A 144,179-nucleotide genomic window follows, 5' to 3' on the forward strand; every position below is an offset into this window, starting at 1 on the left:
ACTGCACAGTGGCATTTCCCCTAGTATTTAATTTACTGCATAATTAATCCTCGCTGCTCCCCAGTTGCTTGGTTCTGTTCTATATCCCTCCATTCATTTATGTTCACAACATTAGGGCGCAGTACCATGTATCTGTTGCTGCACTTGGAGTGCACCTGCACTGGCAGTTCTACCAACTACTTGTGTCCACATGATTCCCTCCCATGGGTGGACTTGCAAGTGAACTGGGCTACGTATACCCAAGGTTTTTCTGCAATCCCAGGGGCTGAAAAGAATACAGCTGCAAATCAGTTGCTGGGGCAGTTGTAACTTCTGCAGGGATGGGGTCTTCCTGCCTCATTCTTCTCAGAACCAACTGTTGTTGTTTTTTGTTGTTGTTTTTTTCTACCCACAACATAAATGCATTCCTTCCTTGACTTTTCTCACACTGTGACTCCCAATAGCTGTAGGGGTGTGTGCACAAATGACTGCTGCTAATTTTCAAACTCCCAATTTTCAAAGTTCTATTTCTCTTCCCTCTTTGTTTCATCTGTGCCTCCAAGTCTGACTGAGATGAGTTTCCTTTTTTTTTAGTAACAGGAACTTTTGCGTAAGAATTTTTTTGATGACTTGCCATTTACATAGATTTGTACATTCACTAGGTATTTTCTTTCTAGGACATCTGTTATTGGGGAAACAGCAGAAGGGCTGTAGCTTAGTGGTACAGCACATGCATTGCACGCAGCCAAGTTAAATTCTTGGTATTTTCAGGTAGCGCTGGGAAAGTCCTAGTCCTGAATTTGCCGTTGTACTACACTAGGAACAGGGCTCCCGCTAGCAAGATGGCTGCTGCACTACCATGGTTGAGTTTTGCCCATTGTCTCTTTGAGATTTCTTTGCATCAACTGCCAAAGAAATGCAAGAAACCATAAAAAACCTCAATTAGCAGAGTTGTGTCATAATTTCAGAAATAAGAGTAAGTGCTCCTATCTGCTGTATGTGTCCTCCTTCTCCATCTCAGTCCCACCAATTGGACAGGCAGACAGGAGCTCCTTTTCTTTTGCCAGACTCGTATAATACATGATTGCTTCTTCGGTCAGGTTTGTGAACTGATGGATGTTTCAAGATTTCAAACTGCCTGCCTCACTGCAGCTGTTTATTCACTTGTAACGCAATGACTGGCATGCAAGTTTCAAACTGGAATGTTGAGGAGAATGCGGATAATATATTTAGTCCTCATCAGCAGACAGCACAAGGCACCAGTGGGTCTCGCTCCCAGAGGAGTGGCTGGCTACTTGAACTGCAATGCTTAGCTTGGCTTAATATAATTTGTTATTTAAGGCAGGTTTGTAAAAGAGCTGCCATGCAACTTTTACGCTATGCTGCACTGCACTCCAAAGCGATTTGAATGTAATGGACAAAATGAACAAACCTAGAAATGAAAATCTATCTAAACCACTAGGGAAAGGCGGGGGAAGCACTCAGTGCATTTATATACCATTTTTATTTTGGTGCTTATTAATATCTGTAGCCCATTTCATAGATATACTAAATAGTGAATGCAGCTGGAATGGAGGCCAGTATTTCTAGAAGTGAATGAGCTTTCCTGACACAGGCTATAGAAGGGAAACATTCCCCAGAGGATCACGCAAGACTTCTACATATCTGTAGGAAATTGCAGCTGTCAGGCTTTATTTTATTGCCTTGGCAAAGTGCTGTGTCAGTTCTTACAGACAATTTCTAACATGTAGATGGAAAATGACTACTTTCTCTTTACTGGATATTGGCAGATAGATGAAAAGGTGGATAGATAGATGGATATAGAAATGAACTGATATAATCTGTGGGTTGTGATCAATAGTTGTGCAAACAATGTTTTCCTGCTCCTCCTCTCCACTTAAAGCCCCCTGTCCCCCCCCAAAAAAAGTCTCTTCAGGTGCCCATCTGGACAGCGTTGGTTTTATCACACAGAAGTGTAGTAAGATATGAGAAACACCCCAAATTTGGTGGAAATATTGTCTGCCAGTGGAGCTCCACTGTATGCAAGGTTATTTTGTCCAGTTTTGGGTTGTTTCCCAATTCTTGTGCAGTTCCAGAGTGCTCAGCAGGGACCCCTAATTTTTTTGCAGGGTTGTGGGGTTTTTTTTGGGGGGGGGGTAATACAGCAAGCTCCAGAGTGTTGCAGAAGCTGCCTTCCATTTGCACAAACAATGCTATACATCTATCACACACACACACTTATGAAGATAAAATTACATCCTTATACTCGCTGCTTTTTGTGGCTGGCACCTCTCCCCCCCCCCCCTCTCTTTTGCTGCTGATGACATTCATTCTGTTCAGGCACACATGGCACGTTTATCAATACAAGGGTTCCAGCACTTCATGTTTTACCCCCCCCCCAAAAAAACACACCACTGCTCATATTCCATATTTGGTTTCCTACACTACTCTAACATTTTTGGGGGGGGGCGAAATAAATCTAAATAAAGGGCTCAATTCAAGAAACCCAGTGCACTAGCAGAAGCCAGCACAAGGACCCCATTAGCACAATGGGACTTGCCACTGTGCCTCCCACACATCTGCTCTGCAAGGTGGAGAGAACCCCCAGAACAGCACGATTGGTTAAGTAGAGGGAAGAGAGTTCCATCTGGAAAGCAAAAGCTTGCCTTTGGCGGGAAAATTGTAATAATGCAGTGTTAAATTCCACCCAAGGTTTTTTGGAGTGTGTGTTCTTCACTTGCGACCAAACTATACTTAATGTTCTGTGTTCATACTTTTTTTATTAAAAAAATATCAATATAAATAAGATATTACTATTTCTCTGAAAGAAAACTTAATAAAATATTTAAAATAAATAAATAAATAAGATATTACTCTTGAGAGCAGTTGGATCTCATTATAGTGAGTTGCATATGAAATGACTGCAAAACGAGCATGTCATACCCGTTGTCCTATTTAATTTTTGTCACATAGGTGGAATGGCAGTTTGATATTTTGACCCCTCCAAGTGCTCACTGAATAGTCCCACACTAATCCCTATCTCTCAACTTAACTCTTAATTTGTCTTATTTGTTATGAGGATAAAACTGATTTACTTATTTATGTCCTGTTCTGTGGAAGTTTGTGTCATAGGCCAGAAGTCAGCTTCACCTGCTGAACAGCAGCCTGAACGGGGAGAAGGTGGAGCGACCCCACGTGCAACTGATCAGTCTTCAAGGACACAGAGGAAAAGGCATTGATGACAACCAGCTGGCTTCAGCCTTCTTAAGCAGAGCTTCCAGCAGCAATCAGATGCTGGTAACAACGTTTGTGGTTCCTGGTCCTGTCTTTCTGCTTCCTGCTTGTCTCGACCCTCTGATCATTGGATTCTCTGGCCCCTGGATCATCTTCCCCCCACAAATGCCTCCTGGTGAGTCAGCTGAACAGCATAACAAATGAATTAAAGCAAAACCAATTAGTTAAAAAAAATAAAATGCAATTAAAATACATGTTCAAACTCAGTTCAAGGTTACAATGATGTCACTCTCAAAATTCAACACAAATCTTTTTCTTTGTTGTTCTTTCCATGGTCAACCCTGCCATATGAGGCTGCCATATGAGCATGTCATGAGCAGAATATTAGCCTCCTGCTCATGCTCCCAGCAACTGGTATTCAGAGGCATACCACATCTGATACTGGAAAAAATGTATAGTCTCTCTGTGTTGGTGGAACAGCATTCCTATTGAGATTCTACAGGCGACTGCTATCTGTACTTCAAAAAAAGAAGAAGACATTTTGGTGTCAACATGTTTTCCCACATGGATTAAAAGGTCTCTGCCTTAGGTGTTCATTTTGTATTGTTTTGAAAACTATCTTTAGTTGTTTTTTGTGCTATGTTTGTAAATTGCATTGAGGCACATGTAGAAGGCGATTCATAAATTAAATCAGTATAATTTCTAATAGCCATTGATATCATTATCTTCCATAGAATTGTTCAACATACTTTTAAAAGTATCCAAGTTGACAGCTATCATTACATCTTGTGGTGGCAAAATCCATAATTTAACTGTATGCCGTGGGAATAGGTACTTCCTTTTGTATGTTTTGAACTTCTTGCCATTTAGTTTCACTTGTTTCATTTAGTTCACACTGAAAAAGAAGAGTTTGGATTTGATATCCCGCTTTATCACTATCCGAAGGAGTCTCAAAGCGGCTAACATTCTCCTTTCCCTTTCTCCCCCACAACAAACACTCTGTGAGGTGAGAGGGGCTGAGAGACTTCAGAGAAGTGTGACTAGCCCAAGGTCACCCAGCAGCTGTATGTGGAGGAGCGGGGAAGTGAACCTGGTTCACCAGATTACAAGTCCACCACTCTTAACCACTACACCACACTGTAGAATAGGGCTGGTTTTGCAATACTTTTTTTGGCATTTGGGAGGAACGGGTGGCATTTGGGAAGTTTTTAAAAGCTTTTTTAAACAACAACAACAACAACAAGCATTTCTGCATTTCTTATACCAACAATTGTCCTTGGTTGTCCCTAATAATAATAATAATAATAATAATAATAAGCCATACGCATGTAAGAAATATAGGAGTAGCAGGCATTGACTTTTACAATGCTTGCTTGATAATTACATATTACTATTTCTCCCCAATTATCTGTAAATTTGCATGCTATAGGTAGCACAGTTTAGCTTCTGGAAACTTGGAATTACAAGCGAGCTCCTCAGTGATAACCAGGGTTTCAATTGTAGCCTAATATAGGTATGAAGGGGAAATGCAGCTAGTACAAATGTTTGTCAACAAAAACCTTTGAAGAATTATTTGTAAGGCTGCCTGAAGGTAGTAATTTAACTTGGAATAGTCACAATCTATTGACCCCCACAATTCAATGACAAGTCATGCCACTGTTCTGTGAAGAAAGAACATGTGGGACACATTGCAGGGCCTTCTCTGTGGTGACTCTAGTAGAGCTTTGGAATCCACTTCTCCAATCCATGGAAGCTCTCTGTAATGTAGTTCTGCTGCAAAGTGATACTGAGGCACCTAAAATCTGGTGTGGAGAAACTATTTTGTTGTTGTTGTTATTGTATCTTATTGTTTGTTTCTGGTAATGTTTAGCAATCTAGAACCCATTCTGCATCACTCTGTATGTTTTTGTGGCAGAAAGGCACATAATACATATTCATATAAATAAAAGAATGTGCTTTTAACCTAGGGACAAAGAGAAAACAGGCATTCATATAGTTATTCCATTAAACCACAAAGGGAAAAGCTGAGTAGACTTTACTAATTGTTGAATAACTTGCCAATTATATTTTTTACTGAAGTTGGATGGCCTTTTCCTTCATTAGTATGAATTACCTTGAAGGCAACATTTTTCAATCAATGCTGATTTGCATGTAATTTGTCAGGAGGGAAGGAAAGCAAAATAACTTTATTTAAAGATTTCCCTTTGTTTTAAGTGTCATTAGCAGTTCTGACTAATCAGATTTTTACAATCTCATCAGGCGCTTTTAGAATATATCTATGAACTCATCTGGAAGGATGCATTTATTCCTGAGTGTCCTGTATTGCATTACAGCACAGTAACGAGTCAGACTGCTACAGATGTTTATGTGAAATGCAATTAACACTCTGCCAATTTACTTTTTATAGGGACACAATCAATTTTTATTCATTTTAAAACCAGAATGCTTTCTTTTATTGTGTGTGGCCTCTGCTCTGATTATACAGCTAAACAAATTATTTCTCCGTTTGTTGTAAATGGCAATGTTTAGTCAGTAGGGTGCCATATTATAAATGGATCACATAAATCAAGTGCTGAATATAACTTTTCTGACAGGGGCCCATGAAATTATTCTGATTTTTGTTTTCACTTTTTCTATTCATAAAGTACATACTGTTCTAGTAAATGCAGCTTCCTTTGATAAGTGGATTAATTTTTGTGATCTTAATGTGGATTGATTAGTATTTAAAGGGTTGGGGAGAAAATGATAGCTTTTCTATGTGCTTGTTTATATATGAAGCCCTCAAGGAATCCAGCAGCAGCTATTTCTATGAACTACATTTTATAAGTTCGTACTGGCCTTGGCCAATTAGCAATTCTCTTTTTCAATTGCTTCTTAAACCATATTTAAAGCCAACAGATTCACAGTGCAATCCTACTCAAAAGAAGACCCACTGAGCTTAAGAGAGGTTGCTCCCTGGCGAGTGGGTACAGGAACGTAGCCTAAAGATATTCGCTGAAGTCAGATATGTATCTCTAGCCGGCCAAACAACTACACCTGCAAACAGATGTGGGGAAAGCAGACAGAGATTTTCTCCATCTCCCATAATATTAGAACTTGGAGCCATCCAGTGAAGCTGAAAGGCGTGATTATTGCTAATTGACAGAAATTGGAAAGATTTCTTCACAAAGGGCATAGTTAAGTTTTGGAGTTCTCTACAAGTAGATACAGTGATGGCCACCAATTTGGATGGCAGGAAGGAATACCTGGGGTTTTGCTGGCTGTGCCACAAGGGCTGCTGGAGCAGGAACGACCAAGCATTGTCGTTTGTGTCAAGATGTGGGGTTGTGTGCTTGGGTGAGGGGCTCTCTGAGTGTGGGGCAGCAGCTCAGCCCTGATTGGTTGTCCTTGATGACATTTCCAAGGTTGTTGTGGGCGCCTCTCATGGTCTCAGTCCATGTTTGTATTTTCTACTTGTGTGTTTTTCCCTTCCGTTCCTGGGCTGCACTCACATTGGAATTGGCAGTCATTCCACCAGCATAGCAGCAGTGCATGTTGGGTTCCTGTGTAATGTGAGTATGGTATTGCTCTGTAATACTAATAACTCTGGAGCAAGCTTAGAGTTTTGTTCGCCCTCCTGCAGGCAGCCGTGAAGGCCTCTGGTTTCACCTCTTAAATTTATTAGTATTCAGCTTCACTGAAACCTACATGAATAATTGAAGAAAATAAACACCCCTAGGAAGTACAAAAAGATGTACAGAGGAAATGGCTCTAAAATTTGTTAGGAAATCTGATGAGAATTTTCTTTATAGTTTCTGCTAGGGAAATGCATCATGGTGTCTGAGATGTTTTAAATTCATGTGCTCATGTTGCTAAAATGTTAGAAGGGCAGAGACTCTTGTGAAAAAGAGCCATACCTGCAACTCACAGGAAACTTTCATGACCAGTTGAATGCATCTAAAATGGAAAGCATATGGTCTTTGTTAAGTTTAATGGCTAGTCTTTCCCTCAGATTAAGGTAATTTTTATTAGGATACAGAATAAGAACAATATAGGTGGTTGTGCAAGAGGAACTTGTGCACAAGAAAGCTTCTATTTTGGATTGTTTTTAAATGGGATCTTTCCAGTTTGCAGCCATGTAAACAAATAACTTCATCACACCATGTCTTCATCCTCGGTTTTGGCATGTAAGAAAGCTGTGTTTGTATTTGATGTGGATGGATTATTTAATTTCTATACTGCTTAATATAGTTAAAATATCTCTAAGCAGTGTACAGAAAACTGAAGCAACAACAGACAACTTAAACATATTACAAAAATACATATAGAAATGTTACAGTAATACAAATTTACTAATATACTGTATATGAATAAATACCAGTTCATTTTCCTTCTGACACACCCTGTGTTTGCTCAGAACCAGAAATGTCAGGTATTGATTGCCCATGATCCATGTAGTGTAGTGGTTAGAGTGGGGAAACATGTCTTGGGACACCAGGGTTCAAATCTCTCTTCAGTCATGAAACACACTGGGTGACCTTGGCGCAGTCACTGCTTCTCAGCCTAACCTACTCACAGGGCTGTTGGGATTAAATGAGGGGAAGAAGAACCATGTCTTCTACCTTGAGCTCATTGGAGAAAAAGGTTGACTGATTGCACTTCTATTCCATTGGATCTGAAAACGCCATTAAATGAAACACTGCAGCTTTACTTATTTTTGTAGCATTCGCATTTTCAAGTAAAATACAATTGGCACTAATTTTGCTACTAATAATTTATATTTTGTCATCTTTGCACATGGTACTCCTATGCAGACTGGTTAGGCTCCTATCCCCAAGGAGCATACGATCCAAAAGCAGACCCAAAAGAAACAACAGAGGAAGGAGAAAGTGGGGAAAGAACAATAGTATGGGGTCATTTTAATTATGTGTACTTATATTACAGTAAAGTTTGGTGTCAACACTGGATGGGCTGGAAGAAAATAGGGGATTTGGTCACACAGAAGCATGATGGAAGTCTGTTCTAGGCATTAGGAGCAGCAAGAGAGAGAGAGCAGTGGAGTGATTTCGGAGAGCAGGAGGCCTGAGGATGATGGAGCTGGATGGGAGAAAGTCAGATATGGGTATGTTGATAAGAGCAAAGAGATAGGGTGAGGCAACGAGAGGTTTGGGGGATATCCGATATTTGCGCATGATCCAGAAATGGAAAAGAAGCCAGTCTTGGGATTTCAGGACAGTTGATACATGGAGTGGCAAGAGAGATGGATAGCTATTATTATTATTATTATTATTATTATTATTATTATTATGGCAGTCTCCAACTAAATTGTTACACTAAAGCAACAAATTTTGTGTGCAGTGTAACTTCCATACCCTCCTCTCTCCGCACATGCCCCATAAATCTGCTCTGGAGGCTCCCCTCAACCTTTCTGAGCAAATTTAGGAGGGACATGGAGAAGCCTGTGGTGAAAAGATAGAGTATAGAAGTTACATTGTGCAGCAAAAAGTAGTTGCTCTAACATAACTGTTTAGTGGGTTACTGCCCTTTATTTATTTAATCCATGTATAGACCACTTTATATTAAAAACAAACAAACCACCATTAAGCAATTTACAAGGTAAAAAGCTAAAATGCAAATTACACACACACACACACACACACAAACACACACACACAGTGGTACCTCAGGTTAAGTACTTAATTCGTTCTGGAGGTCCGTTCTTAACCTGAAACTGTTCTTAACCTGAAGCACCACTTTAGCTAATGGGGCCTCCTGCTGCTGTCATGCCGCCAGAGCACGATTTCTGTTCTCATCCTGAAGCAAAGTTCTTAACCAGAGGTACTATTTCTGGGTTAGCGGAGTCTGTAACCTGAAGCGTATATAACCTGAAGCGTATGTAACCCGAGGTACCACTGTGTGTGTGTGCATAATATATATATATATTATATCTATAATCATATATATATATATATATATATATATATATATATATATATATGCAGGTTTTGGTGTCCTCAGGTGTCTTCCCGTGTAAAAGTTGGGGTGTCTAGGCGACGTTTCGACGAGGTCTCACTCGTCATCTTCAGGCTGGTGCTTTCGGCTTCTTGTTACTGGAACAGAGCAGGATCTCAGTGTTTGAGTTCCTATAAATACTGTTGAGGAGGTGTGGTGTATAGCCTCCAATGTTCTGGGCCGAGAGGAAGTTCCCAGGCTAGTGTGCTCTCGGCCCAGAACATTGGAGGCTATACACCACACCTCCTCAACAGTATTTATAGGAACTCAAACACTGAGATCCTGCTCTGTTCCAGTAACAAGAAGCCGAAAGCACCAGCCTGAAGATGACGAGTGAGACCTCGTCGAAACGTCGCCTAGACACCCCAACTTTTACACGGGAAGACACCCGAGGACACCAAAACCTGCATTCCTGTACCCGTGAAAATCTACGAAAGCATATATATATATATATATATATATATATATATATATATATATATGATAAATAAAGCAGATATATGATCAGATAAAATAATGAGAATACAACCAAAATGTTAAAATCTATAAAAATTGCAGCTTAAAAAATAGAATAAAAACCATACATTCAGGATTAAAATCATTTATATTTTCCTCAGCATGATATATGCTAAGGTTTAAAATTAAATTATTTAAGTAACTTATCTTAATATTTTCATCTCAATAGTGATTTTAAAAGCTGGCTCTTGTCAGGCAAATGAAACAAAAACAACACCAATTGCCCCCCATTCACTGACTTTATATGTGGTTCCTAAAAACTGTTGCAGTAAAAACAACAACAACAAACTCAAAAGAGTCAGATACCAAAATAATAAAATAAAGCGGGCGGGGGTTGGGGGAGAGAATCTATAATTTTGAAATAAAAAGAAACCAATCAAAGTTAGATGTAGGAGTTGCCATGTGTATTTGATGTGGTAAAAGGGGTAATTTTTATATAGATATGTGCAAACCACCATTCAGCCATCTGGCAGCATAAATATCAAGGTGATCAAATGCCTAATTGGCTGCCAAACCTGAATGTTTAAAGGACCTGGCAGGAATTAATGCAAAGGAAAGTGAATACAAACATGAGGAGAGGTAATTTTGCCAGGAAAGGTTCTTTGTTCTGTGCTTACCTCCCACACCACAATTCCTTTTATCTCATACATCTTTTATTCTCCTTCTTTTAGCTCTTCATGTGTGCAACTGTGGGTTATGAAACAAAAGTTACCAGTTGTAATTATGATCCATTTTATTGGCCATACCTTGTTCCAGATATGCTTGTCCACAATGCCGTTTGTTCTATCACACGGTAGTTTAGGAGAGGGATTCCCCACAATCAAGAAACCTCTGGAGATGAAAGTAGTGGAGTGAAATGAAAGGTGCTCATTTAAAAACAAATGCCAAATTATGTGACTACATCCTTTTCCTTTAGCACTGATTTAGGCCAGAATCCTAAACCACCACTTACCTGGGAACAAGCACCATTTATTTCTATGGGACCTACTTCTGATTAGATGTGGTTAGGATTGTACTGTTAGTCCTGGAATTTAGATTAAAATCCTATGCCTGTTTACATGGGAATAGGCCCCACTGATCTCATGTGATTTACTTCTGATTATACATACAGTGGTACCTCGGGTTAAGTACTTAATTCGTTCCGGAGGTCCGTTCTTAACCTGAAACTGTTCTTAACCTGAAGCACCACTTTAGCTAATGGGGCCTCCCGCTGCCGCCGCGCCGCCAGAGCACAATTTCTGTTCTTATCCTGAAGCAAAGTTCTTAACCTGAGGTACTATTTCTGGGTTAGCGGAGTCTGTAACCTGAAGCTTATGTAACCCGAGGTACAACTGTACATACAATGGCTTGCAAAACTGAAAGTTATCATAGGGAATACTTTTTCAGAGGTAGTTTGATATTACATCAGGTCCAGCAACGTTCCTAAAGAGCCGGGGGCATTAAAGTTGAATGGAGAATGTAAAAGCCAAAGATTATATTGGCCATTTCAAACAATTTTATATAGAAGTTTTGGGATCGTGTTACATCTGCTTTAAATAGTTAGATCCCTAATTATAATGCATGGATCTCTACCAGCGCCTGGCCCACACATGTTGCATGCTTGCTTAGTTACCATTACTAAGATTAGGGATTTCATTACATCTTTATCAGCTCTCAAATCACCTGCAGAGGATATGGTGCACCTAGAAATATTTAAACACTTTTCTGATTGGCAGACCCCAATGTTGAGTGAACCAGAAGTCCCCAATATGGCACCCATGGACCCCACAGTGCCCCAGTCAGGCTTCCTGAGCTCCCTTAAGAAATAGAGGTTTGGGGGTTGTTTGTTTCTGCTGAGTGGCTTCTTTTATGGTCTGCATTTAATTTGTCTATGGGAGTGTGTAAGTGTTTTGCCTCTTTTTGGAAGGGTTCTGAGCATTGCCACCTTTTCAGTAAAATCTCTCTCTCTCTCTCTCTCTCTCTCATACATGTGTACACACACACACACACACACACACACACACGCACGCACGCACATCTTAGATTTCCACATTTCTTCCTGAGCATATGAGGTAGAGTAATAGAAAAGAAGGGGTCTAGGGTTATCATCTATAGTGGTGAGACAGAAAGAGGGAACAGGAGAGGAAGCTGGAAAAGCTAGCAGGAGAGGTCATTGTACAAGTAGAGTCAGAAGAACTATGTAAGAGAAAACAGGAGAGATCACAGTTTATATAAAACGAAATGAGTGGAGTCCCGTAATGAGAGGGGGCAATGAAACCCTTCGAGTAAATTCTTCACCAGGGGATGCTCTGAGTACAGGGGATCACGTGGGGTTCTGAGGACCCCTGAGACCAGGAGCCAGAATGAAGTATGGTATACCTTCTTGAAGAGTCTTGTGAATGAAATAAAGCTTCATCCCAAATTTTATCATGCAGAAGGAGGCTTTCTAAATGATCCTGCTTTAAAATACTTCAGAGCAAGGGAGTGGTCCAGATTTTACATGGGGCAAAAGGAGGAGACTGGGATTATTCCCAGATTAGGAAATTGGAATTTTTATAGAGAGTTCTGCATGTGTATATTTTGTTATCTATGAAGCCACCCCATCTATGCATTAAAGTGGACAGAATATCCCTGAGTATGAATGAGATCTTTGTCCATTTTGAAGCTGCCATTGGATCAGAGAAAATGTGTCCTTTGGCAAATTAGATGCATGAAAATGGACAAATATGAAGCCAGTCAGAGATTTGGATCACATTGCTAAAACAGTTTCATAGTAAACTGGCATAATTTGTCTAAATAGAGTGCAAAAAGAATGACATACCAGCCTGGTTCAATAGGCTAAGCCAAACCTTGACCTAGAGAGCGTGAGGTCTTCCAGACAGGTGCACAGGCCCCTTGCTCTTCACTGGTCCTTTTTGCTGCTGTACCACACTAAGGTAAGCCAAGCTTTGTCTTGGCATGTCATCTGAACTAGGGCTCCTAGTGAGCTCACTCCTCATTGACCATGAGCTGGAACCAAGGTTTATACTACAAGTCCCAAACCAGCTGTAAGATCCTCTCCAGGAGCCTGCATCGTGCTCACATGGTCACAATGGCCAGGCCAATGTGTGATAGCTCCTTCTGTATTATAAAGGAGAATGTATAGAGATGCATAAATTCTAAACATCTTCCAGGAAAGCTAAGGAGCAGCAGTTATAGTTCATTGTCGGGTATTAAAGAGATACATTTCCAAAAACTCTATTTATAACGGCTGTTTTCGTGCAAAAGCCATTAACTTATTTTTATTTGTTCCTTTAGCCTGTGGTCTCTTCTCTTGAACCTTTATTTGAAACACACCCTAACTGTAGCATAATATTTTTGTTATATATTCTTCAGATATAAACCACTGTTTTCATTAGAAACTATATGGTTGCATCTGCTGCCATGCTACTTAGAAATTAATTTATCCCAGATAACTTCCTTTTCCTTTTATTAACGTCTTGTATCTTGATCACTGTTGTTCGTAGAAGAACATTTAGCCCCAACTTCAGACGCACAATTTGCCATTCATATTAATTCATAACTGATCACCTGTAAATAAGATAACTACTTAGTCTGCATGGCTTGAGCATCCTAGGGTAGCTAAGTGCTCCTGGAGACGAAGCCCCAAACTCTGCCCGCCGAAAAAGCTTGTTAATGGGTCCCACATGACAGAGCTATCAATTTTTTAGTATCGTATATACATGCTGTATCCATTATAACTTTCAGTTAGACCTAACTGTCCAGTAGCTTGCAAGGTTTTGCTTTTATTTTCACTCTGACATGGAGACAAAATTTAATAATGTGATAATGTAGCAAAAGTATGCCTCTGAAAAAAGGAAGGATGAACATGTGACAGTAAGAATACGGCTATCTTACAAGAGAGCTGAAAAGTCTCTCTCTCCCCCCCCCCCCTTTGAACATTACTCAGTTTGTTTAAATGTGCTTTGTAAGCAATGATAACTTGTCATTTTATCATTGATCTGTCCTTTCTTCTATCTCGGAGGGATTCATTAAATAATGCATGCACCCCTGTGAATTACCCTTCTTCACTCTAGCATCCCTAGACCATTAGCCAAATATAGCAACACCAGCATCTTTCAACCCCTAGAAACCCTTTGGCTTTCATTTAATTAAATTATCCCATTATGAAAACTCTTATAATGAGATTAAATTTAATTATTTATTAGACACTTATTTGCACTAGGGAGCCTATCAATTATGCATGGTTGTGCTAAACATTTTTCAATCCATCACCTTTTCTTTTCATAGAAGGTGCAATTTATTAAGTGCATTTGAAGTACCATGACAATAGATATACAGCAAAAGGATGCAGGTCATTGCAGTACAATTTAGAGCAAATTACATAGGAGAAAGGGGGGGGGAGGAATTAATTTGCTCCCATATTTACAATGTTTTCTGACGCATGTATGAATGATATCATAGAGCAGCAGGGCTCTTTTTTTAAAAAAAGGGTTGTATAATAAACTTTAGCCTTTCATATACTGCAACGTCAGTGGGCCAACAAGCAAATTAAAACTCCATTTGGGCCACACTTTTGTACATTGCAGCCATGTTGATTACAATCGAAGCTCCTTTGTAACAGGCTGCAGTCTAAGTTTAGATGTCTATGGTAGGGGGAAGGGAAATCTAGACATTGCAAAAGAAACTGCAATGAAGAAGCATTTATTCAGTGTGTTGGAAAAGCTTTATGATTTGAGAATATGTCTTACATGACTATGGAATCAGCTGCATATGACGTCACACTCAATGAATGTGCAGGACAAAGCAGATATAGTTAGTTCTCACACTGTCCAGCTAGAACTGTAGCACTAAGAGCAACAGCTACATAATGTGAAGAGAGAAGTATGTAAATCTTCCAAAAGGGGAAGGAAGCAGAAATGCATCTTCCTTGTGGACACGGAAAAGAAGTCATTGGTCCCCGTGCAATCCAGACCTTCCCTTTTATCGGACCTTGTCAATACGCAATGAATTATTTAGCTGCCGTTCTGTGTTGCTGAAGGTAGGATTTCAAGAGAGCTTGTAATGCTTAAAATACATTGTCATCATTAGGTGACCTGCTTTTTCACTTCTGCCAGTGGTTTCTGCACAGGAGAACAGTAGCGCGTGGCAAGGGAAAGTTACAGTATAAATGAAAGTTGCAATATGCATGTTGCTACAAAACATAAGTAAAAAAAGCTTGTTCCTTAAATACTTGGGTGAGAGGGTTAGTTGCATCAAGTCCACACTATGTTTAACCCGCTCTAAATCAACATATGCAAACAAAATTAATGAACAAAATACATGCTGCAAATAAACTCAGTCAAAGGCATAGCAAACAGAAGTCTTAGAGAAAAGAATTTGAATATGCTAAACAATGCACAGTTTTTCCAACTCTGAAAATGTCTTGGTTTGTGAGTAAGGATATCTTGCTTTCTTCAGAGAAAGACTTATGTATGCAGAGTTCATGTTGTTGTGTTTGGTGTCTGAATGTGCCTTTGCACCTGCATTCCAGTGCTCATCCTGAGTCCCACTGAAGTGGCTGGATGCCTCTTTTATATAAAGGTAAAATGTGCAGCCCCATCCAGTGTTGCTACTAGAGCTAATTTGTCCATGTCCAGTCCTCTAAGCTGTAGCACCCAGAGAAAGATAGGGCAAGCAATTGGAGAGAGGCTCCTGTGCCCATTTTCTCTGAAGGTGGCACTGTGCGATACCCAGAGTGGGTGAAGTAGGAGCTGTTGCTACCTTCTCTTGCTTCCTCACATCTCTCATCAGCTACCAGAAACGGCAAGACTTGCAGCAGGAATTACAGGGGAACTTCCAGGAGAATTTCTGTCTGTCAGTGCCCTCGCCCACTGTGCCTCCCCCCACCCCGGATCCTTTACAACTGTGTTTTTCAGGCAGTGTACACACCACAGACATTTAAGGAACATCCTCCTGAGAACTGTACTTTACTCTTCACAGAGCTATAATTCCCAGCACCCTCAACAAACTACAGTTCCCAGTATTCTTGGAGGGAGGGGATGCATGCAGCCTCAAACTATCAGCTGGGACCCGCCAATGGGCCACTTTCAGGTGAGTCTCAAGTGCCGCAGCCTGCACAGTGTCTCCTCCTTTGGCTGCCTTACCCACTAGCTGTGCCATAGTCGTTTGGTTGGGACAATGCCAGCACCAGCAACTCTTTGCATGCTGAGTAAAAGTGTCTGAGAAACATAGGAGTTGGGCAGGGTAGGGGAAGGAAGGCTGCCCCTTTCTGAAGTAAAAAGAGGCAATGTTGGGGGGAAATCAAATCCAAAGATTAGCATTTATTTTTTATTTATTAATAACAGAAATAGAAAGGGAAGATTATGAGAGGAAGAGAATATAGGAACTGCTTGTCACAAGGAAATGCTGTGGAAAATAATGTAGCATTTTCAAAACAAATAGATTACTGTTGGTGCCTGGAAACTGTGCCTCCATCTGCCACCATTTTGTGACTGGTGGGCCTATGTAATTTTCAGCTAAGTGAGCCATGTGGGTAGAAAGTTCGAGAGCCCCTTTTTACTATCCCCATTGTAAGGCAAGGGAGTGGAGAAAGGATGGCTATTTACTGTTTTCTGTCTGATTGCCTCTTCTCACTAGCAACAGCTGCTGATCGGCTGCTTTTCCTCCAAGTGAAAAGTGGTAATGTTAAGCATCCTTTAAAAAAAGAAAGAAGTGTGCTTAATGTGCAGCTTGACCCTGACATTGGCCAAAGGGTATCTTCCTGTAGCCTTTCAAATGTGCATATTAAGAAGCAATATGCACAGATGTATGCACACATCTATAATGGGCACGGACTCATATGGCAGGATAGAGTGGTGTGGAGCCAAAGGTTCAAACTTACTCTTGAGAATTTTGACCGAATTTTCATTCCAAGGTCAAAAAAAGCAAGACAGTGTCAGAATTAGCTAAAACAGCATCAATCATTTAGAAACCTATTCAGAGAGCTACTTACCAGTAAGGTGATATGTCTCTGCAAAACGCAATTCTTTGCCTTACATTTTGCATTTATTCATCTGGATGCTGTGTGTATCTAATCCCTTTGCTTTTTAAAATTAAACTGTTTACTTTAAAAAGAAAACAGCTTTTCTGTGCATAATTTCCAGTGAGGGAACTTTATTACCCTCCTTTGGCTTTTCTCCACTCACTGCTTCCTGGTCACAGAAAAAGGTAGCTATCAGGTGCTATGATCCCAAATAGGTGTTCTAAAAATGATTGGGAAATTTGAGGGTGCCTCGGTTTTATATACCATGTAAAATATCAATTTATCAATAACATGCACTAGTATATTTAAGCATAGATAGGTGTTGAGGGTTATATCCATGTGGATATTATTACATTTGTTCCAAATATACTTATTACTAGGAGATCATATTGGTTGGGATTCAACACACAAAAATAAATAACATGGATCTAATTCCTCTCCCCCACCCCACCCCATGCTAATATGAAGGGTCTAGCTGCACATACCCAGTTACAATGCCCTTGTTGAAGCCATTTTACAAAGTGCAAGATTGCATCAGCCATATCTTCTCTGGGATTTGACTCAATGCCAGCACACTGTATGTGTTCTTCAGCATCAGGAAGACCGGCCTGAAAGAACAAGATTCATAGCCTGCTTCTCTGTCCCCTCTCTCTCTTTGAAAATAACACTGATCCTATGAAGTTTGGGCATTTGAGATGTGCAAACGTTTCAGGACTAGTGGAAAACTGAACCGAATAGGACCCATTTCTAGTCATTCTTAAATGAATGACAAGTAGAACAAATAGCTAAATATGGCAAATGTTAGATCCCAGACACAAGGAGCCCTGGGATGTGTTGTTCTCCAGATTTTTGATGTTAAGGACTCTGATGCTCAGGACATGTCCCAGAGTCCCTGAAAAATGTTGATTTGGCAGCATTTGGAGCACCAGAGGGAAGGGAATGAGCAAAAGTCTTGCAAAGAACAATGAAGGTGCATCTGGAGGCTATCTGGAGATGCTGAAGTATGATGCTCCAAGTCAGGATGGAATCCCCTTTATAAAGTTTTGCTAAGTCACAGTTAAGGTGGGAGGTCTGAGCTGTCCGCAGGACTTCTCCAGTATTGAGTCATAACCCCCAGTGGCAGCAGCATCCCTTTTAGCCTGGGAGCTCTCCTAGGTCCTAGAGAGTTCCGTCTATGCTACTATCTTATGCACACCATACATTTAAAATGCATTTTTAGGGAAGTTTTTAATATTTAATGCGCTATTGTTTTTAACACTTGATTGGGAGCCGCCCAGAGTGACTGGGGAAACTCAGCCAGATGGGCGGGGTATAAATAATAAATTATAATAATATTATTATAATATTTAAAGCACACATACACCCAAGAATCCTGGCAACTGTAGTTCATCCGTCACAGAGCTACAACTCCCAGCATCCTTAACAAATTGGTTTCCAAGATTTGGGGTGGAGGATGTATGGAAGCCTTAATCTAACTTCCAGTCTGTTTCTTAGCCTTATGAGGAACGGCTAAGGGAGCTGGGCATGTTTAGCCTGGAGAAGAGGAGGTTAAGGGGTGATATGATAGCTATGTTCAAATATATAAAAGGATGTCAGATAAAGGAGGGAGAAAGGTTGTTTTCTGCTGCTCCAGAGAAGCGGACACGGAGCAATGGATCCAAACTACAAGAAAGAAGATTCCACCTAAACATTAGGAAGAACTTCCTGACAGTAAGAGCTGTTCGACAGTGGAATTTGCTGCCAAGGAGTGTGGTGGAGTCTCCTTCTTTGGAGGTCTTTAAGCAGAGGCTTGACAACCATATGTCAGGAGTGCTCTGATGGTGTTTCCTGCTTGACAGGGGGTTGGACTCGATGACCCTTGTGGTCTATTCCAACTCTATGATTCTATGATTCTTGATGCCTGGTGCTGAATTACACCAGTGTCTCACAGGCTCTCTGCCTGGTCAGCTAAAAAAATAGATAGACAAGCTAAGAAGACAGGGAGGAAATATTGTCTTGTTGCTGTGAAAAAGAAACATTTCAAATCAGTTAGGGTTGCTGTGTCTGCTGAAAATGGGATCTCCCATCCCTAGCTGTAGGGGAATTAGCAGAAATAGGCTCCTTCCTGTGTTCATCCAGCTGGAGTCTGTGCTGGATTGCATTCCCTGCTGTGGATGGAAGGGCAATTCAGGATCCAACCCTTAGCTTGTCTGCTTGACTCAAAATGGATGATAATGGCCAAGCCATTATGGCGAGCAGCTACACATGAACACTTCACCGATTAATTTCTACAGGCATCTGCATAGCATTCTGTGCATGCATGATGGGTCTATTGTCACACCAACCACACCTTCACTCTGTTTTGAGCAGATGAGTTAAAAAAAGCACCACGTTAACAGGATGCAAGTTTATTCCTTACATTATTTATGCAAAACAAGTGGCAAGATGCCCGAGGCTTTATAACAATACCTCATTAGTTACAATCAATGTAAGCACCTCTGTATTGCTCGCAATTATGAATCCTGTTACTTTATGATCTGCTCAAAATATCTCTAAATAATACAGTAGAAGCATAAGTATCTGTTGTTTATGCTTGGTTTCTTTCAGTAGCATATTATAATAATTACTCAATTGCCCAATATAAGTGAAAATATAATCTTAATTTTGCTTGTTTTACGGACTGAAGATGTAATTCAGGATAATTTAAGCATTTGTGCTTCTGACTGAGTACCAGTGTACAGTTTGTATATAGGGTATACCTCTTGCAACTTTTTTCTCAGAGTAGCACTGGACACTTTCTAAGTTTAGAGTATATGCTAGTTGAAAAGGAAAATGTTTGTGTTAGCTACAATTATTAAAAGATAGTTTTTGTTGGATAATTAACCAGTTCCCACTTTTAATCACTTTTAACTGTTTTTCCGAGAGAATCTCTGTTAAAGTGAAATGCTGATATCAAACCAGCTTAGTTTTGTTTGTCTTCAGTGTGACTAAATTAGAACTCAGCTCCAAAAATGAAACAATTGATGATTCAGCTGATCTAAAACCATTGGATTTCATCTACTGATTGCCACTTGCTCTGCATCAGAGCCCATCGGTCCATTGGGAGAAATAATTTTCAGAAAATGCTGACTGTTAATGCATAGAGGCGTGTAGCAGATGACTCAATGATCCCAAACATTCAGGATTATTTACTTAATTTCTTTATTTTCAAGATGTCTAGACCACCATTCTGACCGAAATTATGCAAGGCAGTTTACAATAACGTGAAATCAATAACAATAAAAATCAAGACATATGACCACAATATAAAGCATCACTCTCAAATGACCAAAACGATAACGCAGCACCTGCCAATAAACCCATACCTGTCACAGTCAAAATATGAAAAGGGTGGTGGAATAAAAATGTTCATTGCGTGCCAAAAGCTATAAGTGAGCTGGTCTAGCAAGCCTCCTGGGAGGGACAGTTTCAAAGCGGCAGTAGCATCATGGAAGAAATCTTGCTTTTCGCTTGATCCTAAAATGGTCTTGCCCAGAAGATTATCAGCACCTCAAGTGCTCACATGGCAGAAGACATTCAAGGTTTGCTTGCTCAGGTCATTTAATGGCAAAGTGAAAAACCAGTGCAGCCGAACAGGAATGTAAGTATGTTGGAAGCTGCCAAATAGTGTTGGAACAGTGGTCCATCTTGCTCAGTATTGTTTACCCTGACTGACACACAATCTCCAGGGTTTCAGACAGCAGTCTTACCCATCCCTTCCTGCAGATGCCGGTGGTTATTCAGCATGTGACCTTCTGCATGCTCTGTTACTGAGGACCAAAGTAGGTAAAGGTAAAGGGACCCCTGACCATTAAGTCCAGTCATGACCGACTCTGGGGTTGTGGTGCTCATCTCTCTTTATTGGCCGAGGGAGCAGGCATACAGCTTCCGGGTCATGTGGCCAGCATGACTAAGCCGCTTCTGGCAAACCAGAACAGTGCGTGGAAACGCCGTTTACCTTCCCGCCGGAGTGGTACCTATTTATCTACTTGCACTTCGACATGCTTTCGAACTGCTAGGTTGGCAGGAGCAGGGACCAAACAACAGGAACTCACCCCGTCGCGGGGATTCAAACCGCCGACCTTCTGATCGGCAAGTCCTAGGCTCTGTGGTTTAACCCACAGCGCCACCTGCATCCCGAGGACCAAACTAGGTTGGTGTTAAATATGTCTTTGCACAGGGGGTTGGACTAGATGACCCAACTCTACAGTTCTATGATTTAATGTGCACATTTTTATTTAAAAAATGCAAATATAAATTGCTGTGATAATTATCAGCATTATAGCAGGTACCGCAGTCCTGACCAAAAGTGCTTCTTCACTGCTGCTGCTATTTGCACTGGGAGAAAGTCCTGCACTGGCACTAATATTTAAGTAAGTGGGATGTAACTGCTGCTGTTGAATTATGGGAAGGGGGATGAAGGAAGGCAGGCCCCGATTTTATTTTGTGATACCTGTCCTAGCAGCTGCTTTTAACAGGGACAAAGTGGGAGGTGATGTGGCTAAAGCTGGGGATATCAGATGGTCAGACTCGTGGATTTCATTAAGAGCCCAGTGACATTTCCCCAATAATTCAAAAACTCTTATTGTTTTGTTTTTTTACTCACACACATGTATAAAATCAAATACAAAAGTTAACCATGTTGAATTGATAGCGTGCATATTTTTTTAAAGTATCTTCAAAGATACTGTATGTGAAAATAGCAAAGAGGTGAGGTTTTCATTCTGCAGCCCTCCTAGTAGCCTATGCTTCCTGAAAGCCTCACAACATCCACTGCTGGGCTTTCTTGCAAGCATGGAAAGCCAAGGAGCCTGTCTACCTGTGTTAGTGCTGTTAGTGGCCCTCTGTTAGTGCTGTTGTTGTGTGTGGAGTCTTTTCACCGTTAAGGAAATCATTGCAGAACGTGTTTTTGTCTTTCTTTAAAGGTAAAAGGGAAGTGTTGGCAGGCTGCTAGCTGCAAGAGCCTGGGAAGCACTTCGCTCCAGTATTGACTATGGTTTATTTTGCAATAAAAGCAAGGAGGCTGCTGGATGACTGCCTGGTGGAAATTGGTCACCTCGACTGAGATGATGTTGCAATTCACATACACAGGACCTCAGGCAATGAAGCCCTGTCAAGCCAGTATTACAATAGGGCATTGCTCCAGAGAGGAGGCCGGTCTAAATTTAATTTAATCATGCTAACTAAAGAGTGCATAACACTATTGGCCTCCACAAAAGAAAAGTCTGCAGGGTGGGGACCCCATCCTGCCAATAAGTGCATAGTTACACCGTGCTGCAAGAAAGGCTGCCCAGGAATTACACCTCCCTATAGCAAATCAATTTTGGAATTTGCTTCAGAGATTTTGTTTAGGGCAGTTATATAAACACCAGGCTTCACAGCCAAATTCTTCAGTTTGCTGCTTGAAACCACTCGTACTGAAATCACTTTATTTCAGCATGGAACTAGGGGACTGATTCCATTCTCTTCCACAGCTTTTCCTCAACTACCTCTAGTTTTCTGCCTGCCTAGATCCCTACTTGCTGAAGTGGAGATCCTTGTTGGTGGTCAAGAGTCCTTTTAAGGGCTCCCTTTTAGTTCCTGCATCTCTGGATCCTGGTTTGCTGAAGCAGAAATCTTTCTTCCTTGTTATCAGGCATCACTGTACTTCCTTTTCGCATCTACTAAAAACCATTTTGTTTTGCCAAGTCTATCCAGATATGTAGAACGTTGACCTCCTACACCTTCCTCATAAAGACTCTCTTTGGCTTATTCTTCTCCCTTCTCCCTGTTGCTGTCCTATGCCTTCAGCTTGACTGAATATGGTGTATGCTTCCATTCAAAGAGCAACAGGGGTCTGTTCAACCTGGCACATCCCCACTCCGAGACAAAACTGTGGTGGGTTCTTATCTGAGAGATGGTGTTTGCAGATGACACAGCCTTGACAGCGCACTCCAAGGAAGCTCTACAAAGACTCGTGCCCAAGCCTGCATGGAATTCGAGCTCACCATCAGCCTGACAAAGAGCAATGTCCTAGGTCAAGACATCACCAGCACTCCACACATCAGCATTGGTGACTGCTCTCTGAGCAGCCCATTCTTTAAAAAAACAACAACCCCATTGCCTTACACAGACCACTTGTTACTCAGCCATCTTTCTCCTATGCCTTGTGTACACCCTATGTATTTGTTTGCTTCTTGTGAGTGCATGTTAATGTAGTCCTAGTTAGATTTACCTAATCCTCTCCATCCAAAGAAGTGTGTGTGTACACACACATATAGTTGCCTCATTAAACGTGTGGGCGGAATTCAATGCAGTGTTAAGTGGGGTAGGCGTGAGTAGAACAATTATTACTGCAGAGTACACAAGAACAGGGACGTGGGTGGTGCTGTGGGTTAAACTACAGAGCCTAGGGCTTGCCAATCAGAAGGTCGGCGGTTCGAATCCCTGCGGCGGGGTGAGCTCCCATTGCTCTGTCCCTGCTCCTGCCAACCTAGCAGTTCAAAAGCATGTCAAAGTGCAAGTAGATAAATAGGTACCGCTCCGGCAGGAAGGTAAATGGCGTTTCCGTGCATTGCTCAGGTTCGCCAGAAGCAGCTTAGTCATGCTGGCCACATGACCCGGAAGCTGTACGCTGCCTCCCTCGGCCAATAAAGCGAGATGAGCGCCGCAACCCCAGAGTTGGCCACGACTGGACCTAATGGTCAGGGGTCCCTTTACCTTTACATAAGAACACTGGATAGCAAATCAGATCATTGGTCCCTCTAATTCAGTATTGCCTAAACCAGGCACCCCCAAACTTGGCCCTCCTGCTGTTTTGTAACTACAACTCCCATCATCCCTAGCTAACAGGACCAGTGGTCAGGGCTGATGGGAACTGTAGTCCAAAAACAGCTGGAGGGCCAAGTTTGGGAGTGCCTGGCCTAAACTGACTTGCTGTGGGTCTCCAGGATTTCAGGTGGAGACATGCCCAATCCTACCTGGAGATGACAGGGATTGAACCTGCAACATTTTGCATAAAAGAACATGTGCTCTACCACTGACACACAGCTCCTGTCCTTTGTAGTCCACGTTGAGATATGCTGGCTAGTCTAAGATCAGCCACTGCGTTGCATAATCAAATGGAGATTATGCAGGTCTTCCTGGATTTAGCACACTACACGAAACTGTGGTTCTTCAGACATTTTCACTAGTACTAGCATGCATTTTGGCATAGGGCCCCACGCTACTGTAAACTAGAAAAATATGGGCTTTAAACAAAGTGAGTAAATACTGTATTAGAAACTGGGCTACATTACCCCCTTAATATTGCTGAATGAGTACTGTGCTGTATAAAGCAAAGTTATCGAAAGTTTCATGTTTTAATCTGTAATTTTAAGTTCTGTTTAGTTTCCCCCTGCCTAGGAGTTTCTGTTTGGGAATGAATTCATATCTCACCAGCCAAGAAAAGAAAGTGAACAGCCTTCCGATTAGGCCTCAGCTAATTGGAGCTCTATAGATCAGCCAGCAGGGGATGACATGATAGCTGCACTACTATTATCCTTCTCCTTGCTTCTCAGTGATTTGTTTTCCTGAGGTAACTTGAATCCTAGACAGTCTCTATCAGCACGGTTAACAGCTTTTATTTTACAAATGCTGGAGGAAATGTCATTTCCAGTTGTAGTTTGTTGTTTTATTTAGTCTTGTTCATCTAAACTAATACCCTGCAAGAGAATAAAACTCCATTCTTCAAGGCAGAATCCCTGATTTTTATAATACTTCCTGAAACTGGTTTTATAGAAACATAAAAACAATTCACATTGATTATAAGAAAGGACATGCCATTTAGAATTCTTAAATGGACCCATTTGCAAACAAAATGAAGACACTCATATTTGGCAAAATAATAATAATAATTTCCATATAATTTATTTATTATTCTGTCATATAAAATTATTGTGTTGGCAAAATGGATGGGGATATGACTGAAGCAATCCCCCCCCCCCTGAAATTTATGTCACCTTGGTTTCAACTGCAAAATAAATTTCCAGGTAAATTTTGTTCTGTTTGTTGTGCCTGAAAAAAGCAGTTTCTCATAATAGGGTTAAATCTTTATTTAATTCTATATAAACTGAAATGGCTGGGGTTAATAGAAGGCTATATTAATAGAACTGTCTCTCGAGTGCTTATTTATTATTTTGTCTAATTTTTAGTACCATGAAAGTATGGTACTAAATAAGATCTTAACCTTTGTTTACATTTGAGCTGGAAAAGGTACCTCTTTTAAGTATTTGCTAAAACAAACCAAAGCTGTTGCTTTTATTACCAAATAACACACAGTCCAGTTTCCTCACCTCCCAGAGCACTAAAGTAAAATTCAGTGGCATTAGGCTACTTGAGCTCTTGCAACCGTAAGTTAAGGAAAGGTGTCCCCCCGTCTCTCTATTTTTTTAATATAAATGTTTGTGTGTGTGTAATATGTATGTACATGTATAAATGTACTGTGTACAGGCTGTATACTTACTGACATTGCTTAATATAAGCCTCAAGAATGCAAATACTCCTCAGTGTGTTTCCAATAGCAATGTGATTGTAGTGTTCTGTGGATTAAGTTACCAGCCCTTTGAATTCTGACCTTCAGTCTAAAACAGCTTTAGAGGTTACTCTTTTTCCGATTTGTGAGACTGAAGAAAAAGAGCTAATGCTGCTGGAACGAAGGAGGAGGGGTAAAACTTTGAAGCTGCTGGATTCCTCCACCCCTACCATTGTTCTCCAATTATAACTCGTTAGTTTTTTTTCATTATTATTAAAAAATTTAAAGGACAAATTTCAGCCACTGTGTAATCATTACACTTTAACTCTGAGATCAAATCCTGCTTGCATTGACTTTGGTTGGAATTTTGACGTTGTATTCAATGGCAAACTAATGGATCTGTGGTAAATACAATTAAAATAATATTACGTATATGATATGAAGTATTCAAGTGAGTCACTATGGTTAATTGGAATTAACCAGTTAATAGGTGGGGGGAAGTATACAGCAAGTGATCCATCTAACTATACTTTTAATTCAGACATTCTCCTTTGTCATTTACAGTTGCCACTTCTACAAGATGTTGTTGTTCATCCACCCCAAAACAAACAATAACCAGGCATGAACTATCCAAACTGAAATGATTGGTTGCAATAGCAGCAAATTAAGCATGTGCTTTTCTCCACCATGTGCTGCAATACAGACTACACTGAAAAATCAATGACATTGCTGCATTGGATCTGGGTTGTGTGGTTGTGCATCTCCCTCCCCCCCCCCAAGCCCCACAATTTGATTCAGAGCCTGATTCAGCTATTTATACCAGCCCTGACTCGGGGCAATCAGGATCCAGCCTGACCTGACCCACAGATCCAAACCACAGTGTAGGAAAAAAACAAATAATCTGAAATGCCATTGACTTGGAATGGGAAACCAAAACAGCCATAACTTTCTTTGTTTTTAACATTGGTGCATGGACTTGGGATATACGGTTGCCCCTCAAGAAGGGATTAATCCTGTCAAATTTCAAAATGGGTAGTTCCAGGTGTGTGTGTGTGTGTGTGTACTCAAAAATAAAAATAAAAAATACACTCATGCATGTATTATTGCATTGCATGTGTGCTGCTTGTGCACTGACTGTGTACAACATAGGGAGGCAAACTAAGGCCCGGGGACTGGATCAGGCCCAATCGCCTTCTAAATTCAGCCCGCAGACGGCCCAGGAATCAGTGTGTTTTTACATGAGTAGAATGTGTCCTTTTATTTAAAATGCATCTCTGGGTTATTTGTGGGGCATAGGAATTCGTTCATTTTTTTCCTTCCAGAATATAGTCCGGCCCCCCACAAGGTCTGAGGGACAGTGGACTGGCCCCCTGCTGAAAAGGTTTGCTGACCCCTGGTGTACAATGTACTTACAAGACTTACACACACAAAAGTACTAATAAACGGGAGGGCGGAAACAAGAGAATGGGTCTTTTCTGCAGTGGCTCCCCATTTGTGGAATGCTTTCCCCAGGGAGGTTTGGCTGGCGCCTTCATTATACACCTTTTAGGCGCCAGGAGAAAATGTCCCTCTTTAACCAGGCCTTTGGCTGATTGACACCTAAGAGACAGAACTTATTAAAAGAGAGGTGAGCTTGCTGCATTTTGACACCACCATCCCTCTGTCCAAGCACTGTGATTGGAGAGTATTTGGTGAGATTCTAGCCCTGGATTGGAAGCTAGAGCTGTCCAGCTTTCCTTCCTCTCCCCACCCAGCATTCTTCTTATATGGCGTGCTTAATAATTACAGCAGTGGAGACTGTCTAGCTTTAGAGATACTAATATTTAGTTTCAGACTGGCACGAATTGTTACAAATTTATTCGGGCACATGCAACCCACTCTGTAGTGTTTTGTAGCTGTGTCAATCTGATCCAAATTTGGCACAAATCTGTACAAATTGGCTGGTTCAGTTTGTATTTGGACAAATTGGTTGCACAGCCTTAAATTGCCTCCAGGGAAGAGTACTGTAAGCAACACTCTTGGAAATAATAATTAATGAAATGTATGTCATGGACGGCAATGTACTTTTCTGAAATAGCTGCCTAACCCTTTCCTTGGTGAAAAAAGAAAATACTTTAGGCCACCAAGTACGATTCAGTCCAAGTTAGGCACTTAAAAATACAATTGACTTTGATGACAGTTAAGCATTTGCTTAAGACTCTCCGAAATTAATGACCGAATTCTAGAAAACCCTGTATTACAGTATAATTTTGTGCATGTTTACTCAGAAGTAAGCCTCATTAAGTTAAATGGGACTTACTTCCAGGTAAGTGTATATAGGATTGCAGCCTTAAAAGTACTTAGCCTTGGCTGCACTACACACATTGCTAATTTTTATTTAATTTTACAAAGAAAATAATCTGTTTTATTGTTGATTTCAAAGTAATTTTTAAAAGACTAGCTAACATTTCATAACCACATGCATGCAAAACTTCTGTTTTTATAGTTTTTGTGAAGGCCAAGGAGCCAATAAAGTATTGGAATAGATCTGATTATTCTAGGAAGTATAATTCAATCTGTTGTTTTTCACACAATTAAATGTATTTGGAAGCATATACCCATAATAATTATGATCTAGTCACAAAGCGTGCTTATTATCTGTGTTGAGTGCTTTATTAAAATGAATAACCAAATTACCGTCAACTCATGTAGCAAATGATTATTATATTATGTTTCCCCCCTCTCATATTGAGAATGCATTAAAATGTTAATATAAATCATTATCAACAGTGTTTTGTATGGAGCCTATAATGTTCCTGATCTGTTTTCATCTTGGTCTTACAGTCATTTAAGTAGTATACAATGCTTGGTTCAGGAGCTTTAGACCCTAGTGGAACTATGCAAAAGAATAAAGTTACTTAACTGAATCTGTGTGCTCTGAACTGGATTTTATTGTTCATTATTAAGTGATTTCTACGGTGACACAAACATTGTGTTTGAGAGAACTAGTGCTTTTAACGCTAATAAAAGATGTTTTACTTGATGGAATTACAATGGCGTGACACAGACAATACCTACAGACTCCAAGAGCATTGTTTTGATATCAGGTCACATTATAGTGAACATACAATGACATAGCCATGCCTTCTCAACCTCAAAACTCTACTGCAGACAGTGGCTTGCACATTTTATCACTAAATCCCAGTGAGCCTTTTCCAATAACTAGAGTTCCTTGTCCCCCTTTTTCTCAAGTGTAAGTAAAGAGCTGTCAGTTGCCAGAGATCTTGCTGTTATTACAAGCATAGAGCCAGGTAGATGGATCTAAAAAGAGGGAAACAATAGATCTACTACATGGAGTGTTGGTGTGTTTTAAGATTCCCAGAGAAAGACCCAAGGAAAGCCACAAACTGCTGCCTAAACTACATGAAAGGCCATCTTTCCCCACATGAACTTTCCTATTATAATTTTCCTTGGAGGCTCTTCTTCAGGTCTCACTATCATTAGAGGAAATATGGGTGGTGAAACTTGTATTTTGTGATGCCCAGGTTATAGAATTGTTTCCCAAGAAGATTCTTCTGATGCAAAGCCTCATTTTTAGAGGTTTTAATGGATGCAACCCACTCTGAAAGTCTTTTGACTAAAAAGTAGGTTGTCAAGAATTCTTAATTAATTAATTAATATAAAGCTAGGACTGGGCATCTGTGGCTCTTTAGGTGTTGCTGGATTAAAGCTGCCACCATCCTTGACCATTTGCTATGCTGGCTGAAGCTGATAGGAGTTACAGTCCACAGGTTCACTAACCATGATATAAAGAATTTCTTCCTTGACTTCTAACACCAAAAACCAATGTTTTTTGGTGAAGCACACAGTCTCCTGTATTACATTGATTAGGATAGGGTGAGAAGTTGCAAATGAAGATGAGAACCACTTTCTTGACCAATCAAGGTGCATCCAAAATCTGATGCAGAGCTATTGCTTTTGCTTCCTTTTGTTAACTGCATTGGCATATGTGCAATTATGGTTCCATACACATGATCTGCCTTGGTGGATCAAGATAAGTAATTTAGGAACAGAGAGTAAAGATTCAAACATCAAAACTATGGGTTCATAGAATCTTAGTTGTAGCCAACATTATTCATATTCAGAATGAGATTACTCATGTCTATTAATGTCAGTGGGTCTACTCTGAGTATGAGACACACACATATTCTGACATGTATTTCTTACTAGGAGAGTCAAGATCCATTATGCACAGTGGAGTTTCAAAAGCAGTTTTTTGATACAGCTTTGAGGGCTTCTGTTCAAAGATAAAAAAAATTAGAATATCACACTGGGAATGAACAATCTTTTGAAGGTATCTAAATCAGCTCCTTAAGATGAGGGGGGGGGGAGTAATTTGTAACATTTGCCTACTGCAAGATTTGCATTCCAGTACATAGTTACCAGATTCTGTGAAACAAGGACTATTTATGGAGTAAATTGCTCTTTAAGGATTTCAGAGATGGCAGGATATAATTTGAAGATGCCTTAAGCAAATGTATTGCCTTTGTTTCACCTTTTGCAAGTGATGCAAAATGCTGCTAAATATCAAACTCTTCGGCTTTCGAAATTCATTTGCTGAGATTTGCAGGAGAGGACCAACTTCTGTGTCTGTTGGGAAGGACATACAACAGGGCCTTCTTGGTTGTGGGGCCTGCTCTATGCTTTCCTTTCCTAGAGGAGCCTGCTAGAGTTCTTCCTTGTATATTTTTAAGAGTCAGGTGAAAATTTCTAGTTCAAACCAGCAGTTGGCATGTGATTTGAATTAAAAAAAACTTTTTCTCTGCTATATTTATTGATTAATGTTATTATACTGTCTTATGAGTTATTGTGAACTGCTTGGAAATTTCTGAATTGGAGGGTGGTTTTAAAAAAATTGACACCATTTGACTTTTTTATTGCTTTATTGTATTTTGTATTTTTTTAACAAAACAAAACAAAACCCCAGCTATGTCTCCTCAGGAGGAGTCTTCTCCAGTAACATGTCTGAAAAATTATTAGACAAATAAATAATATGTAGCATGTCAGTGGGATTTTAGAATGCTTTTTTCAGACTTCTCAAGCTTAAAAAGGCATATAAAGAAATAATTTCCATTGATTTTAGTAGAAGAGCATGTCCTTGCTTGGGATCACAGGCTATAAAGTTTCAGGATCATTGTCCAACACCTTGATCTTAAATGCATGTGTTGGATTAAGTCCTACTGATATTAATATAATTTAGTGCCAGATAAGTTGCCTGCAAGAACTGTGAATTGGAGAAGGTTGATTGGACCTTGGTGACATTAAGAGCAGAAACAATGTATGAAAAGTTAACACATTTCCCTATGCAGAACCCAGGAATCTGCTCATATAAAGTCAAGAAGGGCGCTTCAGATAATATAAATAAGGCTCATAGTGAAATCAAACAGAGCTTATTTTACCCTTGCTGAAAAATTGGCCTGCAATAGCAAATCTGTGGTTTGTAAATTACATTTAAAAAGGAATGCTTATGCTGAAACAGGTATTTTTTTCAGATTCTACTGGCATTTTGTCAAATAATTATATACAAATAGTCAGATCAGGAGTTTAACACAGACCTACAAAGCTATGATCCTTTATATCTCCACTCACTGTATGAAGTATGAATGAATGCTTTACTAAAGGATTATTAAAATGTTCACCAATGAATCTCTTGCAAATCCAAGGTAGATTAGTCTTTCCAGACTTGAATATATCTATCTTGTACATAAAATTAGCTACTTGTCTGTCAACCACTGTAAATACATATTTGAGTATAAATGATTTTGACATTGGATACATTCAGACTGAATTCATCGTGTAACCTTCAAATGATTTCAGTAGAAATTTTTAACCATGGAAAGCAATTGCTTTAGTATCTATTGTAAAACTTATGAAAGAGCAATTTGATACATGACTACTCGGGAGTAAGCCCCACTGAGTTCAGTAAAACTTACTCCCATGTAAGTGTATGTAGGCTTGCAGCCTTAATGTAGTTAATAAAACTGTATTTTTTTGGGGGGGAGACTGGGTTAGTATTGTATTTGTATAGTAGAAATATATCAGGCTTGGTACATTACCTCACTTTTTTATTCTTTGCATATTTGCAAAATTATTTCCAGCAGTTGTGTGTTTCTGGGGAAGAAAGCAAGGTTTAATAGTTATCTACATACAATGTGTACCAACTTTTCTAATGTTCTCATTTTAACAGTGTGCTGGAGAAACAAATTTATGCTGATAAACATAAATAACATATTCTTTTAACAGATTACTTAGAATGAAAATGAGGCCCAAAGCAATGGCTATTCCTTGTGTCATAGTAAATATAAGGATTTCATTTTAGTAAAATCTTGCCTAATAAAATTAAAATATTGCAAATAAATTTATTTCTAGTGCAGTTTAATGAACCATTATAAAGAACACTTTGAGTATGACATTTAAGCGATATAAAGAAGGCAAGCATCTCTGTTTATACTGGCTCCATGAACAGATCCAATAGAAATATGTGGATTTTGACCTTAACCTTCCATATATGGTAGGTGTCTATCCCATGATATTTTTTTTTTTTTTTGCCAGTGCTAAGCAAATAGAGACCCTTGGTGTATCAGCTTAAGACTGTTAGGCACAACTTTTTTGCTTGGTGGAAAGTTTTATTGATAGATTTTCTTCAGAATGTGCATCAGCTGGACATTGCAGCCAGAAGGTATTTTCTATTTATGAGAGTTGTTTTCAATCACAAAGTTTGTCAATGGAAGGTAAGGCTATACTCAATATATGATAACAGACTCTGAGACAAAATTATGAATGTGAGTCGGAAACCAGTTTTAGTTAGGGCATTTGAACTTGTATAAGTAAGCTATGTGTACAATTCAGTGTTTATCTCCTTGTGAGAAAATTATTTGTATTGTGGAGGAGGCTGTGCTTATTTATAAATGTATATCTTATGGTGAGATTGGTTTAAATAGCTCAGAATAACTCTGCTTCTCTGGTGATGTGTAGTTCGATTTTTCGAAGAACGGTAATTGTATTAAAATATCATTCTTTTAAAAAGACATCAGTTACCAAAAATATTCCCACTAGATTCTTTCCTAGCCTGAGTTTTTATGTACACAAAGGACAGATAAAAACACAATTAATGTAAAAAGACACTGTGCACCACCAAGTATGAATAAGGATGAGGTGCAATTGCTCTAAAAATGAAATCCAAGTCGAAGTGTGTTTAAATGATTCATTTTGCCCACCATCATTTGTATCTGCACATTATGAACTGTTGAAAGGTTTGTGGTTATCGTGTCAGATTGCTTGATGTTGGCACAGGGCAGGGTTTAGTGTAGGTTAAATATTTCTGAACTGACTTTTTATGTGGATATTTTTGCCCCTTTCCTTACGCAGCAGAGGACGAATCTGCTACGCGCGCCCAAGTCGAGTTCAGACGTGAATGTTGCGTGATATTATTATTATTATTATTATTGTAAAGAGTGGACTGGATCGTCCCCTTCCTTATGAAGCTTCTCCCGGCCGGATCCCGCGTTTTGTCGTCCGCTTCGGGCTTCTCGTAAGAAACCTCACTTAAAAGAAACTGCCCAGTTCAGAGGGGCTTAAATCCGCCCCCCCCCAATATCCCCCAAGGCTCTCGGCTGAGGAAAGCTAATTATGCTCTCTCTCGCTCGGAAGGTGCAGATCTGGCTTTTCCCGTGCCTCGTCTCCGAAGCTATAAATGGTTTGTGGTGGTGATGGTGTTTCAGAAGCAGAAGCAGCAGCAGCAGCAGCAGCAGCAGCAGCAGCGAGAGAGAGAGAGAGAGAGAGAGAGAGAGAGAGAGAGAGAGAGAGAGAGAGAGAGAGAGAGAGAGAGAGAGAGAGAGAGAGAGAGAATCCCGCGCGCTTCTTGACAGGGCGCGCTCGGGCCGCATTCTTCCCCCACAGCTGTTTATTCACATACCGCGGGATCCTTCATTTGCATACCCAAACTGCTCGCCAGCAAAGGTTTGCCTCTGAGGCAAGCCAGCCCAGGGCTCTCTCGGTTCGATTGTGTTAGCATTTATTTATTTTTTAAGGACAAGAGAATAGCTGCGGTTTGCATTACAAATAAACAAAAGGGGGAGAAGGGGAGAGAGAGAGAGAAGCCTCGAGGCAGACCTACAAGACTGGGCAAAAAAATAAAATATAAAACCACCTATATGGAGAGGGGGAAGAGATGAAGATTGGGCTGCTGCTCTTTTGTCTGCTCAGCCTCCCCACAGATAATATCACCGGCCGCCTTCGCTGAGGAGCCGAGCGGGAGAGAGAGAGAGAGAGAGAGCGCGCCGCGGCTTCTTCCCGAAGCAGCGTTTGAGCGGGAATTTCGGAGCGGCGGCGGCGGCGTCCTCCTCAGAGCTGGGTGCTGCCGCTGCCGGAGACGGGCCCCTCGGTGCCACTTCCGACTTTAAGCCTTCCTGGGAAAGCCCTCGGTGGCTGTTTTCAATTTCTTCGCCGAAGACACAGCGCCCTCCCTCAGCTCCGCTCCCCACAGCCACCCCACCTCTCTCTCTCTCTCTCTCTCTCTCTCTCCCCCCCCCACACACACTCGCTTGGCAGGCACAGCCCGCGGCGGCGGCAGCAGCAACAGCAACAGAAGTCAGTCAGTCCAGTCAGTCTCTTGCTCGCTCCTCAGCCACCCTCGGCTCTCAACTCGGATTTTTTCCCTCCAGACTGAGCTGCGCTTCTGGTCGAGGGGGAACTTAAAAAATAAAATAAAAAGTAAAAACTTTTTTTTTTTTTAAGCCCAAACCAGGGCAGGTTAGAGAGAGAGAGAGAGAGCTTTTCACCCAGGAATTTTAAAAAAACCCAACCAAAACAAAACTATGTGAGCAACGGTTGGTTGGGCTTTAAGTTAAGCGCCAGCGTGAAGGCAGCCCATAATACTTGGTGGATGCAGCAAAGCCGTTCACTGTAAGTACGAACCCGGCTGTTTCAAAAACTGCATGGATTTGACAACAGCTGCCCCATCTTGCAAAACAGGGAGAGAGGACACTTTTTTTGTTTTTGCTTTCAGACGAAAAGCACCTTCGTCCGTGGCCTGTTTGCAAAACAAGTTTGTACTTTTCCAAGAATCTCAGTAATCTTCCACGCCTGGATCTCCTGCACTTTTCTTTCTTTCTTTCTTTCTTTCTTTCTTTCTTTCTTTCTTTCTTTCTTTCTTTCTTTCCCCCCTCTCTCTCCCCCCCCCAACTCCCACCTCCAATTAATATCTAATATACGTCACTTTTTGCAGATAATTGTGTTTCCCGGTTCGCTTCGTAGCCTCCCCACAAATCAGATGCTACATGGCTCTCAGCTCTTTATTTGTGTTCAACTTGCGTTTTGTGCCTTGTATTTGGGTTTTCTAAAGTGTTCGAGGGTCACTGAAAATAAAGAACACAATGCTGAGTGATCATATATATATTCCATGATTTTTTATAGACCTGGCTAAAAGGCGCAAGAATTCAGAAGAACAGAGAAAGGGGGACATATGGCAGAGACTGACAGCTCTTGCCGAAGCAGGAAATCCTGCTTAATATGTTTAAATGCTGGCAAAGCTCTGCTGAACCTTAAAGGAGGGCTTTATCAAAATGGCAAAATAAACAGCTCCCTGACAATATTATATATGACGTTAGGTACTGCTGGAAACTCAACACTTCGAATTAGGAAACGACCTCTTTAAAGCCCAAGCATACTTTACATCATGTTTATGAATCTCCTTACTCACGAAATTTATAAGAATGTTTTTCTTGAAGCTGTTTTATGAACGTCAAAATATTCTTTAAAAAAACCCCAAAACAACAACCAGACATCAAATTATATAAAATTACCCTCGAGCCCAAATTTTAGGTGCACTTTAATGGGGAGGGTGAGTGCAGAAGTCACTTTTAAAGCCGATAATAAATGCAAGTTTATCTTTTAATGAAAGGAAAGTCCAGATGGTCAGCTTTAGGATAATTTTTTTTAGATCATCAGAATGGGGTGTGTGTGTGTGACTGTTTTGTTTTGTTTTTTTGTCTCTCTTCCCCCTTCCCTTCATGCATACTTTCTGGAATCTGCATTTTAAGGTTTCTTGGAGGTTTCTTTCTACTAGCCTCAAGAGAATTATGGATTTCATAAATGCATGACGCTGCGTGTGTATGAAATACATATTAATGGGATTTTGGAATTACCTGAGGTTCAGCTTTGTTGCTTAATGACCTATCTTTAGCTTTAGGAAGCTGAAAACCCAGCACAGTGACAGATTTTTTTTAAAAAAAGCAAGCCATTGTTTCAATTGTGGTGGTCGCAGCAGGGGTTAACACAGATCCAAATGAGTGGGGTTTTGTTGAATGTTTAATAGTAACTAAAAAGTTGTTACACAAAGTGCAACATACAATGCAATGCTGGGCATGTTTACTTGGAAGTAAGTACCATTGTGTACAAAATAAGAGACTTTAAGATTGCAACTTCAAAGTTACATTTATGTTGTTTCAGAAGCATTGTCACAGTGACATATGTCTTCTGTTTTTAAATTTCAGTGATATGTCAAAATTTCAGATGTATTTAGGGAGATTATCATTATAATCTGTTTGGGGGATTGATGCACTAATTTAATCTAGTTTTAATAATATGGTTACATTTTTAAAGCAGATGGTTTTTAAAAGTGCATTTAAATACTTTAGCATTTGGAGGTAGCCCTTATTGAAGATTGGCAGGGTTTTGTAAAATACTAAAGTTAAGAATTGTTGTTTTCTTCATTTTTTTATTTCCATTTCTGTCAATGTTTTATGTTGAAGATGTTAACCTTGCGGGGGGAAATGCAGTTTCAGATATAAAAAAATATGATTAGAAAGTTCCCATTGTCTTTACGATTTCTGGTTTAGATCACAACTGTGGTTGAAAGTAAGTTACTAACTCACATGTGAGCTGTATTTGTTTGAATAAGCATAGCATTTTTTACTTTGATTTTTTTCTTTCAGCTGGAAGAAATGTTCTAAATTATAGTCATTTTATAAGAATTGCTTCTAGCAAGTGAAAAAAAGTCTGGAAAACCAATAATTTAGACAAGTACCTACATTTTATTTGTTCTATGGTGCTGAGATTTAGAATCCCTTCCCATTTACAGTTTACTTTTCACAGAACATTATTAACTTTTTGGCTTCATACATGATTTTCTGTCAGATGCTTTTGATTTGTAATTTACCAAAGTATAATAAACAGTGCAAAAGTCATGAATTTTCTCCTGCATCTTGAGCTCTGTGGTAGGGAAAATGTGATAAAATGTGTACCTTAAGTCTTGTTTGATGATCTCTCAAAGCAAGTTTGCCTTCTGGAAATAATTTCTGGGGTTGAAGAGCATGGTATTAACAGATTTAATGTGGCTATTCAGTGGATTGGTGGAGTACTATGTGAGGTTTAACAAAATGAGAGCGACAAATTGAACATCAACAAAACCTACATCTGTGAAGAATTATAAATTTAATTAGAAAAAACCCAAAATTAAAAGATCTCATTAACTAATCAGAATGAGACGTTACTGCTTTAAGATACTTAAGTGTCATTTTGGTGTTATTTAAGATGCTAGTAGCTTTGCCATCACAATCCTTTCTTTTTCATTTTAGAAATACTAAGAGGCAATGTTAGTCAAACATTTTTTAGCCTTTTAAAGCCACTTCCTAAGTAGTAATCATGTGATTTTTTGTAAGGAGCAGAAAGTTTTATTTAAAATATTGTTGGCCTGATTTCCCTGTGCATGGCATTTGCTCATTGTAGCAATTCTCCCTCCCATTTTTAAAGTATTCTTTCTTGAGTAGATTTTAATTATTGCTGTAATCTTCCTACTTGTGTAATAATTAATGAGCCATAGAAGACCATATACTTTGTTGGTAAGGCTGTATTAGATGACAGTAGATGCAGACATATTAAAGTAGCAGTAACGGTGAAACGCTATTCATACATATGTTGCTTTCCAAAAACTGGGCATCCTAAGTGCAGTTACTCACTGCAGTGTAATTTCGCATCCTGCATAAAAAACTGAAAGCATGTAAAGTGTAGCATTTTGTAAATTGTAACTAATTTCACCAACATCTGTGTCTAATTGTTGTCTGCATTTGCATTCTTGAGAGTAGATTTATTTTTCCTGTACCACTATGTGGATTCACTTGACCAATCTAAGTAAGGATTAGTAGTTTTAAAGTTATTTTGATTAAAGAATCATTTTTAAATACCATAACACACAACACATGGTTTAAATAATCCTTAATAGGAAAAGGACTGTAACTGAAGTATGACGAATGAAAATGAAGGTCTTGGATATGAACTCTCACAGCTTATAGAATCTTAAAAAGATATGCTAATATCTGCAGCATATAATATATACACACACACACACACACACACACACACACACACTAGTAGTTATTTAAAGACAGAGGTAATAGAATATTTTCAGAACAATTTTTGTTGTCTGTAATTGACAAATTATATTCTACAACATCAGCAAAATAATATACAAAACATTAATACATATTACTAGAAGTTCAATTAAAATTATTGTATTTAAATGGCCCTCCATATTGTTAATAAGAGATAACTGTATGCATCGTTCCCTCCTATAATTTATTAAAGGTGTACAGAAGTACAAGGAGAGAACATATCCTGAAGCCATTCCACCGCAGTGTCTAGGGTTAAGAGTAAAAAGTTTCCATCTTACACTTGGGTCCTTTGTATTTTCCTTTTTAAAAAATGTCTTAGCTGTTGCAAATACACATTTCATACTCCAGTTTGATTTGGTTTGCTATGGTCTATTAAAAAGCACACTATGCAGCATTTTAAATACCTTTGATGGGGGGAGAGTTACAGTTTTCCTATCTGTGTTAGTACATGCTTTTTGCTATTGTGTGTAACATTATATGTTGTCTGGCTGCTTATACGAGTGGTGTACTCCTGCTAAAGTAGTAATTCTGTCTGTGATTAAAAATAACAAAAACTAGAGGCACACAAGTGAGATTTTCCTGGATGACTTTTATGGCACTTAAAATGCCTCATCTTGCTTGTCTTTGTTCTGTGATCATGTAAGAGATGTCAGTTCAGGTTGGGTGGAATTCTGAATTCAGACATTTAGACAATGTATATCCTTGCTGGGGAAGTTTTGTTTGTGCTTTCAAGCCAGCAGCCAGTCTTCACCTGGGCTTTATCACCTGCTGGCAGTTGTTAGTGGCTTTTTTGGCGTGTGTGTGTGTGTGTGTGTATGTGTGTGGAAACTGGTATCAAAGGCTATTCATTTAAACACAACCTTACACATTTTTAATAACATGCAACACCACTGCACTAAACCAGTGAGGGTCTAGATTTCAAACATTATTGAATCTCTCGCCCACCCTAGTCCAAAGAGTGTACATTCACAGAGAATGCAAAAGAGCAATTCATGACCACGGAGTTCATTTTAGAAATATATTTTTGCGTACTGCTCGTATTCATTCATTCTGAAGTGTATGCTCTTCTTTTTTAGTTTAACTTGATTGTAGGGAGAGGTGCAGATAAGAGGAAGGGGAATTTCTGGCCTAGATAAACATAAACATTCGGGAACTTTCAGTCAAATTATAGGAGCATAGCATTTCATTTGACTTTAAATCCTTCAGCGTCGGTTTGCAGTCTTCAAAGTTGGCTGGAAACTGGACTTGCAAACTTAACTGACGGAGTGGAAGGAAGAGGGAGGGATGAAAACTAACATGATAAGGATAAGAGACTGTCAAGAGTTAAAGGAGTGGGAGGGTGATGTGTTTCAGCCAGTGATAACAAAAACTGAAAGATCTTCAGAGGATGCTGGGGGAAAGCATTAGGGAGCTTCTTCCCTTTGCTAGATATATTTTCTCTGTTAATAGCTACCTTACCCAGGCACCTCTTCCTAAACTACCTTAGCAAGACTGCTTTGCATGTTGATTGGGGGAGGGGAAATCCAGTGTGCAGCTGTCATAGGCCAGTGATGAATCACTATCCCGTCATTTGGCTGCCTTCCCCATGACATGGGCAAGGGAGGGGGGGGATAGACCTGCTGGAGGAAACAACAGTTGAGGCTTCAATTTAAAGACAATATGTCTTTCACTGCAGCAGTAACCCCCTCCTTCTCTTTTGGTTAAAAGACAGCATTACCATCCCCAGGAAGATTTCTTTGTTTAGTTAGATTAAGACCTGACATGAACGTAGAATAACAGAGGCTTCTATTTGTGTCCCTGGTTTGCAGGTGCAAAAATCCCAAACCAGTTCAGATGTTGCTGTTTCATCCATTTGCAGGTAAGGATAAGATCAAAGTGGCCTTTCTGTAGGGGGAAAAACTACTTAGAATGAAGTTATTTTACTCCATGTGAAAGACATATGAATGATATTTGATTGTTGTTAATTTTAAACTGGAGAATATTGTTTCACTGCTTTGAGAAGTAATTTAAATATGCACTTTTAAATAAAGGTTCTGCTCAGCACTAAAATGTTTTATAATTCATGTATACACTTCTGTGTATTTTAAAATTGTTTGGATTTGGTCATGAAAGTAACACCAGCAGTCTAGCATTTAAAAGGACTCCAACTGGTAATTTTTAAATGGAGCATTATTAGTGAGAAAATTTGTAGTGTGAAAGCAATATAAATGTGGAAAGTAAAATACATATTTATGTTAGAAAATGTGCAATGGAATTCTGTGCACGCTTCCTTGGTAGTAAATTCCACTGAGTTGAGTGGAGTTTACTCTTAAGGAGGTGCACAGCTTTGCAACCAAAGTTAAACTGATTTGGTGGACTTCAAGTATACTGTGCAAACTTTTCCTGATAATATTTAATCCAAAAATATTATGAAAGCAAAATTTGTTAGCATATTGTAAACTTTGGGCTTAATGCAAACTGATACTTCATTACATAGAAATGAATCAAGTGTTCCAAAACTTTCCTCATGCCGAAGGGCCCTTATTCTAGAGTACATGGTTTGAACATTGCCCCTTAACTATAGTATGCAGATCTTCTATTCAGTATAAATCTAATGGAAGTTGAGTATTATAAAAGCTATTATGATCAGGAATCGTAAGCACAGTTAAGATACAAGAGAGGCAATATATTCTATAAAATATTGACAATTTGCACTGATTCTGTTCTTGTTTCACTTTAAGTGACAGTTCAAGTACTGCAAAGTGCTAAGGCATACTAATGCCTGTATGGATTCACTGTATATTGGCCTTATCCCTTTTCAATTGGGCACGCTTTATGTAATCCACAAAGCAAACAAGAGAGCAGACATAATAATGTTTTAATGCTGCATTTGTTTCAACGGAAACAGAAGAACAATTAAGTAGTTTGCCAGAGTAAACACATACATCAGGAATATCTCATTCCTTGTCAGTTAAGCGTAGGTTCAACTATTGCTTCAAGTGTTTTATTTGGTTTGGAGGCCCATTAAATCGTAATTGGGTGGTAAATTATATGCAAGCGAACAGTGTGACTGTATTGCACTTGGGGTGTACTTTTCAATGCATTTTAATTTTTGTCTCTAATTTTGCGCTTTATAAAAATGTGTAGACAGGCAGTTATAAATGTATTTTAAATCTGTTAAGGATTGTGTATTATACAGAGCCATTATGAAATGAGTGTATGAAACGACTCAAAAATGTAAGGCAAACTAAGGAAGTAATAATGTATATGAAATAGTAAAATCAATGGTAGGGCATGGGTTGTACTTCTACAGTCAGATCTGAAAGCAGTAGTCAATTTTTCTACTCACTTTTTTTTTTTTAGGTCTATGGAAATGCAGGATCTAGCCAGCCCTCATAGTCGACTAAGTGGTAGTAGTGAATCTCCCAATGGTCCAAAACTTGATAATTCTCACATAAATAATAATTCCATGACACCCAATGGCACAGAAGGTGAGTTGTTGGTGGGGCTTTTTGTGATATGATGGGTTTACTTTAGACCTCAGTTTTCACTGAGATGGTAAATGTGTGTCTGGACTATGCCACTTCGGACTAAAGGTGGGCGCTTTCATGACAGAACACTCCTTCATACAACAACAGTCTTCTGCACATAGACAAAGCAGCATGTCAGGGAAAGTATCCTCCAGCTTCCTGTCAGCTAGCTTTCTATCTGGTGGATTTTACTATTATTTTGGATGGAGGAGCTCCCATCTGGAAACTGAAATGGTAGAGCCTTTACACACTAGTTTACCACCTCAGATTGCCAGGCCTTACCTTTCTATTAGATATGAAATACTGTATAACTAGATAACATTCCAATGGTTATTCATGGGCACTTACTGAAGTTTGACTATAGCAATGACAGTGATGAGAAACATCTATCAAATGACTTATCCATTTACTCACCATTCCCATGCCCTTTACCCAAAACATTTTTTTTTTTTGGTCTGAGTTCTAAATGAAGACTATTTGGGTTATCAGATTATACTTTTAGCCTCCATTCCCTCTAAATCTAATGGAGCTGCATTGTATTTTGTCAGATAGATCATTTTTGTCCCCTTTCTCTAAATTAAAATAATGCAAATTTGTATCTTTAGGATGGCAACCTTAGTCAATATTAATGACTGACCACTGCCTTTTGGATAAAGACATCTGATTGAGGATGTAGTCATAGCATACTTACCTGTGAATAAAGATCTTTAAACACAGAGACTTGATTCCAGACATGCAGAGGACTGTGCTGTTTATCTTTTTTTGTGTGTGCATACACCACTGACTTCTGATTTTAAAATTGGAATGTAAGCATACTGTTTTATCTTAACAAAATCCAGAAAACTTTTCCTGTTGATAAACACACTTACATCGAAGTTAAGTTTTAATGTGATGGCTCCAAGTAAAGAGAAAAGTGGTGTACTGGTAAGGAGAAAAAGAACTCCTTTAATAGGACCAACCAATATGTTATGAAATTGTGATTTCCCCAGAAGTCTTTATCAGGCAAGGTATCCCCCAAAGCAGGGGATAGTGGGTGCATGAGGAAATGAGGAAAAATAAAAAGGAGTACAAAAATTAGTCTGGATGTTGAATCAAGGTTATATTTTAGAGATTGTAGACTGCAGGAACAGTGCCTGAAGCACTGCCCTTTAATTAATTAGTTAACAATTTTAAAAAGAAATGGAAAACTTCTGTACATTTTTGTACGTATTCTTTTGGGACATGTGTGGAAAAGGTACTAGCTTTTTCATTTTCTTTGCAATTTTCCTTTAGGTGACATGACTCTGCTCAGCACTGCAGACTGGTTGTTAAATACTAATACACAGACCACTGCAGGTTTGTGTAGTAACGGTGAATGCACAGTTATTAGCATGCGTTTTAAGGTTTGCAAAATATTAAAAGGTTCTGACTGATTGTATCTAATCAAAACTGGAAATGCTGTGGTTTGCCCTCATTGATAAATAAGCAAAGTCATAACCCTTTATATGATTTCCATAGGTAAACTCCCTTGAACACTACAGCTTCCAATTTGGCATGCATAGGGTTAGGGTATAAATATAGTTTTCAAGCAAAATGTTAGCACAAAAGCCAATTTTTAAACTGGTTGCTGTGAGGCGGGATAGGACTTTGCTTCACAATTACTTATATAGTAACTAAGGAATACACCGAGAGCTGTTTTATCTCCTTAAAATGAATTTGATGTTTTGTGTGTTGGGATGTATTACTTACACTTGTCCCTACTTGTTTTCCTTTTGTTTATCTGTTGGGGGTAGAGGATAATGATGGTCTAGGACAGACAGTTGGATAGTAATAGTAACTTGGAGGCAGGCAAGAGAGTATAAACTATTAAAAGGAAATCTTACTTTAAATAAAAGTATTTTGAAAAATCATAGGATTGATGGAGATGCTGTTAGTGTTTGGTTTCCACGTGCTTCCCTTGAAATTGCAGTGTTCATAATGTGTAATCTGCTTGTTTGCTGCATGTGCGATAGAAAGATGTCACTGAATAGTCAGGTGGTCAACATCTGATGGTAGAATGGATCAGATTCTAATGTGAACTCTGATGTCACTCCTATGGCAATCTTAATCCTGTTACAGTATGTGTTTTAAATTAATTCTGAAGTAAAGTTAAGTTTTATGTCATTATAGACAGGTCAAGCTGCTTTCACTGATTTTTTTTTTTTAATGTACTAAATAAAACAGCTCTGTCCAAACCCCATATTCTTTAATTCCTTTCAAATGTGCTGCAGGAGGATGTGGTTGATAGATATCTATCTGTTAGTAGCTAATATTTTTCACTTCACACTTAGTGGTTAACCTTTTACGGCAAGAAATTGGGATGTAGATGGGTGCCAGTGGTCTGGTATAATCAAAGTTTAGTGCTGATTCCTGCAGCATTAGTTCAAGAATGAACTAAATTATAGAAACTTCTTGTTGCAGTATGTGGAAAATGTTACTTTCTTAACATGATCCTCAACATATTTCTGCAGAAGGGCATCAGGATGTAAAAGTATTTACTTCAGCATTAAGTGTAGTTGCAACTGAAGTTTATTCATTTAGTTGTTTAACAGAGACTTAGCCATTCTTGCAATAAATCAGTTATAGAAATACAGTAGTTGTATGCCACAGCTAATGGGCCATAAATTCATGTTAGGAATATACAAAATTTTAGTTTTCATCTCTCTCAAGCCTTGCTCTGAGCCAAGTTGGAAAACAGTAGCTTATACCTGATACGGGGGAAAATAATAATTGGTAGTTGGTGGAACTGCATAAGTGCTTCCCAAGAAATAACTTTTGTGGATAATGAATGTGAACAGAATTTACCAATACAAGATGGATGTCATGATTGGCACAAAAAGCCTTGATTGTTCAACCGGATAGTGGGCATTCTGGCAACAGTCTATCAATATAGGACTACCTAGTGCAAGATGTGAATAGTGAAGGGAATAAGCAAATTTGAGTTTAAATCAAACTGCTAATGGCATGAAGTGTCATTTTAGGATGTAAGTAGCCATGATTCTCAGAATAAGAAAGGAGAACCATTTCCTCAATTGCTTTCTAGACCACGGCTAGCAAACATAGTACACTCAATACATGTTGGACTACAATGCCCATCAGCCCTTACCAGCTTCTATCTGATCAAAAAAATGTATGCTACACTTACTTCGCAGTTAAGCTGAGGTGTGCACATTTGAGACAGGAGTTGCGTATGCATAGACGAGAGTTTCATGAATAGGAGTTAGGAGGGTGCAGATGCATGGAAACAAAACAGGTAATGCACATTGGTTGACTTGAAATTTGAAATGTGACTTAAGCAAATGTGATGTTTAAGCAGAGGTTGGATGGTCATCTGTTATGGATGCTTTAGTTGAGATTCCGTCATTGCAGGGGGTTGCGCTAGATGACCTTCGTGGTCCCTTCCAACTCTGCGATTCTATAATTCTGTGAAACACAATTAGGAAGAACAACCTCACTGAATGATGGGTCTTGTGGTCCATAATGTATGCAGTGCACCTAGTCTGCTATACCTGCTACAGAATATATATCTCTTTATCTGCATATATATACTGTGCTAAAGTTGTCACTTGGTTTTCATACTGTGGTAGACTAGCTGATATTAAAAGTTCTGTTCGGCTTGTTTTAATAGAAAATGGATAACTGTATGTGGCTCTTGTATGTGCTGTTATGGAATGTGTTACGTATGTGATTTAGATTTATGTGTGTACTGCTTCATTGCAATTACTTCTTTTATTGTATGCCCGCTTATGTAGTGTTATTGTGAGAAATATTGTGCAATGTTGTATTGGAAATAGATACCTTTTACAGGAAAGGTACACTGTACTCCTTAGCCCAATATCCCCTTGAGCAATAGGTACAGCTCGCAAGATGAATCCATTTTGTGAAAGGGATCCTGCTGTAGGGCAGGCAGTTTGGACTTGATAACCCATTAAACTTTAGAACGTAACACACACAATATATTATTCTGATGCCAGCAGATCTTATGGGGAGTAGCTGTGTGTAGGTGGGTGCTTTATAAGAATTAATGTATTTTAGGTGGTAGAATACTAACACATTGGCAATAAATGCAGTGGGTGAAATCCAAGAGCTATGGGGGCAGTTTCTATGCATTCTAAGTTGCAGCTTCTGTGTTTACCTGCCTATTGAATCAGTTTGATACCCAAAACACTTTTTATGGAAGTCAGGGACTTTTTGGGGTGGCCTCTGATGCAATATGTGCTTGGAACAAGTACATTTGATCTTTATATCTTTTCACATCCCACATTGGGACAGCTGACCTAAAAGCCATTTTTGCAACAAACTCTGGCAATACATGTGGGAAAGTTGTTCTTTAGATCTGAAAGGAATATGGTTTGCATTTTCTGAATGAGTCATTTTATAGGCAAGATATATCTCAAGTTTTATGTTTCATTTATTGGACTGAAGGTGCAAGGTGTTAGATTCTACTGTGTATCTTAAGGAAAGAAGAAGGATAGCATTTGTTTTTATTGCAGGATTTAGGCTTATTGTTTTAAAAACAATAAAACAGCTTATTAAACATGTGTATGATACATCTTTCTTTCCCCCCTTTTCTAATTGAAAGAGCAATCCAGTGCAGTGTTTGCACAAACTGTCCACAGTTAAATCATATAGCAATATCTTGTTCTTTGAAAGCATTACTTGTGAAGGTGCATCTATTTTATTGTATTTTTACACTGTCATGACATTTTATACAGGAATTCATAAAAAAGAATACCTGTTGCTATATAATATCTGGAAAGGATACAGAGATATAAATGGGGGGATCAGAATTGTTACCTCCTTTAAAACCTAAGGCATTTTAGGAAGAGATACATTTTTTTCTCAGAATGGATCAAGGAAAAGTTATATTTGTTGCCACTGTTCATTGATACCAAAGTTCTTGATACCGCACCCCTTGAAAATTGGTTAGACAAATAGTTTAAGAACCCTTAAATTCTTAATTTGCAGAATTAATTTCTGCATTCTCAGAGTGTGTGCAGATATAAACAACGAGCATACAACCCTTTATGGCAAAGTTACTCACGCATTTTCAGCTTGGGCTCTGACTTCAAAACTTACTCTTCTTTTGGAGCCCACACTCTACATAAATAATATTTTACGCAGATGAGCATACAGACACCTTTGCATGCAATCACAACACTGTCATTATGGAAAGGCTAGAACAAGATTTTGTATCTCTTGCTCCACTCCTAGTAACATGTGCAGCAATTTAACAGGAGATGCTGTATGTTCAAATATCAGAACCCTCATTTTCAAATCACAATGGGATGGTGAGGAAGGTGCTGTCACCTCACAAATCCAGTGTTGATCAATAAGGGTCCTTGCCAGGTCCTAGAGAGGAAGAAAGGCAGCGCCTACTAAAGGTCCTATCTGTCCCTATAACTTGGTCCATTCTCACATCTGAATGGGCTATAAATATTGAAAATAGAATAATAATAAAATATAAGGCTGGATTCAGCTACCCTGTTCCACTAGTAGAAGCCAGCTTGAGGACCCCTGCTAGTGTAAAGGGGCTTTCAGTCCTTCCCCCCTACGACTCTCACCCCCCAAAAAAATCCACTCTGAGAGGTCAGAAGACTTCCCCACCTCGACCAAGGTACAAGGGACAGAGGGGAAGTCATTTCATCAAGCAAGCAGAAATGACAGAACAATTTCTTCATTGCTCTGTTGAATTTCACCCACATACTTTAATAGATGCTTATTGCAATGGTTTTATGTGGACCTTTAAAGTGTTATCTAACATGGGGCATTTGAATGAGGTAATTGAAAATTCTAATAAATAAATTAAGAGTGCTATGAATGTCCAGGAAAAATAATATGTCACTGAATATCACATACACACACATTCTGGCTCAGTATTATTATTATTTTAATACATGCTAGTGTGAAGTTGTCCATTATCAAACCTTATAGTATAAGAAGGAATGGAAAATTATGGAGTATTCATGGACAGGAAGAAATTTCAGATGAAATTTAGGGATACTTTGTGCTGTTCGGAGGCTGAGCCTGCTGTGACGTACTGTCACTGCATGCAACAGGGAGAATGCAACAGGGCATGCAAAAGGAAGATGCTTAATTGTGATGGGTGACAAAAACGTCTTCCAGTTTTTCAATATATTTTTGCTTAAACTTCAATAAGTCAAACAAATTTAACAATTAATGTATTTATTTTTAGTAAAACAACAGCAAAAGACTAAGGGTGGTGTCCAGTGTTAGTCATACTCAGAGTAGACTCAGTAAATCAATAACTGGCCCACTGAGTATGACTAATGTTGGATACCAGCCCAACAATTTTATTGTGGCTAAATGTTTGCAGGTCAGAATCCTTTTCATTGTATCTGAATTCATTAGGCTTAATAGTACCACAAAATTTCTTGCTATTTTTGATACAGCCAACTAACGTAGCTGTTCATAAAGTTTATTTTCAGTGAATATCATCAATAGTAAATCTATTTGGAAAATTGAATAAAGACAATAAATATGAGATTTAGGTCTGCAATTGTATTTCTTTTAGTAGTAATCTCCATGAATGCAAAGATCTATCTGCATAAACTGTTCATTGTGCATAGGACTACAATGCATTTGTGCTGTCAGATATTGTAGTACTTCAGTGGTCTGTGGGCCAATTTACTGCTGCGTCAGCCACTGTTAGTTCAGCATTACTGTAATGAGAATAATGCAGCAATGTATTCTGAAGCAGCAAAAAACCCCACTTGTGCCTGTATAAAGCTATAGGAAGAATGGGATCATCATAGGCTATGTTTGTAATCCACAAGCCTTTCATGCTGAGTGGTCCCATTGTGGTTAGACATAGTACTACATAATAAGTGTTTGGGTTGATATGCATTTAGAAATCTTAACTCATTTATTTTGAGTAACCTTGTCATGTCATACTAATGGATGATGCATGCAGCCTCCATCAGACACCTAAGCATTTTCACCAGCAATCCACGTGGAGCTGTTATGTATAGTGAAGGCAGGGGTCTTGCTTTATCTTAAATTATTTCCAACTGAGAGCTAGCATTAGGAACACCTCATCAGTACTCACTAGCCTTCAAGTTGCACTGATTTAAAACAAGAGGGATTACTATGAAATCCTATACATGCCACTCAGAAGTAAGTCCTATTGAATCCAATATGGGTTACTCCCGGGTAAGCAGGTATAGAATGGCATCTTTAAATAAACAAAATGAATTATTTAACAATTTACTTAAATCAAGTTGTTCAGTAAGTTACTCATATATTTTCTGAACAAGAACTTGTAGTAAATGGCTGGTGAAACAAAACATATTTAGTTGGCATATTTAGTTGGATCACTGGGGAGTAGAGGCTTTAAGGCCTTCTAATGATCCTGATGCAGCCAAGATCACTGTCTGCAATGGCAAAAGCAAAATGAAAACAGTGGCATGGATAGTTCTGGGATTTCTGGAAGGAGGTACACTACCCTGCAATTTTGCATTAGTAGCATGGGGACAGTAATCTTTTGATCACTGGGATCCCCTTTATATATTCCCACTCACCCACTCCAGTCTGTGGGACTAGCACTGTTACAGGTGCCATATAATGCTTGTTCTTCAATTGTAAGAAATCAATCTTTTAGTGTGGTTCCCTGCCTGTATAGAGGAACTCCCCGCCTGTAGACATATGGCAGGTGCCTGCTTAAAACCTTTTTGTTTAGGCAAGCTAATCTAGACACGCAGAAGGTACTTATGTTTTAATCTGTTTTTAGCTGATTGTTGATTATAATCAGTGTTTGAATTTTTTAATACCTGTTTTTAACTGTCTTTTTGTTGATATTTTAAATGTTTTGTTTTGTAAACTGCTTCGAGGTTTTATTACAATCAAGCAGCTTAAATCACCATCCTAATGCTTATTAGCAGTATGGAGAGCGATTGTTTTTCTTTGCCATCCAGTTGCTGCTCGATGAGCTGGAGGGAGTTAATAAGGCTCCCCGGGAACTTGGCAGGCTGTACAGAAAACAGCCAAGAGCTGCTTGCAGCCTATGGGTTACTGTGTGTTTTATCTGTGTGTCCGACTCTTCATGACCCCATGGACCAGAGTACGCCAGGCACACCTGTCTTCCACGGCCTCCCGCAGTTTGGTCAAACTCATGTTGGTAGCTTCGAGAACACTGTCCAACCATCTCGTCCTCTGTAGTCCCCTTCTCCTTGTGCCCTCAATCTTTCCCAACATCAGGGTCTTTTCCAGGGAGTCTTCTATTCTCATGAGGTGGACAAAGTATTGGAGCCTCAGCTTCACGATCTGTCCTTCCAGTGAGCACTCAGGGCTGATTTCCTTCAGAATGGATTATAATAATAATAATAATAATAATAATAATAATAATAATAATAATAATAAATTTTTATTATTTATACATCACCCATCTGGCTGGGTTTCCCCAGCCACTCTGGGCGGCTTCCAACCAAATATTAAAAACAATATAGCATCAAACAAATAATAATAATTTGATTTTCTTGCAGTCCATGGGACTCTCAAGAGCCTCCTCCAATACCATAATTCAAAAGCATCAATTCTTCAGCGATCCAGCCTTCTTTATAGTCCAGCTCTCACTTCCATACATCACTACTGGGAAAACCATAGCTTTAACTTTATGGACCTTTGTCGGCAAGGTGATGTCTCTGCTTTTTAAGATGCTGTCTAGGTTTGTCATTGCTTTTCTCCCAAGAAGCAGGCGTCTTTTAATTTCGTGACTGCTGTTACCATCTGCAGTGATCATGGAGCTGAAGAAAGTAAAATCTCTCACTGCCTCCATTTCTTCCCCTTCTATTTGCCAGGAGGTGATGGGACCAGTAGCCATAATCTTAGTTTTTTTGATGTTGAGCTTCAGGCCATATTTTGTGCTCTCCTCTTTCACCCTCATTAAAAGGTTTTTTAATTCCTCCTCACTTTCTGCCATCAAAGTTGTGCCATCTGCATGTCTGAGGTTGTTGATATTTCTTCCTGCAGTTTTAATTCTGGCTTGGGATTCATCTATTCCAGCCTTTCGGATGATGAATTCTGCATATAAGTTAAATAAGCAGGGAGACAATATACAGCCTTGTCGTACTCCTTTCCCAATTTTGAACCAAACAGTTGTTCTTTATCCAGTTCTATCTGTAGCTTCCTGTCCCACATAGACAATTTCTCAGGAGACAGATGAGGTGATCAGGCACTCCCATTTCTCCCATTTTACTAGGAACATCTAAAACCGCTGGTCATGACACTTCCATTTGCAGTAAAATACAAGGATACTGAGCAAGAACACATTATTTTTGTTGTTCGTTGCTTGTTACCTGGATATCTGCAAGCGACTTACAGCATTTAGAAGGCTGTGTCTGAATAGAGATGAATGACTTCTTCCACCACCACCAGATCATGTCAGGTTGGCTCAAAAATAGGTGAAAAATCAGGAAATAGCTTATGGCTGATCTAATCTGATTTCAGAAATAAGCCGGCCTCCCTCCCTGAAACTCTCCTCTCTCTCATGGATTCTTTCTCCCTCCCATCCTCTGATCCCACAAATTCATTCTCTCCCTCTCTTCAACCCCACTTATCAGTCATGGTGATTGTCTGGTGAAAAGAAATTGCATATAATTTAATTTATCATTGAACAGCAAAAAAAAGTGTAGGCTGTTAAGGGCAATACAACAATACTGCAATACACATTTCACAAGTACATGTTAGAACTATTGTACAATGCTCTCTGAAATGATGGGGGGAAATATTATTTCTGCCAAATAGCTTGCCTTTTCAGATGTTCTCTTCCTCCTTTCTCCATGAACATTTGCATCATGTTTATTTATACTTTGTAGATATACAAAATAGAAAAATTGATAGAATAGAAACAATGAAACTATTCTTACAAGGGGACGTATCTGCTGAGCTGGTGGGGAAGGTTTATTTTTTAAAGGTTTGGGGGGATGGAAATATAATTATGTGATACAGCACAGACTTTGTATGCAGAACCATGGTAGGACTGTCATCTCCAGATAGGGCTGGAAAAGACTCTTGTCAAAGCCCCCAGAGAGGTTATGCCAGTCATTGTAGACCGTACAAAGTCAATGGCCTGACTTTGTAAAAAGCAGCAACTTATATACTGTATAAGTCAACTGAAGGTATTGGTCTCAATATCATTTGAAGTGGCTATCTCATGGGTATTCCTGTTTTATTGTGGGTGTACAGCATTCTTCAATGTGTTCTTGGCACAATAATAGTGGTGAATTTATTCCACTTTAGTTTCTTTTGAGGTGCTTTCACAATGCTATCATATTATTGCTGTTCGGAGTGGCTATAGCACAAAAAAGTGGGACAGAAATAATGGAAAACATTTGTGGTACATAAAGTTAAAGGATTCCAGTAGGAAGTTAGTACTGAAATCAGGCTTGGGTGTAACTGCCCCAATAGCATCATGAGCATGGCTTATCATGATGCGTGATAAAAAGGACATCTGGAGGGGCCCTGGGTGGTTGTTTTTCTCGTGGAAGGTGGATAGGAAGAGATATCTAGAATTTGACACACTTGCAACCCTTTCTCATGGCTGGTGCACCATAGCCTTGGTCTCCTTTTCTGCTCACTTTCCTCAGATGCAATGGTACACAGCAGGAAGAAGGATGTGTGTATTTCTCCTCCTATATTCCCATATTTCCACTTCTCTCTTCCCCACTGCCCCAGCTCCACTCACTAGCCTCTACCCTTCTTTCAAAAGGAAGTATAACCAGGCTTCTTTGTCAACATGAACCATGATTGGTTCATGGTAGTGGTTTTGGATAACCGAGGGCCAAATGAGACATGGTACTAGATGTGTCATTAGCAATTATGTGTGTGCTTGTGTGTTTAAGTTAATAGGTACATGTGGGCCCAGTTTTCATTGGGACCACAGTGTGTGGTAGAGTGCAATTTGGCCAAAAATGCTAACTAAGCTGCTCTTAGGAAGGAAAGTTCCCATTGTCAAGGGGAAATTTTCATTGGTTTCACAGCAGGAAGAAAGGGTTAACCCTTATCTCCCCATGCACAGCTGCTGTGATGAAAATAATATACACACCTGCTGTTTAAGGTTGTTGTTTTTTCCCTTAAGGGGGTGTGATAATGATGTGTATAGCCATTAGTCATCTAATTTGGTCCTAATATCTGCTAAGAACCAAGTTCAGATGTTATTTCTGAAAACCTAATTATGGATGTATGCACATGGGCCATATTCATGAATGGAGAGAAAGCACGTGCACAGCTTGAGCTGCTATGAAGGTTTTTACTGCAGCTAGATCACTAAAAAGAATTGGCAAGCTATTTTCCATTTAAAACAAGTCTGCTTGCTCAGATGCATTGCTCAGCATTGCAACAATCAATGCTGATGTGCTCCATGTTATGCCTTTCAGCTAAATCTACTATTTTCTGTGCATATATATGGGCAAATATTTGGGGTGTTCCAATGTGTTTTCCTTGAAGAATCATTGTATGTAGCAGACCTTGCATGTCAATCTTTTGAAACTGAAGCAGCTTGTTGTCTTCAGTGTTCGTAAATGCTTAACTTCAGAGCATACGGTGGCTGGACAACTCCTTTTTCTTGCTGATGGGCATGAACACTAGGACTTCATACATGTGCAATATTGTAGTATCAACCCCTGAGAACTATAGTTTGGTTAAACCTGGTGTGACTCAACCCCACAGCACCATCTATGGCAGAGAGATCCTCCTGTAAGCAAACACATTTGAGACCAAAAAGCGTTTTGAATCTGGATGGGGCACAGCAAACAAGCATAAAATATTTCCATTAAACAATCAGGATAATTGGTTGAATTGGTAGAGAAGATGTGCATCAAAGGGTTAATCTGACCATGTGTTTCACAGCAACCTGTGAGATTCATCAGATGTCAATGGCTAACTGAGGTGGGGGGGGGGGGACTTCTGCAGATGCAGTTGCCAAGTAGCAGAGTACGCAGTCATGTAATTTCACAGCAATGAACAAGAGAGGTTAGCTCTAAAAATAACCTATACAAATTCACCCACAAAGCACAGCTGGGTTGGGGTACCTGGTCTATTGAATGCTAACTGAGCATGCACAATATAGTTTAACATTCTAAGTTAACTTTTCAGGGATATGATATACAATTTGTAACACAGTCAAGCATTACAATCTGGACAAGTCAGTTTATGAAACCAGGTACAGTGGTACCTCGGGTTTCATATGCTTCAGGTTTCATATGCTTCAGGTTACACACTCAAGAAATAGTGCTTCAGGTTAAGAACTTTGCTTCAGGATAAGAACAGAAATCGAGCTCCAGCGGCGTGGCAGCAGCAAGAGGCCCCATTAGCTAAAGTGGTGCTTCAGGTTAAGAACAGTTTCAGGTTAAGAATGGACCTCCGGAACGAATTAAGTACTTAACCCGAGGTACCACTGTATTGAGCATTTCATCCCTACTGAAGAACCAAATGTAATGTGACTTTAACTTTATATTTTCCAGCCTTCTATAGTATGAATATTTAATTATTATTAAGAAAGTAATGTCCACTTAAAGATTATGGGGAATTGTTCTCTTAGATAACAGTATTACTTAAGTAATAGTATCCTGTGATTCTTCATGTCAGGGATGTAGAATCTCTGAACTTTCACCAGATGAATTCCACTTCCACCCAGCAAAGTTAATGGTCAAGGATGATGGTAGCTGTAGCCTAACAACGCATCCCAGCTTTGCCTTCTTTCAGGAATTAGGAGTTGAGTGCCAGGCAGGCAGAATATGCTTTAAATGGGTACACCTACACTCATACGTGCTCCAGGGACTTCTTGATTAGTGAAAGTAAAATAGATGATCTCCACCTGCTAGGCTTCTTTTTATGCTCCATAAATTTAGAGGAGGGACCTCCTCATCCCGCCCGATTTCTCTTCTACCTGCATTTTCCATGGATCAGGGTAGGGATTTTTCAACCTTTGTGACAACTGTGATTAAGCAATATAGCTAAATAAAAATAAATAAATAAATAATGAGATGCTCAGTATAGTAATTTACCTGAGCATTGGAGCTCTAAAGACATCTGCACATCTCAGTCTCATCATGGCCATGCTTTCCCCGCTGTTTTGCAAATTGTATTCCAGTGAAAACTAGAGGGCACACTTTGTTATCAGAAGCTGTAATAGTTCTGCATTTTATGAGTGAATCTAATGGATGATTAAGATTATATGAATATAATAGAAATAATTCTTCTGTATGTTACCTAGAAAAGAAACACATGTTAAATGTTATTTACCTATCATTTAAAATTAGGTCAGTTTTGCCGTAGTAGTCTTTCAGTAATCAATTTTGGGGTGTATTGTAAAGATTGGCTAAATGGCTAATGCATTTTGAAGTTTGAATTTGTACTTTTCTTCCAAAAGCCCATGACCTATTTCTTCCCAAAGCTTTGACCTATAGTAGTGTGTCAACAGCACACAAAATATGAGTGATATACTAACTGCTGTAGGAAGGATGGGATGGAACTCATAGGGCCAAGAGCAGGGGGAAATTCTTCAGAGAAGTATCAGAATATAAATATGGTTTTGGAAGAAGAAACAATTGGCAGTACAGGAAAAATGTATTCAAGGCTGGACCGAATTCCAGCATTGCTTGAGTAGAGTTTCAGCTTACTTGGATAGTGTGGTTTCTAAAATGTGGTAGAAGTGGTTTTAAGCACATTCACTGCATTCTGAGGCATTTGTTTCAGAAAAGAGGGTGTATGTCAAAACTCTTCTTTTCCACATTTAAAATATCTATTTGTTTTTAAGCTTGGAGCTCCTTTGGGAGTGTATTTTACTGCCAGATTTTGGGGATCCTCCAAAACTCTTACACCTGTCCTGCAATAGGTTACAATACAGAATTGCTTATTTGCACTTTGGCAATGTTTTAATATAATGTGTGGGTATGGAGCAATCTGAGAAGGTGAAGCCCTTACAGCATAGCTGCTGTGTATGCCCTGCTGAGTGCTGTTTTCTTCCTGATGGCCTTGGTGGTCTTTTGCGCATCAGGCCTTACGAAAAAATTAGGACGAACTGACTGTATGAAAACCCAGTTTCATCTTTGCAGACTCTAGTGTGCAAACTTCTAGTGTCATTCCCAGTAGTCGTGCAGTGTTTCCCAAATGTGGGTCTCCAGCTGTTTTTGGACTACAACTCCTATCATCCCGAACTATCAGGACCAGGGATCAAGGATGATGGGAACTGAAGTTTTCTCAGTTCTCACTAGCATTGCATAACACACTCAGCCAATAGAAACACAAACTTTTACCCACAAGGGAAGCTTTAAATTAGGAAAACCTCTTTGGATATTGGTTGAGGAGAGGTGCTAGTGTGGTATAGTGATAATTAAAAGTGTTTTCAAGTTGGCTTTCGGATTTTTGTACTATTTGTAACCAAATGAAATAAAATAGTCTGCCAGCTATAATACCTGGCTAGGTATGAACTTTGTCATGGTTGCTTTTTGAACTGCTCGTCCTTCCAACCTGGTGCAGTTTGAGCTAATAGTACCAACTTCCCCTGTAGGGGTGTGGGACCCATTATTATGGTCTGTCCCCGGAGACTTGTGGACCACAAAGGATTCCTGTGAAATTTTCTGGTGAATAGAACTGGCAATCCTGCAGAAGACCTGGATTGACAAGATGCAGAAGGTTGTAGATACGATAGATCTTGAGCATTCTCTCCAACACTGAGGAGCATATTCAGCTCCCTGGTATACTGGGGAGCTGCATATGATGAAAAAGACCAGGTGATTGCTAGAGTGCAGGTGGTGGAAGTCCCACTGCAAAGATGACCAAACATGTGAGAGCACCCTATTGTGCTTACTGCATGGGGGTGAAAACAACGAAGAAGACCTACATCATCGATTCCACTGGGTTCTCTAAAAGTCAGCAAGCGGAACTAGTGAATATGTGGTTCATAGGCTATTGACACCCATATTTGTGGATGGAGTCCAGGGTACCTCAGAGACCCTTTGTGACCTGCCTGAGGACAATGCCATTTGTCTCCATAGCATGTGAGATGCCAATACTCCATCAAGCCATGTTTAGTGGGAGCAGTTTCAGTTTTTGCAGCCTGATTGAAGCTAGCTAGGGAAACATGGCTGGGTGGGTTCAGTGTGTGATGTATGCAACTTCATGATAGGGTGGTGCTAGCCACTGTGGAAGTGATTGTGTGGCCATTAATGGGGGGGGGGGACCACCCGGTACCCAGTGGTATTTTACAACTACTACCCAGTTGTTAATACCCTGTTTGGACAAGAAACTTGAGAGGGTTGACCCATTACAATCTGTCTTCAGACCCAGGTTCAGAACTGGGCATTCCTTGGTCACCCTACTGGATGACCTCTCTCAGGAAAGGGACAGGAGGAGTGTGATGCTGTTGTTGTTCCTCCTGGACTGTCATGAATCCTGGGAAGATGGAGCCTTGGTGGGTGAGTGACTCCCAGGTCAGAGAAGTTGATACATTGCCTGTCCTAGATGAGGTTGTGCTCTCACTGAAGAAGCAGGCGCCTATATAGTTTGGGGATGTTCCTGGATCCAGCTCTGTCACTGGGGGTGCAGGTGTCCTCAATGGCTAGGAATGCCTTTTACCAACTTTAATTGGTAAGACAGCTATGGACATTCTTGGATCAAGATTGGCTTGACCATGGTTGTGCATGCATTAGGAACCTTACAGTTTGATTACTGCAATGTGCTCTGCTGGTGCAACCTTTGGGGTTAGTCTGGAAGCTGCTTGCAGGATTTGCACAGGCAGCCGATCTACTACTTGGCCAACTTCAAGGTGTTGATTGCTAACATAAGGCTCAATACAGCTCAGGACCAGGTTACTTGAGAAACTTCCTTATTGCGTATAAACCCTGTATGTTGCTGCAGTTTGTGGGAGATTTCCTCCTGCAAGTTCCAAAGATCTGAGAAGCCTGTTCCACAGTAACTGAAAGCAAAGCTTTCAGTGTGACTGCCCCTGTTCTGTGGAATAGCATTCCTTACAAAATATGACAGGCACCACCCACTATCTGCACTTTCCAAAACAATTGAAGACATGTTTGTTCCTATAGGCTTTCACAGCTGGATAAATTTTACTACAAGTGTCTGTTTCGTTGTATTTTAGTCTTGTTTTAAATGCATTTGCTGTTTTTGTGTTTTTAATTATCTCAAGTATAAATGGTTTTATAATATCTAGAATCAGTATTAATAATGATCATTCTAATTTATCAAGTGCCTGTCAATTTCTGATTCCATAAATAAATTCATGTTTTACTTTATTATAAGGGCTTTAGTTTACTCATGAGCCGTACTAACCCACACTCAGCTTATGCTAGTCAAATTCTGGGAATCCTCTCTAGTTACAGGGCATTGCTCATGCCCCACACCCTTCCCAGATTTGCTCCAGAGAGTTCTGGGGAATCCCTGCAACAGCTAATTAAACCCAATCTTCCACTCCTGTTGCAAGACCAACTATGCATCCGCCACTATCCTAGTTAAGAAACATAAGGTAGACTACAGTTGCAAGGGGCACTGTGGTAGATCACATGTTTTGCATGTAAAATGATACAGATTTAATACCTGTGATCTCCAGGTAGGACTGGGGAAAACTCCTGTCTGAAACTAGAAGAGCTCCTGCTAATGTGTACAATAGTCTTGCTCAGTGCAAGGCAGCTTCCTTTGAAATGTACAAAACTTGGAATATTAAAGATACCTGTGAATGTATAGTTTAGCAGAATGTAAAATAACTAAGAGTACTGCAGTGTCTCTGTGTTTGTTACTGTATCATGAAGTGTCCTGAAAGTTATAATGATTAGGTGTAAAAAGTTAGAATAAAGTACAGGTGGCGACCATTTTGCACTACCTACATGCAGGTCCTTTTGGAACCAGAAGAGGACAGAATGGGGGTTGGGGCAGAATGGGGGTGAATTGGGGTTATGCATGCTCCTCCTACACCAGGAACAGAACCCCTGTGCAAAATGGTCGCCGCTTGTACACTAACTTATATAATTGGTTTAGTAACAGCAGAATTCTGTTTCCGTCTACCCAAGTTCAATTGGACTTGCTCCCAAGTAAATGCTGTAGGATTGCAGCCTAATATTGTACTGACCTGACAGTAACTTTTTGGCAGTTATGTAGATCACCTGAGAGACTTGTTAGAAAGGCAATAAACAATTCTGTTGTAATGGTTTTTACTCATTTTGGACAGATGTGCATAATTTTGTGTGTAATATGTTTATAGAAAATAAATGTACAAAATAAGCTTTGTGTTTCTTAGAATTAGTGCTGCATTAATATATAAGAACATAAGCAATTAGTGTACGAGTGTGTTGCACGTATGCATGAGTGTTTGTGCACAAATATGAAATTCTGTGCATGTCTACTCAGAAGTAAGCCCCACTGAGTTCAGTTTTACTGACTGTCAGGGAAATTTGTCTGGATTGCAGTCATAGTGAACATAAAACACACTTTATTTATATTTTAGTTAAAACAGAGCCAATGAGCAGCAGTGAGATTGCTACTACAACAGCAGACGGGTCTTTAGACAGTTTTTCAGGATCAGGTAAGGAAGCATTTGCCATGTATAAATATGATACCCATATATGTTTCAGATATTTAATTAAGAAACTGTTTCTGAGTAAAGACAACCATACATTCTGTGGATTTTCATGTGTGTATTCCCCTTATTGGCAGCGGTTGCCACTTAATAGCTGCCAAGTCTATTTTGAAATTAATAGTGAAATTCTATATATGGCTACTCAGAAGTAAGTTCTGCTGAGTCCAATGGGGCTCCAGTTCCAGGTGAGTCTAGCAGCCTCAGTTTGGTCTACCAATATTTTCTTCTGTGCATTCTTCTGTTCTTAGCTGAAATACAGAGCTGTTACTGGTGACATTTACTGGGCACCCTTTAGTCTCAGTGTAGTCCAAGCCCACATTTTATTTGGCATATATAAAGCAGATAGCTTTACCCCAAAAAATCTAAGTTTGTGTGAAGACAAAAGTTTATCAGCTGTGGTGAGAACCTATTTTTTTAAGTGCAAAGCTGTCCCGGTTATTGCAGCAGGAGGTAACAGCCAATCTGCACTGTTCATAGCCAGCTACTGCTGCAAACTTAACACCGCCCCCAATCTTGACAAAGAAAAAGAAATGTATATTTGAACAGTGAAGGTGCTTCAGCAGTTTTACTGCTGAAAAAAATGGGTTGCATTCCGTGTTAGTCCTACTCAGAGTAGATCTATTATATTAATGGACATGAGTAAATTAGGCCTTTAATTTTAGTGAGTCTTTTCTGAGGAGCACTTAGCTGGATGCTGCCCACTATGCCTGGCTGCAATACTTTTTAAAGGCCAACCAAAATGTCACAAAATATTATGCAAGGTTTCAAATTTGATATGTCAGTTTTACAATCTCAGTATTGGTACACTGTCATTTTTTTTAAGATTCTAGCTGAGAAAATCCAACAAGGAATGCTTCCTTTTTGGTTCCATAGCAGCGTGAATGTCTTCAGCCATCACTGTGCTTGAAAACATGCTTTGCGATGAAAAGGTTTTGAGTCCAATTGGTAGCATATCTAGGTTGAATGGGGAAGTCCCTTGTCTGTAAAGCTACAGCTAGTCAGTGCAGATAATACGAAGTTGGATGGACTGGTGGTTTGACTCTGTGTAAAGCAGCTTCCTAAGTCACACACAGTCATTGGAAGGAATAAATAATAAAACGCTGAAGAGGAATTGCTCCCTTATTGGCATTTGTTTCATTCCTCACTACCATGTGCTAAATAGCTGTTTTCAGTAGTGGCTATAGTTCTTGGGAAGGAAAAATGGAAGTATGATTGTGGGTTTGAAGAATATCTGACTCACTAAAATGTCACCCTTGTATAAAAATGCTGACATTTTACAGCATTTAAATTTAAGAACCATGCATGGAGTAATTCATTTAATTCAAGTGCAAAATTGTGAGAAAAGTGGAGAGTTAATTAAATGGCTAGAAATATGACAGGGTGTGTTAAAAAGGCCTTAAAGTGTGACATATTTTTAAAACGGTCCCTTAAGAGCAATTGCAAAAGCCTAATTTGCAATAAAGATGTTGAGAATTGTTGTGCTAGCCTGGATCTAGTAAAGTATTACTTGGCGCTGTTTTAATTTTATTAAACTTCATTAAATTTCTAAAGTTCCTTTAACAGAAATAATATTTAGGTTAGATGTGTGTGTTTACACTTCCATGTGCTTTCTTTTCTCCTCCGTACAGCAATTGGAAGCAGTGGCTTCAGCCCAAGACAAACTCACCAGTTTTCCCCACCACAGATATACCCGTCCAAGTAAGATGTCTGTTACGTTTAAAAAAAAGAAAAAGAAAAAAAAAGTGGAGTTAAACCTCATTTATAATTATAATTGAATCCATCTGCTAAATCATAATTGAAATCAGTTTACCCTTGAGAGAGGTTGTACTTTAGAATAACTACAAATGTATCTTTAGACGTAGAAAATTGTTTAATTAATTAATTTGTTTTGCACAGTGGCCAAGGAATTTACATTCTGTCATGCAGCTTAACCAAAACGTTTGCATGTTTCTATCTAATACAAAGGCTTTCCTGTTTTCTGTCATTTTGCAACGAACAGCAGACCATACCCGCATATTCTTCCTACTCCTTCACAAACGATGGCTGCATATGGGCAGACACAGTTTACCACAGGGATGCAACAAGCCACAGGTTATTCAACGTACCCACAGCCTGGTCAGCCCTATGGAATCCCATCATATGGTGAGTAAAGTTTTGGGGGAGATGGTGACAAACAGTTGTGCGTTGGGCTGTGAAGTCACTTTGCTGATGAATGCAGCGTTACTTAGTGACAGAATACCACATTTTAGTAGCTTAAGCATATGTTGCAAAACCACTGAGGCCTGAAAAGAAGTAGAGCATTGTTCCATGATTTTGGAATCACACTCCTCAGTATTTAGCAGCATCTTAACTTTCGTGTCTCCCACTTTCTTGCTATGGGCTATTTCCAACTAATGTCCTTGCAGAAACACAAGAGTTTTTGATCCAGAGGGAAGTATCTGCTGGTAGAAGAGGGGAGGTTATTTTTTTAAAATTCCTTGTCCCATCAGCAGTCCCCAGTGTCCCACAAAAATCTGTTCTGGCGGCTATGCAAACCCAGTAGAACGGATTTTCAGAACGCTCCTGAAAATTTCCCCCTCCCCCTCTGTTGTCAGATGCTTCCAATGGTGTAACAGAGCAAGGAGGGTCATTTGGTTCCTAGTCTGTGGGTATATGTTGCTATATTAGGTACCTATATTAGGTACCTATGACAAGAACCAAGCTATATCTATGGTTTGTGTAATAAACAGAAAGATCAGTGCACATTTTCTTTATGGAGCATTAAGAATGTTAAAGACGCTCCTAGCATGCATGGTGCATGTAGATGCCCTTGCTGCATTTTACTTATTAAAGTATTTCTTATGAAATATAGAAAGAATAATTCAACCAAACTTAAGTCCCATTAACATCAGGTGCCCTTTTAAATGTGTTGTGGGATGCGGGGTGGTATTGGTTTGTTTTTGTTCCGGTTTTATTATATATTTTGTGTTTTTTATCTTGTATTTTTGTGTTGTGAACTGCCCTGGGATCTACAGGTGAAGGACGGTATACTACTACTACTACTACTACTACTACTACTACTACTACTAGATTTCCAAGGCAGCTATTAAACATACCCAATAAAAGCAACCCACAATTTTATTTAAAACAACCGTTAATAAACCAAGAAGTACTCCACAATTGAAACAGGAGCCAAAGAACTACATAATAATATATCCAAAAGTACTGCCTCATATAAAAAGGCTTTACACTTTCTCTCCCTAGATGTTGACTGAGAAGGGCACTGGCTCATCTCAACTGGAAGGACGTTGCCCTAAAAATTTTGGTGATCCCCACTGTTGAGCTCACCATTGAGGATTTCTGAACTATACTATCTCCCTATACAATGGAAAATAAGTCCACTGGGGTTTATTCTCTAATAAAGTGTGACCAGGATTTCCATCTTAACCAACAAATTAAATTGACTGAAACTCGGGAAATAATGGGTTATGTTTTCTTTAACTGGCATTTACAAATCCGTTTCTTTTGTATTTGCTTAAATCTAGCAAAAATAATCTTGTGACCTGTTTTAAACTTCATCTTAGTAGAGTGACTATCAGGATTATACTTTCAAGTTTATTTTTAAATGAAAGTAAAAATTAAAACTTTGGCCACTTGTGGTTTATTCCTGTAGTGTTAGAACTGATTTTTTTTTTAAAATACATTTTTTAAAAAATAATTGAAATTTATACTTAAACTGTTAGAATAGGAAAATTGATCATAATGCAGTTTGGTTATTTGTTGCTACTTTGTTATGTTAATACAGTTTACATTCTTGTTTTAGGGTTTATATCCTTTTTTTGTAATATTGCCAGTTGGTCTATTTTTGTGTTTCTTTCCCCCCTTTTTCTGAACAGCAAAATTTTAAAAACTCCTTTTGATATATTTATATATACTTGATAACGATTCAATATGGTGTGATACATCACAAAGATAGCTGTAATAACAAATCAGAACTGAATTTATAATTGAACACTGATTAATTTACTCTGTAGTAACTAAACATTTTATGGAACACTGGCAAAGGCTTTTTATTATATTGTGCAATGAGAGAATGGAGAAATAATGTTTGTAACAGAGTGAGCTTGGTTGGTGGAGATGATTGCCACCGACAGCTGGTTGCTAAGACTTTCTTGGCTCTAATGCTTCAGCAAAACTGTTAAAAAGACTTTAAAATGCAGATTTCCCCCACTGCAGGATGGTTTTCAGTTACTGCTTCTTTATCAGACATGCTGTTGGAAGTTTATTATTTATTTGAATTAAGTTAAATACACATATTAACATACATATATTCATGCATCAGCATAATTCCCATCACTACCATCATACCATTCATGAGTTTGCCCTCTTAATGCAGAGAAGAGGTTTAAAAGAGTTAGGATTGCTTTTTCACAATATAGCTGCCATGTGGGGAATGAAATTTTACTCCCCAGCTGCTTGCAATGTTATCATGACACTTGCTTCTCCTTTTCAATGCACCCTTGAGAGTGGATGATTTGCAGTGGAAAAATAATTGAGGGTATTTATAAAGGAGAAGCAGCTTACACACCAATACATGGTCTACATGCAGCTTTGTCATATCTAAAATTGCAAGTGCATAATCCACATGGTGATTTTATTTTGTATGCCAAATCACCAGATTAGCTCCAACGGATTTGTTGGTCTTCCTGTCACCACCTGCATGCATCTTGCCTCACTTCAGAATCCCGGGGCTGAGCTTCAGTTGCATTGCCGAATGTCACTGATTCTCTGCAGCAGTTAAAACTTACCTGTACAACTGGGCTGCAGACAATACCCTTTTCCAACACAACATAAAATAATGGCCTATTATGGTGTGGATGCAAACCAGACAGTGAGGTGCCAATGCATATGGCAGGCTGCAAAATGTTATTTTTGTCTCTATCTGTTTATCAGGCTAAATACATTTTAATTTTCTGGATTGCATTTATTTAATTAAATCATTTTTAGGGTTGTAGATATTTGAATTTTGATGAAATTCAATAAGAAAAGAAATAAAAAAGACTATATAATGTTACTCCAGTCTGAAGAGACATCTCAAAGGTGTGGGATCTGTATTGTTTACATGGCAAAAACGCTGTATCCCTTTTGCAGTTAATAATGGATATGTGCCTATAGGCCCAAGCAATAATTTAAAAAGAGATAATTTTCCCACTCTCACCCTGTTTGAAAATGTCTAGGAAAAATCTTAAAACTATTGAGATGTAAAAGGTGCTTACTGTATGTGTTAATGTTGGCCCCTAGTAACTAAACCAACTAAAGCATTGGGACCCAGGTAGTGGAAATCCTATATGCAGTTGCCCAGTTCCCTTGAATTCATATACAGGATTGCACTGTAAAACCTGGCAACTTTGGTAGGTAAGAAAGTTTTAACTCACATGCTGGACTTTGTAAATATGAAATTCCCTATTGATATTCTGACCCTCTTTAATTATTAAGCTCTTGCATGTGAAAAGTTATATAAGAAATACTTATATTAATAGAACAAGTTGTCTAATGTCTTTCTGAATGAGCAGAAAACAAAAAATGTATAATAGTATCAAATGTGCTTTAAACATCTATAATTTCACAAAACTGTCACTGTTCCTTCATACTGATAATGTAACGATTGCTAAATAGGTGAATCTACAGTATGTTCATGCAAGATTTAAATTAAACAAGAATTTAAAGTAGAAAGGTTGTGTCAGTTCAGATAGTGCAGCTTAACTAGATTATGGGTTGGTGTCCTTTTGCATACTTACATGAATACTTGTGTGATTTTATTTAATGCCCTCTGTTAAAATATGAACAACTAGCTTTGCTATCACTAACTGATTTAGGTGCATTGTGGGCAGGCATCAAGACAGAAGGTGGATTATCACAAGCACAGTCACCTGGACAGACAGGCTTTCTGAGCTATGGTGCAAGTTTTAGCACTCCCCAGCCAGGACAGGCTCCATACAGTTACCAGATGCAAGGTCTGTATAAAGTAATTAGAATTCATTTGCTTTTCACATGTTGTTTTGGTTTTGTGGTTTTTTTAAAAATAATAATAATTGAAAATGCAGGTAGCCAAATGAAGATGATAGCAGTGTATATTATGTGCAAAACTAGATAGATTTTAAATGCAATTTTGCATTGTTGATGATAAATTAGCGTTTTTAATTCAAACCTAAGTTTTAAAGGTCTCATCAACATAAGCATTTTAAACATGGCTATTTTATTATGTGATTCCAACATTACAATGACCTTTATTGTAAAATTCCATTTCTTGCAGCATAGTTCTCTGCTGTGATAGAAAACAGAGCAGTGTGAAAAATTGTGTCAAGAATACAAATATAAACTGACATAATTTCATCCCTTAGGTGTGTTTTCTTTGTCTGTAAATTTAAGATGACATTCCCTACAAGTTAACTTGTCAAAATTATTTAGGTAATGTTGGCAGTATAGTTTGGAAGTTCTATAAGTATTAGATGCTATCAGTTGTGCTTTCTTCCCCATAGTAATTTAAATGTTTACTTGATATTATACGTAATGCCTAATGTATTGTATATTTCTTTGTGTTAGTACTTATGGAATCCAGTTCTTCTTAGGAATAGAGAAAAGGATTCAAAACTAACCAGAAACATGATCTCTAATTTTAGACTGGGTCAGTGGGAGCTATGCATGTTGAATCCCTTGGAAACCTTAGAACAGATGTTATGAAGCAGAGAAGCCTTAATGTCTTAACTGTATCAGACTTCGTTGATGCAGAATAGCTTTTAGGATGTATTGATCTAGTCCTTAGCCAGTAAGCAAAGGAAACATTTACCTTTAGAACTGACAGCAAACTTAGAATGGCAGAGGTGATGATCTGACATAAGGTCTGGATTAAGACACATTACCACCAAGTTTTCAACAGAAAGAATAAGATTTCTTTCAACAGATTATTATTATTTTTTTTAAAAAATGGAATTATGTCACATCTTCTTTTGTAGGATCTGGTAGCTGCTTCAGCCTCATTTTTAAATATTGCTTAATTTCGTCTTCTTCTTCTTTTGGAATAGTGGCCTTATCATATAACAATTCAAATATGGTTAGCAGCAACATTGCTGAGAGCAAAAGCAGCAGAATCAGGGCCGTGATTCCTGCATCCTACATTTTTCATATTCTAAATGCACAAGCACTTTTGCATCCTGCTGAGTTTTCACAAATCACCAAAGAGCGATTTTCACAGAGGTTCAAAGATGTGCCTTATCGTCTCTTAATTAGTATAAGTTGAGGACTATAGGGAAGTTGCATATGTTGGTAGCTGTAGTAAAATAGTTTGAAAATGGCATTTGCTTCTTTCTTATCCATGAATACTGATTTGTACAATCTGAAATGGTACAGTGGGTCTCACTTCTGCATAGGATTGATAATTCTAATCTGAGGTTGTGATGGTGAAAACTGAAATAGCTTTCTTTATTGTGGATAAGTTAATGCAAAACACTTTTGCTCCGGCTTTGCCCATCCTTGGTTTTAGCTCCGCTTGCTGCTGGCATGCAGCCTTCAACAGATTACCCCTGAAGGAATGTGGAGTTCAACAGAATAAAAGTTGTTCCCCGATATAAAGCATAATTAGCATGGCTTTAAGTATGGAAAGCTAGCTCTGGACCCTGTAATGTAGATTCTGTTTTTAATTTGTTTTTTAATGTTACAGTTTTGTTGTCCTAAAAAAATTAATGGGTGTCAAACCCTCAGTAAGTTAGGGACTTCCCCTGCATGTGGCTCCAATGGGTTGAGCAGGAAAGACCAATAGTGAGTCCAAAAGTTATGAAGGTGGTTTCTGCATGTGCTGTAGAGGGAAGTGAGGGGCAGATGGGGCTCACCAACCTGGGAATGTAGCCCATCTAGGAGAAGGAGAACTCTGTACCAAAACCTCCACTGCCTTGCGGGATACCTTCGGGAGAAGAAAAGGCCAAGGAGTAAACCCTAACAGGAGTCCCTGAAACGGTTGGATGGTGCCTTGTACACCTCTTTCTGGCAGCTCCTGCAGCCACGCTCATGCCAAATGTATTGCTCTGCTTTCCTTTGGACCTAATCAGCAAAGCCGAGAGAGAGGTTTTGTCACGATATCCATACACACTGCTCAGGTTTGCATCCTGGGGAGGTCACTTTGGTGCTTATAACACAGCAGTTTGACTTCACCCCCAGAGCTGCCCTCCATTTTATCTCAAGACAGACGGATGCCAACAAAAACACTGAAAGAACTTCCCATTTATTCTTACTCTCTGCTTCCTGTTTTTAACCAGTTGCTGTTTTTAACAAACAAAAAGACTTCTGTTCTTATCCCATGACTGCTAAGCTTACTCAGGATTCTTTGGTGGGGTATTTTGTCAAAAGTGTTCTGAAATTCTTACATACCCAGTGTTGTGGTCCTAGCATTACTCATGAGCCAATTGTTTCAGCATGATTACCTATTTATAAAATGTACTTTTAATTTGTAAAGGTGCAAAAATGATTTTTGTATAATTTTATAGTTCATTGGGTTAGTTGGTGGCACTCACTCTTTTTTGTTGATCTGCATATCATCTGATACAATAGCACTGTGCTTTTGTGGCATGACATACCTTATTAAAATGTGGCAAACTTTAAAGAATGTTTTAAGTACTCCTAAGCTGATGTCCTTGGGTGGTCTACGTAGCAGTTTTCAGAAACCTGTTTCACATTTGTTATGGTCTGTGAGACCCTACTTGCTCTCCATAGGAGTCAGTAATGGCATAAGATGAAAGAGATGTTTGTTGTAATATGCTGGCCTAGGTGCAATAACAGTTTTCATTGGCTCTTGTGAACTTTCTGCCAATATGCAAGAAAGGCAAGTTTACAATCCTAAGCATGTTTACTCAGCCATAAGTCCCAATAAGTTCAGTTGGGCTTACCCCCAAGTAAGTAGACACAGGATTGCCGCTTAAGTGTTATTTTAGATGTTAGATATTTTTCTTGCATTTCTGTGAAATTTATACATTAATTGATTCTATATAGGAGTACTTCTATGTACATATCCAATTAATCACAAACAATAAAATGTTTATTCTTAAGAAATGTTGCATAAAGTGGTTACTTGGTCAGCATGATCCCACTCATGTTTACTTCGGAGTAGGGATATGGATATCTATTAGACCTCTTCATAGTTCCAGAAGAAACAGTAGCCAACAAGAATCTTTGCTGAGCAACATTCAACAATTATTTTAATCACTGTCCCGAAATAATGTCCTAAATGCTTAGGCACTGATATTTATTTTTATTTTCCGTATTAATATAAAGGTGAATGCCTTTACTAAAAGCAAGTATTTGAAAAATTGGGAGTTGAATCCCCTTATTCCTGCTACTGAAATATCTCTTTGTTCTACTAAAATGTTAATGTGTGTCTGTTTTTTCATATACAACTAGTCCTGATTTCTCCAAAGGCAGTGGGTTGGATCCTGAGAACTGCAAGCAGAAGAAAGCTCACAGAAGGGGATTTTCCCCACTGCAGTCTTCTGCACTCCCCGCTCAAAAGCAATCTGTCCTGAGGGTTGCAGGATCATACAGAACAGGGTGAGATTGAACATGAGAGGACTGCTGTGGAAGGGGTGAATTGACACCTTCTGTGAGCCCACTATTCATTAATTCTCTCTTTCTGTTAATTTTCATTTGCTCATCCTGTTCTGTTCTGTGGGGTCCCCAACCACAAGGACCAGCTTTTTCGGGCTGGGTGGAGAGGGCCACTGGGAGGAAGTTTGTAAAGCCCCCTTCTGCAAGCTTGTTTCTGCTTATGGTTGTCAGGATCCAACCTGATGTCTTGAGGTATCCATAGTAAGTGTCTGCATAACTGGATGGCTCATGAACATGAGTATAAATAACTTTTTATTTTTTTCTCTAAGGCATTTAGAGAGAACACTAGTTAATGTAGACTAGTTTATCTAAAGGATTACCATGTAAGTTGTTTATGCGGTAAATCTCATACTTCATCTAAGGCACCTCCAGCAATATGGAGCCCATTATATGGTGTTTACAAAATTAAGGAAGGAACATTTCTAATATACTATGTAGTTTAGATTTCCTTTTTAGACTTTTCAGAGTGAGGATCTTTTTACAAAATCATTTAATTACAATCCTATGGAAGGGCCAAAAGGCAGTGCTATTTTTCTAGAAAAAGAGGTGCTGAAACTCACCATGAACGCCTCCCCTTTTCTATTATAACGGCGATGTTGCCCACCTGAGAGGTGCCGGGTCCAAAAAAGCCCTACCAAAGAGATTGCTATCCTAGGAAGTGGCTGGGATCTGAAGGATCCCTCTACCACTCTCTAGCTTGTGTGTGTGTGTCTTACACACAGTTCCAAGCATATCCTAATGTCATTCGCTCAGATATCTTTGGACCATTGTTCCTCTCATTGGTTCTCCTTTTGGTACCTTAGTTCTTAGCTATTCTGTAATCATGATAAATGAAAAAGGCAGATTATGAGGATGCTTTGCTACTTCAGTGCCTCCTGGAAATTGCAGCTTTTTGTATTCCCCATTCCCTCTCCCCTCCTCCATACACTTTCACTATTAAGTGTCCATATGTTCACATTTGCTTTTGGGCCTAAAAGGAGGTTGCTGCCCTTTTAGAAATTCAGCTTTGTAGATAAAGGCATTAAAACAAGAGTGCCCATCTGTCCATTTTGGACAGCTACGGTTGAGAGAGTATTGCAGTGTCCAGGCACATTTAGGCTATGGCCTTTCTACTTGAAATGTCATATAATAATTCTCGTAGTGTCAGGGGCAACCATAACTTCTCAAGGAAAGAGAAAACTGCTGCCCAAGGCTGTATACTCAAGAACATTTAATGAACTATAATTATCTGTGCCATTATTGAGAAGCCCATAAGGTTCATAGTTGGTGGTGAAAACTTCCTTTGTGTTTCTGTAGCATGGAAGAAAACATTATAGCAATAATAAAAGGTTTCATTTTTAAGGACTACAAAGTATATGTCTTGTTAACAGCAATGGAAGTTTGGGGTTCTCAGCATCTTCCAGGATATGTGTCATTTCCTCCCCCCCCCCAAAAAAAAACCAAAATGTGACAATGAGACATATTTTCATAATATTTATTTATAAACAAATAAATCAGTGGGGGTTTTCCAAGTAAATGTTTTAGGACTACAATCTCTATGTAGTTTTGCACTGATTTGAAACTTACAAGGCTACATAAACAGAATAACTGCATGCAGATATTGCTCTGGATTACTATTTAAGACAGTAGGGGGAGATCTCATATTTGAATGCTTATCCAAATCAAAAGCTTCCTCCACATATTTCCAAGCAGTAGCTGTGTTCGTCTATTGCAGTAAAATCAGATAAGATTAACCTATTTATTATGACATGGACTACAGTTGACTTCATCAGCGCTTGACGTGTTATCAAACATAGTTTGGGAGGGGTGTAGTAAACAGGTAGTGGGGGAATAAAATACAGTGTGTACAGAAGGTGATAATTATGTTATTAATAAGGGCCAGTCACAAAACATGAAAACAGACAGCCTGGCAATTGATAAGCCGGTTAAAATAGATGGTCACCTCCATTGAACAAAATAACTTCAAAAAGAGACCACAATGTGAAATTAATTACACACACACACACACACACACACACACACACACATGTGTACGTGTATCTGTAACACTTTAGCCTTCTTGTGAAGTAGACTCTAGTCTATGAAAGCTTATGCCATAATAAATGTTAGTTTCAAGGTGCCACCAGACACTCTTGTTGCCTTTTCTCTTCACAAAGAAAATCAGCATGTTAGTTTTCAATAGTGGAGGATGTCTTTTATATGAAGAAGCATTCTTAACACAGGAACCTTCCACCTGTAGTTTGAAGTGGCACTTCACTGAAAGTGGCACACAGTGAAAACTGTGCCATTGGCTCTACTGATCAAGCTTTGCTCTTATGGGTACCTAACATAATAAAATGAAGCAAAGTGATTTTGACTTCTGATTCTACTCTTAATACATTTCATTTGAATAACTTTTTAGCTTTCACATAATCTAGAGCCCTGGAAGTAATTTATCACTTCATTCACAGTATAGTCTTACTGTAGATTACTTATTGTACCAGCATATGAAAAATTCTGTTTTATCACTGTTGATTTGTTGTGTTGTTCTTTTTAGAGACATTGTATTGACTCTAAACTTTCTTCCTTTTTTTGTTCTGTTTCAGGAAGCAGTTTCACTACATCATCTGGAATATATGCTGGAAACAATTCACTTACAAATTCTACGGGATTTAACAGTTCACAACAGGTAAATATATGAAAATTATTAAATGACAGGGTGCCAAAAGTGTGTTTTGAGAAGGATAATACAACTCATATCTGTAATTCTACACAAAACCTTGAAGTTCTTTAGAATTTTGAGAATTACCTTAGTGTTACTTGTAACAGCCCCTCTTTATTGCCTGAAAAAAATATATGGATGATATTTAGACCCAATTCTGATATAGTTTTTCTAAAATTCAATTTCCTATTTATGCAAAATAAATAATGTTTGTGATTTCCTACTCTGCAAAATCCAAGATGGCAGAGAAATTGAGGCATCTGTTTCCACTTCCACTTTGGAACGCACACCAAAAAGTAAGCAGCATGTTGATGGGAAAGTCTAATACAGCTTTTTTCTCAACTCTGGTAGGAGTATCCTTCTTACCCCAGCTTTGGCCAAGGTCAATACGCACAGTATTATAACAGTTCTCCATATCCTTCGCATTATATGACAAGTAGCAACACCAGTCCAACAACCCCTTCTTCCAATGCGACATACCAGCTTCAAGAACCACCATCTGGCATCACAAGTCAAGCAGTTGCAGATCCTACAGCAGGTAAATGCATAGATTTGATTGTACCTATAGGCCACAATTTGGTACTTGAAATGTATTTTTAGAAGAATTCTGAATGTATGGTGGCACTTATTAAGAAAGGACTGGCTCAGCAAGGGGAAAGTGGACAGCAGTGAGTTTTTAAATACAGGTTTTCCTATAGTTACCACCTCAAATAATTTATAAACACCAGCATTAAAAAGTAAAAACACAGATTACAAGATGTGTTATAGTCTTTTCAGATGTTGAGCTCATTACTCAAACTTTAGTTAATATTTGCCATCATGACTATCCCAGTGTTCATGACTGGTAGGTGGTGTAAGCATGACACACCATGGCTTCTCTGGTGGCACTGCTGCTAGTGGTGGCTCCACTGCAGCAAGAATCCGAAGTGTTGCCCAGGTGGGTCTGAAACTACCATCCATGGTAGCTGGTGGGAAGTCCTGAAATGGGACGTTTCAGGGGTATCCACAGCTCTGCAGATCCCCCAAAGAACTTCCAGTTTTAGGGCATCTTAATTGGACCAGCCTGCAACAGGCACAGCCAAAAAAAGGATGTGTAAGGACTTCACTAGGCTTGCTTAGTCCAGCTGCAACCCTGCGTACATTTACTTGGAGTAGACGCCACTGAACGCAGTGGGACTTCTGAGTTGGATTGCACTGAAAAGCTTGACTGTACGTTGCAAGTCCATGCTTAGCTATAATAATCCCCAGATGTTCCAGTCATCACTAAGCATCAATCCAGAGGGCTTAGGGAGGATGGTGGCCATTGGATGATAGTCACTGGGAGAAGCTGCAGCAGTGAGTTTTATCCCACCCCATTTGACCCTCTTTGTCCCATAATATTTATCAGAGATGTTGGTGGCCTACTTCCTCCACACTCCAAAATTTAAGCTGAAAGTTCTCCACAGAAGACGTACTTTTAAACTAATTCTAAACTAGCTTTAAACTGATTTCAAGAGCAAAGAATGTGAGAGAGCAAAGAACAAAGTTTACAGGAATCAGTGAGCTATAAGGTTAACTTTGGCCGGCTTATGTTCTATGAATTCTTGGAAGCTGGAGGATGTTTTGTTTTTTAAGAAATAACCCCTCCAAGTATCGGAAAGGAGAATTTTCAGTTGACTTCATTGTTGTATATATTTGGGTTAGGAAGAATTCTGACTTCCAGGAATTAGTGTACCACTGGTAACATAAATACATATGGTAATCTATTACAAAAGTACACCAAAACTTTGTGTGGCCATTTCAGTGCATCATACTTAAAGAGAAACAAAATCAAAGAACTACAACTAAACTAAAATATAAGCATTTTTTTCTTCTGAAGCAGAGTACAGTACAATCCACAGCCCAGCAACACCCATCAAAGATTCTGATGCAGAAAGGTTGCGTCGCAGCTCAGATGGCAAATCACGTGGTCGAGGCAGAAGGAATAATAATCCGTCACCACCACCTGACTCCGACCTAGAGGTATTGTATATGAAGTAGCTATTTTATTTCTTTATTTCTCATACTCTTCAGAAGCATTGGGACGAGTTACAGCATACTAGGCTAAGAGATGCATAAAACCAAATTGCAGCACATGAAAATCCTCAAAAGCAAAGCAAAATTATAAACTCCAGCTAAAAACCATTCCACTCCTACTTAGTCTTATATTTTGACCTTTCTCACAAGGGAGTTTCCTTCCCCTTCAAAATTACTCACCCCTAGATTGTGCCCTCTGCATGCTGAGAGGTAATAGCTACCCAGGGCATCACTGCAACACTTCTACTGCTTCCTGCTGGAAGGGCACCTCCCTAAATCTACTGTAGGGATAGGAAACCAGTCACCCTCCAAATGTTAATTCTTAGTAGAAAAGTATGCCGTTAATGTGGAGATGTTACATTACTTATTGACGTTGTTCTGAAATGTATGGGTTTCTCTAACATAGTAAGAAAGGATAGCTGTGTTATGGTACAACATTCAGAATAGTTTGTTCACATGTACATCCATTTATCAAAGCTTTTTTTTCCTATTTTAATTATCAACTTTACAGAGGGACCCATTGATTTGGTTATCTTTTTACAGAGAGTATTCATTTGGGATTTGGATGAGACAATCATCATTTTCCATTCCTTGCTTACAGGATCCTATGCTAACAGATATGGGAGAGTAAGTACCATGACAGTCAATGTCTATATGTGTTTGTGCATAAAGAATCTATAGTATGGTGTGGTAGTGAAGTAAAAAGTAAAGCAGGAGAACTGTCTAATGGTTCCCATCCAGGTTTTCAGTGCTGGTGGCACAAAAACAAAATTAGTAGTATACAAGATTGTCAGATCATAAATTGCTTTGATCTAATTATCAGTGTAATCCCATGCTTGTTTCCTCAGGAGTAAGTCCCACTACTTATTTCCCAGTCAGTGTGGTTAAGGTTTTATCCTACAGAGTTATTTGACCTTGTTTATAAATTAGAAGTGAGGAATTAGAGAATTATATTCTATTAACAAACCAACCAACCAATATTTGCATGATTTGAATATCAGCCACTGGGAAACAACAGCAGAAGATGGCTATTGCACTCATATCCTTCTTGATTGATTCCCATAGGTATATGTTTGGTCACTGTCAGAAACACCATGCTGGACTAGTTAGGCTTTTGGCCTTAATTTGCAGTTACCCTTAAGATTCTTATTACTGTCTCTGGGAGCTTCCCAGCTGAGCATTCATTCTATTACGTTCACACAGAAGTTATAAGACATCAACAGCATTTGGTTGCTAGCCTGCAATTTTCAGTTTAATTTCCCATCATCTTTTTAATTGGCCTTTCTGCAGTTGGAAAAATGATGGGCTATTTGCACTAGAAAGTGTGGATTAACCACATTTATTTGGATTAACCACATAAACAACATGACTGCAAGGGCCCTATGACATAAGAAGTCTCATACCATGCAGGAAGATCATGTTCTGTGGCTCTTCCCATTACATTCGTCCAGTTTTCAACCTATGAAGCTGCCTTATACTGAGTCAAACCAGTGGTCTGTCTAGCTCAGTATCATCCAAACTGACTGGATGTGGATCTCTTGGGTTTCAGGCAGGTCTCATTCCTACATGGAGATGCCATGGACTGAACCTGAGACCTTCTGCATGCAAACAAAGCCTCTATCACTGAGCTATAGTGCTTCCCCTGTTCTCCAAGGATTGATACTGGTATGGGAACAGCTGCAGCATGGTTTCCTCCCACACAGTCTAGGACTTTTCACAGTATCCCAATGCACCGGAATGGGTAGTGCTGCAGCTGCTCCCACAGTGCTAGGCCCAACTATCCCCCTCTCCTAATATTCTAAAACTTCTTCCCTTGAATAGCATTACAGCCCCATAATTCCCCTACTGGACTTTGGGATGTGAGGAAATCTTTCCCACCCCAATTAAATTGATAATATACTAGTAAAGTAATGAATGTGTTTTCCCTATTACTTACGTTGAGTGAAAGCAAAGAAATATGTATAAGATTATGAAAGGGAGTTTGCTATGGCAGATGTCCAAAAAAAGGAGTGCTTGCACTGTATGACTCAGTGTAAAAAAAATTTAATTGAAAAAAAGGCACTGAAATTGCCTCCAATACTTTAAGATAGATCAAGCACTTTAATCTATAGAGAACTGAATAAATAACTTTTGATGTGTGTATGTCAAAGCTATCCTGCTATTAAATAAATGGCCTCGTGTGTATATCTCTGACATGCTTCAGAATGATGATGTGATAAAGCACTGCACGCTACCCTTAAAATATTAGTCAACGTAATCTCTGTTTCTCTTGTTCTTAGTATGAAGTGCTGTTTTTACAAAGGCTAGATAAATGTTTAGGAGCACAATCAAGCTTTTCAGTGTTTGCTGGAGGATTTTTTTTTTATTTCTCATCAAAAGGGTGGTGTATGTTTTTTGTATATTGTATTGCCGACAGTGCAATCCTGATCTCCCTTGATGTTGATGTCTGGGGTGCTGGTGATTAGGATATTGTGCAGTCTTCTCTTTGGTGGCCTCTATTTGCCACCAGTTGGAGAGGCTCTACTGTAGCTGCCATGTTTGGTGGTTTTCCTATCAGTGGAACTCTCCAAAATAAGGTGGGATGCTGACAGCTTGGGATCCCCTAAAAGGGCTTGATTCTAGATCTTCTCTGCTATTCCAGTTATATAGTGAAAAACTGGTAGCAGGAGCCAGGGGGCACTTCAATTTCCTGGCTGGTTCAATGCAGCAAGTTTTGGGATTTAGCAGTCAGTCCTCTACTCCACCTTGTTGCTCCCTGGACAGGGTTAAGATTGCTGTGCTGCATGAGTTTCTCATACTTTAAGCAACTTTAGTGTGTTAGAGTGAAATCTGATTTATCCCTGAATGAAAGAAGCAACAGCAAACAAAACCTCATGTGCTCATTAGAATGCAGCTCAGAGCAAAAAGGAATTGGCCAATTCAGGACAACTTTTTGCTGAGAAGTGTCATTAATGTGCATTGTACAGTTTGCCCAAAATCTGGTGTTCATTTTAAAAGTAATGCTAGGGTTACAGACACCAGTGAATGCAGCATTGGTGAACAGGGCTCCCCAGGTGTACACTGTGCAAGTGTATTAATACTGCACATGTACAAAGTGGCATTTGATTTAAATAAGAGGATGGCCACATGTAACCTTGCATGAGTGATTTGCATTTATATACCCAGCATCACATTTAAATCAGGTGCGATCCCTGCGACGGGGTGAGCTCCCGTTGCTTGGTCCCTGCTCCTGCCAACCTAGCAGTTCGAAAACACGTCAAAGTGCAAGTAGATAAATAGGTACCGCTCTGGCGGGAAGGTAAACGGTGTTTCTGTGTGCTGCTCTGGTTCTCCAGAAGCAGCTTAGTCATGCTGGCCACATGACCCAGAAGCTGTACACCGGCTCCCTCGGCCAATAAAGTGAGATGAGCACCGCAACCCCAGAGTCGGTCACGACTGGACCTAATGGTCAGGGGTCCCTTTATTGCTGTTAGAGCTCTGTTTCAATGAGAGGAAGAAAAGAAGCAAAGCAACGAAGTTACAGTGACAAGTCAAGGGGGGAGAGATAGTAATTTTGGCACTGATCAAAATTACCATTTTATCATCTTCAGTAATTCTGCCATAGTAGTGGGTGGAAGTGAAGAAGTCCAGGTTTGATGCATTATATTTTTAGACCTTTTAAGATGGATCTAAATAGCTCACTTTTTGAAAAAAGATAGCGTTATAACAAATATATCTGACAAACTGATGTGTTCCGTAACAAAAAAACAAAAAACAACAACAACACTTACTGATGTTGTGGATGCTAGCCATGGGGTGATCATGAGATTCACATTTCACATTTTTCACACCAATCATAATGGCAATAGATATGGCTGGAGGGGATGTGTGTGCATTTTCTCATTAACAAAATGCTGTCATTTGAGCGCAGGGCAAAAGCAGTTTCTCTGCAATATAAGTACTATCTTAAATAAAGATGTTTAGATTTCATTCAAAAAAATGACCAGCAGCTGTGCTAAAAAAGAAAGTGTGGAAGTGCTGGATATATTCTTCAAATGTTTACAAAGAGAGATGCCTTCTGCAGATTTGTATCTCTAATCAAATCACCTCTTACAGCGTTAACAGCTGGCATGCACCACAAAGTGGTCAATGCCAAGTGCTTCATGAATGATTATTTGAAACTATTTTAAAAATCAATTGCTGCATAACATGAAAGACACTAAGAAAAGTTACAGCATTAAATGGTTCAGATGTAACATCAATCCATGGTTTGGTACTATATGAATGAGCAATTTTGGTTTGTCCACTCTCCACGTTTCCCATTTCACTGCCAGATCCTAGTGTTAAATCCTGATTTGCAGGACAACAAAAACCATAGTTAGCTAGTTCAGATGAAAGGAGGTAGGGAATTGCCATGTGCAAGGGTAGAAAAGGAGGAAGAGTGCTAACCCAAGGCTCCTTAACAACTCATTCATGTACCTCCAAATAATGGTTTAACATTATGTCTGAACCACCTTTGGTATTTGAATTTTTGCAATCCTGATCAGAAAAGTTATTTTCTCTAGGGGGCGGGGAAGCCTACCTGATTTAATTCTAAGAGATCCTTATGTGTGCTTTAATGTTCTGTGAAGAGGGGAGGGAAAACAAAAACCCTCTTTCACAGAAGTCTTCAATTGTGGCTTTCCAGCTTAACTGGAAAATAAGCCAAGACACGTACAATAAGTGAACTTTCCTGTTTTTCAACTACTTCTTACCCACAGAACAAAGGGAATGAACATTTTAAAATCACATACTGATAGTTTTTGTACCCTGACTTCCATGTTCAAGAAAAGAATATGTGGTCTATCACACTGGTATTTCCCCTTTAAACTGAACATTCACCTGAGATTTGCACCTTTATACCTTATTAGACATTCACATTGAACTACAAATCCTAATAAACTTACAATGGATGGTAGTTTTCCTTAACTTTCAGTTCCCAGTAATTATTTGGAAATTAATGGTTCCGAATAGCAAAAGAGGACTTGGGTTGTAGTATTTGATTACACCAACCCTTTACACCATTGTACTTGTGTTAAGTGTACACAGGGATTTCAAGCACAATACTTTTTTTGTTAAAAAAAAATCTTTATCCTGTAGATTGCTTGAGTCAGTGCAGTTTGGTTTGGGAACAGAGAGAATCTAGGAGAGCAGTGAGAAATTTATCGCTATAGATTCTTGGTACTGTAGTGTCAATTTTTAATTTTTTTTTTTTATTTTTTATTTTTTTTTGCAATATTGCTGTTCCAGAGACTCTAGGTAGGAAAGTGAGGTTATTCATAATAATAGGATTCTGCTCTGTGATGCAGGAGAAAAGGGAATAAGCTAATCAAAGAAATGTAGTCCTGGAAATAGTAGTTAGAATTGGAACGAGAAACCAGACTGGAATGTATATTATATAATATAGAGACATGCTTAATATTGAGTCAGTTAATTGATCCATCTTCCTCCATATTGTCTACACTGGCTAGTAGTGGGTCTCCAGGAATTCATACTCAAGTCTTTTCAGACCCTGAAGCTTTTTCATTCAAAGCATATGCTCTAGCTCTGATCTATTACCCTTCCCTTTGAGATATAGATGATATAGATATAGATATAGATACACATATACATATATTTTAAATAAATTATATTTATAAATTTTGTCCTGTTCTTAGCATTGTTCTTTGCCCCCACTTGGATGGGCAGCCATGTTAGGTTTAGAGATTTCAAACCTCATTTTTCTTTATGAATATATTCAGAGTAGCAAAATTACCTATACACATCAGAACATTAAGTACAAAATAGTTGTATTTTGTTGTTTTAATGAATTTAAAGCATTTATGTTGAAACACTCTGGGAAGTTATTGCCAGACGAATGATTGATTAATGTGGGAGATATCTATCCCAATCTAGTTTATTTATTAGCTTTTTAAAATTTATAACCCATTCTTTCAAAATTATGTTTTCATGTTCATGACCTTGAAAAATAATTTTGTTAAATTGCATGCCCTATGTATATACTAGGGCCCTGTTGCAATTCATAGATTAATAATGTATATTAAACACACACATCTGTATTGTATTTGTAAACCACAATGCTGAGCACATTCTGATTTTATTAGATCAGCAAGAAGTAACTTGTTATGGTAATGTCTGTAGAGCAATTAAAGTGTGTTGTACATGAATAAACCCCCCCCCCCCATAGATTTCTTCTCCATATGGGTGGGCTATAGCTGAATGATTAGTATTTTATTAGAGTCCTTAAATCTATTGTGTAGTATTTCGGGAGGAGTCCATAGATCTATTTCAGAATATATGTGGAAGGTTCTGGTTCAGTTCCTAGTATTTTTCCAGAATTGAGCTCATGTAGCAGAGCTGAGGAAACTCTCCTGAGGACCTATGAAACAAAGGTTTGCCAAAGTATAAGGAAGCTTTGTATTTCTATTCAATTAGACTACAGTGACCTCCACCCCCCAAAAAAAACCTCATGCATAGGATCTTTCCTTGCCCACCTTTTTAGCAAATCACTTCATACCCCTCCACACCATGTAGCCCAAACTGCTCTAGTCCACAATATCCCACATCCTAACTACTGCAGCAACAACAACAGTACTTCATTGGAGCACCTTTGGGCTCAGACCTAGGATGGCAGACTCTGGAGGAACAGGAGGAGGGGAATGGGAGTAGGAAGCTGGATCAAAGAAGCCTTTCCCTCCCTCTGAACACATCTGGCTTCAATGTATAAATAACCTAAATAAATAAATGCAAAATCTGGGCTCATAACAGACTGGTTTGGGTGGCAGAGAACTGTAGAATTCTAGGCTTCCTTTCTATACATTACCAACTATAATTGTTATTTTTTTCTTTGAGGACCCCCCTACTTCTGTTTCCTTGGGACTGAGGATGGAGGAGATGATTTTCAACTTGGCAGACACACATCTATTCTTTAATGATTTAGAAGTAAGTAATTATAGTTCTATCAAGACAAAATTTACTATTAGTTTCTTTTTATAGGCTTGTAGAGGGCAATCATAGCTGGCGCAAGGGAGGAAAATAACATTGGATCCGCAGTGTCACTTCTGGTTCATACCAGCCTTGGCAGAAAATGAGGAGGGTTCCTCCTCACTTTTCACTCCAAGCAGGTGTAGCTGCCAGGCCCAAAGATCAGACCCTACAGGGGATCTGGACGGTTTGGGGTCTGCTCCTGACCTGGTGGTTTGCTACCCATGAAAAGTCCAATTTCTGGGCTTTCCACTTGCTAGTGATGGCAGTAGAATTATTGGCAGTAGCTTTCCACTCACCTTGATGCAGCTGGAGCCTCCCCAATGCAGCAAAGCCCTACCCTTGGTGACACCTATGTGCCATCCTAGTCCTACACACACCAGCCATCAACATTGGAGTGAGGGTTGTTTTGACCTATCAGAAATGCTTATTTGCTTGAATATGGCAGGGGTACTCCACTTCACATCAACTCGAACTGGCGTAGCCAGTGGTCAGGGATGATAGGAGCTGTAGGCCTGCAACATCTTGAAAACAATATGTTGGGTAATCTGGAATTATGCTGCACAAGAGCTGCGTGAATATATTTGCTCACACAAAATATAATGTGTTGCACTTCCACATTTAGTAGCTGAAAACGTTGTTTGGAGTGTTGATGGCTATATCTTATTCAGTTATTATAATTTTGATCAAAGTATGCAAGTTCAAACATCAGAACATAATTGTTTATGCAGACAATTGAATATTAAACCTTGCTTCCTTCTTAATGATCACTAGGTGTATGTCTATTTCTCAATTGCAACCCACTGGGAGGAAGTCTGTCTTTTAACCCAAGGAAAATCATTAATGTTGAATGATTGGTAGACTCAGCTGCTTATTAAAACGGTGTTTCTGCATAGGACTAGGGCTGGGCGATGTTGGGTCTTCAACATTGCCGTATATTGCTGGTGAAACTGCCGCCGCTTGTGTCCCTCTGCCTCCATCTCCCAGCTAGTTTGTTTCTCCCTCTGTCTTGCTGGGCACTGGAGGCAGAGGAACTCAAAAGCAGTGACGGTTTCACCAGTGATATACTGCTGAATGAAGCTGTCATTGCGGTCTGCCCCCATGTACCAGTCCTGGGCGATATATTGATATATTGCCCAGGCCTACATAGTACATAGAGCTTGTTCCACTTCTTTTCATTAGTCATGCAAGTCTTGTGTGAAGACCAATTCATAGACATTTGTAGTTGATTGTGGTGGTTGTTTTCAGCTTGTCAGTAGACCTTTCCATGTGAGTAATGAAATGTGACCAGAGAACTAGCTGAATACAGCAGCAGGGACCTCTGTGATCAGAAGGATCTCAGCAGTAGAACTATTACATGAACTGGAAAAAGAAAAAGAAAAATGGGAAGCCATTTCAGTCGTCGATGCTGTTACTTTTGTATTCATCTTTTTGGAACTTTCTGCATAGACTTCCAGTAAAGTGCTTGTCTGTTTAATCTTACAATGGGAAAGGCAATTTCTGTTGTTATTATCATAAAAAGAAAAGAATATATTAAAACAGTCAAGTTTTGCTCCCATCATAATAAAGACAGCTGTTTATTTAAAATCCAACCATTAAACAAGCTTGTGGCAGGGCTGCCAACAGGCATTAATCATCACGTTGTTGTTTTGTTAGAATTTATAAATGTGTGTTATTCCAGACAGGCAAAAGAATCCAAAAGATTCAAATACAACTTTTGCTGATCAAAGTTAATTGGCAGCAATTGGCCTTTAAATATTTCCTGATGTTTCCTTTTCTAAAAATCAAGCAAAATACACCTTATTTAATAGATGAGCCAATATCATTTGAAAAATGCTAGTGTGTGAGGAACCTTAAATGTGGTTTCTCAAACATCTGTCCTATATTTTGATTTCTTTTCATCTGCAAAGAAACTACTCACAGATGAATTGGCAACTTAAGAATGTAATAAAATTATTTAAATGTGCTTTATTTTTTCTTTCATTCCTTAGTGAAGTATTTATTTCTTCACATTTAAAATGCAACAATTCATGCATTTGCAAGTGTTTTCAATAATGCAATTTAATGTTAAAGACATTTATTGTTTTGGTATTGAATGACATGTATTGGATTGTTATTCTTCCAAAAACGAAAATAACAAGGGTCCTTACTTTCCAAGGCTGTATATGTATTTTTGGTTGCATTCAATTTTATGCAAGCTATTAAAAAATAGTATCATATCCTAAGCCTACATCCAATAGTTTATAGTGTTTTCTTTTGTTTTACCCAACCATAAATCTACATGTATACATATGTAAGGCCTTGTAACTTCTTGCAACTACAATTGATGTCAATAGAAATTAACTATAAGTTTAGTGGTTATGACAAAACGCTGGCAACGTTAACGGAGAATTTTGGAATTTACTTCGTATGCCACACAGGGCTTATGAGCTGAGTTTCCTGAGCAGCATCTTCTCAATTCACACTGTAAGCTGCTTTTGAAACATGGTGACATTTCAAAAGCAGTTTCAGTCAGTCCATTTCAGCATGTGAATTTGTGATCACATTGTACATTCCTAAAAATATTATGTGCAGTTCTATTGCCGCACCTCAAAAAGGATGTTGAACCCAGTATATTGATGTGGAGTGCAGGAAAGTTTCTCCTGCAAGTTCCAAGGATCACCCATGCTGTTCAGAGCAGGACTTTTAGTGTGGCTTCCCTTGTTCTGTGGAATAGCATTCCTGTTGAGATACAACAGGTTTCCATTATCTGCACTTTCCAGAAACAAGTGGGAACTTTTGTTCTGACAGGCTTTTCTGGCTGCATAAATGGGTCTTTAGCACCAGTTTCGACTTGTTAGGGTTTTAGTCTTGTTTTACATGCATTTGCTCTTTATGTGTTTTTAACTGTGTTCAATTTCTTATGTGTAAATCACCTTGAGACAGTCGTTTAGAAGCTGATTAAGAGTCAATGGGGGCGATTAAGAATGATTATGGCAGTGGTGGTGATGATGCTGTTTTCAGTGGCAACTCCTTGTTTTCATAATATGTGGCTGTGCCTTTAGTAAATTATTCCACTAATACTGTAATTCTTTTATGTTGGTTGTGGCCCTGCAGTATTGTGGTAGAGTGGGCATTTATATTCTAGATAATAGTTTTGGAATAGAAACTTTAAAAAGACCAAATGCACAGTAATTCTCTGAACTATACATTTTCTTTTAACACTCTAAAGGACAGAAAACAACATTCTTTCAGAAAATGTGGAAGATTTTAAAGTGCACTGCACTGCAAAACCTCACAATAGGTTTCAGGAGGGGGGAGTTTCTAGAAAAGGAATACTAATAGTTACACCTCATGTGATCATTATAAATAGTTGAATAGACAATGTGACAGTGTCTGAGAAGTATTTGGTCCTTATGAAAAGTATGTGCAGATGTTTTGAACATGAAAACATTTTTTCTGCTTACAAGATTACTTGTGTTTCCGGCTTCTTGCTGGGTTATGACAACACTCTTTATTAGAGTATTTTGGCACATCTGGTCTCAGGCAGAACCAGGAAGTGTAGAGGCATGAAAAAAAAGAGAAAAACAATGGCAGGGAAGTTATCTGAGCCTTTCAAACCCCTTAAACAGGTTTGTTTCCACTCTGCATTGAGTTCTAGGGAAAGCTTTGCGTCACTTTTGATTTAATCACCACTGGATGAACCTTCCTTTAGTTCAGTTTAGTGATGGATTTAACTGTGTGTCCTCCCTGCCCCCTGCCACCCACTGTTCTACTCTGGAGACAGACCAGTTGTAAGGTCATATAAGTTTCTTTCTTTATAGATCAAAGTAGACACTGAGCAACAATGAATAAACACCCTGGCTGCTGGGGTGTTTTCAGCATCAGCTTATTAGGCTGCCTGAAAGCACTGAATTATGTATGGGCTAGCAATACAATATATCTGACCTTTTGGTTTGTCAACTGTATTGTGTAAGAGCAGCATCCATATACATACAAGTTGGCTTCAGCTAGGAGAATTTGTTGCCTGCACTGGTCATTTCTCACTGGTCTGGCATGACCTGAAATGCTTCCTTGCAACTAATTCTTCCCACCCTGCAATGTTTTTCGTTTTCCCCCAACCCACCATTCCTGCCTGCCTTCCCTCTCACCTGGTATGTTGTAAACTCTGTTTTTAACTTGAGGGAGCTTCACAGATGGCTTGTTATGTGGCCTGGGGGTTTGCAGAGATAGCATTTAGGATAAAAGCAAACCTCTTGGGCATAAACACCAACACTCTCAGTCAGTGACAATGAATTTATATGAATAGATGTTTTCTTAATTTCTTAATTTTCTCTCTCGGGATGTCTACACCTCTGGAATAATATCCTAAACAGTGTGGTCATGGTGCATTAGCAGGAATACAATTTTCACTCTCTTCATCTATATGGTGTGTTTGCTATATCTTAGACTTTCCTCCATCAGAAAAAATAACACTGAGTACTGAGCTTTGCATTTTGGAGTATGATGGAGCAGGCAAATCTGTACAATCTCTTGGCAGCAGCGAGGCATTTTCTAGTGCAGCTGCTGAGAAGCACAGATCACGTCCACCAAATTCAAATACTTTCTCATGTGTATAGTTTTCCTTTTGCATAATATGACTCTACCTCTCAAAACAACTTATTAACCCATCTGTCTTCATACCCATATTATACATTTTCCATGATACTCATTTCCCAACATGCTGAGCATTCTGTTGTAAACACCAGTGCTATTCCACGTTCCTGTTTAGCTGAGTTTCTAATTATCCAGATAAGGTGTCATTTACAAACCATTTAACACCAATGTACTTGAAAGTAAGCCCCATTGTTTTCAGTGGGATTTGCTTCCAAGTGGCGCTGAGGGTTAAACCACAGAGCCTGGGACTTGCCAATCAGAAGGTTGCGGTTCGAATCCCCGCAACGGGGTGAGCTCCCGTTGCTCGGTCCCTGCTCCTGCCAACCTAGCCGTTCGAAAGCACGAAGTGCAAGTAGATAAATAGGTACCGCTCCAGCGGGAAGGTAAACAGCATTTCCGTGTGCTGCTCTGGTTTGCCAGAAGCGGCTTAGTCATGCTGGCCACATGACACGAACCTTTAAGTTTTCTTAGAACAGCAGTCTCCAGCCATTTGGCAAATCTAATTGCTCAGTAGTAATTTACACTGCTACTTTGTAAACATTTTTGTCTTGGTAATGCTATAACCAATAGATAAGTTTGAGGAGTTTGTTTCTTTATATAAAGGAATAAAAATTACTATTTCATTGTACAAATTTTATGAAATTAATCAAATAAATAAATAAATAAATGATATAGACATACCAATGTAACTGTATTTTGTTCATTTCTACACACATAAACACATACATCCACACTGAATTTATACTTACTCATACCTGCTAACATACCTATACTGTGCACATTTTTGATGGGGTAATTGAGATAGGTGATTTAGATGTGGCAGAGATATACAAATCAAAAGAAAAAAGAAAAAAGCTGCAATCCTAAATTCACTTATTAGAAAGTAAGCCCCATTAGACAAAGTCAAGCTTGCTTCAGAAAAAAACATGCATAACATGACACTATAAGTTTCTTATTCCAAGCAAACCTTATTGGAAGTAAATCCTATTTAAATCATTAAAACTTATGAAACAGCTAGGCTTAGTCTGTAGGATACATACTAGATATTTATTTATTTATGCATGCATGCAACTGATATACTGCTTTTTAACAAAATATTTTCAAAGTAGTTTGTCAGTCTGTGTAAAATAGTTGCTTGGAGCTCCACATGATGTCCACATAATGAATGCTAGAAATTTAGGCTTTTTATTTACAGATATGTTTTGATCATTTAATTTGAAAATAAATTTTTTTTTTTAAGCTCTGTACCTCAGTGGCTTTTTAAAAAAATGTGAAAACAGACGCTGAAAGGAACCAAAAAAGTACAGATTTCAAGGCTTCTTACACATGACATTTTATTCTAGAATCAATGGAGACTGTGCTTGTTGTTGTTCTATGTATCAAAGAATTGTAGAGTTGGAAAGGACAACGAGGGTCATCTAGTCCAACCACCTGCAATGCAGAAATCCCTGCTAATGCATCCATGACAAATGACCATCCAACCTCTGTTTTAAAAACCTCCAAGGAAAGAGAGTCCACCATATTCGAAATAAGTCTGTTCCACAGTCGAACAACTCTTACCATTAGAAAGTTCTTACTGATTGTTAGTTGGAATCTCCAGCTATAGTCTGGCCAAGGCAGAACAGAGCAGAACTCTTCATTTGATCAGTATACTGTACTTCCGTTGATGCAGCCTAGACTAGCATTAGCTTCTTTCTTTCTCCAAGCCAGGTATTCGGGTCATTTTGAATCCCAATTCTGTCTTCTGTGGCATCTGCAAACTGCACAAACATCCCTTCAATTCTTTCATCCAAGTCATTTAGAAAGACATTGAACAACAGCAGGCCCAGAACAGAACCCTGTGGCACCCCACTTGCCACTTTTTTCTAGGATGATAAGGAACCAATTGTGAGCACTCTTTGGGTTCGACCAGTCAAGCAGCAACAAATCCATCTAACAGTTACCTCATCCAGCCCACATTTTACCAGCTACTCTGCAAGAATATCATAGAGTACTTTGTCAAAGGTCTTACTGAAATCAAGATACACTATGTCCACAGCATTCCCCTCATCCACAAAGCTTCTAGCTCTATCCCAAAAAAAGAGAGATTCATCTGGCATGACTTGTTTTTGAGATTTGTTTTTATTTTATTTTTTGCTACCAAACAGGCAGCCCAAGTTGCCAAATGGTACTAGCAATGAAGAGCTTTACAGTGATACCTTGGGTTAAGTACTTAATTCGTTCCGGAGGTCCGTTCTTAACCTGAAACTGTTCTTAACCTGAAGCACCACTTTAGCTAATGGGGCCTCCTGCTGCCTCCACGCCGCCAGAGCACGATTTCTGTTCTCATCCTGAAGCAAAGTTCTTAACCCGAGGTTCTATTTCTGGGTTAGTGGAGTCTGTAACCTGAAGTGTATGTAACCTGAAGCGTATGTAACCCAAGGTACCACTGTATTAGCTTAAATGACTAAAATACCAGAGTTCATTTGATAGTGTATTTTCAGTCATTGTGGTTGCAGAAAGAAGCATGAACACTTTATTCCCCATTCTTGCCCACAGAAAAATTCTAAACCCTGGCCATAGAACCGTGGAGCAATCGCTGAATTCCAAGAAAGGAGGAGATAATTTTGTCTCTTTTGCTGTACCATCATCCTGCTCTGAAAGGTCCTGATTTGTGGATTTTCCACAGGCTGTCACTGGTGGGAGAACCATTGGCAGTAGCTTCCTGATCCCATGGATGCAGTAGGGACTTCTGCAGTGGCAGAGGCTAATGGAGCCTGAAAGAGGGTTGCTCCTACCTTAATCCTAGTCCTTTGTAGCAGCTCAGATAAGAGGTTGGGATTGCACTGCAAGTATCACTACCTGAAGTGCATTGAGCAGGGGGTGGAGAGAAAACAAAACTGTGTCCACAGACATATCCTGACTTAAGTCCAGAACCCAACAAGAGAGAAGAGCTGTTATTAAAACAAAAACAGAGTGAAAAGTGCACAGTTCAAGCAGATGAACTGTTCAGCAGCTACAGCTGCTGAATTTTATAGTCTTCATGCTTGGAATTGGAAGCTAAATGAGGAGCAGCAAGAATTCAAGAGGATTAAAAGCAAACATGAGATAGGTGTGTGTTTGTGGGAAGGAAGCAAGTGAGGAGGTAGGACAGTAATTACATGTGTTTTGCAGTGACTGTAAGAGGAAGAAGTTCTGGAAGCTGAAGTGTTCTGCATTACAGAGTAGTTAGGACCTACTACAGTGGTGCCTCGCAAGACGAAAAGAATCCGTTCCGTGATTCTCTTCATCTAGCGTTTTTTTCGTCTTGCGAAGCAAGCCCATTGACAGCTTAGCGGATTAGCGCTACAGCGGTCTAGCGGCTTTTCGCGATCAGCTGTTAAGCGGGTTATCAGCGGAACAGCTGATAGGCGGCTTAGCAAAAGGGGTGGAAAAGCGGAAAAAACCCGCGGGGACCCGCAAGATTTTTTCGTCTTGCGAAGCAACCCCATAGGGAAATTTGTTTTGCGAAGCGCCTCCAAAACGGAAAACCCTTTCGTCTAGCGGGTTTTCCGCCTTGCGAGGCGTTCGTCTTGCGGGGCACCACTGTACTAGAGAAGTAGAGTAGTAAGCCCTGGAGTGTGGCTATCTACTGCAACAGTCCATGCTTAGTCTGAAAACTGTTCTGGATTGGGCCTGTTTCTATCCTGTAACCTTGCTTATTAAACAAATCATCTTAAACTTATTTGCACTTTTCTAAACTGTGGTATACATTCTAACTGAATTTTAAACAGGGAGTCGGATCATTACTTTGTGTTGTTGTTGTTGTTGTTCAATTCTAGTTTCATCTGTAACTAACACTATTCTGGTTTAGTTGTGATTCAGTAACTGGCAGGCCTGCAGGAACTAGCTGGTTCAGTCTTCAGGAAAAAAATAAAGGTTTATACCACTTCTTAGTTCAGATTCAGTTTGACATAATGCCCCAAGTTTGTTAAATAAATGTGTCTCCCCTCACTCTCCTTTTTAACTTTACCTCTCATTTTTGACAAGTGTACTCTTTGAAATTTAATATGACCATATTGGACTCTCTGGGCAACCTTCCATTTCTATATATGTTATGAAAGAATGGGAAATGTTGGGCTATTAGGTATTTAAGTGGGAGAGAGTTATTTGCAAAGTTGTCTGAAAACAATAAAGAGGAGTGGTATAATTCAGGCTTCCAGAATGAGCTTTAGATCCAGGGCCCCCAGAGTCTTCTTCTGTTTCAGGAGTACTACAATAAAACCTCTATGTGAGTTTCATTTAGTTCAGTGATTATTTTGTTCAGTCAGAAAACCTAGAAAGAGAATGACAAGAAAGAGAATTCATCCGATGTCTTATCAATCAGGCTTACTTGCTGTAGTCTATAAGTATGGGCTAAAAGAATTTAAAACCAATTAAGACAGCAAGTCTATGTATGCTATGGCCTTGACAGAATGTGTTAGCTGAATACCGCTTGGGTTTTTTTTAATTCAGAAAAGGGTTACTAAACAAAATCTGTTGTTCTAATACATACCTATTTTAGTGCTGGTTCTGTTAATTCCTGGAAGGATAATTTCAGAAGGTCATGAGGTGAGCGTGTTTTCACCTATTGACACCCAGAGAGTTTTATCTTGTTTCTCTATGATGATTAACATATACATGAAACTGCTGGAGGAAATAATCCAAGAATTTGTAATGTGGCATCCCACGCTATCCTTTCTATTGTCATTTCAGGGAAGATGTAGAGGTGCTGAACTGGTGTTGGATGCTGGTAATAGATGGGATGGGAGCAAATAAATTAAAGCTTAATGCAGACAAGACAAAGGTGGTTAATTGAACTGCTGATCTAGTGATATGAGTACACTTCTTCTCAGTGCACATGCTTGCTGTCTGGTAGTGCCTCTGGATCCAACTCTGAACCTAGATGACCTTTGTTGAGCTTAGGTTAGTATGCACACTAGAGGAAACAAATCTGGCATGGTGTCAGATGATTTCGTCACATCACAATTAGACTACCACAAAGTGTTGTACATGGAACTGCCTTTGAAAGGTGTCTAAAAACCTCTTTAGGTATGCAGTGCTGCACCCAGCCTACTGATTGGAACTGGTTATCAAGAACATATGACTTCCTTTTTATAACAGCTTTACTTGGTTTTAATTCATTTTTAAGCTCAATCCACAAGGCTGAGTGTGACCTTTCAACCTTTTAACAGCTTTGGAACTGAGATAACTGAAGGATCACCCTCCCCTATACAAGACTGCTTGCCCATTAAGACCTTCTGCAGAGGTTTTCTTTCACCTCCAACCAGCATCTGAACTGTGTTTCGTTGGAATGTTGAAGAGGGCCTTTCTGTGACTTGTCCTAAATTCTGGCATTTCCTACCAAGGAATACCCATATCACCCACTCTTTGATCAGCTTTCACTTCTGTGCAAACTGGTTCCTCCCCCCCCCCTCTTTTTGACAGGCATTTGACTTGCTCTAATCACTTCTGTTTTCCTTTCTCTTTTTAAAATCAGATAATCTTGCTATTGTAGTTGTTTTATTATATTGTCAATTACCTAGAGCATTTTTTTGACGTAAAAGTGGTGTTAAGATTTTTTTAATTAATAAATATAATCAGTAGGTGAGATGTAAAATGAGTTAGAAACTCATTGAAATCCTAAAATATTTGGTTTATCATACTTTCCTTTGTCTTATGTTTATATGGAATTTTTCAGTAAAGTGACTACTTCTAAACATAGTCTGGAAAAAAATTAATAAAACAAACAAATACAGCCAATTTAATCAATTATGTAGAGTGCACAATCACAAAATGTGATGAAAATCATAGATTTCCTATTTTTCCTTTGAAATGCCTTTGAGACTTGACTCTATGGAACTTCCTACCATAGTGTATAATGAAGTTCTCAGATAGATGTCACTGTTAAGGAATGCTGCATTAACTATTTCCAGAGAAGTAGCAGTGCCCCCCCCCAAAAAAAAGAAAAACAGCAGTCTTGCAGCACCTTAAAGAGTAAGCCATTTAATATGGCATAAGCTTCCACAAAAGTTTATGCCATAATACATTTGTTAGTCTTTAAGATGTCGCAACTCTTTGTTGTTTTTGCATCGTCTATAAAACCTTTAACTTTTGCCACCAAACAACCCCTCCTTCTGTAAGAGAAACCCAGTGGTTTGGTTCCCAAAGACAAGTTTTTACACACACACACACACACACACACACACACACACACTGGTATGTTAAGGGAATTATTTACATAAAGAAATAATGTGTTGCTTTTCAGATGGCAGAATAAGATCGCTTAAGTGTACAGTTCTGAATTAATCAGGGTTCAATACATTTAGTTACAGTGCCTGGTATTTAAAAGTCTTCTCAAGCCAAATAAGCTCTCAGTAGCCTATCCCTCTGGCCAGATTTCTCTGACTTTCACTCCAGTCAATTGCTTACAACTAGGAACAGATGCTATACAATAGATCTCTTCTGCCTCAAGTTCTTCCTGCTGCTTTTGACTTCTACTATAGTCCAGAAGTTTCATGCACTGCTTGCTGAAATTCACCCTTTGGTCAGACCTCTGCTTGAAGCCATCTGGTGATGGACTCTGCTGCCAACCTGAAGCTTCACCCCAACTTCACACCACAGGTTCTTGCTCTCTCTAGCCACCAGCTCTGGTCTCAGATTGCCAGCCTTAGGTTTTTCTCAAATCCAAGTTCTATACTCTCCCAGTCAACAACTGACTGACTCTGTATTGCCTTTTGTTCTCCTGGTCCCCCTCCCATCCCATCAGAACCTCCTCTGAGCAATCATATTCTTGCCCCGACAGGGCTCTCACCTATTGGTCTTTTAGTGACCAATCGCTGCTTCTGTATAGACCTTTTTACACCAATCAAAGTTATTGACCCCTTCAGCCAATACACTTGCTTCTTATCACCCACGTGGTACATATATGAACTAGTGGCTTCTCACGTTAGTTGTTTTCAGACTGTTACCTTGAAATATCATTTACCTTTTCAACTGTTACTAAGGTATCCACAACTGTCTTATGCCCAAATTAAAGTAGCAGAGACAGGCTTTTGGGTTAATTAGTCACAGTATAACTCAGAAGTTCTCAACATAAAGGTAAAGGGACCCCTGATCATTAGGTCCAGTCGTGACCAACTCTGGGGTTGTGGCGCTCATCTCACTTTACTGGCCGAGGGAGCCGGCGTACAGCTTCTGGGTCATGTGGCCAGCATGACTAAGCCGCTTCTGGTGAACCAGAGCAGCGCACGGAAACGCCGTTTACCTTCCCGCCGGAGCGGTACCTATTTATCTACAGTGGTGCCTCGCAAGACAAAATTAATTCGTTCCGCGAGTTTTTTCGTCTTGCGATTTTTTTCGTCTTGCAAAGCACGGTGTCGGAAAAGTTTTGGAAAAGCTTCAAAAATCACCAAAGTCTTCAAAAACCTCAAAAAAGGCTACCACACCGCGTGCTATGAGTTGCTCCTCGAAGTCAAGTCGCAACTGTATTAATGGTTTTTTAAAAAAGGAAACAAACTTGCAAGATGTTTCCGTCTTGCGAAGCAAGCCCATAGGGAAAATTGTCTTGCAAAGCAACTCAAAAAACCAAAAACCCTTTTGTCTTGCAAGTTTTCCGTCTTGCGAGGCATTCGTCTTGCGAGGTACCACTGTACTTGCACTTTGGCGTGCTTTCGAACTGCTAGGTTGGCAGGAGCAGGGACCAAGCAACGGGAGCTCACCCCGTCACAGGGATTCGAACCGCCGACCTTCTGATTGGCAAGTCCTTGGCTCTGTGGTTTAACCCACAGCGCCACCCGCGTCCCTATATATAACATAACATTATGCAATATAAGCATATTCAAATATATTATTTAAGCTGTAATTACTTTCTCTTACTAGTTCAGCAAAATGATACTATAAAATGGGTTCCATACTGAATATAATATTTCAAGTTTTGCATGACCCCTAACAACTTTTATGTGACAGTTTCTAGAGGGGTAGGTAGATGAGCTTGTCCATTAATAAATTGTCCTGAAAACAAGCCTTGATAAGAACAACCAGTTGGTCACTGGTTCTTTATGGGTAACCAGATGCCCAGAAGACTCCACAAGCATAACCTGAGCACAACAAGGCTCTCCCCATATGTTGTTCCCAGAAACTGGCATTCAAAGGCAATCTGCCTCCAGCAGTATAACATAGCACCTGTGTCACTGACAACCTGCACAAATTTGTCTGATCCTCTATTAAAGCCATCCAAGTTGGTGGCCTTAACTATATTTTGTGGGAGATAATTTTGTAGTTTACCTAGGTGCTGTCCTGATTCTTCCAACATACAGCTTCATTGGATATCCCCAGATTCTAGTATTGTGAGAGAGGGAGAAAAACATTTCTCTATAATCTTCTCTTTTTTTGACTGATAAATCTGCTGAATTCTTCCAATGGGAAATTATTGATTGTTCTTGCTGCTGCGAAAGAGTACACAAGAAAATCTTTTGTACAGTGTAATCTGTAAATCTGTCAGGAAAATGCCCATGGCCATACCAGTTTTTTCAGAAAAAGGAACGTTGATATGGTGTTTGTTGTCCAATGAAGAATACTGTTAGTTCAGACAATGAAAAGTAGCAGATCTTTTGGTCATTATTATGCGAGGAATGCTTCCTCTCATGGAAGAAATGAGAGTAAAACAGGGGGAATAGCTGCTTTCTACTGTTGCTTATATTAAATTTTATTCATTCACTCTCTCCCATCCTCACCTAAATTTAAATTAAATTCTGTGTGTATTCAGTTTGCAAAGGAAAATCCTGCCTTTTACTACATAAAAAGTCAGGCCCTTTCATGTAATTTAATTTTTGTCTTAGCCTTTCATTAACAGTCATTGTAGTATGAATGTAAATTGTGTAGGTTCATTACGCTGAATTTAACTGGAAGTATTTTGAAACTCTTCAAGGTCAGTTTTAATTCCTTGACTGTTAATCCACAAATTGTCAGACGGAATGAAATGGATTTCAAGAGCTCTCTTTGTTCTCTATATCTTGTGCCTGTCCCACAGGTAATCTGCACCTTTCTTCCTACCCTTTGCACAGAATAATTATTGTGGGAAAGTTGAGGAAATGTCCAGGTCACAAAGTGCAGACCAGACAGGGATGACAGGTTCTGCCAATTGAGGGCTAGTATTGAGAACCTGCGAACTGTAGTCTCTCCTTTTTCACATGGATTTATGTTGTATGTTAACAGGAATTTTGTGATGATGGGTTAGGCAGAAGCACTTAAGCTTTTATTGTCAGTAACTAACAGGAAGTCAGCAGTGGTCCCGAATAGAGACGAAGGAGGTACAATTAAAAATAATTTCCCAGTTATTTTGGAATGGCTTTTGCACATAAAAAAGCCTATTTCTGCAAATAGATGCTGCATAAGCACTAATAAGAACTAGAGATTTAAATGCAAAATAAGTCAATTTTAGCTACCTTATTTTACCTTTTTCTAATTGGTTTTGCTAAACAGATGTCAAAAAAGGTTTGTTTATTAATGAAATTTGCTATCTGGTTATAAATTAAAATAATCCCGAGGAGGAGTACAGTACCTGTGAAACTCAATAAAATCATACATTCCAGCTATCAATAACAAAACAGGTGTGATCACACATACACCATCAAATAACCATTTACAAAATGCAGCGACTGCCTGATAAATAAGTCTTCAGTTGGTTCACTTCTTCCATCCTTCCAAATAAATACATCTTTCGTTACGGCACTACATCCAACACAACTAAATGTACTCCACACTTTCCAACTAACTCATACTCAAAGTAGACCAACTGAAATTAATGGACACATGACAGGTTAGTAATTACAGTGGTACCTTAGGTTAAGTACTTAATTCATTCTGGAGGTCTGTTTTTAACCTGAAACTGTTCTTAACCTGAAGCACCATTTTAGCTAATGGGGCCTCCTGCTGCTGCCGTGCTGCCGGAGCACGATTTCTGTTCTCATCCTGAAGCAAAGTTCTTAACCTGAGGTACTATTTCTGGGTTAGCAGACTCTGTAACCTGAAGCGTATGTAACCCGAGGTACCACTGTAGTTCAATATAGTTCCCTCTCATAAAACAACTTCATTTTATATGTACTATGATAGTCTAGAATCAAATGTAATGCCCTATCCCACATGCCAGATGGCAAGTGAGCACTGATTAGGAGTTGCTCCAAGGTCCTAAGCATGTTGCTGTCTACAGCATTTAAAAATGTTCTCATGAACCTTCCAGCACTGGCTTCTCTGGGGAGGGGAGTGCAGAACCAGAAGGGAAATTAACCAGCAGGTTTTACAAACAGTTACTTTTTATGGCAGACAGAATGGGAAAAGGAGGCAATACCCTTAAGGCTCTTCATTGGCAAATCCTCCAAGGATATTCATTTCTTTATGTAAATTAATACCTATATATTAACAAATTACCTTGGGCATGGAGGTGGTGGTTTCACTCATTACATGAGAGGAGGAAGAAGAGAAGGAGATTGTGAGCCAATGATAAGTAGGCACTGAACAAAATAGCAATGGGTGCACTAAGGAAAAGATATTATATTGCCAGATACAAGAAATGGAGGAGGAGCAACCCCCTCACATCTCCATGCTTGGAAGCACAAATACAGTGAAGGTATCAGGATTGGGTCCACTACACAGGTAATAAGTGCACATTCATTCATGTATCATAGTGAAAGCCCCACTCCAACAACTCTGATAGGGCTCTGAAACATGTGCAATAAGTCCCTTGTTTTCCTTGGGCAAGCAGGGAATATTCTTCACATGCTTTGAAATTCTCCATGTGCAGATGGGATCCTTTCCTTCATAGTTTTGTGTAGGAATTCCCTGCAGGTGCAGGGCTTTGATATTTGGATATTCCATGAATGGGCTTTAAAATTAAGTGCTTCATCAAAGACAAATGCTACACTGAAACATGCAGACAGTTCAAACAGTTCCAAAATAAAGTTGTTTACGTTTTGTGATTATGATTATTTATGGGGCCATATTTGTATATCTATAAATGCCCTGAGGGGTTCACCATCTAAAGGTTGACAGTAGTGAAATAAAAAACAGAGAGGGCCGGAGAGGAAGAGGAGGAGAAGGGATAAATGTTTAAGCACATGCTTAAGTGTTGTTTCAGTTAGGAATGTCAAGGTGAACAAGTTTCTTGAAGTTTGAGCTTTCTTTGGTCTAATAAATTGCAGCATATGAAGAGGCATGTAAAGGGAAGAATATTGTTGGAACAAACATGCCGTATTTTTCTTTTCAACAAAATAAATGCACGCACATACAAATATAGGTTTGAACCTTCAACGGCTCGTTCTCACACATATTTGGACCAATTTTCTCTACTGTTCGTTCAGTAGGGGAAAAAGTGAAGCAGTGGGGATAATTGCATAATGACAGATACAAGGGGAACAGAGAATCCACTGATCATTTCCTGTGAGTTGGCCAACATCCAGCCAGTCTCAAAGGACACCCTGATGTAAAGGCAAAAGAAAAAGAGCTAGCTCTGAAGGAGTTTTGTTTTGTTTTTTTCTCTCAGCTCATTTTACTTTGTAAAGCAAATCACTGAAACAATTAGTTGACAGCCTGGTGTTAGTTTTCTCACGGTAAATTAGGAAGATTAAGCAAACATGGAAGTGTATTTTAGCTGTAATCAGCAGGTTTGGAACTCTGGCCTGTAATGCTTTCACATTCTCAGAGGATATATTTATAGAGTTATTCATATTGTCCCTTTTCATTATGTGCAAACTTGTCCAAAGCCTTTACACAAACTGCTCGTTGAGGCTACGAATGACTTGATTTTACTTTTTTAATTTTTGAAGTATAAAAGTGGAGCCATTACATCATTGCAGCTGACATGCTTTTGGAAAAGTTAAGAGCCATTGTTACAGGTTTTTTCCCTTTGATTTTACTGCAGTATACTGAATGATAAAATGTATTTTATGTTATCATGTCACTTGTGCACCTTGAAAAAATGACAAAAAGAACCAAAATAATGTAATTATAGGCAAAAATGGCCTCAGTTTAATGTTTGTGTACAGACTCATGTCCAGCTACCAACTTGCCACCTGCCTGAAAGTGTTTATTTTAATTGGTTGAAAGCAAGAGTTGGGAAATGTAATTGTCTGATCTGTCCAATGAAATGTTATTCAATGAGTTGTGTGAATCATGTGAGCATGTGAAAAAGTGGTTTATTAATGTGGTAGGGCTTTGTGCTTAGTCTGTGATGGAGGAAAGATATTTTGCATATTACCAGAGGCAACTGTTCTTTTCATTATTACATCCTAAGGTCCTGGTCTGAGTCCATAGATAGATAGATAGATAGATAGATAGATAGATAGATAGATGTGTGTAAAACATAATTTACCATTTCAACTAAAGCGTGTTCAAGGCAACATCCATAAATAGATACAATTGATGGATTTAAAATACAACTTCTGTTTCTTATTCTAGTTAAAAAGCTAAATCATTTGTGGCATATATTGTTTTCGTTGTTGTTGTTACTGTTCATTTCATTTTGATACCACTTTATATTTTTAAGAAAAAAATCTCAAAGTAATTTACAACTTACAATAAAACATCAAATAAAGCAATTCAGAATAAAACACCACAGAAGGAAGTAATATATAAAGTATACATTCAAAGCAACATAGTATTTTAGCTTCCTGTTAATTACCTTAAGTAGAGATGAGAAGTAGAGATGTCACCTTGCCAACAAAGGTCCGTATAGTTAAAGCCATGGTCTTCCCAGTAGTGATGTATGGAAGTGAGAGCTGGACCATAAAGAAGGCTGATCGCCGAAGAATTGATGCTTTTGAATTATGGTGCTGGAGAAGACTCTTGAGAGTCCCATGGACTGCAAGAAGATCAAATGCATCCATTCTTAAGGAAATCAGACCTGAGTGCTCACTGGAAGGACAGATCGTGAAGCTGAGGCTCCAGTACTTTGGCCACCTCATGAGAAGAGAAGACTCCCTGGAGAAGACACTGATGCTGGGAAAGATGGAGGGCACAAGGAGAAGGGGGCGACAGAGGACGAGATGGTTGGATAGCGTTTTTGAGGTTACCAGCATGAGTTTGACCAAACTGCGGGAGGTAGTGGAGGACAGAGGTGCCTGGCGTGCTCTGGTCTATGGGGTCACGAAGAGTCGGACACGACTAAACGACTAAACAACAACAACAATTACCTTAAAAATTTCAAAATATAACATTACAAAGGAAGTCAACAACAGAATGCACATTTAACGCAGCAAAGTTAACAAAAACATCTTCAACATTTCAAAAGAGAACATTACTAAGGGAACTCAATATAAACTGTACATTTAAAACAGCAGAGTTAATAAGAAATTAAGAACTACTGTAAGCATTGTTCAACTATTCTACTTAATTAGTTCATAGATAAAGAATCTTCAAAAAAAATTGCATGGATTGGAAGACATGTAAGTTGCACATACAAATCAGAGACAATTGTAGTTCTTGTGGAAATTTCATAGAGATTTAAATGTTTGTATTTAGAACTAAATGCTTTTTTTTTTTTTTTTACATTATTACAGTGTTGTGACCTGTTACAATTATAAATAAAGCACATTTATTATTTGTATATATCTATGCAGGATGCATATCTTAAAACCTCATTTGTTATCCATTGCAGTTCTTCCTTGTTTATTTTCTGTGAGCCTTTGAAGTTGTCAGTACATCAGAATTTTCAGAAGTGTAGCAATGAAGAGATTGACAGGCTGTCAGTCATTCCACTGAAGTTCATTTGACTCAAATCCCAATTGTCCCAATTCAGCAAATTAAAGCTTTCAGAAGTTAAGTCTTGTAAACCTGTTGACACTTAATTATACCTAACCTACACTGAACAATGCTTTGAATGCTTCCTCCTTAGATCAAAAATCCCCAAAAGGCAAAAACAAACACAGGATGTTTAGAGAATAGACACAATAGATTCATTAAGAATTAGAGGGTAATTGGCTTCTATCAGCTGAATTTGCTGTTTAATTTTTTTTCCCCCATCTCTTCCAGCCGTTAAAGAATTTTTCTCTTTCGAAAACCTGGGATTTACCTATAGATTTTATATCTTTGCAGTGCCATTTAAAATAGAACCCGCCAGCCTTTTATCTTTTGTTTACCTTTCTCCCCCTTCATCCACTGAGCTGGTCATGGTGCCTCTTTTCATTTTCTCCACTTCTCTTTCATTCCTTTCTTGGTGTTACCTCTCTCCATCTTTTCTGACTGTTTTTGTTCTGAATTGCTTTTCCTACAGTTCCTTTTTCACCATCGATATTCTTCCCCTCTCTCCTATCAAGAACATTCCACTTCTAATCTGTCCCACTTGTCTTTTTCCTACTCAGCGCCTGAAAAAGTATCAAATATATATTTTTTAATTTTAAAAATCTCACTTTCCAAAAGTAGCAAATGTTGGGAGATGTTACTGCCTAGTTGTGTGGATTATTGCCACACTTTAGAAAATGCATTTTATCTTTATGCGATTGTTCAGAGACTATAGTGCTGCAAGAGGACCTAGAAGATCAGTCCCAGCAAAAATATATATATATATATCATAGACTGTCATAAACAAGCCAATAGTAATTCATTCCAGTGATTGAAAAGGGATTCATTATGACTACCTTGTTTCAGATTGTAAGCCTATATAATTTAAGGATTCTGATTGTACTAGTAATAGTGTAGATTGTAATAGTAATAGTAATAGTGAATAATTGGATTCTGAATGCCTTGGTACTTGGACGTTTTGGCTCCCAAACACCATGAACCCGGAAGTCAGTGTTCCAGTTTGCGAACGTTCTTTGGAACCCGAATGTCCGACGGGGCTTCCGCAGCTTCCGATTGGCTGCAGGAGCTTCCTGCAGCCAATCAGAAGTCGTGCTTTGGTTTCTGAACATTTTGGAAGTAACAGACTTCCAGAACACATTCCGTTCGACTTCCAAGGTAAAATTGTAATAATAATAATCCTATTATCCCTAGGTAGTCATATATTTTTTAATCCTCTTAGCTAGCTGTGACGGTTGGTTAGTGGAGTAGAGAAGAGAATGGCAACTAACAGAACACGTCACACTCAGATCCTGACTCCCCCTGGAGACCCCATCACTCCCAAAAATCTGCTCCATCCAATTTTGGGTCTTGGAAGACCTGCGGGTTCCAAGTAAAGGGAAGCAACTTTGGCTCTAACCCAATATTTTGCTTATGTTCCAGATTCTCTTAACCCCTTTGTAGGTATACTATTATTCCTTTTCACCAGGCAGCTAAAAACTATGAAACAGATGGGAGCAACTCTGCTCTTGTTAACTCTTGCCTTTCCTTCCGCTTTCCCAGAGTTTAAATAAATCATATTGCATTATTGTCCTTTCTGTTTCCCTGCCGTTATTTGCTTTGATGCCATGAAGAACTATTCTGCTTGCAAACATGTATGTAAAAATAATGAGTAACCAAACTCCATACATGTATGTGTGTACATGCATGCACATATATATGTAGGTGTGCACACAGGTAAAGTTATTCAACATATGTTAATTGGTTCTCCTCAGACTGGTGCACATTAATTTTATTGCTGCTGCAAATGCCTGCCTCAAACAAAATCTTGGTTCAGCACAGTGTTTATGGCATGTATCTGTATAATTTGCCATTAGCAATGGATTTTCTGTGCTTCCCTTTATGCATTGCTCCTGATTTTCATATTTAGAATAAATTTGCTAAGACAATTTTAATGTTAATAAGGATAAATTCAGAGACTTGTAAAAGCAACTTATATATGAAAAATGTTTGCCATTCAATTAATCTTTTTTCAACCATTATTTTACTGCAGTGTAAACCTAACTCTGTGCTGCTGGCAGCATGCATTTTAAACTTCCAGCAAACTTGCATTGAACAGTAATATTTAATGCTTCCAGCTTTTCTGCATGCTCCCCCTAACACACACACACATTGGTGCCAGTGCTGTGTTCCACTGTTCTGTGCTATATTCTCAAAAGGCAATTTGTGTTCAAATACTCAGACTCATAGCCATCATGTGAGGCCACATAGACTCCCCCCCTTTTTTTCTTATCTGAGGTTGTTGACCTCAGGAGAGGAGAAGAAGGTTATGAGGTCAAAGTCTTTTCCTCCTTGGAGCTCACTGCTTGCTGGGAGAGGGTTGGCTGGAAAATAGATGTTTTAGAACAGGGGTTAAGGGTCATGATTTTAATTCTGTTAGGGAACAGCTGTTTTGAATTTCTTTCCACTTCTATCTCCCCTCCCTCCCTCCCAAGTCCAGAGAGAGAGAGAGAGAGAAATTTGTTCAGAGGGAACCAGCAACACAAAAATGGCTCCAATGTATTAGTTCTTTTTAAAAATGGATCATCTTTGCTATTGGTCTTCACTTCTTTAAGAGAGGTCACAGACAATTGTTTAAATATCTGAGAAACAGAGCTTAGATTCAGATGAAAGTGCTATTTTGGAAGGTGTTTTATTTACTCATCAAGTGCCAAATGTTACGTAGCAATTGATGTTTTCCTGCCCAATGTTGAAGCAAATGGAATGCACTCATGTGGCAATTTTCAGGCGGATAAACCTACATATAAAGGTGTGGGGCTTAATTTGTGCAGAGGTTTCAAGGAAGGAAAGAGTTACTTTGTAGATTTTAAAAGTGTTCCTGCAGCACTCTGGATTTGCTAATTCCATGTTTTAAGAAGAGATTGGGTAGCCAGGAGAAAGAAGCTCACAATTCTCAAGTGAATGGAAAACAAGTAACAGATTTTTTTTTGGTCTGCAGTATTCTGAAACATTGGCCTCAGGCTGTGTTGGTGTGTGGCTCAACAGCAATCAGAGGTCATAATTTCATTGGTGGTTAGCATCAGGTTTAATTTTTCTAATATGTTACATTTACCAAAATGTCTGGTTTTAGTTATGCACATACATTGCCTGAAACAGCTTTGAGTAGATTGAAGTCTGAAGGTACCTGAAAGGCTATAAGAACATGTACAGAACTAAACATGGTAATTGTTTCAACTACCCTCCTTTTTAAATATGCAAATATTTTCCACCAATTCCACTGAAGAATAACATCTAAAAATAGAGCATGCTTGTTACTTTACAGCAACATAAAAAATAAATTAATTTGTTGGTTTTGCAGGTTTGCTTGTTTTTTTAAAAAAATGCTCTGGCACTAATATTTTTTTGTTTTGTAATTGTCAAATAAAAGTAAACATAGTGGCAACCTTCTTTCATTGTAGGAATGTGACCAAGTTCATATCGATGATGTTTCATCAGATGACAATGGCCAGGACTTAAGGTAAATCTATACTGATTTATATAAGAAGGCGACTGAAAAGGAAATACTGAAATAAATAATAATAATTTTAGTACAGTTGTTCCTTTGGATCTTTTTGCAACTCAGCTAAATTGCCCATGTAATGTTCAGTTGTTCTTGGTCTGGAATAGTCTGATTATTGTTATTTTTTTTAATTTCTTGCAACTAAATCAGCACCTATAACTTCGGAACAGATGGCTTCCCTGCAGCAGCTACCAGTGCTAATTTATGCTTAGCAACGGGTGTGCGTGGAGGAGTGGACTGGATGAGAAAACTAGCCTTTCGATACAGACGAGTAAAAGAAATCTACAACACCTACAAAAATAATGTTGGAGGCAAGTGCCCGTCATACTGCATGCTGCTTAATAGTCTCATTGCTTTCTGAACCTTTTTCAACATGGCTGTGTTTACTCAGCTACTTAGAGCTGCACACTTTATAGATCTGTAAGATGTGGTAAGTGATCTTAGCTGAAATGCAAACACTACAGTGCTTGCTCCTTTCCTCCCTGCAGGTCTTCTGGGTCCAGCAAAGAGAGAAGCATGGTTGCAGCTTAGAGCAGAAATTGAAGCTCTTACAGATTCTTGGTTAACACTTGCACTAAAAGCACTCACACTAATTCACTCTAGGTAAGTGGGTTCAAGCTGGGGCAGCAACACATAGTAACATGAAATATAAATTAGGGCATTTCCGCTAATGACACCATGTATCTTTACCACTAATATACATTCTTCCTCACCCCCCATAAAGCTTGTGCTTGTAATTAGCAGGAAGCTGCTGTTTTAATCCCAATTGTAGCTCCCTGGAATATGGAAATTAAATTGGAATGATCTGGTGGGTTTCTATCTTTGTATAGTGATGTTGTCCTAAAAGTGCATATTCAGAGTTTCACTTTTGCCTTCCAACAACATAGTATTTGTTCTGCAATAGGGAGGTGATTGTAGTGCAGCAGAGGGATGGGGAACCTTTGGCTTTCTGGAAGTGTTTGGAATACAGCTCCTATCACTCTTGACTATTGGCCAGGGGTAGGCAACCTAAGGCCCGTGGGCTGGATGTGGCCCAGTCGCCTTCTCAATCCAGCCCCTGGATGGTCTGGGAATTGGCGTATTTTTACATGATAGAATGTGCCCTTTTATTTAAGATGCATCTCTGGGTTATTTGTGGGGCCTGTCTGGTGTTTTTACATGAGTAGAATGTGTGCTTTTATTTAAAATGCATCTCTGGGTTATTTGTGGGGCATAGGAATTCGTTCATTTCCCCCCCCCCAAAAAAAATATAGTCTGGCCCACCACATGGTCTGAGGGATGGTGGACTGGCCCACGGCTGAAAAAGGTTGCTGACCCCTGCTATTGGCCGTGTAGGTTGAAGCTGATGCAAGACATAGTTCAGCAACATTTAGGCCAAGGATTCCCCACTCGAGGCATAGCAGGAGTGTCTGCAGCAAGGGAGAGAGCAGAGCAGTTTGTTATTTGGCTGCTAAATTGGGAACAATTACTGCTTGCCCCAGGCAAGAAGACAACAAAATTGCACCTCTGACTCTATACAAGTATGATTTCACAAACCATTCCTTGGCATATCTTTGCCAGTGGAAATGTCCTGCAGGTGGAGGTGGTACATACGGTGGAGGAGGATCTGGATTTCTGCTGGCATAGCACAGCTTCCACTGAATCCTTTAGCCAGCAGATTTTCAGTGTAGGATTGTGCCCTTAGTCTTGTTAATATAGCAGCACCTGTCTATGCTGCTCTGCCAGTTCAGCGTCCCAGCACTGACATGCTTCATCAGAAGAGCAACAGCTTCAACAACAACAGGTGTACTATATAAATGCTGTTCCTCTGCCTGTGGACGTTTTCTAGCTATGGTTCAGTCTGTCTCTCTTACCTTTCCCTTTCCCGGTTTTAAACGAGGATAGTAATATGCTTGTAAAATGGCAGTCTTTGTTTGGTTTATGAAAGATACTTTCCCTTTCTTCTAGGACAAATTGTGTGAATATTCTAGTGACGACTACTCAGCTTATTCCAGCTCTTGCAAAAGTCTTGCTATATGGCTTAGGTGTAGTATTTCCAATAGAAAATATTTACAGTGCAACTAAAATAGGTGAGTTATTTTTACAACAAACAAAGCCTATTTGCTTGAAGCTATAATTTCAAATGAGATGGCACAATGATTGAGATAGAAGTGTCTCTTTACTAATACAGAAACACATGCTTTGTTTACACATGCAACAGACTTGTGCATCTTTCAGAATTTCCTGGGGCTGTAATTATTAAACTAAGTCTTAATAACAAGAAACATTGATTAAGTTAATTTTGAAAATCTCATTTAGTCTGTCCTATTATTCCATCTGCCACTCATTTTGTGATGTGTGCTTCTAATCTATCTCTGCTCATAGTTCAATGCTTAAGGAGATCCTTATAAACAATTCCACATTCTACTTGTTTATTTAACTGTACATTACTCCACTAAAATACTAAGTCAAAAGTAGACTCCGGAACTGCTTCCCATGAGCTATTTTTATATATAGGCCGGGATCCAAAGAGCTACCTTAGGTGTGCCCAATAATTTGTTTACACCCACTGAGATTGTTGATTTTTTGTTTCCTTTGAAAGCTGATTTGCCATACCAGAAACTGCCCTGTGAATCCTCTTTTTAAAAAATGGAACTTTCCCCTGTGGCTTTGGGAGCTACTATTAAAGGAACATAATTCTGAAATATCATGTAGTTCTTTTGATACTAATCATTGTGTATAGACAGAGATATCATCATTCTGGGTGATGTCCTTAAAATATTATTCATTTTTATACTGTGTTTTTTGTGTACAAAGTTCTTCACCATTCTGATTTTAGGAACGCCAAAAGCCACCTTATGCTGAGTCTATTGGTCTATCTAAGAGCTCAATATTGTCTACACTGACTGGCAGGCACTGGCAGGGGTTTCAGACAGGGGATATTATGAGCCCTTCTTGGAGGTGCCAGGGATTGTACCTGGAACCTTCTGCATGCAAAACAGATGCTCTGCCACTGAACTATCTCTACAACAATCCTGTGAAGCAAGTTAGGTTGACAGAGATGCACTTATATCCAGTCACTGCTCAGTTTCTACCTAGAAACATAAGCTTGGATCCAGAGTTCCTATGAATGAGTTCTGATCACAGGATGCTCCTGCTGAAGGAAGGGGGTGAGGTGATTTATCACCAAGTTCTCCTTCCCCTGTAGTGTCATGTGTCTCCTGAAAAACTGTTTTGTAAGGTTGGGAGTTCCTCTAGATCAGCGTGAGAGGTGGCACAGAGGGTCCAGAGGGAATTGGCAAAACTGCCTTCACATCCCTTCCTTCAGAGATAGCCTTCACTAGATCTCAGTCCTTTCTGTGAATAGAAGGAGCCTTTCTGTCTGATGAAGGAGCACTCTGGTTCCAACTAATTATCTTCAAAGCTATGTGTGCAATTGCCCTTCCTTATTCCATTCCTAGAGTCATAGAATTGAAGAGTTGGAAGGGACCATGAGAGTCATCTAGTTCAACGCCCTGCAATGTAAGGATCTTTTTGCCCAAAGTGGGGCTCGAACCCATGACCCTCAGAATAAGATTCTCATGCTCTCCTGACTCTTTCATTTCACTTCATTTTGCCCCTGTTGCACCTATACTAGCCATTTGATATTCGCATACATACACAAGTTCTCTTCTCAAAACCATGAGCTCTGGTTTTTTTTTAATTCAATAATTCCGAATATTTACATGGGGGCACACCAGTAACTTTGATAGTGTATGCAGAGATAGTAGCCTTGCCATGCCACTGAGTCCCTTCCCTGGAAGAAATTGGCAACGTGAGAAATAGGGACCTTAGTGAATATCCATGGTGAATTGGTGGATTTGACCAGCATTGGCTTAAAATACCAGAAAAGTAAGAAGCCAGGGAAGGGAAATAAGTTGAAGTGTCGGCTACATCAGAGCCTTGTGGTATTTTCAGTGACCATTCATGCAAAAAAAATAAGCTAATGCCAGGATAGGGTTATTGGTATAATATAAAATGTTTTTAGCTGCACTAGTTGGTTTCTTAAAGTAAAATGCAACATGGTTTCGGTTACACCACCTCTGGTGGTTTATGCTTTTTTGTTTTTAGGAAAAGAAAGCTGTTTTGAGCGCATAATTCAAAGATTTGGAAGAAAAGTAGTATATGTTGTTATAGGAGATGGTGTGGAAGAAGAACAAGGATCAAAGAAGGTAATAAGTCAAGGTTTACATTTCTACAGCAATGTTCCTTGAAATTGCAGGTTCTAAGCATCTCATTAATACATGATCTTTGCTGCTGGAGGTAATCATGTAGAGACTGGGCAGCCATCTGTTGGTGTGGCTGTAGCTCTGTATTTCATGCCTTGAGCCCAGAGCTGGACTAAGGATTATTGCATTAGTTTTCCTGTGTTATACGAAACTGTGGTTTTTAGGTTGATATACCGCCATGTCACCCCAAATTTCATTCATACCAATGGGCATGATGTGACACAACAGCTGATGTTATTTTGCCACCCTTTTTTTAGCATGTGAGCTTCAGTTCACCCAGGAAAACTGGGTAAGAACTGTATTCTGGAATACCGCCCTAAATTTCATCACATGAGCAGTGGTGGTGTGATCCATGAAAATCATGGGGAAATTACTGTACAAAACTCTCATGATTTTCTGGGTTAGCAGGATTGCAATCTGTTTTTTTCCTGGAAGCAATTAACATGGAAATGAGCACTTAGATTCCTCTGGATTTCCAGTAGTGCCTTTTACATTGTGTGAAAGATCAAATAAATCCTGAAGATTAACAGATAAGAACATTTCAGGGAAAGGAGGGGAGTGTTATCTGAACACCATGTGCATTTGGGCCATATAAATTACTTACATTTATTAAGCCTTCTTGCCTAAATGAATTACATTTTTAAACTAATATCTAAAAGTAAGAGAAATATCTACATTTTGATTCATTTTTATATCCTGTATCAGGGGTGGGGAAGCTTTGGTTTTCCAAATGTTGGTAGACTCTGACTCACACCAGTGCAAGCCAGCACGGCCAATTGTTAGGGATGATGGGAGTTGTAGTTCAGTAGCATCCAGAGGGCCAAAGGCCCCCCACCCTTATTTTTTATGAATAGCACTGAATTCCATGTGCTGGTGATTAAAAAGTCCTTTGCCAAAAGAACTGTGCACTTATATCAGTGCCTAATCTAAATAAGCAGTTTCTGGAAGTTTCCTTCACAAAACTTTTACATTTGTGGAATGGACAGATAGTACAAAACATCCTCCGGAGGCATTCCTTTCATGTGTTCTTTGTTGCCAGAAGGAATTTCCAGTTTAGGATAGAAGGAAGCATCTAGATTTTCTCCTGGCAAAGCAACAGTGAATTCAATGGGATTATATTAACAAGGAATTTTGTAACTATATGTATTTGTGCCTAAGAAAAACATCTTCCTGTGTCTACAACCATTCAGATTCTTATCTCACCTCAAAAATACTACTTTTCAAGCTCCCCGTGGCTATATTTATATGCCTTTAACTTAAAGGTCTCAATTGTGGCTTTGCCCCAAGCCCAGAATAATAAAGGACACCCTGTGGTTCTGTTGCTCCCATATCTGCCAGTAGGGAGATTTTCCTCCAATTTTTCCTGTTCTTTTGGGGAGAGAACAAACTGTGCTGGCTCTCTGCCCACCACAGCAAATGCACTTTCTCTGTTTTGTTGACCTAAGCTGGCACAGAGTTGCAGGGAGAGGCGAGCTGGAGCCAGTGCTGCACCCTTTTTAACACATCTATGGCACACCACTGCAGTTATATAACCAAAGAACTTCATGCTTTCTTTCTAACGTAGACCGAGCTTTCAGTCTGAATAGTTAAATAGCCGAAACTAAAATAAAAAAGAGAAATTGACTTTTGAAGTGAGCTGCTTTTCCATACTATGCAAACTAATTTCACACAGTCCCAGTTGTTCCTTGGTTCAAGTGGTCAAACCAGTTTCCCATCCCAACCACCAGCTGTCAGTCAAGTAAACGAAGCAGCTATCTCCCAAAAGCCAGCTCCTCCTCCACTCGCTATGTCTAGTTCCTTCGCTGGCTATGTCTCATCCATTGCCTAATGCCAGCTCAGATTTGATGCTGAAAACACTCAGTGCACCTTTAGATATTCCTTTGTGAGGGAGTAAGTGAACTGGAAAAGTGGTGATGGTATGACACATAGTTATTCTCAATTATTCAAAAGTGGTGATGGTATGACACACAGTTATTCTCAAGCATTCAAAATTGTCAGTATATAAGACTGACAAATGGCATTGTACATTTTTTAAAAAATAATTATTTAGAGAGTTTAATGTGTAACACCAGAAAACACAGAAAAGACACGACTGGCCCGTACGGGCAGGGGTACCTTTACCTTTACCTAAATAATAGGCATTACTGATATGTGTTACTGAAACAGGGTGAGATAAGGCTAATGACTGGAATGTAGAAATTGAGAGGTGTAGCCTGTTCATAGGAATAGAACAAATGGGAAGGGTGGAGGAGGAGCATTATATGTAAAGGATGTGTACATCTATCGGGGGAATGCTGTGGGCGTAGTGTTTCTTGATTTCAGTAAGGCTTTTGACAAAGTATTGTGCAAGGAAGCTGGTAAAATATGGGCTGGACCAGGGAACTTTTAGGTGGACAAAACTATAAAATCAGTTGCTTGAGGAACTGATGTTTTTTCATATATTACCATGTATAACAAAAATTATTATACATGTTGTAGTGTGTTGAAAAAACTAGATGTGCATAACAGAGAGCCCAATTTTTTGCAGTCTTAAACCGAACTTGTCAGAAAAAGAGAATGTACATCCTTTCAAATGCACCATTTTTAAGGCATCCCTTTTGATTGATTAAAAGAAATGTGTTTCACTCAGGATGCAACACACTCTTATATTTCACTCGTAGTGAATAAGTCATGGCATTGTCACCTTTCCATAAGCTGTTATTTCCTGCAGACTCATTTTATAAGACAATTAAAATATTCAGACTAAGCAGTAATATAAAATGGGGAAAACGTATCTGGACTAGTTCATAGAACAGCTGATGCAGGTGGAATTATGAGGAGTTTGGGATACGATGCATAGAGTTCACTGTCTTTCTATTTGCCTCCTAGGAGAGAGATTGTTGTGCTAGGAAATCCCTATACATAAATGCTATTAAAATTACATATAGAACCTAGCAGTAGATGTTTACTGGAATATTTGGTTATTAACTTAACCATTCCCAAATTGCAGTCTTCAGCTTCTTCATTTGCAAACAGATTCAAATACATTTGGGCTCAGGTTCTTTTTATGAGTTTGCAGTAATATAAAATTAGTAATCGCCACAGGGGGGATATGGGACAACTTGGAGCATGTTTACTTTTCAAATAACAAAGTGTGCAAAAAGTATTGAGTTTTGTTCTATGTAGAACTGTAAGGAAAGAGGATCACTGTGTAAACTACTAAAAATCAGTGAATCAGTAAGTTTATGTCACGTTCTGTGGCTGTTGTTACATTGTTGTCTGTTGGTTAGCTCTGAGTTTTTGCTTAGGACTTGAAACAGAGATGTGTTGGGGCACAGCTAAGACCACTTTTGTGCTTTTTCCACACTAGAGTATGTTGATTTTACATTTGTTTTCTGAAAGCAACACTGTAATGAATTCAGCTAATGTTCCTACACAAGGTACCGACATGCACTGGTTTGAAATCAGCACAGACTGTGCTTTCTACAAGAGAGGTTGCATTAACAAAGTGGCAGATGAGAGACAGGGGTAAAGCACCCAAACTCAAATGCACCCCACTGCTGCTTCTCTGCTGAAAAATCACCCCTTCTTGATATCACAGTTTTGTTACATGTGTTTCTGTGCAATGTGTAGCTAGACCATAAGGCAGCTTCTAAATCAGCTAGACAAAAATCATAGCTGTGGATTGACATGATAGCTAAATGGATGCTGTCCAAGCATGCTGTGTCTCTCAATGCCAGGTAGGTGGGACAGAAGATACTGCAACAGCTGTTACCTTCATGCCCTGATTTCAAACTTCCCAGAGGCATCTGGCTAGCTGCAGTTGTTGACTAGATGTACCCAGCAAAGCCTTGTTTTGTCCTTAGACTCTTAAACAGGAGCCAGCCTTGGAGTACTGACAAATATGGCTGGAGAATGAAGTGGATTAACTTGGGCAATTTCCCCCCTTCTGCTGTCATTCAGGGCTTATGCTGGGCTGCTTCATCTTTCCCTTTCTGACCACAACCTAGGTTCCCAAGTAGAGTAGCTTGAGCCCAAGCCCTGGGTGAGCCAAAGGACAGCAAAAAGGCGTTGGGAGGAGGAAAACACAGCCCTAACCAGTCCATTCCTTTCTTTGCCAGAAATCTCCATATTTCTCTTAGACAGACTCCGACTTCCTACTATTAATACAAGAGCTGCAGGAATGGCTAGTAGATAAAATCAGGGTTTGCCCCATTTATGCCATATAGATAGCCTCTTTCTCTGGTCTTGCTCACAAGCTAAACCATGCCTTAGCATGAACATGCAATAAGATGAAGCCTGCTTCACCCCTCCCCAATTGCTTTGCTGCTAAACCCTGCTGAGCCATGCCATAACCTTGCTTAGTGTGTCATCCAAACACAGGCTTGCGATTTAGCTCTAACTACATGCTGTAATAAAGCATGTGGCTAGTCTGGAGAAAGCTAACCCATAAACTTAGGTGTGGATGACACACTAAGCCAAGCCAGGGTTTTGCTTGGTGCAACACAGCAGCAAAATGACCATGGAGAAGCAAAGTTGCCGCAGCTTTCTCTCCAGGAGCACACACGTTTGCACTTAAGTCATGGTTTGCCGCAATGTGGCATGCAAGCCAGGCTCTCATATTATAGCAGCTTAAGATTTAAAAAAAGGATTCAGCTATTTGTTGCATACTCTAAATGAACTGTGCACATCTAAAATAATAGAATCCAAAACATACTTCACTTCCTTTACATTTTAAATGTCAAATATTTTACCATGGGATAACTTGAATGTTTTCTCTCAGAAAGGTTATGGCTATCTTTTCTTATTATTTGTATAAAATATTTCACTGACATCAAAAGTCCTGCTTTTATAGCTTTAGGGTAGTATGGTTTCACAATCACATTTTTACCCCTTGTGAATGATATTTGTGTATTTCCCTTCCCCCACCCCAGTTGTTCATATCTTTGGTTTATTCAGGTGTCTTGCAAACACACTTGTAAGTCCAGATTCAAATTTTCCTTTTATTTAGCTAGTAGAACGAAACGTAAACATTCATCTTTAAGATATTTCATTTGGGAAATTTGTTACAATGTCAACATGAGCAATGCTAGTATAATACGAATCACTGGGAGAAGGTTAGCCAGGAAGTGATTTGAGCAACACAGTGATACATTTTGATTCTTTGCTTTAATAACCTGTTTAATTCACCTGCCAGAAAGTTTTAAACAAGCATGTTTTGGCAGCAAACAATACACTATTAAATGTGTTGTCACCACGTGCTGCATCATTTTGGGATATGTGTTTGGGATATGTGTCTTGTGGACAAAGAAAATATTTTCTCTATCTCCGTAGGTTTCCAGGTTAAGAAACTAGCTTTCTTTCTTTCCTTCTAAGAAAAAGCAGTTTAGATTTGCTTCTTTAATGAGGCTGTTCAGCTATGTATTTTAGTACAGATTTTAAAGGATTGCTGTGCTAAAGAAATATTAATTATGAAACAGGAAGAATTACATACTTAGGAAACCTCTGAAGTCATAACCACACTTAACAGGGAGTAAGCACTATTGAATTTCATAGGACTTACTTCTAAGTAGACATGGTTAGGAATGCAGGAATGGGTTTCAATGACAGCTTATGGATTTCCATATGAACAGTGGGGTCTTTCCAGTCCACCTTTCTACTGCATACCTATCTTAACCTCTGAAAATCTGTTCTTGGAATTCCAGCATGATGCAAAGGAGTGCAATTTGAAATGAAAACTGGCATTGTGCCACTAACGCACCACACCCTTGAGTCACAGCACTTCATGCTTTTGCAGTGCTGTTTGGATTCCTGCTATTACTTTTTTATGTTGGGTAGCCAACATGGGGGCCACCAGAAGTTGCTGGGGTCCAAATCCCAACATCTCCAGCCAGCAAAGCCAATGGTCAGTGATGATGGGAGTTGGAGTCTGAAAACATCTGGACGACACTATGTTGGCTATTAATATGTTGTGTTTTGTGAAGCTCCCCTTCTGTAGGTCTTTAAACACCATATCATATGTAGGTGCACCAAAACAAACTAGGTTGTATGTCTCTGTTGACAAAAACCTCTTTAATCCAGTGTAGAATTTCTGAGTGGAACAGGGAGGGAAGGAAGGTGACATTTGCATATTGATTCCCCCCTCCCATGTAGCCCCATCATGGTCACCATCGGTTCCCTTGGAGGATGTTATGAACAATTTGTCAGGTGATGCACATGACTGCAGTGAGAGGGTGAATCAGCGAAAATAGCTTCCTCCTCATTCTACTGAATTAAAGAATCTTCCATTCGTGGAGGGACACCATTGGATACAACCCAGTAAACTTAGTTTCCTTTGCCAAGTAACCATCAACAGCCCTGATTTAATCTACCCAATGTTTGTTGCATTCTTTCAGAGAAAAAACTATGATGTCTGACCACAAAGCCACTGCCAGCTATCAAATTAGTCTCAGAGAACATTAGTATGGAGCAGGAATACATAATGCAGCTTAGTGTGTCTTTGAAACTGAGGAATATTTTATCACACTTCTTCCCAATATGACCTCATAAGTACATTTCTCACCACACTGTTAAGTCATCCCATTCTTTCCTTGGATATTGGCAGAAAGAGGCTACCTGTGTGGAGGTGCTGATGCTGCAGACTTTGGACCTATGACTTGTCTTGTACTACAGCTTTTACCTTCTGGCCACAGGGGGCACCTGGCTCCAGCTGTAGACTTCTAGCTCAACACCTAGAATTCTTAATAGAGAATTTGGATCTGCATTTGTAGTAAACACTGTGTAGAAAAAAAGAAAGGGCAGCTAAGCACTGTGGTTTTTTGCATTCGCTTTATATGGTCTGTTTCAATATGTCCTGCCTCTGTAAACATCCTAATGTTTTGCTTCTGAATCTTATGAAGTATTTTTAATGTTGAATCGATACATTTTTGCAGCCATTCTCGCATTTTCATCTGCCTGCTTTCCAGTGCAAAATGGGCCAAGCACACCTGTACTCGCGAAATAACATATAGCTTTGCATCCTTACATTGTGTTTTTATTTTTCACAGCATGCCATGCCATTCTGGAGGATCACAAGTCACTCTGACCTTATGGCCCTTCATCATGCCTTGGAACTGGAGTACTTATAGTAGCACTTTGTAACCCCAGAACTTCCCTTGCGCCCATGGACAGTGTGCCTGCAACTTGTGTCATTGCTGGGCTACAGAAATTTGTGATTTCATCATGTTGATGTACAGCTGCAACTGGTCTCAACCTTTGCCCTAGCAGTAAATGGAGGAGCATGTCTCTCGTCTTCAGAAACAGCTGTTGATTCTAGTACTGTGAATCTAATGAAAACAAGCCATGATGAGAATGTTTAACAGTGTGCCCTTATCACATTCACCACATTGAAACGTTCGTACCTGTGAAGAGACTGGGAAATGCTTTGTGGTTTCTAGAATCTTCATTGTGGCGCACATACACCTTCTTAAATACAACAAACTTGATTGCACAACAAAAGACTGAGCTTTTTCTTTTCTTTTTAAGAATCCCATGCATACATTTCTTGAAAAGGTTTACTTTCCCCCACCCCCACCCCTCTCTTTCTCTCTCCCTCTTTTAGTTTCTCAGACCCAGGGTACTCTGTAAATCTTTACTTATTTATGAACAGACTCTGTTTTGGCACCATCACCTAAATGTGGAAATGTATGAGAAATGAAAGGCTGTAATGAGTGTTTGCCTTCTGATAACAAATTGATTTTGAATTTTAGCACATTGCAAAGTAGTTTAAAGTATGTCTAATTTAAGCAAATAGGTACATCACTGAGACAATCGTGTACAGGAAGAATGTTTTGGTGTAAATTTGTAATGAATGGATGACGTTTTACATATTGTTTAGGCAAATACTATTGAAAGGTAGTAATGGCTTTTTGGTGAAATATGAGGCAGTGTATGCACAAACTATTGTGCTGTGCCTTATGAAAGTATTGTGTATAAATATGTAGATAATTGATTTATTTTTTTTAGATCAATTTGTCAAGACCAAAAGCATGGATGTCAAGTGTCAATAAGGAATCACTTTTTATCCTTTCTGTTCTTTCTTCTGGTTTTTTCATTGGCAAATCTACAATATCTAAACATACCTCCCCTACTTGCACCATGCCCACCATGGGCTTCTTGTTTACATTTTGTACTTGCCTATAAGTGCAAAATATATGGGCCTCACATCAGGTTAGAATGGTTTACGTGTTTAAATTGCCAGTTTTCTTGACAAAATACCTATGTTTGATGAAGGCTTGATCTGGCTCTGTTTCAGTGTGTTTTGCCAAAAGAAGCAGCAATTTAAATACACATGTGTACTTTCAACTGATGTCATTTTTTGTTCAGGTATTATACCTGAGTACAAATGGTATAGTCTTGAAGTGATCTCTTTCGTTTAATTGGCTTTACTGCTAAACACTGAATGTGGGGAAGTAAATAATTTATCTCTTGATTCCCCCCCCCCCCAAAAAAAAGGTAGAGGACTAGGTTTTTAAAAAGTATGTCATGTAACATACCTTGACTTATAGAAAAATCGGAACAAAGTGTTCATGCACTGAAAAACTAAAACTGAATGCAACCACTTTATTTTCAAGTGCAAAGGGAGAGGTCTTTCTGAGATCTAGTGAGTATACATACTAAATTAACTATGGCTCATCAGAAACTTATTGCCGTCTCAGTCCCTTTCTTCTCAAAAAAGTAATAATTTTTTTGCTTGAATATTTAAAATGCTTTAAACCTCACACAGATCTGTTGGAAAACGGGCAGAATGTAATGACAGTTCTAGTTTCACAATGAGCAGCTGTCAAGCAAACTGATGTAACACTGTGATAGCCTAGTAAAATATCAGGTGGATGGGGCAAAGCATGGCTGTGAGTGTTGGTTTGCATTAGCTGTTGAAACAGTTCATGCCCCCAGCCTCCCCTACCTTTATTGTGAGAGTACCCCCCCCAAAAAAAATGTGGCTTACAGTAAGTATTGAAATTATTATGCAGCTCAAAAACAAACAAACACTGATTTTGTAAAACCTTCAAACTTTGAGTGTGAGAATTTTGGCACACAATTCTTTTACCTTTAGGCCCACAGTATGAAATTAGAAACTGGCAAATGTCTGGTGCATCCTTAATTTTAACCAGGAACCAGATTTTTCTATTGGTCCATTGCCGGCAATGGGCATAGTAAAAATAGTCATTGCCAATTTTGTTAAGACTGTTTGTAACTAGCTTCTATTACATTTGAACTGTTCCCATCTTCTGTAACATATGAAGATCATGAACAATCTAGTCACTTTCTTTAAATATTATCAATGTGATTCTCTTAACCATGGTTAACATCCTCTTCCCTCCCCAGAGAGAATTCCTCCCTCCTGCTGGTAACTGGGGTAAGGTAATACATTAGCATCAATGTTATTATGGTTAGGGGTAACCAGTTTCCTCAATTGGGTTTACTGGGCTGCAATCCTACACTCTTACCAGGGAGTAAGCCCAATTGAACCCAGTGGGATTTATTTCTGAGTACATGCACAGGATTCTATTAAGATGGAAATGTGAGATTTGCAGATCAGAGGGTTGGGAGAAGGGAGTACCTGATCCTGCAACCTGCCCCTAATCTTGTAAATGTGGTTAAGGGAAGTCCTTTGATACAGCTGCATGTGGTTTATATGGCTCTCCCCCCCCCCTTTTTTTTTTTTGCCTAAACCTTGGTACCTATTTTTCATTGGTGTCTTTGTTAGACTTCAGCAGCAGTTATTTTAGTCCTTTCTTAAAGTTCTTGTTGTTGTTGTTTTGCAACATAAACCAGCTTTTAAGCCAGCTACAAGCAAACATAGTAACTGTGAGGTAAACACCCTATTTTTGTGGAAGATGCATACTGCTGCTACACTTTATAATTATGTTATGGATTGTTTCAAATTGTTTGATTTTAAATATGCCCCCCCCCCAGCCTTCAATAACTTTATGTACCAAGAGCAATCCAATTCAGGGACTACTCACAGTCTGTAAAGTTTAGCACATATACACAAATCTTTTAATGACAGGGGCTGTAATTAGTTTTTCCCCCTTTTTTGCTTTAAGCAAAATAGAGATGAACTTTCCCCCCTTTGTTTCAATTTTTTGTAGTCAACATGCTGACTAAAAAAAAGTTTGTCTGGGCCTTATTGTACAAAAAGTGTGTTGTGTCCACAACTGTGTACAGAAATTTTCCTTCCTTCATTTTGTGTTTAAATTAATAAAATTGATTTGTGACATATTAAAGAGTTTTATCTTGGATGTATTTGATTTCTCCCATCCCTTAATACATATTTGCTCAGACTACTGCTTACAGTTGCCAGAGATTTGCACCTGGATGTAGGAAAGAAAATTCAAGTTCAAACATCCACTTATTTTTGAAGTTAAGCTACACACTATCAGCATAACCTACCTCACGGGTTCTTGTAAGGAAAAATATGCTGCTCTTGAGTTCCCTGGCTGAAATTTAGGTTACAATATTAACAAAGAAAAAATACGTTCTCATAATTTAGTCCCCAAAAGAATTGTGTGCTTCAAAATTATTTTATTTCAACTTCCCTTGGAGTTACAAAGGCCAACCCAAGCATTTGCTGTGAGTCTCTTGGCAGAGTTGCACAATATCCATATAGAAAAGGGCCTGTCGAGGACTAAGCTAGTCTCCTTAGAGTAGGAGATTTGATCAGGGCCTCAGCAAAAGAACTTAAGTGGTGGGTGGCAGGACTCATGAGAGAAGGTGTTCCCTGAGATGATCAGGACCCAAGTCATTTAGGACTTTAAATGAAAAAGACGGCATTTTGAACTGAGCCTGGAAACAGTCGGTGCAGATGCTCAAAGCAGGTAGTAACTTTCTGTAGTGATAGCAGAGTATATAACCCAAATTGTGGGGAGGAGGGTTGGTAGTAGTTCATTTTGAAAGGCCACACACACACACACACACACACACACACACACACACACGGTTTTTTCTCATTTTAAAAAGCTAGCTTCACTTCTGTTTGTTTAAAAAGAATAAAGATCATTGCTGGATCCGTATTGGGAATATACGAAACAAAATGACAATGTAAGCACTGACAGGTTGGTTTGAGAGTTTAGCCAATGTTATACATACCAAGTAATCAGAAACAGAACCCCAGACCACAAATCAGAAAGCAATGCAAATGACTACATACACCAATTCAAAACAAATGCCCACAAGGTTTCAACCACAACAGGAGATAGCATGACATCAGCCCAAGGCAAGACTTCATCAGTGGAACAGGCAGATCATCCTGCTCTCTGTTGTCCAGCGAGTTCTTCTTTGAAGCTGCACCTTCAGTTGACACAACTGGACCTAATTGTGTCAGGTGTTCCCATTCGCTTACCTTCTCCCCCCCCCCCTTTTTTTTATCAGCCTCCTCCCCTTATGCTAGAATTTTCCATTCCCTGTCCTTGCAAAAATTGACGGATGACCTCACAGGACGCTTGCAGGGGGTTTTTTCGCTGATGCCTATACAGTGAGATATACCCACACAAAACGTATCTGTGCTTACACACAGTGTCTGGGTGTAAGAAGTTCCCTTAAGATCCAAAGGCATGATCTTTAACCTATTTTTCTAATGCCCTTCACCACTGAGCTTGAATATCTCCTCATTGTTTTCTTGAGCATTCTCTTGTATACACAGTACTACCTCTTTGTTACCTTCCAAATCCTGCCAGCTCTGCATGGCTCTGGTCCCAACTCTTTAGCATCCAGTCCAGGCATGATCTGCATATTCCAACCATCTGTATATTTTTGTTAGCTGCAAGCGTTAAGTATAAATGTCACACTGATTCAGAGCAAATACTTTGCTCATGTCAGGGCAGTTTGACCAGGATAGAGGTATGTGTATATAGAACAGGAAATTAAAAGTGATGTGATTTGGCTCAGGTGTCTCAAAATGAGATAAATAGTTTATTTTAGCCCATAAAATATTTTCAGTACACAGCACCATGAAATTCAAAGAAGCAAATACGGCATTCTTATAAGAAGCATGCATACATCAAATTAATCGGTTATTCATACAACCAGGGATTGGCCATTTATGAAAGTTTTTGGAAATTGAACAGGAGACAGATATGCTTATATCCTCCATCTCTTCTGGTTTTGGTGTAATAGGTAATGGTTGTGACCAAAATAGTAAAGGGTAATAAATTGCCATGTAGGATTCTCATAGTCTAAGGCTACCACATGGACCTGTTCTTGAAGTAGTCCTCCCATATATGCTACAGTGGCTCTATGGGATAGGCCTCCTAACAACAGATGGAGTGGGAGCCTTTCTAGTAGGGCTGAATTTCAACCAGTCCAATAAGTCATATGGTTTTTCTGCATAGCAACTTGTGACAGAGGCCTTGCTGCTGAGTGATGTAAAGAACAGGAAAATGGAAGAAATACCTCCATGAGGTCAAATATAAAATATGTAGGGGACAGTAAAGAGTGTGTGGCTTTGAGATTTTGAGGAGGGGATTTTTTGAGGAGGGGATTTTTTGAGGAGGGGATTTTTAAAAATCTGGCAACCCAGCCAGATGGGAGGGGTATAAATAATAAAATTATTATTACTATTATTACTAAATTGTTTGAAGTTTTCAGCGTGAGGCCTGTGCCCCAGTAACTCCAGTGGATCAACCCGCACTGGTACCAACCTCCTGGAATTGAGGACAAACTTCACTGTCATTGATCTGGTCTTCACAATGTATCGGGTTGGGAAGCATCCAGTTTTGGGGAGGATGGTTATCATGCCATTGCCATGGACAATTCCCTGGTGAGGCTTGGGTTGGCTGTGGCTGATCCCTCTCTCCCCCCTGCCAGTGGTATGGGGGACCTATTAATATGGTCCAGCCCAGGAGGTATTCCTGATTGCTCTTGGGGAGCTTCCAATGATTTGGTTGGCCCGCCTGTTGATGCCTTAGTCTTGTTGTGGTATGTCAAGATGAGAAGGGCTCATCTACCCCTGGTCTCTGATCTGGTGCAAGTTCTTGGTACACTGAGGAGTTCAAACTATGAAACAGGTTAGAGGCACATGTGGCGCAAACCCAGTAGTGAATCAACACAACAAAGGTTAGAGGAAGGGGGATTAAGAAATAATAATATTAATAATAATAATTTTTATTTCCATGTGGACCAAAATGCCTTTACAATGAATGCCAAGATGTGCCACCTCCACTCTGGAGCACTTATGGTCCCCAATATCTGTTTTCCTTTCACTTTGTTATTGCACCCGGTGCTATGCTGCAGTTGGCAATAGCTACAAAGCCATAACCCACCAGAATGCCTATATTATGCAAATCCAATTGAAAACACACGTAAACATAATAGGCCGTATAGTAACAATTGCAAAGTTATTTACTAGAACTACTTCTCAAAAATGAGATACCACTTCTCATAATGTCACAATCAACCTTGTGACATAATATAATAAAAATGTAACTTTTCGGTTGACCACCAAGTCCAGTATGTACAAAATACAAGTCCTATACAGTATAGTCAGTGCCATAGTACATTCTTTTCTAATTTCTTCATCTCACTTGTATTTTTCTGTCTGACGTATTCCTTAGAAGAGCGGCATGAAATAATCTTCTAAGTGTCCAATAAAGATGATTGGGTTGGCAGACAAAAGAAACTGGCACCGATGGATGCTGGCACAGGCAGCCAAGATTCCTGGATATTCCCCTGTTTCGCCTGAAGGGGCTTCATCAGCTGTGCATAGTTCTAAATCATATAAACATAGACACTTTGTAGTATGATAGCTACATAAATTCCAATGTAACATACAAGGATATAAAGAATGTACATGCCGGTACTATATGTAACAGCTACATGAAGCTTATTTGTAGTGAATTCTCAGTCGTGGTGAACCAGTAAGTCTGAGTATTATATAAGAGGGGACCACTGACTAAGGCAACATATACGGCCTATTACGTTTACGTGTGTTTTCAATAGCTACAAATCAGCACCGACTCACAGCATTGGATGGCTAGAGTGTTTTTGGTCAACTCATGGTGCCACATTTGTGTCACTGCTTTGGTAAGTTGGGTCCCATCCTAGCACAGTCATTCACAGTAGACTACTAGGCTACACAATGAGCTTTTAAAAAAGAAGTCTTGTTAACACAATGTTAAGGCATTATTTCAAATAAAACTTACATTTCTATAAAGGTATCACTAATCAGTTTGTCATCTGGATTTAAAAACCATGTGCTCTGGAGGATTATCACCAGGAAGCTGGAGGCTTACAAATTCCATGTCCTTGTACTCTTTAGAAAGAATACCACAAGCATGCAATGGAAAGCCACAGTCTAAGAATTAAGGCTGTGTGTCATGTTGAATAGTCTCTTTTTTGCCAGCATGTTTTGAGCATTACTCGTATAGTTAAAGAAAAGCCTGACCAGAGACAATTTTAGAGCTCAAAATCATGCCAGATACACAAGTTTTAAAGCTTAGACTCCATACTGAGACAGATGAAAGAGTGTTTAAGCAGCTTTGGAAAATATCCAGAGTTAAAGATTTTCCTATACGTTTCAGGTACTTCATTCAACTGCATCTAGAATGGAACAAAAGATATTAATTTGTGATTGAAGTATTAAATTCCTATTGTATCAAATACCAGTGCTGTGACATTGGAACATTTGAACTCATTAAGAGGTTAAAGTGAGAGGCTATGTTTGCAGACCCTCCAAGCGTTCCTATTTTCCAGGGACATCCCTGATTTAGAGAAGCCGTCCCGGTTTCTGATTTGATCCCAGAATGTCCAGCTTTTCCTTAGCATGTCCCTATTTTCATTAGAGAAATGTTGGGAGGGTATGGAGTTATCTGACCCCCATGCTGTCTTAAGGCAATCCTGTACGGAGAAGTTTTGTTTAATGTTTAATGTTTTATTATGTTTTTATATATGTTGGAAGCTGCCCAGAGTAGCTGGGGCAACCCAGTGAGATATGTGGGGTATAGATAGTAAAATTATCATTATGGAATAGGACGTCCCTATTTTCATCGGAGAAATGTAGGAGGGTATGTGTTTGAAACACCAAAGGCGAATTTTTCTTCTTGTTCTGATAAGCACTTGTGCTGCTGCACAGGAGAAAAGACAAAATGAAACACAATTCTCCAGTAGAAGAGTTTGCAAAACATCTGAAACCGAATAAAGCAACAATTGATTTGATGGTTTAGTCTAATTATATTGTAGCGTCAAATGAAAATATTTGAACTCAGGCTTAAACATGGACCTTTATGTTAAACATGCTCATTATATATATTAAAAAAAAAAATCCTTCCAGTAGCACCTTAAAGACCAACTAAGTTAGTTCTTGGTATGAGCTTTCGTGTGCATGCACACTTCTTCAGATACACACTTCTTCAGAATTTTTTTGTTTTGACTATGGCAGACCAACACGGCTACCTATCTGTAACTGGAACTATGCTCATTATATGACAGCCTGCTTTCTCCGGGACTCCTGTAGATACGATACACAGTTCTTTAGTGAGGCAAAGTGTACAAAGACCCTCAACTGACTAAGGATATTGATACATGTGCCTGTAGTGGGTCTTGAACTGGTGAGGGATGTCCAAAAAGCATTTGGTTAGGCATCACAACCTGACTCTGACCAGAGGAAGTAACTACAGGATAAGTAGCCACACCTGCCAAAAGTGCCTTTAAAAACTGTGCTCTTTCATCAAAGGCTCTAGGAGAGCTGTCACTGCTGTTTATAACTGCCTTCATCTTTCTTTCCCTCCGCTGTTGTTTCACCCTACCCTCATGTTCACAGGAACCAGGTTTTAGTAGCATTATACTTGATTCCGTTCAAGCAAGAGTAATTTGGAAGAGAGCAGATTGATTTATATGAATTCATCTCTCTGCAGACTTATTGTGTAGCCCAGGGTGACTTTCTGGGTTGCATCCAAACTAATAAAGGAGGCCCATTAAAATTAATGGTCCTATGTTAGTCATATCCCTTAATTTCAATTGGTCTACTCTGACTAATGTTGGAGACAACCCACTGCGATCATTCAGTCACCATCTGTAAAATGGGAATAATAGCACCCTACTTTAGAGGGGTGTTGAGACAGCAAACAATAAAGCTTTTAATTTTTCTGTATATAAATTACTTGGAAAAAATTTAGCTTTGTCGGAAAGACTGAAGTCTCTGTGTCAAGCTTGAACACATAGAGTAGCTAAAAAACCTTACTCTCTCGCTGTTGGAAAAACTACCTTCCTCACTTAAAAACATTATGTATTTCTCTCCTGTTTTAGGGACTCCTGTTTCAATAGTAGACCTGTGCATTGTGCCTTTGGAATGATTACCTTGATCTGTGTTATCATTCAAGTCCCCATCTGAAAACATCATTAATTTAAATAGAGATTGAAATAAAATTCCATTCATGCTTAACTCTCCAATGTGGTTTTGAAAAACCTTTCTTCTTTAGCCAGTCTTATGTTACATACTAGATGGTCTTTGCTTTGACCACCTCATAAAAAAGACTCATAAATACTTTTCATGTGTTACCTAAACTAGCGGTACTCCCTAGGGTACAGTGCCCTTTAAAAACATGTATATTTCTTAGGCATTTCTAAGCCAGTAGCAGAGGTAAAGATATGTTTTAACGCAGGAAAACCATGCTCTGATACAACAACCAGATCACACTTTGTTTCTACTCTTTGTTGGCAAGAATAAAAGGTGCGTATGAATATACATATGTAAACACACACCACACACATGTATAATTTGATACTGTCATATAGATTGGTTGATATCTAGATCTATTGTTTATTTACGGAGGGTTGCACTCAAATACCATGTGTCCGTGTGCCACATTACTGACATATACCTTCTTTTGAGGCCCTCCAAGATGCAAAAAGCATCCCTAGCTTTTTGCAATGCAGGTACACCCACTCACCTCAACAAATTATTTCCTTCAGCACTGACCCTTCTTGTTTTTGCAGCAAGTTGAGAAATCTCATATTGAGAGCATAAACGGAAAGCTCTCTTGTATGACATGGGCAGCAGAAAATGTTGGTGTTAGTTGATGTTTTGCATTTTACATGATGGTATACAGAAAATATGCTACCTGGTTCGGCATTGTTATATAAGCTGGTTTATATATATTTCTGTTATTGAGTTACTGAGGATTGGATCCCAAGGTGCACAGTGGAAGAGACTTGGATCCAGCAGAGCATTTGCCAAATGAAAGGGAGCTTCAATGGCAAGGGGAAGCTGAGATCTGAGAGTGCCCCTTTTCTGTTCAACTCTGAATCCATCCACACAAAGCAGCTCACAGCAATTAAAATATAATACAATTAATGTTCAGTACCTAATGCTGCTTCAGGTGTTCCAATCTGAAAGCATGATGAAATGTAGCTGCTGCCTCATTTTTCCAATCTAAAGTTCAGTTTCCCACGTTTCGTCATCAATTTTGCAGAAATTCACAAATATCTGTCAGTATTTCATTGCATATTTCTCCCAATACACACATTTGCAAGCAAATTTCCATGATATTGTTGGTAATTTTTCACTATTGTGTGCATTTAAATCCTACTTTCCCCTAATATAATAATTTTGTACACACATTTTGGTTGGAAACCTGCATTACAAAATTCAGAGAAGTGAAAAATTCGAAGATAGGTGCATTTTGGTTTTGGTTTTTTTTAAAGTACAAATTAGGCAGGATCGCAGTAAAATGCGAAACAAACCACAAATTTCCCTCCATCCTAGTTGTAATTAACATTCTAATGAGCAAAATCCTATGGAGGTTTACTCAGAACGAATACCATTAGCTTCAATTGGTCTTTTTTCCTCTTACTGCAATTGTTATCTGTTATAGCCTAATTAAGAAAAAACCTGTCAGAAAAAGGGAACACTGCTTTCTTTTGAGTGCTATATACATGCATTATGTTATACACATGAACTTGGAAGGGATGAGTGGGATTCTGCAAATGTATTGTAGCTAAGGTAGTGAATAACATGACACCTAAGTAGTGACATAGTAGCATGTTTTGTTGCTTTAAATATGTCTTCCCCAGCAACCATAACCTCACTCAGCATTGGGCACCAAGTTTTCTAGGGTCTTCATATGTCAAGTAAAATAAATGTGATCTGTATAACAGTGTTTGGTAACTTTGGTAGGGAAACTGTGTCCTGCCTAAGAGGAAAACAGGATGACCTTTGTTCCAGAGTTTCATAGACTCAGGCCCATTCCAATTTGAGCTTAAGAGTGGACTATGATTCCCATCAGTCCCAGCTAACAATGCTTATGGCCAGGGATGATGGGAATTGCAGTCCGGCAACAACTGGAGGGCCACAGGTTCCCCACCCCTGGTGTAATCTATTAGCTGAAAACGGCATTCTCCACCACACTGACAAACTCATATGTATTCAAAGTGTATACATACAGGTTAGGTTGGGGTGGAATTTGCCACTGAAACCCTGTACCAGCAACATCACCCTGTGAGTTCTGTCTACTCAGGCAGGAGCAATGAAACAACTGGTGATGCTCAGATACTCCCTACCAAGCATAGATCTTTCCCCTACTTAGTAAAGGCAGCAGCGCATCTCCAACCCACTCTAAACAATCATACAAAGAATCTAGCGCTCTATTAATGGCTACTTTTATGAAGCTATTAAAACCCAAGAGAAAGGCTGCATGAACTGATGTACCCCATAAAGAGACAGCTGATGTTTTATTTAATGTGATAATTAAAACTTTTACAAGACGCTCCCCAGGCCTGTACTATAATAGCCGAGTTTCAGCTGAATGCCCGAAGCAACAGGTTTAGTAAGTGTCCAGGAGATGAATTTTTAATATATCCAATAAAAGTTTAAACAGATTTAAACATAGAATCGTTCTTCATAATCTTCTGAGCCCAAAGGGTTCATGGTACAACAGAAGTTTATCCATTTGTATGCCAATACTACAAAGGGCTTGTCTGCACAGGCTGGAAACCTGTGCCCTGTCCTATTAATTAAATAAATACTTCAGTTTCTATAGCTGTACATCTCTTTCCCCCACCCACCCCTTGAAATTACTTTGTGCACATTCACTTTTAGGCCTGACTCTCTGACCCTGTCCCAGTTATGTCCCTCTATTATTTAACCCAAATGAGAACATCATTAACTCATGACTTGGTACCTTCTTCGGTACCTGCAAATATCTCCTGCACTTTCCTTGGCTAACAGTTTTCCCTCAAAAGACGAGGCTGAAAAGCAGTTTTCAGGTGAGGCTGTATTTCTGCAAGCATGCAACTATCTTCTTTTGTGCCAGAAGCAACAGAACTCACACATAGGAGGAGCTATGTGACACAGATCTGTGCCAAAAGTTAAATAACAGTGAGTTGTTTATAAATGATGCAAACAAAGAACTAGAGAAGGGGAGGGAGATGACATTTCAGGGACTTGGGCTCCATCTTTCCCTGTATATTGGACAGGGAACACAGGATCAGGGCGTATCTTGCACTATTGTAACCCACTGGTGTACAAAACATTATCGACATAAAACCACAGAATCGAATGAACGAAGACAGTACCACACCAGCTGAAATGAATTTAACTTGTTGTGACACCATGCATGGGAAGAAGGTGGTGCAGCCTAAGCTGGTAATTTGAGATGAATCTCTTCCATAGTTCTGGCCTTTTTCCCCCGTAACTATGCCTGGAAGCGATCATACCAGGCTTGGGGAACCTGGGACCTTGTAGATGTTGCCAGCCTACAGTTCCTGTTGCCCCTGAGCGTTGGCTGTCCTGGCTGGGGCTAATGGAGGTGGAGTCCAACACCTTCTGGGTTCCCCATCCATGCAGTGAAGGGACTTGTTCATCTCTACCCTTTTGTGAAGATCTCCAAACCCCATGCGCATAAATAGGCAAACAAAATGGCCCTAGTTATTCTAGTGGTGACAGCTTTAGGATTAGACAGATTTACTGAGGATAGGGCTGTCTCTGAATAGCTGTTGCTAGGAGTCACAAATGGGGCGTTGCATTATATAACCAGTTTGCGGGTTTCCCACAGGCATCTGATAGGCCACTGCGGGAACAGGAGGTTGTGCTAGGTGGGCCTTTGGTCTGATCCAGCAGGGCTTTGTGTTTCTTGTGAATGGAGGTGGCACATCAATTGTTACTAGCACATAATGCTCTTTTGAAACTTGACCTCAGCCCAATAGTCTGACTCATTATTCCTTTTTAATTTCCAGCATGATTAAGTGGCTTTGTACAGAGGTGGAAGGGGTAATCTTCTGTTGCTTCATTGCCAAAATTTGTTTAAGGATTAAGCAACCTAATAATTTAAATCAGTTTTTTCCCAGCACAGGCTTGGCCTCTTGTCACCACCCACATCTGCATGGAATAGTGGGTCTTGATTGGAGCCAGGATCCACCAGAGCTTACTCCTGTCCACCCACATTCCACGCAAATGCTCAGCTCTGAAATCTGCAAAGCAGAGAGGCTCTCTGAGCATGCGCCAGGGCGTCTTTCCTCCTACATGTGTAACTAAATCCCATCTGGGGTTACAGCAAAGCCTGTCAGGTCAGATTGTATAACTTCCAGACAATCTTAAATTCTTTTGCTCTGGAAATCGGGCACTGCGGAGTGTGTGATTGCTGCTTTCCTCCCTCCACAGTATTAACTAAAATAAAAAGCAGCATGACTGGTGGAAATTGCATTGGTGAAGCTTTTCATGGCGTGTAGATAAAGTTCGCATCCACACCATACATTTAAAGCATGTGGCTTTCCCCAAAGAATACTAAGAACTGAAGTTTACCGCCTCACAGAGCTACAATTTCCAGCACAAACTACAATTCCCTTGATTCTTTGGGGGAAGCACTGAGGATGATCAGCACCACAGTAGGCAAAGACCCTTTCCTCCTCTGCTTCAATTCTGATGAAAATAGCGCCTTTGACGTTGATATCTGCAATGAGAGGAAAGTCCTTATCAGCCCCACCAGCGACTGCTAGCTGCATTTTTTAAAGGTGCTCAATAAATGCAAAGCTGTATTTAACATCATGTCTAGTTGGATCATAGGAGAATGAGCATTTTAGAATTCTGCCTGATCAGAATACTATTTGGTCCCATTCACCATTTCACACGGACTGGGAGAGGTCGTGTTCCATGACAGATGTGAAGACTGCTTGAAATGTTTCCATCCCCAGTTCCCCAATTCTTTCTTCAGCATACCTGCTAGGCAAGATTGTCTCACTTTTTAAAATACACACACACACACACACACACACACACACACACACACACAGTGGTAGCCAATTCTATACCCTCTGGATGTTAAAATCTCAGCCAGCATGGTCTATGGACAGGAATTCTGGGAGAAAAATCCACATCATCTGTACACATCTCTTCGGTAAAGGTACCCAAATGAACAGTGAGGCTTATCTTTATTCAGACTTGCTTCCTATTCCCAGAGCCTTGGTATTCTCCCCACTTCTGTTATAAGAACATAAGAAGCACTTGCTGGATGGTCCATTTAGTCCAATACCCTGTCCTCACAGTGGCTGACCAGATGCCCATGGGAAACTTCTAAGCGGGATTTGAGAACAAGAGCACTCTCTCCTTACATGGTTTCCTGCAGCTCATGGTCAGAAGCACTGCTGCCAACCATCGATAGTCCTCCATGTCCACATTCTGCCCCTTCCATTTATTTTTTTACTTTGAAATTGCCACACCCCTCTTCTGGGAGCCAATGTGGTGTAGTGGTTAAGAGTGGTGGGTTCATAATCTGGGGAACTGGGTTCACTTCCACGCTCCTCCACATGCAGCTATTGGGTGACCTTGGGCCAGTCACACTTCTCTGAAGTCTCTCAGCCTCACTCACCTCACAGAGTGTTTGTTGTTGGGGAGGAAGGGAACGGAGATTGTTGGCCACTTTGAGACTCCTTAAGGGGAATGAAAGGTGGGATATCAAGTCCAAACTCTTCTTCTTCTTCTTTCCAAGCTCTTCCACTCTTTTCCTTACTTTCAAGAATATTTTAATGGACATTTGTGTATCAAGAAAAGAAATTTATAACCTGATTGCTTGCTAATATGAAATGATGTTCGTCTTCTCTTTCCAGAGCTAGCTGATTTGCTTACTGAATGGCTTTTTACTAGAAGATGATAGGTGTTAGTGGCTGCCTGGAACCGTGAATTCCTGTTATAGGCAAATATGTTAGATAACAACATTTGTTGCAGGTCTCATTTGTACCTCCTAGGCCTGCATTTGAGCTTTTTCCTCTTCTGGTTAGACTATAAGTTTACTGTGCTGTGAGCGCACACACACAAACACACGCTGATCCTTTTAGCCTGGGCTTTGTTGGTTTGTGAAGGTACACGACTTGAGGCAATGTTCCTGAAAGAGTTCTGGGAACCATGATAAATGAAAGCAATTAGTCCCTCTAATGTCAGATGCCCCATTCTTTGTGTAAATCACAAGGTAGTCTCTTGGTTTCAAGAACAGTAAATCACTGAGAAGGCATCACACCACCCTGCGAAGAGCAATTTTATGGGTGCTGTTCAAAACAAACAACGTATCAGGAGAAGGGACTGTGTTTTGCATCGCCACTAATAGACTCCTTTAGTCAAATTTTCTAGTAGCAAAACTTGTGTTTCATCAACTGAAAGGGCCCAGTCCCAGATACTCTGCAATGCTGATTGTCATTTTTATGCCTTAAACACATTTTGTTATTTAACGGAGCATTGCCATTGACAATGGATTAGGTATCACATGTTTGCTCACATAAGTGGGGCAATTAACACATATTAGTAGGGCAGTTAATGGGCAGTTTTCTTATTTAGCAGTTTTATTCAACAGTATATATATTATGCAAATACTATCAAACATTTCTAGAAGGATGGAGTAAACCCAGCTTTCCCTCAAGTTTGAATAAGCCAGCCTAACACTTCATCCACACAGTATGATGAGAATTGTCAGATGTCAAGGAAATAAACAGCTATCTGACTTTCAGAAGACATCTGAAGGCAGCCCTGTTTAGGGAAGTTTTTAATGTTTGATGTTGATGCTTTTTATTATTGTTGTTGTTATTGGTGTTCTGTTGGGAGCCACCCAGAGTGGCTGGGGAAACCCAGCCAGATGGGTGGGGTGTAAATAAATTATTATTATTATTATTATTATTATTATTATTATTATTATTATTATTATCATCTAGCCTGGCTATCGATAAGTAGTGGGAATGTAACTAGTGGAACTATACCTCCTGGAATATTCAACAATAAGAGAAAGAAGAATGGGGAAGAAGAAAGGTGAACGGAAGAATGAATGACAGATATGTAAAGGAAAGTGTCAAAAACAAGCTGAAGTAACATAATCTACATTGGGTGAAAGATTCCAGGGGGTGGACTAAATGATCCTTAGAATCTTCCAACTTAATGATTCTATGATTCTACCTTGTAAAATAATCTACCTTGGGGTAACTGCATTTTGAGATACAATTTGCGAACAGGTTCTAATTCATTTTCACAGTCATGGCATGAGAAATTGAGCTGAAGTTTTGTTATACCGTACATGAATTTATTGTGATAAAGCAGAGGCTGAATGTGGGAGGAATGTGGCCCAAACAACTACACGTAGATGATCACTGCACATGATTTGAATATCTGCACAGGACTTGCATCTTGCCATGCCTGATGGCCTGGAACCTCAAGTTACCAATGCTAACATCTCAGTTGGCTCAGCACGTTTTAATTTTCTTTGGTGTTGGCACTTTCAAAAGCAGGATGCAGGCCAGAGTCACATCCTTCAGATTTATAGCTGGATTGAATCAAATCAAAACAAAACAAAACATTCTCAACATTCCGGTGTGCTCAACATGGTCCCAATTCAACATGCTGTATTATTAAAAGGGGATTTGCAAAGCAACTGATGGTATAAGACAAATCTCCTAAGTAATCAGGGAACATGGAGAGAACCATCTACTTTATATCAAATGACAAAAAGAGAAGTGCAGTTGGTTTTTCTGCATATTTAAATTCTGACCAAGAGTTTGGAGTACCAATTGATCATTCTGCTGAGCCAGCTGCCCCTTTTCAGTTCCTAAGCCATAAAGTTCTCACATAAAGAATGTTGTTAGTACACCTAGAGACAGCAAATCACTTTGAGGTGTTGAAGCAGGTGAAGATTTACTACAGGCAAACACAACTGTGGATTAACTAGTCCCTGAGGTGCCTGAAGCAAGAGTGGGTTTCGTTTGTTGACAATTTCATTAAAAAGGTTGCCCCATAAATATTAGAACTACCTCAGACTCATTCACAATATACATGAAGGGTTGTCCGGCAGAGAATGAAGCAGACTTGCTTTCTGTTGCTTGAACTAATGGGGGGAAATTGCAACATAGTGGATTACACAGCAGATCAACACAATACATTTAAAGTGCATCCAACAAACATTTAAAGCACAGGACTTCCCCCAAAGAACCCTGGGAAGTGTAGTTTGTTAAGGGTGCTGGGAATTGTGTCTCTGTGGTGAGTTTCTCTCTGAGTTTCGTCTAATCCAAGCATGACCGCACTATGAAATTGAGTTTCATTGTTGCCATAACATTTTAGGATTACATTTATTTCTCATATAGGAAAAGCATTGTTGACTAGTAATAGATGCATACAGAGTTAGTGCCATGCCTCATTCCATATTACTGAGCAGAATCCCCATTGGCTTTCAAAGAGCCCAGATTTTGCTCTCGCCGTGAATCATGATAACACAATGCATTTGGTTTTCTTTTTTAAAAATCCACATGCTCTGTTGCTATTCTTCCATTATAGCAACCTTGTCAACATGCCTTTTGCATTTTACTAATGGTGCTTGATTTCTAAAGCTACATATGTAAAAACCACATGAGTTGGGCTGGAAAATAAAAACATAAATAAAGCCTTCTTATTTTGATATAGTCAAATCAAAACCATTTTTACAAATGACTGGCAGATGTTTGCATTTTGTTTATACTATCAGATACGCTCATTGTCAGAGTTGGTACTTTTTGGTGAATATCATTTGTTTAGACTATGGGAGATTTGAGAGAGAGAATATTTTTCTAAACTGGTCTTTTCAAAAGAAAACCCAGACTTTCTTGTTTTCCAAGTACTGGAGAAGTCCAAATCCTTTACAGGACATTACATTTTTGTGGTGGAAAGATGCCATTATAGTCACTTTATACCAGAGTTGGGGTACCTTATACACCCAGTAAGTCACTGTGGTCTGTGGGAAAGTTTCTCCTGCAAGAGCTTGGGGAAAGTGTAGGAAAGCGCAATCGCCATGACCAAGAGGTTGGCGCAACTCCTCTAGAAGGAAAGTTCACAACAGTTGAAGATTTTTTGCTTAGAGAAAAGGTGAGGGAACATGACAGAGGTGTGCATGGTGTGAAGAAAGTGGATAGAGAGAAGTGTTCTCTTTTTATCATAACACTAGAATCCGAGGCCATCCAATGAATGCTGAACGTTAGAAAACTCAGGATGGAGAAAAGGCACCGTGCATAAATAAACTATGGATTTTTCTCCCACAGGAGACGGTCATGGTCACCAACATGGATGGCTTAAAAAGAGGATTAGACAAATTCATGAAGGATAAGGCTACCAGTGGCTACTAGTCATAATGGCTGAATACCCAATGATGTGAATCGCAAGTGGAGAGCGTGCTCTTCTGCTCAGGTTCTGCTTGCTGGCTTCCCGAAAGAACTCTGGTTGGCCACTGTGAGACCAGAATGCTGCAGGAGACGAGTTTTTTGCCTGTTTCAACAGAGGATCTTCTTATGCTCTTATGAGGGGCAGAAAAAGCAGAGGTGGAAAAGACTGAAGTTTACATATTGATTTGAGCTCAGTCTTTGGCTGCAGGCCTTCAGTTTAATATGGAAGTCCCAACCTTCAAATTTTGGTGCACTAAAATATGCACTACGGTAAGCTGTTTCGTTTGACCATATCAGGTTATCTGAAACCAGATTCTCCACAGCACTGCTCTAACTCTGTACCCACAGACAGCAGGATTGATTTAAGGCTCCTTAGTCCTCAGTCCACCAATCATGCCTTTGTGAAAAGGACGTACCCAATATTGAGCAATATTTGAACCCTAACAAGTCCTTCTTTCTAAGCTCAAGTGTGTTCCCACTTCCCAGCCATTGAGTATTTCTCTGCACCAGTAGTCATAAGTCAAGCAAATGTGAACCAAACTGAGTTTTTAAAAATACGCAAACTGTTGCCCCCTAGTGCTGGGTGCTGCTGGTTATATAGCAGCCATGTGTCAAGGCAGTAAGAACATAACGTAAAAAGAGCCTGCTGAATCAGGCCGATGGTCCATCTAGTCCAGCATCCTGTTCTCACAGTGGCCTGCTCTCACAGTCAAGCACAACACTTCCTGTTTGCCTAGAGTGGACACAAACAGGGGGATGTTGATCCAGCTAGTTGAACTTCCTGTTGCACCTGGTCTGGAGCATCCTCCCCTTGCATGTGACCAGGTAGGTGGGCGTGACCCTTGCAGACCCCACAAAAGGTCCAGTCATGCAGCCACCTTCCTCTTCTGATGCCTTTTCTTCTCTTGGACTGCAATGCTGGCTCTCTGCCAGTGGCACATGGACCCATCCTTACAAGGATGTAAGCCACACTGTATCTATAACTACAAGCTAAAGCCTGCCTTCAGGGATGATACTGTGAACTGATTGTGAGTAAACTTTTCATTACTTTTAAGGAAGACTCTTGTGTCTTTATTATTTTAAGAGGGAAGCGAAGGGGTCTTACTAGGAATATACTCCAATCTGGGCATGCCAGATTGGATTACTTAACTAAAGAGATTCAAACAAATCTGCAACTAGCTTCTTGCTGTGTAAAGGGGAATTAGCTCTGCTTTATATAGGTAAAGGTAAAGGGACCCTGACCATTAGGTCCAGTCGTGGCCGACTCTGGGGTTGCAGCACTCATCTCGCTTTATTGGCTGAGGGAGCCAGCGTACATGACTAAGCTGCTTCTGGCGAACCAGAGCAGTGCACAGAAATGCCGTTTACTTTCCCGCCAGAGTGGTACCTATTTATCTACTTGCATTCTGACATGCTTTTGAACTGCTAGGTTGGCAGGAGTAGGGACCGAGCAATGGGAGCTCACTCCGTCGCGGGGATTCGAACCGCCAACCGGCAAGTCCTAGGCTCTGTGGTTTAACCCACAGCGCCACCCACGCGCCACTAGCGTGAGTGAGGAAGGATCATATTTAATCAATATATCCTCTCCTACTATCCTTAACATTCCCACACTACCCATAAACCCATGGGAAACCCATGAGGAGGACCTGAGCACAACAGCACTCTCCATTTCTGTGGTTTCCAGCAACTGGTATTCAGAAGGATCTTCCTCCTGACTGCGGAGGCAGAGCATGGCCTTCATGGCTAGTAGCCACGGATAACTTTATCCTCTAGGATAAATTCCTGCCCTCTTTTTAAAGCCACCCAAGTTGGGAGTGTGGGAATGAGTTCCATGTGCTTTGTGAATTGGTGCTTTCTTTTATCTGCTCTGAAACTTACAACATTCAGCTTCCTTGGGTGTCCACGAGTTCAAGAGAGGAAGAAAGACCTTTCTCTCGCCACTTTCTCTGTGACATGAGTAATTTTATAAACTTCTATCAAGCCAACTCTTACTTGCCTTTCCTCCAAACTAAAAAGTCCCAAACGTTGAATTAGCAGCTCCCAGGCCTCTGTTGTCACCTCGTGTCACTCTTTGAAGAGCCACCTGATTCTTTCTCCCACTTGATCGCTGTTCAGTTCAGCCTCAAAATCATATGACTGCCTCACTGTCCGCTAATCCACAGCTCAGTCTATACAAGAGACGGCACTGTGTCAAAAATAGATAGCAGAACAGGTGCATTACATGAATGTGCCTGTGGTCTAATGATTACAGATGACCGAAGGAAAAAAGGGAAAGCAAAGCAAGCCCAAATGCAAAGTTGAGATAAGTGGAGGATCTGTGTGCCCACATCATTCATGGGACCAAGCTGGCTTAGAATGAGTATCCCAGCTTAAGAGATAATATAAGTGAAGGACTTGGAGAAAGTGCTAAATAAATACTATCTTAGATTATTGTATTAATATTGAGCCTTGCAACCTTTCACATAAATATGAATATATACCATTTAGGAAAGGCAGGGAAGCTTTCTCCTTCCCCTAATATTTCAGACCATATTAATTGTCCTGCAGGAACACACAGAGAGAGACACATACATGTCATCATCATCATCATTATTTTGATTTCTTGCCCATGTGTCACTGTTGGTTTCTATTTCCCTCACTGAGCAGCAACTGCAGTCACAAGACATTGTTTTGCATTCCACAGTCCAAGTTACTGTTGGATTCCCACTGGAATGGGAGACTGGATGTGACGTTCACTGGTTTCCTGTTTTTCACTGTTCTCTCGGTTTCTTTGTTAGAGAGACAGTTGCTTCTCTGCTCTCACAGAGGCAAGATGCATGTTTGTATTCTCTCAGCATAGAGTGGAAATAAAGTTAAGAATGTGGCACATACTGCTTATCCTTCTGCTGTGTGGACTACTCTGCTTGGGCTCAAGATAAGACGAGCCTGTATCAGCTTCAGATGGGCCGAAGCTGGTCAAAATCTCACAGTCACCATCAGTGGTGGATTTACATATAAGCTAAATGAGCTATAGCTTAGGGCCCCACTCTCTTGGGGGCCCCCAAAAAAATTAAAGGGAAAAAAACCTGAATGTACATTTCCAAAATATAAGATAAAAAACAAATAAACTAAAACCTACATACAGCAACAGTGTTTTGTGTTGTATAGGCTCCTATGATGTAAGTAATGGGCCCCACCTGCTCCCTAAAATATCACTGGTTTGCTCATTTCTATATATAAGGTGCCTACATTCTGCATGTGCAAATGGCTTTAGATACCTATTAGGTCTATAAATTACCATATAGCATATACTCAACACAAAAAACAGTGACAATTTGTTGTTGACATTACCTTCAGTAGCTTAGGGCCTCATCAAACCTAAATCCGGCCCTGGTCACCATACAGGCAGGCTACAACAACGTAAAAATTCAATATTAAAATCTTTGAAAGCAATTTGCAATCAGGAACATAGAGTGGGCCCTAAAATTATATCTTTCAAGTGTCAAAGAAGTGTGTCTGCAGTATATGATGAAAGCTATACAATGAAGGTGCCAAACAGATCTCTATGGGGAGGGAATTACACCTCTTAGAGGCTGTGATCCTATTAACTTCTGAGGGTGGTGGAACTACCCAGATTAAAACACCCACAAGGGTCTATAGGAATGAAGGGCATCTTTCATATACTTGGAACCTATGCCATTTTGGACTATAAACACTCATGTGAGCGCCTTGAATTGAACCCAGAAACAAAATGGCAACCAGTGCAGCTGTTTTAAAACAGAGGTTATGAGAGTTGGAAATGGAACCCTAGCCAGTTATTTGGCTGTTGCATTTTGGAACAACTGAAGTTTCCAAAACTTATTCAAGGTTCTCCTTCTGTGCGCTGTTCAACATCTGAGACTTTGCTCCATGTGCTCCTATTTAATGAAGCTTGGTGGGTATCCACAAACAACAGGGCCTATTCAGTTGTGGTGCCAGTTCTATGGAATATCCTCCCTTTGGAGGCTTGCTAGGATCCAATGCTTTGACTTTTAGGCACCAAGTTAAGACCAGCTCTTTAAACGATAGGGCATATTTGACCAGACATACTTTGTTTTCCTGTAGTTTTGTTTTGTTTTCTGTGCTTTGATTTCTTTTTTTTACTTTTAGTTGCTGTTGCTGTTAAAAATGCATTCTATTTAACCTGAGTAGTTGTAAGCCTCCTTGTTTCAGATTTAATAATTTATTCCCAAGGAATAGGTTGATGGCACTTGCTGAAACCAAGTGAGTCTGGATCTTGTCAGTGTCTGGATGGAAGACCCTCTGAGGACCACACATAATGCTGCCTTGTGTTCCATGGTAGAAGAAAGGTAAGATATAAATGTAAGAAATAAAATAATAGTCATTTCAGGAAAAGCCTACTTAAGTTAGCAGCTCACAGGTTTTACGTGCGTAATGGCATTTGCTATAAATCATAGCCGAGCCAGAATGGTATGTGATACAGGATAGAAATACATTTTCTTAAAAAGGGGTGGAGGAACCTGCCACTGCTTGCTTGTCCTGTGCTAGTTATTATGAGGCATACAAAGCTAAAACAACAACAACAACAACAACAACCAACAACAACAAACTTTCTCAAAATCCACTCCTCACAATTTAAGCTTGAGAGAGGGTGTTAGTAGAACATCTGCCTTGCTTGCAGAAGGTCCCAGAATCAATCCCTGGTGTCTCCAACTAGAGGAATGGTGGGACACACCAGCTGGGGACCCCCAGGGAAAGAAGGCCCAGACCCAGGTGATTGGTGGTAGGACGATGACGAATGGTTAGAGGGAGAAGAGGGAGCAGACTGAGAGAAGGAGGTGACGGAAGCAGAAGAGGTTTCTTGATCAGGAAGAGTCTAGGGCAGAGATCAGAGAGAGAAGCAGAGGCTGAAGAGTGGGGGGCAGGAAGCAGAGACGAGACAGGCTGCTGAGAACAGTTGTGTCCCCACCCCCAGCCCCCAGCATGTCTCCCAAAACCAGAAGAGGTCTGAAGTGGTTAGAGAAAATACAGACAAGGCAACAGAGTCTCAGATTGCTTGGGAAGGACCCAGGGAAAGAGGAGACTTAGGGAAGGTGGGGACACTCAGTCCTCACAACTGCCTTACTGGGGCAAGATGTACCAGGAAGAGGTGCTGTGCTCCCTAGGCCTACACTGTTTCGGTTCCTTTGAAGGAAGAGTTAACTTCACTGATGCCATGAGAGTTATTGTTGACCTGTTCCTTACACCTGCTCCTGACATAGGACTAGGAAAGACTCGACTGCCAGTCAGTGTGGGCAATACCAAGTGACTGATGATAAGGAGTAGCTTATGCTCCTATGAAAATATTTAATATATTATCTTGTTAAATCTCGTCCTCTCCTACCCCCCAAAATCCCTCTGTCCATCTCATACACATTGAAATCTGAATGGCCCCCTGATTATTCCAGAGCTAGAGGAGCAAGGTCTTCCTGGAGTTATGCATGTCAGGTGGTTCCCGTAGGAGTTCTTACAACAGTATAATGGTGAAGGAAAGCGAAGTTTTGCAAATGAAACAGCTGCTTTGTTTCAGCCAAATGGCCAGGAGGGATGAAAAGCTGAAGCCGCAAACAGCGAAAAACCACAAAGACCGCTGTGTGTAGGAACACACTCATGCACCATTTCTATGTGTAGGATCCACGGCTAGCAAAAATGCTACTGCTGTCCTCTGCCAGGATAGACCCCATATGGACAAAAGGAGCAACATGTAATTTAGAACAGCCTCAGCCAGCTGCATGGAGTGATGTCAGTCTCTGTTGCATGTTCCCCATTCATCAACCAATGGTAGGTGTACTAAATTTAAGTGTGTGTTTATGAATGTAGAACATGCAAAGATGGGAGCATGATATTAGAGAGTGGAATCCAAAGTGATGCTCAGGAGAGTCCTCTATCAGCGTAAGCATTTCTTACTTGCCTGATGGCAAGATCTCCCCTCTTGCCCCCACAGCACCCAGTGGGGCAGTTCTGGGGGTTCTCCTGACACCCCCAAGCTGACTGCGGGGTTCAGGGGAAGAGAGGGAGAAAGTCCCATTGCACTAGCAAGACTTATCGCACCACCTTCCACTAGCACAACTGTTTCGTTGAATCCGACCCAGAAAGTGTGAATTGTTTTACTAATGGACACATGTTCACCTACACTTCATTTCCATTGATTTAAATGCTTTTCAGATGTATGCTGAAGAACCTGAGTTGCTTATAAGAACTCCTGTTAGGGAGGAGCAATCTATTAAGACAGAGAGTAGAGGACACCTACCTGATGTAAATTGTTTAGAATTGATTTACAAGCATAACATTTGACTTGGGGATTGTTTGTTATAAATATTTTTAGAAATAGGGCATGGAGTAAAGAAGGAAATGCAAAAAATAAAATAAAAAAATGCACACCCACCCACATGACTGAGAAACTGTGCATATAGTGATATCTGTTTGCTACATCATTTTCTTACGCTGGTTCTGAGTTTTCCTTTCTTTATCTGCCTTGCAAGTGTTTCATTAATATCCAAAGCGTTTTGAGTACTCAGGACCCACAGATGATGGAAATGCACCAGCACTTGTCCCATGTATCCAGGCACTTACCCGCTATGGAATGTGCATGTAACCATAATTACAAATGCTGGAATGTCAGGCATGTGCTTGCCCACAGAACATTGTTGTATCTGTGCCAGAACAGACAGCAAATGTATCACAGCAAAGCTAAAGTACAGATAATATGAAAATGATTATCACTAGTAATTTTATACACTACTGCAGCATATCACTTTTCACTGAACTGCATGAATTCATTTTACCTAATTTCATGCCAGGATTCAATAACACCAAGTCTGATTTTTTTTTTAGATCGTGAAACTCTGTGCTGTAGAAAATAAAGAATAAGAGGAATAATGGGCAAAACTCCAATCCTGATAAATAACTAGTTTGGATCAGCAACCTCTGAAATAGGGAGCTTAAAATATGCTCTGTGAAGACAGCAGACAAATGTCAAGAAGAATCTCTCTTTCTCTTTCTCCCTGAGTACTTCCATATGACCTGTTTATTGAACATTCACCCTGATTTATTAGACAACATTGGCTATTGCATTGTTTCCTGGGAGTTCAAGTGATGTTGCATCAGAGCAAGCATTACCCCCCCCCCTTCCCAGTGCATTTCCCCATCTCTTTCCTCATCACAAAAAGTCTGGTCTTTGGGGACGACACATCATTAGGACTGCTGAGGCAACACCAGCTAGGCCTGCATTAAGCCTGAGCATGCAAGCCAAGGACCAGGCAATCCAGGCCAGTGGGAGGTAATGGAAGTAACTGTCTATGTGGCAAGAACGCAGTTGCTCCGATTGACCACTTTGCCCATAATGCCAAACCCCTCAAGTGTCCTGATTTTCCTGGGACATCCTGGAATTACAGAAGCCATCCCGGCTTCTGATTTGATCCCGTTTCCCGTCTCTAGCACCATCATCAAATTCGGGGAGGAGCATGAGCTTGCTGTGATGTCCCATGAATCAGCAGCACCAAAAGACGTGTGAGTCAGCTGGCTCCCACCAGTGGTGGAGCAAGCCGATCGGGCACCTAAGGCGGCGCACATGCCCTGCGCCCAGGGGCAGGGCCAGCTACCTGTGGGGCAGGGCGAGCCAGGGCAGGACGCTCCATGGGGCCTCTCAGGAGTCTGCCTACCTCCTCCCACTCAGCTGCCCTATAGCTGAGGGAGAGGAAGCGGGCAGACCGTTTGAGGCAGTGCGGAGTCTGCAGGCTCCCAAGCCACCACGTCACTCCCAGGAGAGACGCATAACTCGGGCACACTGCAGGCCCTGTGGTGAGTGCCACCAGGCATTTTGTTACCCCCCTCAGTGGTGACACCTGGGGTGGCCCACCTCCATCGCACCCCCTTCCTCCACTCTTGGCTCCCACGAGAGTGCCGCAAGAAAAGACGTGTGTCCTGATTTTTGTCAAAGTAATGTTGGAGGGTATGCAATGTCTCACTCAGGTGAAGAACCCCTTTCTCAGAACACGGAATGGAGAGCTCTATAGGAGACTTGCTGGCTGCGGCCTGGCAGCTGGATTAATAGATGGCTTGCCAGCTGGTTGGGGAGGCGGGGTGATGGGTAGGCCAGCTGGAAGCGGAAAATGAGCTAGGGTAGTATATAGAAGGGTTATTTGTATAGCTGTCCAAGGAAGGGAAGGCTTCAGCCAAAAGCCCTGCAGGCTGAGAATGGTAGCTCTGAGGCAAATAGCTTGCCCTTGGACCAATCTCTGCTCCTTCTCACAGAGGCTTCCCTCCCACTTTAGGTTTCTGTGGCAGTTTAGGCCACAGAGGAACCAGTTGGTGAACCTTGGTGCCAGCCATTCTGTGCACTGTGCGAGGAGGAGCTGTAGTTGGGATAGGCCCAGCCTGTGTGGCCATTTTTGTCAGTGGCGTGCGACGGGCCGGGCGGGCCCTCAGCTATGTGGCTTCACCTGTCGTTCTGGCTTGCAGAGCACATATGCAGGAGCAGCAGGGCTGTGACAGCTCTGAGGAAGCAGCGGCAGCTGCAAAAGAGCTGAGAATGAAGGGGGAGGATTCCGTTCCATTCCCCCCCCCCCATCCCTCTAGCAATCCCTGGCACAAAACCCACATTACAAGGCTATGCCGTGGAGCCAAGAGGTTGACCTCACACCTATTTTAGTTCATTCATTTCCCTTTATTTTATAGCCTCCAAAAGGGTTGCTTAAAATAAAAAACAGGGGCTGTGTGCTTTTAATAGCTGCAAGGCAGGCAAAAATTCAACAGGCCAAGTTTTGCGGTGGCAAGGGGGAGGGGCTGTATTTCCCAGGGTTATACTTCCATTTCATTTTCTGTGTGTCTACCCTGCTGCCCACTAATGCCAACCCCGCCAGCTAGCACATCTGCCCTGACTGGGAGTAAAATGGGTTAGTAAAGGTAAAGGGACCCCTGACCGTTAGGTCCAGTCACGAACGACACTGGGGTTGCGGCGCTCATCTCTCTTTACTGGCTGAGGTAGCCGGCGTACAGCTTCCGGGTCATGTGGCCAGCATGACTAAGCTGCTTCTGGCAAACCAGAGCAGCACACAGAAACACCATTTACCTTCCTGCCGGAGCAGTACCTATTTATCTACTTGCACTTTGACATACTTTCGAACTGCTAGGTTGACAGGAGCAAGGACCGAGCAACGGGAGCTCACCCCATTGTGGAGATTCGAACCGCCGACCTTCTGATTGGCAAGTCCTAGGCTCTGGGCATGGTCACTAGTGATATGTGGCACAACTCCTTCTCCTTCTATGAACACACCATTTTGTATACTTGTTACATTTTTATTCTTTTTAATATTGCTTTAGGGCAGGGGTTACCAATGTGGTGCCCGCAAAGGCTTTCTCTGGTGCCTGTGGGTTCCTGTCTCTCCTCCCCCTGCCGAAACTAGGCTTGAAAGCAGCTCTCTATTGTAGCCAGTATAACAGTTTGTGGTGTGTGCTTGGTGGCTGTATGTGTGTGAGAGACTCTCAAACCAGTGTGTTCCTCTGGATTTACCGTATTTTTTGCACCACAACACTCACTTTTTTCCTCCTAGAAAGTAAGGGGAAATGTCTATGCGTTTTATGGAGCGAATGCCGGCGGGTGGCGGGGGGGATCTGCTGCAGTCGTGAGCAGAGGATCCATGGTTCCCCTTCCTTCCCTCCTCCGTGGTTACAAAGCATGGATCCACATGGATCTTCAGGATTTTTGCATTGGGCTACTCCAAACTCACTGTCAGATCACATGTCTGTGGCCACAGCATGAACCACAAAAATCATATATCCACTATTTCGTTTAGAATATTTTTTTTCTTGTTTTCCTCCTCTAAAAACTACGTGCGTGTTATGGTCTGGTGCGTGTTATAGAGCGAAAAATACGGTAAGTGGTCTTCATAGGCATCCTATGCTGTCTAAGGGACGAACTGTAGAGCAGGGCTGCCTTGTCCTCCTGGCCTGTATGTCATTGCCAGCTCACTTCCTGGATCTGCTTCCAGAGTTATCAAGGGCAAGGCAGGCAGAACTGCCACTGACAATCTCCTGTTACCTTTAAGAACAGCAACTTTTCAGAATTTGTGCTTGAGCTTGCTTTCCCTCCTCCCTCCCACTCCTTTTGCCTTGGTCTTTTTGGATGGTGAGCCTGAGGGATGGCCCCTCCCAATCTGAGGCCCTCCGTATGTTTCAGACTACAGCTCAGATAGCTGGAGCTAATGAACCCAGAACATGTGAAGGACTGCCAGGTTGTGGAAGTCCCAAATGCTGCAACCTTTTCTCATAAAAACGTTGCTCTTTGGTTGTCCTTTCCTGAACCCTTTTCAGGGTTCTACAGTATCCTTTTGGAGGTGAGCTAAAGTAATTGGTTAACTTCAGAGCCACCATATATATTTTCCTATGCAAATCCTTATAGTCTGCATACAAACTAGGACATAAGCCGACATGCCTCATATGAAAAACCTGTGTTCGCTCGAATGGCTAAAATTTATGGTTCAATGCTGTTTTGTCAAAGCATAACATTATTTCTGCAAGCCATTGCATTGGGAATAATGAAAACATTTTCAATACAAATTAGCACAATTCACCAACTATCAATAACATTTGCTTCTTTGACATGATGAGCCACATCCCATTTCATTGTAGCCATTCCCTATCTATATCACTGGAGCTTAATTCCTCATAAGTGTCCCAACTCAGCAACAGCATTCTGCATTTGGAAACAGTTATCTGCTACACACCTGGGCGGATGAGAGTTGTAGTCCAAGATATACCCAACAACTGGCTTCCATGTGTGCTCTTCTTTCCATCAGAGAAAGGGGGTTACCCAAGCAGAATCTCTGCAAGGAAGACCTGTGCATTTAGGTGATGCTACAACACAATACAGACGTACTTTGGAAGTTGAACAGAATCCATTCCAGAAGTCCATTTGACTTCCAAAACGTTCAAAATCCAAATTGTGGCTTCTGACTGGCTGCAGGAAGCTCCAATCAGAAGCCGCGGACGCCCCGTCGGATGTTCGGGTTCCAAAAGAACGCTCGCAAACTGGAACAATCACTTCCGGGTTTGTGGCGTTCGGGAGCCAAAATGTCCAAGTTCCAGGGCGTTCAGGATCCAAGGTACGACTGTCCTGTAAGTTTCACAGTACAGTATTATACTAAATCATAGCTGTTCCTATATCCAGAGTGGGGTTTATGCTTATGCTGCAAATAATTTGCACTGTTTTCTAACATAGATATCTAGAACTATTTAACACTCCCATAGTTATTTCATTTTCACAGTTAGTAAAAGGTAAAGGTACCCCTGCCCGTACGGGCCAGTCTTGACAGACTCTAGGGTTGTGCGCCCATCTCACTCAAGAGGCCGGGGGCCAGCGCTGTCCAGAGACACTTCCGGGTCATGTGGCCAGTGTGACATCGCTGCTCTGGCGAGCCAGAGCCGCACACGGAAACGCCGTTTACCTTCCCGCTAGTAAGCAGTCCCTATTTATCTACTTGCACCCGGGAGTGCTTTCGAACTGCTAGGTTGGCAGGCGCTGGGACCGAGCAACGGGAGCGCACCCCGCCGCGGGGATTCGAACCACCGACCTTTCGATTGGCAAGCCCTAGGCACTGAGGCTTTTACCCACAGCGCCACCCGCGTCCTTATTTTCCACAGTTAGTTGGAACTAAAATTGAGGTTCCCTGCAGCATTTGCTATAGAGAAGCAATGCCCTTTCTTATCATCTCTCTTGCCTCAGAAGGTGTAGCAGAAAGTGAAACACACAGCAGTGTCTACTGAGCATGCCCAACCAAGCCTTGTAACAACTGACCTTGAAGCCGAGGGTGCAAATAGTTCAAATGGCTATATGATTGGGAAACGTGTGCTCTTGCCAGCATTTTAGCAAGCCCCCATTCGGAAGCACTTTCATTAGAGCAGTTGTGCTAACACTGAAGTATTTTCAGACTTGAGATGGATAAATCTATCCATTTCAGTTTCTCTTGCTTCCTCAGTTTTCTAGTCTTAAGTTCAGTTCTCCATGTTTCACATGAAAATCCATCAGCATTTTAGTGCAAATTTCTCCTAATATGCACATTTCAAAATTCAATTTTTTCATATAGTATTACCTTTCTTAAAGGTCCTTTTCCTAATATAATGTAATTTTTGCATGTTTTTCCCAAGTCACATTTGCATTTTTATACACAC

General features: G+C 39.8%; 1 protein-coding gene and 2 long non-coding RNA genes across 28 annotated transcripts in view; 2 read left to right on the forward strand and 1 right to left on the reverse strand.

Annotated features, from left to right (window-relative positions):
* Positions 1 to 3,286, forward strand: part of LOC114601432 (uncharacterized) — an 11,282-nt gene extending 7,996 nt beyond the window's left edge. The window contains exon 3 of the long non-coding RNA XR_003707759.2: positions 3,100 to 3,286. This is a non-coding gene — a long non-coding RNA (uncharacterized LOC114601432). The remainder of the gene's footprint in view (positions 1 to 3,099) is intronic.
* Positions 3,287 to 30,158: 26,872 nt separating this feature from the next.
* Positions 30,159 to 33,532, reverse strand: LOC114600523 (uncharacterized). Its single transcript, XR_013393899.1, has 3 exons — positions 33,421 to 33,532; positions 31,328 to 31,382; positions 30,159 to 30,236 (listed from the first exon to the last, which is right to left on the reverse strand). It is a non-coding gene; the product is annotated as an uncharacterized LOC114600523 (long non-coding RNA).
* Positions 31,984 to 116,632, forward strand: EYA1 (EYA transcriptional coactivator and phosphatase 1). 26 transcript variants are annotated; one of them, XM_028736722.2, is made up of 19 exons: positions 31,984 to 32,002; positions 39,469 to 39,518; positions 41,003 to 41,130; positions 42,442 to 42,519; positions 58,658 to 58,735; positions 60,418 to 60,487; positions 60,789 to 60,931; positions 64,645 to 64,782; positions 71,005 to 71,087; positions 71,472 to 71,658; positions 72,979 to 73,121; positions 73,719 to 73,802; positions 80,046 to 80,135; positions 102,038 to 102,096; positions 102,289 to 102,449; positions 102,627 to 102,741; positions 104,086 to 104,207; positions 106,228 to 106,328; positions 113,411 to 116,632. In XM_028736722.2, exons 3-19 carry the CDS (start codon positions 41,007 to 41,009, stop codon positions 113,489 to 113,491), a joined length of 1,857 nt encoding a protein of 618 aa, XP_028592555.2. In that variant the 5' UTR covers positions 31,984 to 32,002; positions 39,469 to 39,518; positions 41,003 to 41,006; the 3' UTR covers positions 113,492 to 116,632. The 26 variants fall into 26 exon arrangements, with proteins under 26 accessions (XP_028592555.2, XP_028592545.2, XP_028592547.2 ...); XM_028736712.2 differs by lacking the exon at positions 31,984 to 32,002 and adding an exon at positions 32,784 to 32,802; XM_028736714.2 differs by lacking the exon at positions 31,984 to 32,002 and adding an exon at positions 32,784 to 32,802 and having other exon boundaries at positions 72,982 to 73,121.
* Positions 116,633 to 144,179: the final 27,547 nt, after the last annotated feature.

This window comes from Podarcis muralis, chromosome 8 (genome assembly GCF_964188315.1).
Source record: "Podarcis muralis chromosome 8, rPodMur119.hap1.1, whole genome shotgun sequence".
Lineage (NCBI taxonomy): Eukaryota > Metazoa > Chordata > Lepidosauria > Squamata > Lacertidae > Podarcis > Podarcis muralis.

Bases quoted from the DNA above. Each gene is read 5' to 3' on its own strand.
- EYA1 (XM_028736731.2), top strand. From the start codon at position 34,156: ATGCAGCAAAGCCGTTCACT. The intron at 71,088-71,471 runs GTAAATATATGA...CAACTCTGGTAG, and splicing joins GATTTAACAGTTCACAACAG to GAGTATCCTTCTTACCCCAG. The intron at 73,122-73,718 runs GTATTGTATATG...ATCTTTTTACAG, and splicing joins CACCTGACTCCGACCTAGAG to AGAGTATTCATTTGGGATTT.